Source organism: Canis aureus, chromosome 7, assembly GCF_053574225.1.
Source record: "Canis aureus isolate CA01 chromosome 7, VMU_Caureus_v.1.0, whole genome shotgun sequence".
In the NCBI taxonomy this organism is placed as follows: Eukaryota; Metazoa; Chordata; class Mammalia; order Carnivora; family Canidae; genus Canis; species Canis aureus.
Window position 1 is genome coordinate 69350997 of NC_135617.1, and position 142166 is coordinate 69493162.

At 52.9% G+C, this 142166-nt stretch overlaps 2 long non-coding RNA genes across 13 annotated transcripts; one reads left to right on the top strand and one right to left on the bottom strand.

The window, feature by feature from the left end:
• Positions 1–34889: 34889 nt before the first annotated feature.
• LOC144317665 (uncharacterized) lies at positions 34890–68617 on the bottom strand. Of its 11 annotated transcripts, XR_013383683.1 has the most exons (7): positions 62356–68612; positions 58440–60449; positions 51977–52612; positions 48796–48875; positions 38012–48096; positions 37468–37594; positions 34894–36908 (listed from the first exon to the last, which is right to left on the bottom strand). It is a non-coding gene; the product is annotated as an uncharacterized LOC144317665 (long non-coding RNA). The 11 variants fall into 11 exon arrangements; XR_013383681.1 differs by having other exon boundaries at positions 34890–36908; positions 38012–48069; positions 48796–52612; positions 62356–68617; XR_013383679.1 differs by having other exon boundaries at positions 34890–36908; positions 48796–52612; positions 62356–68617.
• A 345-nt stretch (positions 68618–68962) lies between these two features.
• LOC144317666 (uncharacterized) lies at positions 68963–106574 on the top strand. 2 transcript variants are annotated; one of them, XR_013383687.1, is made up of 3 exons: positions 80090–88550; positions 90583–90694; positions 92080–106574. It is a non-coding gene; the product is annotated as an uncharacterized LOC144317666 (long non-coding RNA). The 2 variants fall into 2 exon arrangements; XR_013383686.1 differs by having other exon boundaries at positions 68963–88550; positions 90583–106574.
• The last annotated feature ends 35592 nt before the right edge of the window (positions 106575–142166 follow it).

Consider the following 142166-nt stretch of genomic DNA (forward strand, 5'->3'; position numbering starts at 1 on the left):
AGTCAGGGGCTGGACCAGGAAATGCTTTGTGCCTTAGGCCACAGGGGCTTGGAATTTATAGCTTAAGCTGCTGGGAGCCCCTGAGATGCTATAAGCAGGTGAGGGACATGATCCGATTTGTAATTTAGAAAGATCTTGGTGGCTGCTGCGCAGAAGGGGAAGAGGCCTGAAGCCAGGAGACTGGTTAGGGACAATTACAGCCAGTGCTCCAGGCCAGGACGGGAATCTGAACCCAGGAGGTGGCGGTGGGGAGGGGTGCTTGCGAGGCTGTGCCAGGGCGGGGGAGGGGAGGTGTTCAGGTGGCCACGACTGAGGGCAGCACCTGCTGGAACCAGGGGAAGGACGTCTGTGCACTGGGTCCGTGGTGGCAAGAACAGAAACCCCAGTGCAGGCAGCCTGGATGAAGGGCAGGGCTGGCTCCATTATTTATAGGACCTGATGGGGTCCCTTGTTGGAAAATCAGTAATTTCAAGGCAGCAACAGCAGGACATTAGGCTGGGTGTGGGGCCTGGGACACTGCCCAGGTCACAGGGCTGTGAAGCCAGCCTGGGAAGGGTAAGCTTTGGCTCACAGAATCAGGGCAGGAGACTCAAAGTCTAGGAGAGTCAGGGATGCCACCTGGCCTTCAGACAGCTGGTATCAAGACACTGAAGTGCTCAACACTTCAACCACCAACACTACAGTTTTACCAGGGGATAGGTGTGGATCTTCACAGCACGATTGGGGAGGGCATGTCTAGTTATAGAACTGGCCCTTAGATAGTCCCCAAGGGGAGTTGCGGTGCACAGAGCCTCACCTCCAGGTGCTCTTCGGCGACAGGACATCCTGCTCTGCTCCCTGTTCACACTTTATTCCCTCTGTAACGGACTTACATTTGGCCCTTTGAGCCAAGATAGTGTGTGTGGGGTGATGGCACTGCTAGAGATGAGGGGGTGTGCCCCCCACCAGACCACACAGATGCCAGCCATCCCCCTAGATAAGCCAGAGGCTCTGAGGCTCCAGATCCTTCCAAGTCTGCACATTTACCCTCCACCCCATATAGGTTCCTCTGTGTCAGCTTTTTAGCTCCTGTCTTCTGTTGAAGGAGCTCATTCTTCACCATCCAAGTGTCAGAAAAGCCAATTCAAAGGGGCTCATTTTTTTTTTACTATTTTTATTTATTTAACACCGATATTTCCAGGTGTATTTGCAGGCATGTATAGCTAAGGGTTTGCTTTTCTCTGCATAGCAACCCTATGAGATGGGTCTTCTCCTTCTCTTTCTTCTGAATTTGACAAAGGAGGCCAAAGTAGCTTGCTTAACAAGATATCAGGAGGTTGAGCAGATCCAGGGTAGTACAGTGGCTCAGCACATTATCTTGGCCCTCATTTCTGCTCATTGTTCCATTCAGCTACTCTCTGTGTGTCAGCTATGTTTCCCCTCACGGTCACAAAGTGGCTGCCACATCACATGCTCACAACTCTCTATCCAAAAGCAGAAAAGCAGAGTTCCTCTTCTAGCACAGGGCTTTCTTTTCATCAGGGAGCCAAACCTTTCCCAGAATCCCTCCACAAACTTCTTTTCATGACTTATTGGCCTAAACTGGGTCACATGCTCACCTTTTAATCGAAGGGAAGCAATGGGCTAGCTGTGATTGGTTTTGGCTTCAGGAGAAGAGGGTTCCTTCCCTGAGCCCCCTCAGCAGAAGGTGGGTGCCCCATAGCTGTTGGGTGGGTGTAACTGTTTGGCTTCTCAAAGGGTCAAACCTTTTTGCTTCCCCACATTTCTAAAACTATCAGGGGAACTCAAACAAGTGTTCAGGAGTCAAAAATAGCTTCTTCACAGGCATGAGGGACTGGCCTTTCTGGAGGAAATCAAGCCAGAGTGGTTTGGCTGCAGCAGTGTGCTTTTCAGTTAGGAAGGAGCAGGGCAAATGGTTGGGAAGTTAGTCAGTGGGGAGATTGGGGTGGGCTCTGAGTGGGGGAGTGCAAGGAGCCAGGGGCCTTGTTTTGGGCCATGGAGAGCCAGTGAGTGATTCGGAGTCAGGGAGAGGTGTGGTGTGGTGGGCTTGAGCTCACTCTGATTTGCCTCCAGGGTGCACTGGGAGAGGGAGACTGGCCAGCGTGGTTGTCCCCAGTCTGGGTGATGGTAGGAGTGGAGGGGAGGGAGTACCTCCTCAGTCTCCCCCTCCTCCTGGTCTCTAGTTCTTCTCTCATCCTCCTCCCCACCAGGAGAAAGCGGTGCCTGGCTTTTGGCCCTGCCTCCCGTTCCTACTCTCTCCCCTTCCCCATACCCTGCACACTTGGGGAAAGAGCAGCTTTCTCTCCAATCCAGGACTCCCACCCGCTCCTCCGTCCCTCACAATGGCCTCTGCTCTCTATCTTATATTGACAATTTTCTCAAGAAGCCCACCGAAGAGCCAAATTTGTAAGTAAACCCTTGAGGAAACTGAGATAATGGTAACATTTCGCTTCCCCTGAAGCCTTGTATGCAGGAGGCTGCTGGCTACAAGTAGCCTCTTAATAGGATGGGAAGGTTTGTCCCGGTGCCTGTGACTTCCTTGACTTCCTAGAGGCGTCTAACACCATCTGACCCAGTCTAACACTGCTGGTGGCTTTCCATGACCCTGCTGCTATCACTGTGAGGTGACATCCCATTCCCTTCCTGTCTTCTCAGACCTCTCCTTGAGTTGCTTTCCCACCATCTGCCCCTTAAATGTCAGGGTTTGTCAGAGTTTATCCTGGGACCTCCTTCTTCCCTCAGCCTACAGCCTCCCATCCATCTCCCACTCCCCACCCCAAGGCTGGAATCCCCACCTCTGGGCCAGCACCTCCCAGTCTTCCCCCCTACACTCCAGACTCCAGTCTGCACCTGCCTACTGGTGACACCTCCATCTGAATGCCCCCCCAGGTCCTCAAGCCAGTGGGCCAACTCAAAATCTTTACCTTCCTCCCTATTCCTGCTCTTCCTTCCTTCTTCCCTATCTTGACCAGTGGCTTGCTCCGTCTTCTCCCAGCCATGCAGACTAGGATATTTAGGGTCATTTTTAATCGCCTCATCTACCACCAGGAGATCAGTGAGCCAAGTGGACTCTTCAGAATTGTCTTCCAAATCTATTGTCAAATCTGCAGCCTGTGCCACAGCCCTGGTTCAAGCTGTTAGCCATCTCTTGCCTAGACCACTCCCGAAGCCCCCCTGCTGGCTCCCCTATCTCGGGCCTTCAGGTGCTGACCCTGTCTTTGGAAGAGCTGGTGGGAATGACACCCACACTCACCGCAGAACTGGCCCAGGAGAGCGGCGCCTCTGCATGACGGGGCAGGTGGGGGATCCCAAGGCCAACATGAGAGCTGTTAGTTTAAGAACACATCCCGCATGCTGGAGCAGCTGTGGAGTTTGACCCATTACATTTTGGGTCGATTATGGCAGTTTAGTCCCACCCCCGACTAATGCAGTGGAGGCTATGGTCATTCCCACGTGAGTATCTGCTTTCTGGAAGTAGGGAAACTGAGGCACGGAGCCTTGGGGTCACACAGCTAGTAAGTGGAGTGCCAGGATGAATTCAGGCAGCTCGGTCTGCACACTCTGTGCCCTCAGTAGACTCTGAGGAAGGTGGGGCCAGAGAGGAGGCAGTAGGGACCTGGAGACTGCTAGCGGAGGGGCTGGACCAGGAGGCTGGGAGAAACCAGAGGACAGAAACAGAAGCAGAAGGGGGACATAGCTCTGGGGAACACGCACGGAGGGAGCATGGGCAGGGGATGGGTGGAGGGGAAAGAGGTGCAAGGGGTGTGGTTAGCAGCCCCCCCCCCCCCCCGGGCCTCTGAGGTGGGGCCGAGTGGACTGAGGCGGTCCTTGTGTGTGGAGATGGAGATATGCGGATCAATGCAGATCTGAGCAGCACAGACGGAACCCATGCGTTCAGGACTCCAGGGAGCCTTGGTGACCCCCTGGCCCACCTGCTACTGAAGAGACAGGCTGGGTGGGAAGGGCTTAAGTGGCTTGCTGCACATCCCAGTGTGTGTGTGTGTATGTGTGTGTGTGTGTGTGTGTGTGTTAACACCAGAAGATGGCTTGTGTGACACATGCTCAACTCCAGATTCACATCTGGGGCCCGGGGAACCCAGGGCGCCCCCCGCCAGCCCCCCAGGTCCTCCTGGCGTCACTGCGCTATTAACTGTTGCACTCACAGAGAAATACTGCCAGCACGTTAAAGACGCCGTTAATTAATTAACCAGGCACTTCATTGAGAGTCAGTGGCATAATTGTTGTTCGTGGTGGATAAATACTAATTGAATATTAAGAACATATTTGTGCAGAAGCAGTCGCTTTGGGAGCCAGCCGTGCCCTTTGTCAGCCAGATGTTTGGACTCGTTACGGAGGCTGAGTCATTAGCCAGGAGCACCCTGGCATTCAGGCTCTGCTACTCCGTGTCGGAGAAGGCAGCCGTGGAACGACGGGCTCTCAGGCAGTGCGTGCAGGGACTGGGGGGGTCCCCACAGACAGACCCGGGAATAATGGTTGTATTAAGCAGATGGCAAATATGTATTGAGCTTTAACTTAGGCAATTCTCGGTGTGATTTTAGGCATGGAGAATACCTCCTTCCCTCTGAAATCCTTCAAACATCTGGCTTAATCCTAGCCAGCAAGACAGGCAGGATGGAACATCTAGACTCCATTTTACAGTGAGAAAATTGAGGCTGTGTGAGGTGAGGTGACTTGCTCAGGATCACAAAGCCACAGAAGTCCAGTCTCCTTGCTTTTCGCTATGGCCTCATCCCTCGTGGCAGGGAGCTCAGGCTCGGCCCCCAGAGCCCTGGTCAGCTGAGGGGAGAGGACTGTCTTTCCTTGGTTCTTTGGAGACCCCATGTCTCAGGACTGACTTGGCCCCCAAGAGTCAAACCCCTCCCCCCAACTTTCCAGCTGTCCTACTGGCTCAGCCTGCCAAGGCTGTGTGAAGTAGTATAGTAAGGAGTGAAGGCTCTGAAGTCAGAATTCCTGGAATTAGAGTTTTAGTTAACTAGGCCTCTTACATGCTGAGAATCTTGGGCAAATTACTTAAGGGCTCTGTGGCTCAGTTTCCAAATTATGAAAAGCTTTCCTCTTCTTCCCCTCACCACCCGAAGGGTCACAGATATGGGCCAGGTATGCTGCTTGATAGGAAGAGCATCTGCTCTCCTCTTGGCCAGATGCTCTTGTGCAGTGAACAACCTGCCCAACTGTATGTGGCAGCCTTGCTTCCGGGGTTGTCATGAGAGTAAAAAAGACATCACACCTAATGTATGTTAGTAATCCTCCAGTTTTCTGACTCTACTTCCTCAAGAACTGAGCATGACTTCGCTGCTACCGCATGCTGCTGGCAGCCTCCTTTACAAGGGCTGATAAAAGAATGTTGACATGTGAAGCGAGAACATGAGAGAAGATGGCTCTTGACGCAGCACCAAAGGCAGCAGGAAGTCTGCAGAGCCTGGTCACAAAGCATCTCCTTAAAGCCCTCGCCCGGGCCCCTCAGAGCCCCTGAAGGAGGAGCTCTCTGTCCCAGTTCCAGCCTCTGAGTCACTTGGTTGTAGGGAGAGCTGGCTCACAACCATGTGAAACTCTTAGTTTGGGCTCCCCCAGAGGCAGACCCTGAGATAAGAATTCAAATCCAATTACGCTCAATTTTAGTTGAGAGGGGATCCCAGGAGAGGCTGGGAGGCTGGGAGGCTGGCAGGTGGTGCCGTGGGCCGTCAGGGCTTGAGCCCTCTAGGGGCCTCTGGGAGAGGTGCTGAGCAAGCCCGCAGTTGCCCCACCGGGGGCTTCTAGTCCTGGCTGGCCGGGCTGAGCAGGGCGGCCAAGTAGGAGGATGGCGCTGCCCTGTCAATAGTGCTCAGAGGTCCCTGGCTTGACACGGAGTGGGCAGGTGCAGAGTGGAAAGGGCCTGGGGGGTACGGTCAGCCCATAGCAAAGCACCTTCTCGCTGCTTAGCAGGAGCACCCTACGAGGCCAGCGGGGCCTCTTCCAACCCAAGAATCATCCAAAGAGGAGCCCCAGGGGCTTCTGCCTAGGGACAGTCCTTGCTGTATGATGTCATCCCCATGATGCAGGTCCTCTTATGAGTCCCCTCAGAGGAAGAGAGGCTCAGAGGGGTTAAGTGCCTTTTCCATCATCACAGAGCTAGTGAGTGCAAAGTCCAGTGGCTCCAGAGCCCAAGCTCTCTGTCCTACATGATCCACACTGTTCCACACCCACCGGGCACAGAGGGATCCTCAGCCTCTTGTCAGCTTGTCCCAAGACTTCCCGCCTCCTCCTCTGTGGATGTTTGAACCTATTTCCCCAGGGTGAGGGAGGGCCCCCGGTCACTGCCTGGCTGGTCTTCCCTTCACACCCGACTGACGCCAGTGGCTGGAAGTGGGGGTGGGGAACAGGCTCTGGCCTCCCAGTGCCTCTCTCCTAAGCAAAACCCTCCTAAGAACATTCTAGGCCTGAGGTCTCAGGGTCTGGGTGAACACCACCAGCCCCCAGAGCCCTCAAGGGCCCCCCAGAGCCTTTCTCTTCTTTTTCTTTTTTTCTTTCTTTTCTTTCTTTCTTTCTTCTCTTTCTTTCTTCTTTTTTTTCTTTCTTTCTTCTTTCTTCTTTCTTTCTTTTTTCTTTCTTTCTTTCTTTCTTTCTTTCTTCTTTCTTTTTCTTTCTCTTTCTTTCTTTCTTTCTTTCTTTCTTTCTTTCTTTCTTTCTTCTTTCTTTCTTTCTTTCTTTCTATTTTATTTATTTATTCACGAGAGACACCAAGAGAGAACGAGAGAGAGGCAGAGACACAGGCAGAGGGAGAAGCAGGCTCTCTGCTGGGAGCCGGATGTGAACTCGATCCCAGGACCCCAGGATCACTCCCTGAGCTGAAGGCAGACACTCAACCACTGAGCCATCCAGGCGTCCTGTCCCCTCCAAGCCCCGGACTCTCAAGGACAGATCAGGCTCTTGAGACAGAATCCCAAGGGACACCATCAGCGGGCCAGCAGGACCACCTTCTATGAAGGCAACTCCACTCTCAGGACAGAGGCAGGGAACCTCCACGAGCTTGATGGGAGGAGCAGTCCCTGTTCTCTGGGAGCTCCCAGGTGGTCTCCTTCCTCTGCCGTGTTGACAGGGTAGCAGGGTCTGACGAAGCCCGCACTGACACTCAGAAATAGTAGATAGGAAAAAAAAAAAAAAGAAATAGTAGACAGCAGCTTGGCAAAAGGGGGGTGGCGTGGCGTGGTGTGCATGAGGGTCTTCCCCCGCCCCCCGAGTGGACAGAGCCGGGTCCAGGCAGAGCCATGCCGAGGAGGGTGAGGCCAGCATGGCAAGAGCCAGGAGCCATCTGTGTCTCTCGCTAAAATTTTTTGTCATTTCTTGTGCCTGGCCCCAGCTCACAGAGAGGTGGGGATCTCCATGAGGCGGCAAGTGTCCTCAAAGTCCCCCAAGAGTAGCCTTCCTGAGCCCTGGGCTTGGTGAGATCAGGGGGGAGTAATTTGGGGGTGACATCAAGGAAGAGGGGCTCACGCCGTGACCCACGGGGCCTGTGGTGCTGGGTCTCTGACAACCAAGGGGATGCTTGAAAGAGGCCAGGACTGCCCAAGGCATTGGCCCCGAGGCACGTGGCCTGGGGTGGGGTGGGGTGGGGTGGGGGTGGGGGGTTGGGGTGGAGGGTTTCATCACAGGCCCCCTGCTCCACCGGTGGAGCTCTCCTGGGAAGCCCAGGACATCAGAAGTGTCCCAGAAAGTCACCCGCCCCCAGGGAGACAGACGGGCCTATTTATGTGGATGAAATGCAGCCCTCTCCCCCTGCAGCTCCAAGATGTCTTCTGCTTCCCCCGCAGCGCCCCGGCTGCCACTGCCTAAATGCGGAGCTTGGCAGATGGAAGCAGCCGGGACCCTCCCCCACGCCCTGGGCTCCCTGCACGTGCCAGGAGGGCCCTGAGCCAGCCAGGGCCTGGCCCGCCCTCCCTCGGCTGCCTGCACCTGCCCAGGCCCCAGCAGGTAAGGACTCCAGGTCACGCTGATTCCCGGGGAGCGGGGGGGGGGGGGGGGGGGGGGGGGATGAGGGAGGGCAGGGGACAAACAAAAGAGACCCACGGAGAGAGGGTATGGAGAGAGGGTACGAGAGGTGGTGGGTAATGTCTGGAAGACGCAGAGCAAGGAGGGGGTGCAGGGAACCGAGTGGAGACATGGGGGTGGTGGGAAACCAAGGAGCAGGGAGGGAAGGGAAGACCTGAGAGGCAGGTGTAGAAGGGCTGGAGAGAAGGCCGAGGTCTCGGGGCACCCCCCAACCCACACCTGTACCGCGACTGTGTGCAAATTAGGAAAAGGCGCCCTCTGTGGGAGGATTGGATTAGGAGAGGGTGTAAGTCCAGCGCGTCTGCGTGTGAAGAGGAAGACGCCCTTCTTCCCAGAGGATCTGGTGCCAGGTGACCCAGCTCGGGGAGCGGGCCCTATCGCAGCCCCCCTGGTGACCCGGACAGCTGTGCCGGCAGCCTGCTCCAGGGCCAAAGAGAGAGTCAAGCCCGCCTTGGGGCCTGAGCTCAGGGCTGGAGGCGGCTCTGGGTGGGCCGCGACGCTCTGCTCCCTGCAGCCGGATTCAACCATCCAAGACATGATCTGTTGAACCGGGTTGGCAAGTAGACAAACGATTCTTACCATCTCCCAAAGGAGGGCTCCAGGCTCACCGGAGCCCGGCTCATTAGGAAACCACAAAGCATGTTGCCCCAGCCAGGCAGAGAGCCAGTGGACGACCCACAGCAAGCTCCAGCCTGGTCTACTATGGGGGCAGCAATCCAGACCTCCGGCCCCCCACTTCTGGCCTCGCCCTGAAGCCCTGGAGGCAGGATGAACATCTGGCTCAGCATCTCAAGCCCACCCAGGGCCCATCTTCTGTCCCCTGTTTCTTCCTAGATCCACCAAGTGGGGCCTCTCACCATCCCAGGTGATTGGGGGTCCTGCAGCTTTGATTCCTGAAAGTGTTCCGTGGCTTTGGCACTGGGAGGTGTGAGACTGAAGTGCAATTTGCATGTTAATACAGAAAGTTGTATTTCAGTCATTTGCATTTAAATAAGGTGCTGCTTCCTCCCTCTCTCCCTCCCTCCCCTGCTGATGGTGGCACCTTTGGGAGATGGCTTCCCAGGCCTCCCTTCCCCGCTCAGCCTCCTCAGCCAGCTTCAGTGGGGGATGATGGGAAAGCGGGGATCCTCTCCCCATTCCGTGAGTACTCTCTGCGGAGCTGTTTAGCACGGGCACACATGCGTGCGTACGCGTGCATTGACACAGCACACACGCCCACACCCCTCCTGCCACCGCGTGTACATGCACACTTGCACGACTGTCCACACTCAATACTTGCTCATGCGCATAGCACATGCACATGTACATGCAAACACTGGAGGGGGCCCGTGCACGAAGACATGCACAGAACCACACACTTGGTGCACACATACACACGCACACCCAGCCACCAAAAGTGACAAGGCACCCTCTTGCCTTGTGCTCTCCAGCTACCCAACATCAGGGAACCAACCCTCAGAGACTTACACCTACCTGTCTACCCTCACACCTACTCTAATGCATCCGATTATCCCTGGGTCTTAACTCTGGACTCAGGGGAGGATGGTGTGAGTCAGGATGGGCTGAGATCCCTGGCGGAGCAAGGATGGTGAGTAGTGGGGTTCATGACTCTGCATCTCCCCAGTGTCCCTAGGAGCCTCCTCCTCACTCCGGCTTTGAGTGCCTCTTGGGCTCTCCAGAGTGCAGATGTGCATGTGCTGGCAGTTACCTTCTTCCTCGGCCCAGCTGAGGCTTCCTGGGTTGCTCCGGAGTGGCTGCCAGCTTGCTTTTCCTGGCTAGAGCTCTGTCTCCCGAATCGGCACCCCAGTCTGCCTCCCCTCCGGTGTGCCCGACTCTCCAGACTTCAAGTTTCTTCAAGACGGCACTCTCTTTCCTCTTCACGCCCTCCTCTCTGTCCTCGCCTCCCCTTCTCTGCCAGGCGTGCTTCGTGCTTCGGGAGGGAGCACAGACTTCCACATCACGAACACCAGCCTTCACTCCTCCCGGCGCTGGCTTCCTCCTCTCTGCATGGGACAGCTGCGCCTATTCCTAGATGTGTGAGGATTAACAAGTCCAGAGTCAAACATGTGGCTCCACGTTGGAGCCTCTGCCCATGGTCATCGTTTCCTGTGTGTGTTATAATGGGCAGAAGGTCAGGAAGCAGGGCCTCGGGCAAGGGAGCTGAGAGACCAATCCAGGCTTCCCTGAGCAGGAAGGGCAAGGATTTTGTCCTCTCAGACAGCAGTTGTAGTGTAAAATGGAAACCCAGGCTGCAGGGCAGCAAGGAGGGAGCTCAGGAGCCCCTGTCCTACTGGTTTGCCCCAGATGCCTTCCTGGCTTGGCTGCTCTCATAATTGCCTCCAGACTCACCAGTTGGGGTTTTGGAGGATTTCCCCTTCTAGGGGCATGATTAGAATTCCACCCCACTCCCCCAGACAAGAGTACCCGTGTAGGCACGACCCCCAGCCCACCCTCAATGGACACCCTGCCCATGGCCCAGCCCTGGCCCGCTCTCAGACATCTGCAGGGTGGAGGGGAGAGCTCTGTGGAATGCCTTTGCCTTCCTGGCTGAGGAGCCAGACCCTCAGGCAAAAGCCTAGAACTAGGGAAGCCACAACATTGACTAAAATATGTTATAATTTACTGAGCATTTACCTTGTGCCAGGCCATGTACCAAGCACACTATTTTATCTCCACAATGACCCTATGAAGCAGGTATGACTGTGCATCTTACAGATGAAGAAATCGAGGCTCTGGCCGGTTCATGACAAACCAAGTCTCTGTGCTGAGCATGCTAGTGAGCAGGGCTCACCCAGGGCACTTTGACTCAGGCCCTGCTCCTGCCCCTAAGCTATATTCACTTTCGTGCTGTATTCACTCCCTCCTTCCCTCTCACCCTTCCTCCTTCCCTCCCTTCTTCCTCCGCACTTTCTTCCTTCCATCCATATATCTTGCTTTGCGTTGGGCCCTCTCTGCACAGAGTTTACCTTCTAGAACGGTGGCCCTTCACTGTCACTACGCTGTGGACTCTCTGGCATCTGAAGAAGCCTAAGGACCTCTTTTCAGAATAACATTTATACATCCACACAATAAAAGTTATAGGATTCAGAGGACACTGATTATATAAAATGCAGTTATCAAAATATTAAGAAATTGGGATGGAGTAATACATGAGCTTCTTTATTAATGCACTAAATAATACAATTGAGCAGTGGGCCTAATAAAACTACCATCACTTTGAAGTAGGGTTGAGCATAAATGGTATTTCAAAACTGGTTCTGCAATTATAATACGATTTGAAATTATCTGTGCTTTCTATGTGTGACAGAGCCACAGGGTTTCGTGACAACTGCTATGGTCTGTTGCTAACAGACACAATGGAAGCAAGTGTTAAATTTCAGCCCAAAATGAGTAAAATAAAGACGTGATTTTTTTTTCCCATTCACCTTCACTGACCCCCTGAATCCTCAGAGAGCCATGTTAATCCCTAGACCTGAGGCCCTCTCCAGTTGCTGGGGGCAAAGGGAGACTAGCCAGGGGGTGAAAAGCAGGGAAAATCAGTGAGGAAGAGGTCAGGGAGGGAGCCAGGGGGACCCCTGCTGGAAGTGAGGGGGGGTGCCTGGGGGCATCTGGGGGAAGAGGGATCAGAGGGAACAGGGAGGAGGCCAGTGAGGTTGGGGGTGCCTGAGTGTGTAGAGAGCAGCGGACATGAGGTTGTGGTATTTTGAGCCATGCTAAAAATGTGGATTCACCCTAGGAATGGCAGGGCTGTGAGACCATGGAGGCAGGCAGTCTGACCAATGCTCTCACAGGGGCGCTCTGGCTGCATGCAACCTATTGCATTCCTCCAGCCTCCAGTCCTGTGTGGCAGCCATAGGGTGGGAGGAGTGGTTGGATTTGGGGGCACACTTTTCAGGCAGAGCTGGCAGTTCTGAGGATTGCAGATCAGAGTGAGAGGAGAGGCACTTGGGTCTTACTCCCTGACCCCACCCGGAGGGCTGGCGGGACAGCCGAGGCTTGGGTTGTTTCACCCAGCTGCAAAGATGCGGTGTTGGAGCTCCGGTCCCACCACCTGTCCCCTGCCCCTCAAAGCCTCCTGTGGAAGCTGAGGCAGGAGGCAGGGACAAGGGGGGAGCCCCTGCCAGGGGCCAGATTGCAAACTCACTTCGCTGTTCCAAAGCTAATGTTCTCCCTGTCCCATCAATCAGTATTGCCTTTTACAGAAGTCTTTGAGGACACCTTCCTGCTTCCTCTACCTAGTACTGGCTTTGCTAAATTACTTGCTTTGCCAACACCCAGGGATTTCTTCAAGAGATTACTTATCTGCTCTGTTGACACGGATGTCCTCTATTTACTCTTATTTTCCAGGCAGCTCAGAAACGTCCTCAAACACACACACACACACACACACACACACACACACACACACACCCGCCAGGGTCATTTCCAAAGACAGCTGCAAGGCTTTGTCCCAAACTGAAAAACAAGGCACTCTTAGTAGATGCTCAGAACATGCTTGTTGATGGAATGAATGAGGTGAATGATGAGGAGAGAAAGCCACCTTCTCAGCCCCTTCTGAGTCTGTTCTCTCTCGTTTACCTTGAAGTCCCAGAACATCAGTGCTGAAGCTTGACCACCATTGTGGATTGTCCATGCCTTGCCCTGAAGTCAGCTGGATGGCAGAAGAACTGGTGGTACCACTCCTTGTCTGTCTCTCTACACTTACACCCCTTCCTCTGTCTGCCTCTGCATCACATCCTGCCTATCAGCCCGTCTCTGTCCCTCATTGTGGCCATGCTTGTGACCATGCATGTGGTTCTCTGGTGAAACAGGGTCTGGCACCTCATTTTTTGCCCTCCCAGCTCTCCGCCAATAAGACCGTATCGTGGGACTTCAAACTCCCTGCCCCAGGAGGGATCATATCCCAGGAACATGCCCTTTGGGATACTCAGGGAATCTGGAAGGTTCCTAAAGCCTAGATCAGGGGTTGGCCAACATGGCCTGTAGGCCCAGTCTGGCTCACCACCTGTTTTTGGACGGTCTGTGAGCTAAGAATGGTTTTTACATATTTAAATATGTGAAAAAGAATCAAAATAAAGAAAATATATTGTGGTGTGAAAATTACATGGAATTAAAATTTCACTGTCCATAAATAAGTTTTGTTGGCACACAGCCATGTTCCTTTGTTTACATATTGTTTATGGCAGCTTTTGTACCACGTCTGCAGAGCTGGGTGGCTGTGACAGACGGTATGTGGTCTGTGAACCTGAAATATTTATATCTGGCCCTCTACAGAGCAAGTCTGCAGACCCCTGGCCTAGAGCCTGTGGCCTGTGGAGCCTGAACCTGGGGTCACGTCCAGGCCCCTGCCCCTGCCCCCCACCTGCTGGCTGACAGAGTGCTTGGGTCACGTAACCAAGCTCCCTCACCCTTGGAGGCATGTGTTTTCCCATGTAATCCATACCTCCAGCTAAGGTCTGTTTGAGGATTTCATGAGATGGGTTTGGGTGTCATCTGGCACTAAGGGGGCACAGAGCAGAAGCTCACAAAGCAACCCCTGAAAGTTGTCCTGAAGAGGCTAAGTGTGCAGGACGCCCAGGTGGCTCAGTGGATTAGGTGTCTGCCTACGGCTCAGGTCATGATCCTAGGGTTCTGGGATGGAGCCCCACATCAGGTTCCCTGGGGAGTCTTGCTTCTCCTTCTACCCCTCCCCTCCTTCTCTCCTTCAAATAAATAAATAAAATCTTTAAAAAAATAGAGCTAGGGGGGGCCCTTTTTATACTAGAGAGTGGCTACCAGAGGCCATGGTGGGACCATGGCGGTGCCAGCCTGATAAGCAGGGGCAGTCAACTGGCTTCTCCTCAGAGGTTCAATAACTGGCCTTGGATAGGAAAGGAGACCCATCAGGGTGGGCCACCACCTGGCCAAGGGGGCAGGCAGGGGAAGAAGGGTGTGGTTTAAAGAGCACTGAGGGGTGGCTGGGATTTTGGGTGAGCCCCTGTCCTTTCTGGGACTGGGGTCTATTGGTATCACTGGGGTGAACTTGCAGCCTCCCCCCCTCCAGTTTTGAGACTGGGGAGACCCTGCCAACAGCACCCGCCCTCGCATCCCCCTACCCTTCCCAGGTGTTTACCCCTAACCACCTACTCCCAGGGCAGAGCCCTCTGAGTGGTAGAGCCTGCGGGGAGAGAGGGTATTCGGGAATAGGTGGAGCTTGCCCAGGCTGGGGCATTGAATCCCTTCCTCTCGCCTCCCATGGTGGCTTTATTAATTGTTTATATTGAAGTCTGTTAATTGGCAATAAGCAGTGCGCTGAAGTGTCTTTTAATCACCCCCTCTCAGGGCCCTGAGGCTGTGAAGGATTGGTGGATTCAATAAAGTGAGAAGGAATTAGCACCCCCCCATCCTCTTTATTATCACAGTTAGATAAACTGCCAACACCTGTCACACAAATGGAGTGGGAAAGAAAACCAGCCCCTCCTCCTGGCCCTGCCAGAAAGTTCTGTGGGTGAGGTGAGATGCAGACCTGGCCACATTGGGCACTGCACACCCGCGTGCACACCCACGTGCCCCCCCACGTGCCCCCCCACAGGTGTACACAGACCCACAGACACCTCCTGTGCTGTCCCAGAGCACATGCATTCAGTCACTGGGCATTTCTTGAGCACCTACTATATGCCAGGTGCTGCACTCCCTGAGATACCATAGTATTCTGTCATTGCCCTGGTGGAAATTGCAGACCAGATGAGATCAGACCAAAAAGTAACGTTAGGACAAGGACAGAGGTCGCTGTGGGGTGCTGTGGGAGGCCAGAGGGCCAGGGACTCTGTTCTTGGGGCACAAGGGCCGATAGTTCATATGGCCTCACACCCTCCTGCAGGCTCATACATAAGTGCACATGTGTGCTCTGCTCCACCTGCTAGAGCCTCTGGAGCTCCTATCTTTGTCCTTAGGGGAAGCTCTGTTACACCCACACTCCTGTGGTTACCAGGTCTCTACCACTGGGCTAGGGCAGCAAGGACAGCTTTGTAACAGGTGGGGGCTGGAGCAGGGGGTGCTGCCTGGGTGGGAGGGGCCGCAGTGGGAGGCTCTGGGCCAGTGTGAGGCCCACACACACTGTTCTGAATAGCAGGCAGTGGTTCCGCATTACCAGGGTCTTGGGCTCACATTTAAGCCCTGGCGATATCTGAGCAGGGTCTGCTCTCTGCCTGCAACCCCGCCCCCCCAGGGCCCGGCTCCTCCCGCGGCCTCCTCTAACGTACCCTGTGCTCCAGGCACAGGACCCTCAGTACCCCGGGGCCTTGCTTACAGATCAACTGCTCTGTGCTGCTCCCCTCTGCCCAAACGCCTCCCATACACCCCTCGAGGCTCTGTTTAGTTTCTTTTCATGGGGGAGGGAGGCAAGGGGGCAGTAGGGACCACAGTGGAAACAGGACAGGGCCTGCCCTTGTTCAGCCGTCGTGCCAGATAATGAAGGAGCTGCTTCAGTGAGGGACATGAGAGTATCTGCATGTGGAAGAAGCCAGGTCAGAGAGGGACCGTTCTGCACCTTTACCCAGGGGACACGTGTGTCTTGTTGATGCCACTACAGTGTGCACATAGAAAACACGGTCCCAAGTTGCCAGGACTTGAGAAGGTGCTGCCTGCAGCCTATATGGGCCAGCCCTGGGGTCTCCCTGGGGATGGGGCCTCCGTGAGACGCTGAGAGACTCACTGAGCTGATGGGGGGCCGGCAACAAGCAGAGGCCTAACAGTCGATGTGACCATTCTTGTACTAGGAAGTGCCTCCACCTGCAGTTGTCTACAGGTCCAGTTTCTCCTCTGGGCTGTGAGCTCCTGAGGACAGGGACAGGGCTTTACTTATCCCCATGTCCCTGGCCAGGATCTGGCACCACGGAGGAGCTGACAGGGACAGTTCTACAGCTCATGCCTGATACTCTGGTACCTGATCAGAGCAGGAGTCAACCCTGACCCTTGGGCCTAGGGGCCTGGACAGGCCCTTCTCCCGAATGGCACGGCTTCCACGAGGCCCAGTGGTCTTCCTCGCTGGCTCCAGCTCCTCAGGTAACCTGCTGTGGCCCAGCAAGGCAGGGGCAGCACTGTGTACCTGTCCCTGGGCCGGGCCGGGCAGGCAACTGGGAGTAAGGACAAAGGACGAAGCGAGCTGTATTCCTCCGATGCGCCTCTCTGCCTGAAAGCAGGGTGGGCTGGCCGATGGTGGGGGGCAGCTCTGCACATCTAGGGCTCATGTGTCCTGGGAACCTCTGATAAACACGTGACCGAACTTCAGGGCTGTCCATAGTTAGACAGCCCTCTCTTTAGAAACCTCTCTTTAGAAACCGTGCATCCGCCCCATCTTGGCACTCCGTGCCTGCCATCACCCCCCCGATACAGAACTTCCAGAGGAGCCATGCCATGTTGGCTATCTATCCCCAAGACCTACATGGAGTCGTGCACAGTACCTATTTGCCAAGGGGGTGAGGTGGCACAAGGTGCTCCCTGAGGTCTGCTCTGGCTATGGGATCCTGATGTGGGCATGTATATGTGGGAGGAGGTGAGAATCAGTAGTTAGGGGATGGTGAGGTGGGGAAGCTGTGTCTTTGAGGAATGACCTCAGGTCCTGGAGCTCAGTGTAGCCCCAGCACCCACTGCCCCCCAGGCTTTCATACTGGGCCCACTAGGAGAGTCATAGGACTGAAGCATGAATTCAATAGGATTAGGTTTGACAGGGAGTAATAGGGACAGAATATCAATAAATTATATAATATAAATGTGCATTTCTCTCTCATGGAAAAGTCTAAGGATGACATGGCAGTTCTGCTCTACAGTCCTTGGAGACCTGAGCTCTTTCTTATTGCTTTGCTATCTATGGTCTCCGCTCTAGGGTCACCTCATGACCCAACATAGTTGCCACAGCTCTAGCCATCTCATCTTCATTCCATCATCAGAAAAGAAGGGATGAAGAAGAAGAGGCAAAGTGTGTATATGCCAACTGTCTTTAAGCAAAATTCCTGGAAGCTCCACATATGTCCCATTGGCCAGAACTTAGTCAGATGACCCCTCCTAGCTGCAAGGAAAACATCCTGACACTCCATATGGCCAACTAGAAGACGGGGTAAAGAGATATTGGGGCATCAGTAGCAGATTTTTCCCCAGGGGTCAGCTCCTGCATTCAGTGCATTCTCTCTTTCCACTGTTCCTGGCTGAGTCCCCAGGGGGACACAGGCTGGGAGTGTGTCCTTGTCTAGCCTCTCTGTGGACATAACCCGAGAGAGAGGCAGTGCTAGTCTATCTGCCATGGCATCCCCTGGTCCAGGGCAGCGGGGAGTGGGGATGGGATAGCCTGAGCCGGGAAGGCCTGCTGAGCCCAAGAGCCAACCGGCCAGAGGGAAGCCTCCAGGCTTCATGGGCTCTGTCTCCATATCTCTGTGTTCAGCTCCAGGGGGGCAACTTCTGGTGAGGACAGGGCCACCACCTGTCTTTCTTTTGAGTGGTCAGTATTTCCAAAGTACTCGGCACCCGGCAGGTGCTGGGGGTGCAAAGGAGCTTAAGGAGCCTCTTGGCGAGTTAGAGAAGGAGTCTACATGTCACTGCAGGGAACATAGAGGACTCAATGGGACTCTGATCCTGGGCCTGAAGGCCCTGGGCTAGTCACCCCCCTCCTACCTTGCCCACAGAGGCCCCACATCCCACCTTCTCCTCTCACGACCTGGCTGACCTCAAAGCTAAGCTTATCTTCAGTGGCTCCTCAACCCCCCAACAGGCCACATCTTTGCCTTCTTTATTCTTCACACTAAGTGCCCCACAGAGGCTGGCCTCAAGGAAAATCTGTTTTTTCCCAGGTTTCCAGACCAGGTTTCCAGACCTTGTCTGATAGCTTAGCTTGGTTGATTGATTGACTGACTGATTGATTGATTGATTGATTGATTCATTCATTCATTCATTCATCCATCCAACAATGTGTTCTAGGCCAGGAAGACACAGCAGACACAAAGTTCCTGCCCTCTGAGAACTTATGTGCTAGGGTAAGGGCCTTGCTTCCAGCCTCAGCTCCAGCTGCCAATTTCTACCTTTTACTTGGGGATCTCCCTCCTTTTAGTCTGTGTGGATTGAATGGACCCCACTCCTGGCTCAGGCGGCCACATGACCCCAGCCTCACCAAACCCATCGATACCAGGGCTTTGAAGACATTTTCCCTTCCCGTGGGGGTTTTCCCTCTAGTAGAAGGAAAAGCTGGGCTGCCAGCCTTCCCTGCCTGCCCGCGAGTGAAGCCAGCTCACAGGAGTCAAGACAATCCTGATGACATTGCTTGAGCATCTGGATCCAGCTGTACCTGAAATTCCAGACTTTATATTGGTTTAAGGAAATAAATCCACCTCCTCCCTTTTTATTTTGCTTGAGCTAAAAGTTTTTGGGACACACCTGGGTGGTTCGGTGGTTTAGCGTCTGCCTTCGGCTCAGGTCGTGATCCCAGAGTCCTGGAATCCAGTCCTGCATCGGGCTCCCGGTCTCCCTCTGTCTGTGTCTCTGCCTCTCTATTTCTGTGTCTCTCATGAATAAATAAATAAAATAAAATCTTTTAAACAAAATGAATACAGTTTCTATGACTTACAGCTTGATTACTACAAGGGTTTAGGATGTCACCTCTCCATGGGTCTTTGGATTTAAATAGAAAGAGCTCTGGAGGTGGAGATGTATTTAAGCCCTAAAGGAATAAGCTAAGGAAAGGAATATATTAGAGTATTTAGAATGGGCCTGGCCTCTCCAGTGAGCCTGGGCAGCTGGCTCCATCCTCCATCCGATTCACTGCTGAACCCCAGATCCACTCTACCTCTGCCCGGACCTCCCTCGGGGCTCCAGAGCTGCACGCTCCCCCTAGCTTCCCGCCGGACGAGCCTGCTTAAACAGCCTCATACCCACCCCACCTGCTACACATCCCAAATTCAGTACATCCGCGCCTGCCTCCCCTGTAGCCCTCTGTCTCCTTGGCCACTCTGGGCACCCCCCAGCCCCTCCCAGCCCAGCACCCCCGCCCAGGAAGGCCCGCCCTTGTGCTCTGGCTTCCTCCACTTCCCGCTGCCACCTGCTCCCGAGCTAGCACCCGCTTGTTCTCTCTCCCAACCTAGGTCTGCCCTCTTCCCACCCATTCCTGGTACCTGCCAGCGCCTCGTTCTGAGCACAGGTGTGTTTGGGACAGACTCTTTGGTCTCTAATGTCCAGGTGGGGTGCTGGGGCTGGGCAGGACTGCTCCAAATGGCCCTGATGGGGGAGATGGGGAAACTCTGGGAAGATCCTGGTTCCCGGTGCCTGGGAGACAGGAAAGGCCGTGGGTAGAGCCTCTGGTGGAGGGAGATGGAAGGATCCCCTGAAAGGTGGAACTGTCCAGAACATCCCACTCTGCCCAGTGCTGGCTAGATTTGGCTGAACCTTGTTGGCCCACACCTACCTCCCTACTCCTGAGGCCGGGGAGTGCGGGGTCGGGGGTGGCGGTGGAGGGGTGAGGGGGGGACGAAGGTGGGGGACGACCAACACTCTGGTGACAGGAGGAGAAAATGTGGGGCCTGGAGGCCCCACTGGGGACAGCCCCTGCCTCTCCAAGAGGCCTCGTAAGCATCAGTGGAGGTTTTTCTTTTTGGTCAGGAGAGAGGTGCAGGGAGGAGGCAAAGCTCCAGGGCAAACACACCTATCTCTCACTCGGTGACTTTAATTAATTTCTAAAAGCCCTGCCCCCGGCTGCAAAGCCATAAAGATGAAAAAATGTTTTCATTAATTTTAATGAAAAAATTACCTGTGTTCCATCCCATACCAAGACACTCAATTTCTCACAGACAGAAAAACACAGCGATTGTACATGGGGAAACATGTTTATGGAAGGAATAAACAGCGACCTGAAATTAAACACTGGTCTGTAACTAAAATGTACTGGGACGAAGGCTTCTCTTTCCCGCTGGGAGGGAAGGAAGGCAGCAGGGGCGGGACCCACCTCCAGGCAGTGCCTTTTGGGGCTCGTGGTTATCTTGCACTGAGAAGTAGTTAGAGGAAGTGAACTTCAGGCCAAAGTCAAGGCTTGCCCCAGAGCACCTGCAAACAGGTGGACAGGGCAGCGCGGGCAGCAGCCAGAGAAGCGGAGGAAGGCACCTCCCACCTCTGCTCTGCTCAGTGCACGCTCACAAAACGAACGGGTCCGGTCTGTGTAGACATGGCCGGTGACTCTGATGTATTATTCCATAGGATGACCTCTGCCTCGGGACTGCAGGGATGACTAAACAGATGGTGACAGTGTCTTTGTCTGAAAACAGCATGCAGAACTATCACTTTTTTTTTTTCTAACTATCACTTTCTTAGAGTTGATTTGATTATTGGGTTTGGGGGTGAAATGCTTTTATCACGACAAAAGGGAGGAGTTGTCTGAAAAGCTGTGTACCCTGTTTAAGAGCCATTAGGGCACAGTCTCCAAGTGTAGAACCCGAGGCAAAGGGCTATATCTTCCCAGGACTCGGCTCCCAGAGACCCCGCCTTATTGGTAGGTGGCTCCTACGCCCCCCAGGCACCCACCAGACTGGGGGGATTTGAGAGGAGAAGCCAGCCCTCGGGGTAGTGGAGGGGGGTCCGTCTGGGAATTCAGGAGAAACAGAGCTAGGTCCGAAGCACGTGGGTTTTCCCTTCCGCCCTCCCCGGCCGGGGTGGGGGTGGGGGGAACCACAGCTCCATCCCCTCCAAGCAGCTAGCTGAGGACACATGAACACGGGTCCCCCCTCATGAACATGGCTGGAGTCTGAGCTTCTAAGATTCCAGCCAAAACACCGGGCTGTGATTCTATAATCATGTGGAGAGGGGCAAACCTGATTCCTCTCTTCACCCCACCCCCATGTTGAGGCCCAGCAACCATTCCCCCCACTTGATGGCAATAAGGGCCTCTTACTTCCTTTAGAGGACCACCCCCTCTACCTTTGGTCATGCTGCTTGGATAGGATTGGCTCCCCTCAGACCACCTCCCCCTGGGTGGGCGGTGCAGTGGGGGTGGGCCTAGGTGTCTGCAACAAATCAGTGAAGCTCCCCAGCCACAGCAATTGGTCTACAAGGGATACATGACCCAATTTAAGCCAAGGTGACACAAGGATGCTGGGGGATTCCAGGAAAGGAGACTCTCTGCTTTCCTAAGAGTGGCCAGCAGGGCTGTGCTCTCTGCCAGCAGACTTGAAGGGAGTGTGCAAAATGCTGACAGCCATTCTGTGGGGGCCCGAGAGGGTAATGTTAGCATGAGGTCAATACCACAGGAGGCAGAAGAGGCATGGCAGAAATAAGGTCTTTAGTGATATCACTGGGCTGCTGGATCCAGCCTCACCTGAAGCAGCTAAGTACTTTGTATTTTTAAAAATTGTGTGAGTCCTACTTTTTAAGAGAGCATAGAGGGTCACTCCCATGTGGGACAAAAAGGAGAGGCCCTGACACAGGGTTACTCATGGGGTTACTGGAGATGGAGCTCTGCTGGGCACACCCCACATAGGGCTGGAGGCATCAATGCTATCTGCTTCAAGATGGAGAGTTCAGGCTGTCAACTGCTTAGTGACTCGGGGTTAGGTATTCTCATCTCTCTGGAGCCCGAGGCAAGAACCCATTTCCTCAAAGAAGAATAGTTTCTTATTCAGAAGCTCTACGGACTCCACTGGAGAAGTTTTGCCTGCCACAGGCTCCATGAGGCACCGTGCCCTGCCCCGGATACTCTGAGCGCTGCTGGGCAAGCTCCGAGGTCAGAGGCTTGTGCCACAGCCCAGGCCACCTGCAGAGGACCCCACTTGCTTGGGACCCCACTCAAAGCTGCTCGAGACCCCACTTGCTCCACTTGCTCGGGACCCCACTCAAAGCTGGATGCTTTCCAGCCTGCTTACAAGTTGTGTCAGCAGATTTGGCCTCAGGGCTGCTTCCAAGATCCAAAGAAGTCCACCAAGCATTGTGTCTCCTTTTCAGAGGTAGCGGGGTTCAAGTTGCAGCAAATTCTCCTTCACTTTGAAGAGAGTATTCCAGCATATTCCAGCATATCCCAGACCATGGACCTGCAGGATCCTCACTGTGGTGGCGTGCCCTGAATTATGCCCCCGTCTCTGTCACATGCATCTTACCGAGAGGTCTAGGGCACCTGTGACTTCCTTCATGTTGGATGCCATCAGTGTGTTGCTCTCCATTCAGAGCACAAGGCCTTGGGCAGAGGGTGCCCCGCGGAAGGGGGAGGGCATCCAGGGAGGAGCTGGAAGGCCAGCATCCCTGGGGCAGGCCAGTGACATTCTCCTACTGCCCCGCTCAGGGGCAAGCAGACTGCTCTTGGGGGGGTCTCTGTTTCCGAGACAGAGTGTGTTCCATTTTCCAAATCAGCAGCTGAATACCAAGTGCTGGGGCCACATTAATTTGCTCTACCAAGGAGACCACATCTGGAACCAGCAGCTGCAAATGGAGTCACCACCCGAATAACTACCGTGAGCCGTTGCGGTTTGCCGTGATCTAGCTGTTTCCGCACTGGCTGGTGGTGGGTGGCCTCACTCTAGTGAGGGCGTGATCAGGATCATCACAGCTCTGTCTTTCCAGTGTTTGAGGGTGGCACTCAGCTCTGCTGTCTCCTCAGGGTCGTGGTGTTGCTTGGGTTCACTGTGTCTGTAGGTAATGGGAGTGCAGTGGCTTCCTCCTGGGCCCTCTTCCTATGAGATCCCAGTCTTCTGTGCAGGACACTGGTGTGGGTTTACTGTCACCCACAGGACCTTTATTTCCTCTCGGGAACTGGAGACATAACCCGTGAAGGGGGTTGAGGCCCCAATGACCTAGCATAGGGTGAATTCAGCAGGGAACACAGTGCCCCCTGAACTCCGAAAGGGCAGCTCTGATCTCCAGACCATGTGGTATTCCTGTCCCCAGAGGTGAGACTTAGCCAGATGTTCATCTTACTGCCCCTCATTCTGGGCTCAGCAGTGCAGGTAAAGGGCAGTAATTTCCTTTGGGGGGAAGCTGGATGCAAGATTCATCATGTTTTCTGCGTGCTCTCATAAGGTCCTTGCTCAGAGGCACTGCCCACCCCTACATTTGAGAGGTCCTGGGTCTGGCCCACTCCTGGATTGGGAACCCTACCCCCAAGGGAGCCCATTACTTGGCAAACCCAGAGGTGAAGAAGGCCCCAGTGGTCTCCTTGCTCATCCCTTCCCAAGGGACCCTCGAGCAAGTACCTCTGCCTCCCAGAGGCCCTCTGCCTCTTCGGGATGACCATGCCTACCACCTTCCCATGATTTGACTGGACTGGGCCACCAGAGCTCCTTCCTTCCACCCACTCTAAGATTAGAAACCCCCTTGCAAAAGCAGCCCCTCTGCCAGAATTCCTCAACTACAGAGAGGAGGTAGCTGAGCCCATTTTAGACTTGGAAGGTTAACAGTTGATAAGGAGTTTGATTGGTATCGGCCACGTTTCATGTGTGGCCATGAAAACGCCGCACAGGGCCTACTGCATGATTCATAATGACCCGTGGCCCTTGCTACTGCGCTGAGTCCTCCACTGGATTTGTGTTAAGGCCGCACATCCCCAGGCTGTACCCAGCCCAACTATGCCTGGCAGGGACACCCTGTCCTGTGCCACATGCAGGGCTCGCGCCTCTTGTGAGTGACTTTGGCTCCAGGACCTCCCACTGGCCTTGATGAACTATATCAGAACTGCACTGCTGTCTGGGATTCTTCCCAGTGAGCCTCCCTCCCTCTGCACTGCCCTTCCCAGGCGTCCAGCTGTGCTGTGACCTGCTGGCCCTGCCGGCCCTGCCCACCCCTCCGTTGCCCTCCCCATTCTCCTTCACAGATGTTTCCAGGTCCCGTCCTCATGTCTACTTTCCTGGAGGACTCAAATTCACATGTTTCATGTGTTAGGTTGGATAAAGAGGTTTATGGATGTTTGTTACATTATTCTTTATACCTTTTGTCTGAAATATGTTACTGATTTTGATTAAAAAAGAAAGGTTATGATCCCCTCTCACTGGCAGTATCCTCCTGGGAAGCAGGAAGGGAGCATCCCGGCAGTGATGGGGATTGATAGATCTAGACAGCATTCTTGTCTTGTTTTGCCTCCATCCCTCTAATTATGCCGGGGATTTTTCAGATCTTTTTACCCAATTCATGAGGATCACCGTTTGGCCCAGGTTTGCACTAGTGACTTCTGCAAAATGTCAGAACTTGTGCCAATTGCCCGAGCGTCGTGAATGCGGAATTTCTGGTGACTACACCCATCTCCATAAATGTAGTCAAATCCACGCTTCCATCCTGCTCCGCTTGATGGAGGCACCCTCAAAGTTCATTCCCACATGTATCCCTCATACCTTAGAAACACAAACTAGTGACTTCCTGCAGATCATTTTGGATATAACTTTTCCAGCCCCCTGATTCTACTTTGTTTCATCTGGACCACAGGGAGCCCAGATCCCCAGTATTCTGGGAAAAACTGAAGGATGTCACGAGGGAAGTCACAGGTTGGACAGTGAGCCACCTGGGGGCTTAGGGTCCTCCAAGTCCTCATAATCCTTCCAGATATCACCATTCCAATAGGATTTGAGTGCTTCCTGACCGTTGCCCGCCCTCCTGCAGAGGGAGACTGGTAAGGTTGGGAATTCAACTGTCACTCAGTGACTTCAGAATCAATCCGTAAGTTAGTCTTCTGCAATTTCAACTCCATGGCTATCCTCAATAAAAGATTCCTTCAGCACAGTCATCTTAATGGCCCTAAATTTTATTCTGTGCCTTGGGGCAAATGTTTTGATTTGAACCTGTCATTTTCTTGCTTTAAATTATCCAGTGTTAGGGACAAGCACCCAGCGTATGAGTTCAGCATTCCTCATCCTTTATGCACTGGCCATGGCAGCTGCCAGTTCTCTCACGTTCAGTTGGTACATGGTCCCGGGTGACTGGAGGGTAGAACATGATTAGCTGTTCACCACTGTGTCCCCTGGGTTAACCTCTTTTCTGTCCAATAATTTGAACCCGAGGCTTCCTGATTTGGGCCTTGGTGAGTTATGAAAACCAATTCTAAGTAGCTCATACATCCTCCAGGGGTTTTCATGAATCTCACTCCTGGTACTAATTTCTGAATCAGGATTATTTGGTTGCAAGCATCAAAAGTTGATTCTGAAAATGAGAAACAAGAGCAGGTGATTTATTGAAGAGGCAGCAAAGCAGGTCACAGAGCAGAAGGAAAAGCTAGACCACGGGTCTTGGGATGGATGGAAGCTGGGGCAGCTCTGGGGGTCTGAGGAGCATAGGTATTCTCTCTGGCGTACCGCCACGAGGTACCTCAGCTCATACCACCTTCCAACCTTGTGTCTCCATTAGAGATGCAGATTCTTGAGAGAGGTGCTGATTGGACTAGACTGGGTCATGGACCTAGCCCTATGGTGAGGGACACAGAGATGTGATTGGGCATCTCCCAGAAGCGACGCAGAGCCAGGGAAGCTGTGCCTCCACCTCCCCTGACCACCCAGAAGATGCTGAGCAGATAAAACCAGACTGATTCCAAAACTCCCTTTCAGTTCCGAGCCTTTGGCATTCTATCCCATCTTCTTATAGGGCTCCGCTCTTCTGCAGGCCTAGGCATAAATGTCACTACCCCCAGGAAGTTTCTGTGAGGTTCCACACCCAGGGTAAGTGACCCCCTAAGTGGTTCCATAGCATTTGTCATCCTGCATTGTCATTGTTTCTTTACTTGTCTTTTTCTCTCACGGGATTGTGAGTCAACAATAAAGGGGATTATGTTTGCCTTGCTTACAAATTATAACCAGAGAGGTGCCTGGGTGGCTCAGTTGGTTAAGCGTCTGCCTTTGGATTAAGTCATGATCCCAGGGTCCTGGGATGGAACTCCTAGTCAGGCTTCCAGCTCAGCGGTGTGTGTGTGTGTGTGTGTGTGTGTGTGTGTGTGTCTCCCTCTGCTTCCCCCCCCCCAGCTCTTGCTCCCTCTCTCTCTCAAATAAATAAATAAAATCTTTAAAAAACCCCAACAAGTTATAACCCTCAAATCGACAAAATTCATGGCACACAGTAGGACCTCAATAGCTATTCATTACATAAATAAATGGTGAAGAGCCAGCTCTTTCACTAACCAGCTGTGACCTCAGGGAAGGCCCCTTTGCTCTGGACTTGGGTTTCTTATTCATAAAACACGGAATAACAGCATGTCTTATTCCGGGACACTCTGATGGCAAGAAGTAGAAATCCACTCAAGCTAGCTCAACAAAGGGAGGGTGTATTATGCAGAACCGGGGGTGTCTCACAGAACCCGAGGGCTTCCTCAGGGGTTGGGCAATGTCAGGAATCAGCACAGACACAGACTTCATCTTACTGCTCATGGGCTGTGTGGTCTCACATCTGCCTCTCACTGTTCCAAGTTCTTGCTCCTCATCTCTGTTCATGGATGATGGGGCCTCTCCGGCCCACACGTCTCAGATCTTTCCAGCTCTCATGTCATGGGCTGGGTTCCCATGAGGCAGACTCTGAAATGGAGAAAGTGAGCTTGATGATAGCTTTTGGATGGCTCATTCACTATGTGGGCCGCAACCACTTGCTGCTGGTGAAACCTTGGGCAGGTCACTTAACTGTCCCAGCCTCAATGTCTCCATCAGTGAAATGGGGATAACTGTAATGCCCAAACCATTAGGTGAGTTCATAGCACCTGGTAGGTGGGAACCTCTCAACAAATGTCAGCCAGTATTATTACCCTGATGATCAATAGCTCTGATGGTGGCATCTGAAGCACTGTGGCACCATGTTGGGGGTGAGGCATCTATTACACTCTGTGCTCCCACATCCTGTGGGGTTCTGCCCCAGAAAGCACGGCTCACTGAGCTACAAGGGGTGTGACATGCTCCGCAGAGGCAGGTGGGGTCAGGATTTGGTTTCAATTTGAGATGTCTGAGGCCGGAGAGCCGAGCACCTGGGTGTGGGTGTGCCCCATCTTGGGAGCAGGGTGGCCAAAGTGGCCTCCAGCTTGGGAGATGGGGCAGCTCAGTGGGTGGGGTGGGAATGGCATGTGATAGGCTGGCTGCGCCCCCTAGGGCCAGCCGGAGTTCACTTCAATGAGTGAAATTTGGCCCTGGGCCCCCAACGCCTCATTTCTCTTCTTTACTGTTGGGGAATCAGAATAAGTTGATTGTGAGCAACTTCAATAAATTGATTCAATTTGGTGAACAAAAAAGGCAAAAGAGAGGGAAATATGTATTGCTTCTAGTCACAGGGCCAGTGGTTAATCTCAGCTTCCTAACCCCGTCCCGGTGGTGGCTTAAATAACCAAGCGGAGTGCCGGCGGGCTAAATGACCCCTCCTCTGAGCGATGGCTTTCCTGGGGAGCCAATGGCCAGTGTACCCTGATGCCCTTGGGGACCTGGGATGGTGTGTGGGCCAGGCCCCAAGATGGGCTCAGGGCATGCGCGCATCCCTCATGCCTGCAGACCCGTGCGCACACCCCTGCACACACACACACATACACACACAGAGGCATGTGTACCCTGCACACACACCCGCGCAGGTGCATACATTCTCACACACCTGTGAGCACACACACTGGATGATTCGGGAAGGAATACCTCCTACCCCAGCACTCTGCACATTCTCACATGCAGCTCCAGCCCAACATGCCTAGGCCTGAGAGGTTGGCCTGGCCCCTCACCACTCCTAGCCTCAGTTTCCCCATCGGTAATGTGGGCACTGGAAGAGGTAACTGGTAACTTGGTCACTGCCCGGGCCTTTGATCAAGGCTTGCCTGGGATTTCTTTTGCACCCCTTGCCGTCTCCTGGTGACTTCTCTGGCCCCTGCCCTGAGTTGCATCTGGTCTCAGACAAGGACCTGGTCGCTGATGGCCTGGCTGCACATGGCCTTGTCTTGTCCCAAGAGACTCGCAGCTTGAGCCTCTCTCCTCACCTATGAGAGTGGCAAAGAGCTCAGCTCTGGAGCCCCACTGCCTGCATCTATGTGAACCCCTGTGTGCCTCAGTTTCTCCATCTATTAACTAGAGCATCGCAGTTGGGTCTTGGGGTTGTCATGAGGGTCCAATGAGTGTATAAAGCACAGAGAACCGTGCCTGGCCTCGGTGAGCCCACACATGGTTAGCATTCTTGATGGCAGCAGCTGGGTACTGGGGAGAGGTGGCAAGGACATATTGATATTGGTGACAAGGCCCTCTCCCAACCCCTTGCGTCAGGATTTCTGGGTAGGACATTAGGATCGCTAAAAACTCTCCAGGGGACTCTCCGGGTGATGGTACTGTGCAGCAGGGCTGAGAGCCACCGTGTCAGACAATTACTGGGAGGGCAGCAGGTGTGGGTGGCACGCATAGCATAGCCCAATGGGGCTTCCTGGGAGTCCCCACAGAGCAGGGAAGCTTTCTGGAGGGAGGGGCAGGAAAGCTGAGGGATGAGGTTTAGGGAACCTCATCGGTGGTGGTGGTGGTGGTGGTGGTGGTGGTGGTGGTGGTGGTATGGCTGAGGTGGGAGGGCCCCCCCCCCCCCCCCCCCCCCCCCCCCCCGCCACCTACCTGCTGCCCCACGGGCTAGGATGCTGGCTCCTCCCAGCCGCCTCCACTCTTCCCCTCCTCTGTCTCCTGGGGCGCCTGCCCTCCAGCTGGCGCCCGCCTCGTTAATAAAGGCAGATTGCTGCTCAGCTCGTCCCCAGCACTCCTGACGGGGCCATTAATATTCCAGGGAAGATTAACTCCCCCTCTGTTCCCTCCTCTGCAGCCACTGGGCCCTGCCTGACAGATGAGGGCCTCTGGCTCAGGCAGAGATGACACCTGGAACCCAGCAGGGGGCTGCCTGAGATGACCTCTGGAGCCTGGGTGTTTTCCTGCCTCTCCCGGCCCTTCCAGGTTTCACCTGTGAAAGTGGGAGAGCATGAATGGGAGAGCCTGGAGAGGCTGCGTGGGGCTGTGTTCAGTCCTGGGACTCCGGATGGAATCTAAAGGGATCTTAATTCAGTCTTTTTTATTTGGCTCAAAGGATGCAAATGACCTACCTGCAGTCACATGGTAGGGGTGGAGTCCAGGACTCCTGATTTCAGTTCCGTTACCTTCATGTATCAGACCTTAGGGCCTGGGCAGGTGGGTGGCACCCCACACCTCCCTGGAGGCCTCCTGGCATGGGGCAGAGGTATGATAACGGTGCCCTCTGGGAGCTGCTGGCAAGGTAGGGACATCAGTAAGTCCTGCCCACCTCACCACGGGGCCTTCACCTGTACCTGCTGTACTCAGGGAGTGGGGGGTGGGTGGGAGCGTGGGCACGATGGGACCAGATGTGCTGCCCCAGGGGCCCTGGACCAGGCTCCTCCCTCAAAGTGATCTCTGGAAACTTCTTCCCTGCCTGGCAGTGGCCGGGGTGGGTCCGAAGGAGGCAGGAGCTTTGAAGGAGGAGAGTGGGAGGCAGCAGAAAAGGGAATCCAGTCCATAAAGACTCTAATTTAAGGACACACCCCTCCCCTGACTTCCATCTTTTCTCTGCCAGCCTCCAACTCCCAACCGTGTGCAGGCACATACACCACCTCCTCACTACACCTACCACACAGCACATGCCACATTAACCCCCCCCACATATATACACACAACACACAACACACACACCCACACAGGCCACAGGCACACTCAAGTGCACACAGCACCCATCCATTCCTGGGCTTTGAATTAACATGTAAATGCTGCTGATGCCGAAGTCTTGTGTCTGGTCTGGTGTCTCTCCAAGCTCCAGACCCTTAGCTGTGTGATAGAGTGGACTCCAGTGCACCACCTCCTGGTATTCACATCCTGTCTAGTCCCCTATTCTTGAACCTCGGTTGGTGGCAGAAGTGACTCTGCATGGCTTAGAAGGCTGGGGCATTGGAAGCCTCAGTGCCAGGACACTCCTTGGAATCCAGCCTCCACGCCACGAGGAACCCACAGCCCTTGCTGAGCTCCCAGCCCGCGCCACCTGCCAGCGTTCCAGCCTAGTCGAGCCTACAGATGACTCTTGCCCTAACCATCCCCTGATTGTAACCTCATGTGGGACCCTAAGCTAGAAATGCCTGGTGAGCCCAGAAAACCCATGAGACAGAAATCATGTAGGAAGCTACTGTTTGGAATAATTGGCAATCGATAATCAAACCCAAGATGAATTTGGATGAGACCTAAGGTAGAATAGCCTGGACTTTGAGGAATCCTGGCTGTTGGCATTTCTGTGGGTCATGTTGTAGGGCCACTGTTAGGGTAGGGCGAGCTCTCCTCCGAGGGGAGCCGACAGTCACTTGTCCTAGGCACAGTGGATCTGGGCAGAGGAAAGGAGGACATGGGATTAGGAGTAGATCCAACTGCAGATAACAGAAAATTCTCAAATGGCAGGTGGTCATGACGGAAGTATGTTTCTCTCTTACGTGATGTCCGGAGGTAGGTAGTTGTAATTTAGAATAAGAAATATATATTGTCTTTGTCCACTGTTCCTGGCATGAAGCTCCAAACGGTGTCTTTTGTTAGGTAATTGAGGTGACTTTTGGATCCCCCCAGCTTGGGCGCTGGTTGCCTGGAGAACCTACCATGTGATGGAAGGGTTGAACTTTCTGTCCCATCCCCCACCCCCGAACCCTGGGGAGGAGGGAGCTGGATTTCAGTCACCAAATGGCCAAGGATTTAATCAACCCCAGCTAGGTCATGAAGCCTCTGTATAAAAACCCCAAAAGGGGGCAACCCCCGTGGCGCAGCGGTTTAGCGCCGCCTGCAGCCCAGGGCGTGATTCTGGAGTCCCAGGATCCAGTCCCGCATAGGGCTCCCTGCATGGGGCCTGCTTCTCCCTCTGCCTGTGTCTCTGCCTGCCTCTCTCTCTCTCTCTGAATGAATAAATAAATAAATCTTAAAACAAACAAACAAACAAACAAAAGGATGGGGTCCAGAGAGCTTCCAGATTGCTGGCTATGCGGAGCTTCTGGGAGAACGGCGCACTTGGAGGGTATGGCAGCTTGAAGCCCCCTTCCCATACTTCGACATGTGTATCTCTTCCATCTGCCAGTTCCTGAGTTGTATCCTTTTAGAGTAAACTGGTGATCTAGTAAGTAAATGTTTCTCCGAGTTTCACGAGTTGCCGAAGCAACTTAATACAACCCAAGGAGGGGGTCATGTGAAGCTCTGATTTAATTGGTTGGAAGAACAGGTAATAGCCTGGACTTGTGATTGGCATCTGAAGTGGGAGAAATTTTGTGGGACTGAGCCCCTCACCTGTGGAATCTGATGATCTCTCCAGGTAGGCAGTTCTAGAATTAAGCTGGGTAGGCCACCCCGCTGGTGTTGGAGAATTGCTTGGCAATGTTGGGGAAAACACACACCCCATGTTGAAATTGGGTGCAGAATCCTTTAGCGGTTGAGGCTGATGTGGTGCTCCGGTATCAAGGGCCCAGGCTCCAAACTCCAGGGACGCCCTTCACATTATATTCTGTAATCTATTTGCCATAGAACACAATGTAAAGGGTGCCGCCACCTGGAGTTAAGCCATGCAGAGTATGCCAGACTGTTCCATTGCGTGCAGCTTCCATTCCCAGGGTCACCCCGCCTCGTGATCCAAGGTCACGGCTGGAGCCCCAGATATTACATCTGTATTCCAGCTGTTGAGAAGAATGATGAAGGCCACGTCTCCTCCCTGCTTGAAAATGACACTTTTCCTTATACCCCATTAGCCAGGCTTAATCACATGACCATATGCAACAGGAAGTAAGGCTATGCTGGATGGCAATGTGCCTAGCTCAATCAGGAGCTCAGGGAGGAGGAACGGTCGGCTCAGTCGGTTAAGTGTCTGCCTTCAGCTCAGGTCACGATCCGGGATCCTGGGACCCAGCCCTGCATCATCTGGGCTTCCTCTCACCAGGGGGTCTGCTTGTCTCTTTCCCTCTCCCTGGCTCTTGCTATCTCAAATAAAATCTTAAAAAAAAAAAAAAAAAAAAGCTCATAGAGGAGAGTGGATATTGGAGACACTAGCAGACTCTGTGGTAAGGGGAATCCTTGCTTTCTGGGTACAAGAATCACTTTGTCCCAGACCCCAGGTTTGGAGAGGTAGGGGTGAGAGGCCTGTGGCCACTTGGAGGGAAGCAGAGGGCAAGGCCAGGAGTACCGTGGGGAGCTGGCCTCGGAAGAGATCTTTTGCTGTGATCATGCGATAGAATTATTCCCCAAATCTTCAGGGACTTGTTGAAAGCCACACCTGGGACCCTCCAGAGAGGTGGGGAATCAGGGAAAACTTTTTCCCATGCTTGGAACAAGATGGATGAGGAAGGAGAGCAGCCCCTTCTTGGTCTGTGGCAGCAGGCATGTTGGTGCCAAGGCACCTGAGGGAGCACTCCCGAGGACACCCGAGTCCACGTCTCCCAGAAGCAGGATCCTCTCTTCTGGAAATCTGCCAGGAGGCCAGTTGGTGCTCTCCACAGGCCCCTCACACCCAAGTGTCCAGTAAAGCTCACTCCCCCTTGTTCCCACTCCAAGCCTGCTGTCTCCAGTCTTTGGTCTTCTGCTGTGTGTTCAGCCAGTCAGATGCCTGGAGACATGCTGGACTCCATCACACCCCTCCCAGTCCAGTTACCGGGCGGCCCCTCCACCCTCCTAACCTCTCCTCCCTCTGCCGCCACTGGGCTCTTGTCACCTTGCCAGGATCACTGCAGCCACCTCAGGATTTGTCCCTCCTCAGTCAGCCTGCTCTTACCTCGTTCTCTCCGACAGACTCCTTTCTGTACTTTTGCAGGTGAGTCAGTATACAAAATCTTCCCCAACGCCCCCAAGGGATCCAGCTCCTCTCTCCAGGTGGGCTTTCTCTTTCTCAGGCCCCAGGGCCTTCACAGGGGACACCAGTCCCATCTGCCATGCCAGGACGCTCCTCTACTCACTGCATGGCTGGCTCCTTGTCATCTGCTAGGTCTCAGCTTAAATGTCACTTTCCCACAGAATATAAGGTGGTGAGGCATTGGAAAACAGTGTGGCAGTTTTTTAAAAAGTGAAATTTACCACAGGACCCAGCAATTCCACTCCTAGGAATCTACCCAAGAGACACGAAGACATCCATCCACACAAGGCTTGCTGTGAAATGTTCGGAGCAGCTTTGTTCATAAAAGCCAAAAAATTGGAAGCAAATTACTTGTCCATCACTGGTGAATGGAGGAACAAAATGTGATCTACTCATACAGTCCAGTACCGTTCAGTAGTAAAAAGTTTTGTGAATGTGGATCTTCAAGACATGCTTAGTTGAAAGAAGCCAGACGAGGGACATCACATACCGTATGATTCCACTTATATGAAATTTCCATGAAAGGCAAATCTACAGAAACAGAGAGTAGATTAGTGGTTGCCAGGGATTGGATTAACTGTATATGCATTTAAAGAATCTTACTGGGTGATGAAAATGATCTAAAACTGGATTATGGTGATGGATGCACAACACAATTTACTAAATATTGAATTGTCCCTTTCAAATGAATGAATTTTGGATATATAAAATGTAACTCATTAGAGTGGTACTGGCACAAAAACAGACACATAGATCAGTGGAACAGAATAGAGAATCCAGAAGTGGACCCTGAACTTTATGGGCAACTAATATTCGATAAAGGAGGAAAGACTATCCACTGGAAGAAAGACAGTCTCTTCAATAAATGGTGCTGGGAAAATTGGACATCCACATGCAGAAGAATGAAACTAGACCACTCTCTTGCACCAGACACAAAGATAAACTCAAAATGGATGAAAGATCTAAATGTGAGACAAGAGTCCATCAAAATCCTAGAGAAGAACACAGGCAACACCCTTTTTGAACTCGGCCATAGTAACTTCTTGCAAGATACATCCACGAAGGCAAAAGAAACAAAAGCAAAAATGAACTATTGGGACTTCATCAAGATAAGAAGCTTTTGCACAGCAAAGGATACAGTCAACAAAACTCAAAGACAACCTACAGAATGGGAGAAGGTATTTGCAAATGACATATCAGATAAAGGGCTAGTTTCCAAGATCTATAAAGAACTTATCAAACTCAACACCAAAGAAACAAACAATCCAATCATGAAATGGGCAAAAGACATGCACAGAAAAAGATATTTTAAAGAGTTACTTTCTGGGACACCTGGGTGGCTCAGCGGTTGGGCGCCTGCCTTCAGCTCAGGTCTTGATCCTGGGATTCAGGATCGAGTCCTACATCGGGCTCCCTGTGAGGAGCCTGCTTCTCCCTCTGCCTATGTCCCTGCCTCTCTCTCTGTCTGTGTCTCTCATGAATAAATAAATAAATTAAAAAAAAAAAAAAGAGTTACTTTCCCAGAGTAGCTTTCCCGGATACCTGTTCCCTGCTAAATGCAGTGGTCCTCGCCATGTCTCATAGTCCTTTGTTTTGCCATGACAGCCCTTGTGTTGGGAGAAACTATACCTTTGTGAGGTGATTAGTTTCATGCCGACTTTCTCCTCTAGAATGGAGCCTCCATGGGGAAGGGCCTGGGTCTATTTTCTCTTAAGCAGCTAGAATTTACATACCAAATGTTCACCCAGTTAAAGTATACAATTCAGTAGTATAATTAATATATTCAGGGATAAGTACAATCATCATTGACTCAGGCAGCCCGGGTGGTTCAACGGTTTAGCGCAGCCTGCAGCCCAGGGCGTGATCCTGGAGACCCGGGATCGAGTCCCACGTTAGGCTCCCTGCGTGGAGCCTGCTTCTCCCTCTGCCTGTGTCTCTGCCTCTCTCTCTCCATGTTTCTCATTAGTAAATAAATAAAATCTTAAAAAAAAAAAAGACAATTATCATTGACTCCACTGACTGTGGAGTCAATCAATATTATTATTTTTAAGATTTTATTTATTTATTCATGAGAGACACAAAGAGGCAGAGACATAGAGGGAGAAGCAAGCCCCTCGCAGGGAGCCCAAGGAGGGGCTTGATCCTGGGACTGCGGGATCACGCCCTGAGCCAAAGGCAGACACTCAACCACTGAGCCACCCAGGCATCCCAACTGTAGAGTCAATTTTAGAACATTTTCGTCATTTTGAAAAGAACCATACCCATTAGCTATCACTCACTCTTTCCACCCCACCATCCCTCTACCTAAGCAACCACTAATCTTCTTTGTCTTTACAGATTTGCCAATTCTGGACATAATATGCAGTCTTTAGTGGTTGAATTCCTTTGCTTATTAGCATAACATTTTCAAGGTTCATCCATGTTGTAACAGTATATAATAGCATTTCATTCCTTTTTATGGCTGAATAATATTCCATTGTATGGCTATATCACATTTTGCTTATCCGTTCATTCATCAGTTAAGACAGTTGGGTTGTTTCCACCTTTGGCCATTATGAATAATGCGGCTATAAATATTTATGCACACATTTTTGTGTGGATATAGGTTTTCATTTCTCTTAGGTATATACCTAGGAGTAGAACAGCTAGGTCATATGGCAACTCTATGTTTAACTTTTTATGCCAGACTACTTTCAATGTGGATGTACCATTTTACATGGCCACCAGAAGAGTTTGAGGGGTCAGTTATCCCCATGCCCTCCCCAAAGTTTTTATCTGATTCTTTGATCATGGCTGTCCTACTGTCAAGTGCTGTCTCACAGTTTTTGTTTTTGTTTTTTTTAAGATTTATTTGAGAGAAAGAGCACGTACAGGTGTGTGTGGCACACCAAGGCGGGGAGGGGCGGAGGGAGAGAGAGAAACTCAAGCAGACTCTGAGCTGAGTGCAGAGCCTGACATGAGTCTCCATCTCATGACTGTGAAATCATGACCTGATATCACAACCTGAGTCGCAACCGAAAGTCAGGTGCTTAACCAACTGTGCCACCCAGGCGCCCCCATCTCATGGTTTTTATTTCCATTCCCGTATGACTAAGGCTGTCAAGCATCTTCTCCTGTGCTTATTGACCATTTGTATATCTCCCTCAGGGAAATATCTATTCAGATCTTTTGCCCACTTAAAAATCAGGTTGTCTTTTTACTATTGAGTGGTAAGGGTTCTTCTAGGGACAAGTCCCTTATCAGATATCCGATTTGCAAATATTTTCCATTCTTTAGGTTGTCTTTTTGCTTCCTTGATAGTGTTCTCTGAAACACACAAGTTTTTCACTTTCAAGAAGTCCAATTTACTTTTTCCTTTTGTTGCTTATGCTTTTGGTGTCATATCTAAGAATGCATTGCCAAATCTGAGGGTATAAAGATTTATCCCTATGTTTTCTTTCAAGAATTTTATAATTTTTGTTCTTTTTTTAAAGATTTTATTTGAGATTGAGAGACAGCACAAACAGAGGGAGCAGCAGAGGGAGAGGGAGCAGACTCCTCGCTGAGCAGGGAGCTCAATGTGGGGCTCCATCCCAAGACCCTGAGATCAGGACCTGAGCCAAAGGTAGACGGCCAACCACTGAGCCACCCAGGCGTCCTGAATTCTTTTTTTTTAATTGAAGAATAACTGGCATACAATATCCTCCTAGCTTTAGGTAGAAGTCATAGTGATTCAATATTGTTATATATTATAAAATGATCTCCACGGTAAGTCTAGTTACCGGTAAGTCTATCACCACACACTGTTTTTTTTGTTTGTTTGTTTGTTTGTTTTTTTAGACTTTATTTATTCATGAGAGACACACAGAGAGAGGCAGAGACATAGGCAGAGGGAGAAGTAGGCTCCATGCAGGGAGCCTGATACAGGACTCGATCCCGGGACTCCAGGATCACACCCTGGGCCAAAGGCACACGCTCAACCACTGAGCCACCCAGGCGTCCCCACCATACACTGTTGTGAATTCTGTTGCTTTTTGTCACCACCGCATTGCCTGAAACACTGCCTGTTGACATTATCTGTTGGATGTTCAGAGCCCAACCACCAAATGCCACCAGGAACACATCTGTAATCAAAAAAGTTAAGTTTAGTTGGCTTGCTGCAGGTAAAGGAGAACACACCCTACGGGATCTCCAGAGGATCTCAGAAGGAAGATTCTGAGAGTAAGTCCTCGTAAAGGGTTGAGGTTTGTGCTGAGTGATTTGAGGAGAGATTGGCAAAGCACAGGCAGGCTGGGATTGGGTGCCACAAGAAGTGGGGGCAACTCAGTGATGGGGATCTCTGTTTATATCTTAGAGGCAGGAAGATTAAAGTAGGGCCAGAGCTGTCACTGGTGGAGAAGCACCTTCACTCAGAGTGGCTGGGGTGGAGTGGCCTTATCTGTGTGCTCTTCTGAGCATGGTCTTTATTCCTCGCGGAACTTCTTGGTCTGTCAGCAGGGCTGTTTTCTATTTTCTGGGAGTCAACAAGCAGTCCCCATGCAGAACTAGAGGGTCAACAGCCAACCAAGGCAGAGCCCATGTATCCTATGACATCAACTCTCAGGCTTGCTTTTGGGGCCAACACAAGGACAAGGGGCAGGCACGGAAGGTGTGTACTAGCCAGGGTCTGAACCACTGACTCACCGTGTGGCTTGGCCCAGTCACTCCTTCCCTGAGGCTTGATTTCCTCATCTGTCATGCAGGGAGATGGGATGGACAGTGCCTGGCTCTCCTTCCAGTTCCTTATCTAGGATATAGCAGTCTTCTTATGCTATTTCAGAGAGAGGGAAGTCTTTGCTGATACACGTGCCTATTTCATCCCCCTTACCCCGAGACACACACACACACACACACACACACACACACATTCCCCTTCCTTCACTCTCTCCCTGCCCCCAAAACAGCTGACTCATCTGGCCTCAAGTCTCAACTTCTTTGTGACCAGACATTTGGATTTTATACCTGGAAAAATTTTCTAAAACATTTCTTGGGATCCACATAGGATTGCCAACAATTTATTTTGTCAAATAGGACATTAAAAATCACAAGTACTACCACCTGTTGCAAGCACTGTGTAATAAAAGAAAGGATGATAGATCAAATAAAGGATAACGCTCTCAAACTGCCTTCACTCCCCTGGTTTCTTGGACAATGATGGGAAAGTCCTCTTGGAATGGACTGTTCTTACCTGGGCTTGGGCCTGGCTGCCTCATCTCACAGCTTTGACTCATTAAAATGCAGATTCGGTGAAAAAGTCAGGCTTGATTGTCCAAAAGGGAGTGATGGACTCCCAGAGGGGATGGTGGGAGGCAGATGTGGGGGTGGGAAGAACTCCGATCTGGGCTCTGAACATCAGGTTTCTGGCAACTGCACTGACCAAGAGGGAAGGACCCACGTGCCCAGACACTTCTCACCACCTCCCTAGTTGTGAGATTGGGAAACACAGGCCTGGGAGAAGGTTTTGAGAAGGCTGAACTAGATGATCAAACGTCCCTCTGGCCTTAACACGTCCCTAACTGGCCTCTTCTTCATCCAGTCATTTCTACCTCCAATGTTCCCCCAAAGCCTGTGAGAAATACTGCGGGTGTGTGTGTGTGTGTGTGCGCATGCGCGCGTGCACGTGCGCGACTCCAATAACCTCCATAGGTTTTGTGGAAGGGAGTAGGAAATGGAGAGTAAGTTGTCTACCCCAGGACCAATGTTGTGGGTCTATTTGTTTTTTAACTCTTTAGGGTCACAGAACAATATATGGCATCTGTGGGTTCCCTCAGGAAGGTGAAGAGCTACATTTAAAGATGGGACTCCTCCCACACCCCAGCCCATTCCCCAGGACCCAGAGGCACGCTCTGCTACTGTGCCTTTAAAAAGTGCTCCGAAAAAAAACAAACAAAAAACAAAAACAAAAAAAACAAACAAACAAAAAAAGTGCTCTGGTGTCCCCAAAGGAAACCAATCAAGCAGATGGGGGAGGAGCCTGGCCAAGAGTCCTGCCTACAAAGAGCCTGGTCAAAGCCCCTGGAGTGACAGCCTCCTGAGGGACCCTGAACAGACTTGTTTAAAGAACAGTGTCCCAAGTGGGCCACTCACGTGGTGTAATAACCCAGAGCCCCGGAACTGACCAATCATCCTCAAAGTGGCTGCTGCCCCCATCTTCCCCCAAGATGATAGTTTGCTGGGAAAGACGAATGATTTATCTGTCTAATTGGGCTTTTATTTGCATTTTAAATCACGCTCTTTTGCTAAACTAATAGACCCCCTATTTATAGATGACTCCAACACAAAGTGACTACTAATTACTACAATTAATATCACGTTAAGGGCTTGGCAGCCAACTTCACAGCAACTTGTATCGCCTACTCATTTTCAATTAAGGCACATTGACAGGGAGAATACGTGGTTATTAAGAGCGGGTCCTGGGGTGTAATTACTGCTCACAAGGTCATTAAGCAGCTCCCCTGCAGGGGCCTGGGGGCTGGGGGCCCGGACCTCTGTCCTACCCTGGGGTCCTAAAGCCCCAGTGCCCCAGGCTGCCAGGGCAGATGGGGGCCTGGCTCCGAGCTGCCTGGAGGTGGAGCAGATGATGCCAGGAGGCTTGGGGCTGGGATGGGGGTGCAGGCGGGGAGGCTGAGGGGGATGAGCCACCCTTTCTCCAAGACAGCAGTTTGTGGCAGCCACTGGAGAGCTGATAGAACCGCAGGCTTCCGGGCGCAGCAAGTGTCTGTGGAGGCCTCTCTGGGACAGGCAGGGGGTTGGCAGCGGGGCCTCAGACTGAGGGGATGGGCCGGGAGGGAGACAGCTGCGTGAGCACTGTGTGGGGGCGGGGCAAGCCTGGGTTAGGGAGCCGGCTTGGTGGGGGCGCTGGGGGAGACGCGGTCTCCAAATGCTGGGGAATAGTCCCTTCTGAGGAGGAGGAGGAGAGCTTGGAGGTGAGGCAAAGCCAGGAAAGAGAAAGAAAAGGCCTGGTGGGGGCGGGGGCAGATTCAAGGAAGGTTGAGCACCTCAAGAGGGTGCTCCAGGGGCTGTCTCCTTGTTCTTCTCTACCCATTGACAGAGGCCCCCCCTGCAGCCCCCTGTCCCCCGGGGACAAGGTACAGACCGGTGGGGAGGCTCAGGGGCCCAGACTCAGGAGTAGGGGATGGACGAGAAGCCCCTGGCTGTGGCATGTGAGCTCCACTCCTGAGGGCTGGTCCCCCGTTACCCGGCTCAGCCCTTTGGTGCTTCACGCTGAGAGCTCAAAAGTTGCCAGGCTGGAGGAGTCAGGCCACAGAAGCCTACAAAGGCTACAGAACAGGACGTGATTTCATCAGAGAAGCGGCTGTTAATCGTGTAGCGTGTAGCGGCACGCTTCCATCCTGGGCCGGCCTGTCAGGGCAGCGTGTGCTGGAGGCTGCGGGGCAGGGACCTCTGCGAGGGGATGTCCTCAGCACTTGGCCCCATGTACATGTAGTACACACGGTAGGACTCCTATATGTTTACTGAGCGGAGCTCCGCAGGGACCCAGAGGAAGCCCGCTCTGAGAAGCAAGCCACACGGACAGCATGGGGGGCTCAGGCATGAGGTGGGATCTCCGTGGTCAACTCTACACCTATTGTCTTGATTTGGGAAGAATGTGTAGGTCTGGGGATACCCTTCTCCTCTATTGCCGGCCCCAGGCCCTCACTAAACACCCTCTCACCCAACTGGCACCCCCACCTCCCCACCTACTGCCTCATCAGGAAGGGGCACTGGGTCTTCATGGGCCAGTGGGGAGGTGAGGCAGTGCACCGGCCCCCCCAGGGGAGAACTGGGGTAGGCATGGATGGGTAGGAAGTCCCTGTTGCCTTCCCCTGCTCTTCTGGAAGGTTTGTCTCACCACCCCTGCGGTGACGAATCCTCCCCAGGCTCTGTCCTCCTCTTCTGGCGCTACGCTACCTCCGTTGCCTTGTTTCTTGGAATCCGACCCTTTCTAAATCACCTCTAGCTGCTTCCATATTCCTCCTCTGCTCTCCCCGCAGTAGATGCTTCATCAGCGCCCATGGAGAGAAAGGGCAAGGCAGGGAGAAAAGGTGGGAGGAGCTACACTTTTGTCTATGGGGATCAGGCTTGCCTGCACAAAACAGGGGTGTCAAATAGGACAGATGTCTCTCCCTCACTTTAGCAGAGGCCATCCAGGGCTGGTTCTCAGGGGCGCCAGGGTTAGCCATTCCTCTTCCATCCTCACAACATGGCCTCTGTCTCCCGGTCGGTATGGCAGTCGTTGCTTGTATGCCTTCCAGCCAGGGGCAGCAGGCAAGTCTCCTTGAGGGGCTTCCCAAAACCCACATGTGGCGATTGTTGGTGTGTCTGTTCACAGGGCCACACCGGGCTGCCAAGGAGGGCCACGGGGTCATGCAACCACCTCACTTCCACGTCACAGGCAGGGCTCTATCAGAAAGGCAGGGCTGGATGTGGAGGGACAGTCCTCCGTCGCATGGGGACAGTCAGCACGGTCAGGTCTGTGAGGGTGGGGGGATCCCTGATCCTGGATGGACCGGAGCTGCCAGCTGCCACACCCCACAGCCCTCTGGAAAGGATCAGAGGGGTGTCACAACACACGAACCTGAACAAAAAGCAGGGGCCACAAAGGGGCCAGAGGCCATTTGGAGAGAGGTTGGCGGTTTGGTGGGGCCAGAAGCTGGGGCTGAGCACGGGGCTGGGCTGGAGAGCGCTTAGGGTCACGCATCCGTGTCACAGGTCTCCTGAATCCTACCGTGAGTGCTCAGTTTTTTCCCAAGCACTTGCTGTGGGTCAGACATCCTTTTGAGAATCAGAAATGCTCTATCATGTTTTTCTTTTCCTCCCGGAGATCCTATGAGAGACATGCTGCCCCATTTTACCTGGGGAGATTACCAAGGCTCAGCGAGGTTAGGTATTTGGGGAGGCCGTGAGCTATTCATTCAAGAGGCTGCTATTCATTCACTGCCGAGTCACCTGCTGGCATGTCCAGCTCAGGGGCTAAGGGACCTTGCCGTGAAACCCAAGGGGAAGTGCCATGGAGGGTAACCCCAGAAAGTAGGGTGTCATACAGCCCTGCAGAACCTGGGACCGTCTCCCCAAGGGCTATTTCTTATCTCCCCCTGCCCTACCCCCCACTCAGCCTCAATTCTCCTGGCTGTGCTCACCCTTCTGTCTTCTAGCATCGCTTCACCCAGGCTCCCTCCGGCTCCCGCTGACCTCCCCCCGCCGCCATCCTACCTCCTTGGCAAATGAAACTTTACCTTCTCCCACTACTCAGGGCTCAGAAGGTGGTCAGAAGGGGTAGGCTAGGCTGTCAGAAGGGGGGAGGTCCCCAGGGCTGTGCCTCCATTCCTGGCCCTAGCACAGGCAGGATATTCCTTTGGGCAAAGAGCATGTTCAGAGGCTCTCCCCTGAGCCCACTAAGCTGTCTCACTCAGGGTGGCAGGGAACTTGGTGGGCCGGGGGGGCGGGGGGCGGGGGTGGAAAGGGGCTGTTGCTGCCAACCAGGGAAGAGAGGGCATATAGTAGGCACTAAAGAAATGCTAAGCATCCTTCTTGTCTTCGCCATCATAACACCTAAGGCCTTCAGTGCAGGTGCTCTGCCGAGGCCCGTCATCTCACCCAGCCTCTCGAGGACCCCTGGCACCAAGAGACTGCTCCTCATGTGGCTCCCAGGCTGGGTCAGGGGGGTTGTACCACCCTTGGGTTTGTTTCCTGCCCCACCACCACAGCCCTCAGACTTCATTTGTTTGGCATTTTTTTTGTTCCTCCCACCCTTTCAGCTGGAACATTAGCTCCAGAAAGGTGGGGTACTTGTCTGTCTTGTTCATAGATGGATTCCTGAGGCCTTGGCCATGTGATTGTGGCCTGAAAATATTTGTTCAATGAATGAATGAATGAGTGACTGTTCTCATCCCAATTCTACAAATGGGGAACTTAAATCAGCTACTCCCCTCCTGGGGCCTCCCAAGTCTTCCAGCTTTGGCCCAGCACCCCATTTTCCATCCTGGGATCCTTTCCTACCTCTGTCTCTGCCTGGCTCATCTCAAGCCCCTTCTCTGTGGGGCCAGCTGGGGTTCTTCCTTCCCCCACTCCCGTTCTTGTGCGAGGTTCTTCACCAAAGCCCCTTGGGTTGGTTCAAGAGATGAGGGGATTTACTATGGATGCCCAGTAGCTCACATGCTCTCAGGCCAGGCCAGCAGAGTGTCTCAGGACAGGCCATGAGGTACTACTGAGCCAGAAGCAGCGCTCAGCCATACCTACGTCTGAGCTGGCTAACCACACCCTTCTCCCCACTTGGCAGCTGGGACACTAGAGCTGGATGCCAGAAGCCCTACTCAGTCTCCCAAAAGCTCAAAGGCTCCTCATTTTCTGGAAGATGGAACTTCCCAAGCAGCCTCACAGCAGCACATCTGGTGACAAAAGCCTATGTCACTGCCTCCACCACCTCTCCAGGAGCCCATGATGAGAAGTCTCTGGATTCATGATAGGGATCACTGAACTCCTAACAAGGGAAATAACCCCATTCTCATCCTAGAGGGGAAGGCGTCTGTGATAGGTCCCCGCATGGGAAAGTGTGGTGTGCACCAAAGTCCACTCTGATGGAGGCAGGGCTGTGCCCCTTTGGCATCCCTTGGGAACAGTCCAGAAAGCCCAAAGGTATGCCCCACTGCTACCCTCAAAACCTTGCAATATGAGTCTCCCTACATGGGGAGCTGGAGCCCTTGGGGTGCCAGGAGACAGGAGAGAGGCTGGGGTCTAGGGGATGCAATGAGATGGCATGGGATGGGGTGGGATGAGTGGGAGCAGGGGAGGGAGATCCCTGGGAACTCTCCCAGGTGCCCACCCAAGGCCAGCTGCCTATGTTGGATGGTGGCCCAAAGGAAAGCAAAGACCCATTTGTACATCCCTTGCCTTTGTTTCCCTGGTTGCCAGTAGCAGGAAAGTTTCATCCCTGGTGTTGGCCCCCGGCAGGTAGTATAACTGGATCCCAGGCCAGAACTCTGCTGAGCACCTAGACTAGATACCCACATCTTCCATCTCCTCCCCCATGTGCTTGAACCCAGCCTCTCCAACCGGACATGGTCCCTTCTGTCTACAGTGGCCCCTCCCTTGTGTCCCCTCCCCCTCACTGAAGGCCACCTCCACACACCTGGTTTCCCACTCTCTCTCCAAACAGCCACGTCTACCCCTTTGTCGGTCTGTAAGCCTTGTATGGTCTGTCTCCGCACTCTTTCTCCATACCTCTGTCCCTCCCTGAGCATTGGCCCTGCCTGCCTAACTGCCATGGTCTCCTAACTGGCCCCCACCCCCCAGCCTGGCCTGTGCTGCTGGCTGGCTAAGACCTCTCTCCAGCCTGCACTGGGTGCCATCTCTGCTCACTCCTCTCGATGTGGCCCCATGTGCTCTGGCCTGGGCCTGCTGCTTCTCCTGCCGCAGTTCTTCCCGGCCCTCCAGCGGAATTCCTCCCTGTTCCTTAGCTGTGTCATCTTGCCACCCTCTCGCCTTCCTTCCCCTGGCTTGCTCCTTTCCATCCTTTAGGCTTTAGCCAGGACAACTCTACCTCCTGGACGCTCTCCGTGCCCGTTGTTCCCTCTAGACTGAGAGTCACACTTCTTCTGTATGCCTTCCAACCTGTTGTGCTGTCTCCAACCTACACTTCTCGCACCACTGCCCATTCTGTGGTGGCAGAGGCCATATCCATTCTTGTTTTTTGCCGAATTGCCATAAAATCCTAATCTATTCTTTAGGGGCCAACAGGAAGGCTGGTGAAGCCAGGACTCTGCCCTCAATGTGAGGGACCTTGGCAGGATGGAGGAGGAGATAGGGAGGGAGCTATGCCAGAACACAGTTGACTGGGGTGCTGGTGTGCACCCCAAGGTCCTTCCTCCTCCGTGGCCATCATCAGTGACTGCACCTAGGGATGATGCGTGAGGTGGTTCCGGCTGATGAGATGTAAGTGAAGGTGATAGGCCCAAAAGGGCCCCATCTGCCCCATCAGGCCTCTGTCCCTTCCCTCTAGGCATGGTATCCGGAGAAGCTCTAGCATCTTGTGAGCACGAGGGTAGAGGGGACATGCTGCGGATGGCAAAAAGATGGACAAGGTCCTGATGGCCTGGGTCCCAGCCCCAGCTGGACAACTTCCACATTTCCTCTCATAGCATAGTGGGTGCTATGTGGGTGCTATGCCTGGGCCACTGACCAAGACCTGGGGAGACTCCTCCCGCCCTCCTCAGTTGTCCTGGCTGCCCACTGGGGACTGAAGGCACCTCCTTTTCCTGCCACCATACCATCACCCATGGTCAAGAGACCCTACTCCAGGCATATTCCTGGCCCATGAGCCCAGTGAGGATGTTCCCAGGCTTATAAGCTTTTATGATACTATGTTTTAATCCTCCATCTGAGCTGAGGTCTTAGTCCTCCTTGCCCCTGGAGGAAGGGCTAACATACAGCCTGGTCTCTAACTCTGGCCTCTCTGGCTCCCCCATCTACCGTAATTGTGGCTGCCAGAAACCCCTGGCCCTGCAGGCCTGTGCCCTGTTCCTGGAGGGTCTATTAGGGGACACTCAGGAGGCACTCCCCTGACCCAGCCTCCACGGATCATCAGGCAAAGCAGCCAGGCCCATGTCTCTGGGATCCAAGCACAGACTCTGGACACAGAATAATCTGTGGGACACAGGATGTTTAGCCCAAGGCCACACATGGGATCAGTCAGTATGAGCGCTTTGTTCTCTGGCTCTCCACACTAATGACCCAGTAAACACCTTGGGAAAGACCAGAGAATGCTGACAGCCAAGGAGTCCTCTTGAAGGCAGGAGGGCCACATCCCCTGACAAAAATGGGCTGATAGGGCAGCTGTGACATTTTTTTAAATTTATATTTTTATTGGAGTTCAGTTTGCCAACATATAGCATAACACCCAATGCTCATCCTGCCAAGTGCCTCCCTCAGTGCCCATCATCCAGTCACCCCAACTCCCCCCCCACCTCCCCGCAGCTGTGACATTTAACCAACATGACAATTGGGCAGAGAAAATGAAATCTCTTTATTTGGTCTATAGCTTAAGAAAAACAAAAAAATTAAAATACAAAAACAAAACAAAACAAAACAAAAAACCCTGCCCATATGTTCAATCTGGTTTAAAGTTCAGTCCCATTCAATAATGGAGAGTCTCTCTGAGGCCCCATGTGTGGCCTGCTCTGGTTTTCAGGGTGAGGCTCTCTGCCCACCCCTCTCCCCCAACCCCACCCCACCCCAGGAGCAGCGTCGTGGCTCCTTCTGTGGTCTGAGCAGTGCTCCTGCTGGCCCTCTGCACCGGCTGCAGCCTCCATGTGGTCTAGTGTGGTGTCAGCACTAGAGGTGCCACTATACCAGGCACCTCTGACTGAATAGCCAGCCTCTTCTGGGTCTTTCCTAAAGCACATGGGAACCAGGACAGCTCAAGAAAGCTCAGACTCTGTGACCCCTCAGTCTGCCCAGGACCAGGTCCGTGGGACACTCGCCCTTTGTTTTGGCAGTACTCAGCTAAGAATGCTCTCTTCCAGATGCTCTGGGGCCGAACCCCAGAGAGGGCTTTCTCTTCTCTCTTCTCCTTCCCAGAATCTCCTGGGTAGGCAGGGTTGGCTTTGTCCCTTCCTTTTCTAGCTGAACCTCACTTAAGTAAAAATTCCATAGTCTGGCTCACTCACTCAGCCTGGCCCTCAACATACTACTGAAGGGGACTGGAGAGTTAGACACTCTTCTTTCAGAACTAAACCCTAGTTTGCTAACTCCCAGTATTGTAGCTAATGTATTGCTATAGAACCAGACACTGGTGGTTATTTCCACAGCCTCTTTTGTTCTTCCTAGAACCTATTGGAATGCTCCCATATGCCAGCTTTCACTGTAATGCTGGCCGCTTCTCTATCTGGGCTTTATTCCTGGCTCCCTTGCTCCTGGATGTTTTTTTGGGGCATGGAAACTGGCCAGTCCATCATGAGACTTGGTGTCACCCTAGTCCATCACGAGCCCAAAGCTTCATCCCCATCTCCAAACCACCCCCATCCCTGTTCTTGTATATATTCTCTTCCTGAAAAGTTGAGGCTGGTAGAATGCAAGTCCCCTGTAGAGGAAGAGTCTCTGGCTATCCAGACCAAGTTCAAGGCCAGGCCACCAGCCAGAGAGGCCTGGCCCCAAGGATAGTACTGACACAGGGCCCTGCCACCAGCACCTCTGCACTTCCAAGCCCTTCAACCAGGGACCTTGCTTAAGCACTAAAGCACTTCCTGGTCCCCACCCAGGCCCTTAGGAAGCAATCCTCCCACTCTCTCGGCTGCCCCTTCCTGCTAGTAACGGCACCTCAGAGCTTCCACAGCCACTCCTGCACCTTCTCTACTGGCAGGATCCCCAGTGCTACACACAGGTTTCTGCTTTGGTGGCTATTTGGGGCTAACCCTTAGCCCTTTGTCCCCTTAACTTTATTTATTCTAACCTCCTAAATCTGTGTTTCCCCTGAAATCAGAACAGCAGTGAGATCAAACCCCAGAAACTCTAATACCTGATCCTTACAAAAGTGACATTCCCAAAAACCTTTGCAACAAGCTGTCCCAACTTGGATTCCATTACCTTGGCTTATGAACCAGACTATCAGGCAGGGTCAGTCCCAAAGAGGACTACTTTCTTTGAAGTTCTTTAGTGTGGGTGTCCTGCCTAGAAATTCCTTCTTCCTCTGCCATAAGACCCTTTGCTTGGTCTTCTCTGACCAGCGGGAGTCCAGGTGCTGCCAGGAAGGCCTAGCGACCGGTGCAGGGATCTGTCATGGTCCCCATCGATCTCAGCCTGTCTCAGCTTACACCATCTGGCATGGTGGCCCTGCTTTCAATGGGATCTTCCTGTGCTGCTCCAGCTGGCTGTTTCTGGCCTCCCATCATTGCCCCTGACTTCCTATAGCCTGTGAATGCACATACAATATCCAGAACAAGCCCGGGTCACAGCTGACCTTTGGGAGACTCAAGAAAATCCAAAGAGGTATGAAAGTGAAGTGGGGACCACAAAGAACCAACCAGAGGATGAACACCCGCTCCGCCAGCCACCAGCACTTCTGTTTGGTTAGGGACAAATGCTTCGTGTCATTTCTGAGATTTCTTGGACATCTTTATTTAAGCTGTTAACCTCACTATTCCTGGCAGAGAAGCATATAAAATGGACAGGACTCCGTGCCTGACCAGGAGGTGACTGGCCAGGCAGCTGGAGCACCGCTCCAAGGCCACTGCCGAGACCAGGAAGAAGAGCCTGCAAAGATAGGGCAGGTGGTTGCAGCTGTGAAGGAAAGAGGATACTGCCCTGAGACCCTGTGGCTCAAGCAACAGAGGGACCCACAGGGACGGACCCAAGACCAGGGAGCAGGACAGGGCTTTCACAGCAAGAGCCCTACTACAAACAGAGGATTGGGATAAGGAGTGGGAAGTGAGCAGGGTTGGGAGGTGAGGGTGACATGGGGGGAGCAGATGTGTGAGATGGTGGGTCCCTGCAGAGGAAATGCCAATGGGGCACGTTGCTCTGTGGGATCGGCAGCATGGGGAGGCTGCAGAGGCTCATCAGATTGGTCCCCAATGGGCAAGTGTGGAGAGTTCAAGGCCATGCCTCACTCGACGGCTCCTTGGCCCAGACACCGAGCCCTAGAGGGTCTCCAAGGCTCAGGCTTGAACACTCTTTGGGGAGGCTATAGGATGCTTCTAGACTTTCCATAGGGGTGAGGGACCTGGCCAAAGCCAAACAGGCCAAGAGGACATGGATGGGGTTAAGGGCAATATTCCCCCTGATTCTTGCTCTTTGAATAGTTTTGTCCAGCCCCAAATATACCCAACCCAAACTGGTGTCAGTTTGGGGTTCCTCTTTCCAAACCCAGATATTTTATCTCTTAAAATAAAAGATTTGAATTCCCTCACAAGTATACAAAGAGGGAAGGAGCCCCTGAGAAGAGAGAAAAAGGCATCATCAACCTATTCTAGAACCCACCTTCAGTGAAGTTCGAAGTTTCTCTCTGAGCTTCCCTATCCCACTGTCAGACAGTCCCTGAACTCTGAGGTGGTCAGAACCTGCAGAGCAAGGGGAAATCTCAAGGTGCCTTCTGTTCCTTCTCCTTGTATTGTCCACGCTGGGGTCTCAGAGGCAGTGGTGACAGTGCAATTGGCTAGGAAGGAGAACAGGACTGGAACTGCCTATGTTAAAGCTGAGAAGAAGCCCAGTTTACAGTGTCCATCTAGAACTCCTGCATCTGGGGGTTGGGGGTGTTTCCCTGCCTCCACGAGATGAGCATCAAGGAGATTTGATAGGACTCCCACCCCAGAGACCTGGTGTTCGTCCATGTGTTGTCATCCACCCATTCATCCATTCAACAAATACTCATTGAGTGCCCATCTGTGGCAGGCCCCATTCTAGAAGCTGAAGGTATAGCTGCAGCCAAGAATGACCAGAACCCCACCTTCATGGAATTTACCCTCTAGGGAGGAACCAACAAGGAAACAGAGATGGACAAGATCAATCCAGAGAATGTCAAGAAAACAGGACCAACAGGGTGACAGGACAGTCTTAGGGGTGGGGTGGGCACTGGAGCTGAGAGGTATCAGAGAAGGCTTTTCTGAGAGGACATTAGCTGAGCTAGAGGGAGGAAGATGAGCCAGCTATGCACAGAAGAATAGAAAGTGTTTCAGGAGAAGTCAGGAGGTTTCAATTCCAGGAACCAGTCAGGGGATGGAGGAAAGCAAGATCTGCTCCCTGGAGAAAAGCCACTGGCTGTCCAGGCCTCCCCTGGGGGCCCCTCTGCTTAGCGTCTACTGTGCTTGTCTGGGATGTAAACCCTTTTCCCGGCACCCCACCAGGAGCCTCCCCTGCCCCCTCACTTCTAACCAGCTGTTACTGAAGAGAAAGGGCAACCACAGCCAAGAATGAAACCATATCAGAGTCCCTCTCTCCCACTCCCCACTCTGTTGGGCCCTCCCAAAAATGCAAGGACATCTGAAGCGTGGTTTATTGTTTCCACTGTTCAGTTCAGGTTGGCCTGCATTCGTGGCCCACCTGGGCTGTGCCCTGCTGCAGCCATCCTGGACCCTGGCTGGGGACCCCAGCTCTGCCCTGGGAAGGAACTCCTACTTTCCCTCCCCTGTGCCCCAAACCCTGCAGGTCCCCTCCACTACCCTCCCTCTGAGCTGCCCTGCCTGGGCCATGACTGATTATGGAGCCCTCTGGTCCCAGGGCCCAGCCTGTCCACTAGACAAAGGGCTGGCTCCTAAGGTCTGTCCCCTCAGCCCAGCGTCTGAGTCCACATCCTTCCTGAGCAGATCTTTCCTGCTCCCTCTCCTTACCCCCATGACCTCCCTTCTACTGCACCCACCTGAGCTTTTCCTACATTCCTTTGCTCCTGAGCATGTCCCCAGCACCAGGTTTAATTCTTCATTGTCCTTGAACTCCTCTCTTCCACCCTCACTGAAATGTCATCAGTTGTCAGAGCCAATGTCATTGCTGTCTATGGCCAGTGCCCAGGCGTACTCAATACCTTTTCATACTAGACCATCAGCCACCATTACTCGGGGCCACCCAGCTTCCCTGAAGCTCCTCATTTATTCCCAGGGAGTGGTGGTGGGTGGGGGAAGCTTTACAAAAAGTGCAGGGTCAGGCCTGTCTTCAATATTATCTAGCTAGACCTTGCTTTAGTCTTAGAGATTAAAAGCAAGTTAAGCCATACATGGAGTATCATAAAATGCTAAATAAAATATGGGATGCAGACAATAAAATCTCTCTGTTATCAGAGGCCTGGGGCGATGGTGGTTGTCTAGAGTGGAGGGAAAGGGCCCCGGGCAGGCCTTGGAAAGCAGGCTGAGAGTGCTAGAAGCGAGGAGGGGGGTGGGAAGCTGCAGGTATTTAGATACGCTCCCCTCCAGCCCCCCTCCAAAAAGTCAGATACTCTTTAGTGACATTATAGAATGAATCCCCAGAATAGGAAGGAGGAGAAGCCCTTGGAGGCCTGCTTCCTGCTGCTTCCCTGTTGTTTCGATGAAGGCATGTGGGGCCCAGCGGGGAGGCCTGAGCGGCTGGTCTTGTCTTTCTTTGATGGGTCCCAGAGGACACATTGGCTGAGGGCTGGGTAGTTCTGGAGAGTTTGCTGGGGATGAAGAAGCAAAGAGGGAAAGGCCTTGGGGTGGGGGTGGGGGGTGCTTCAGTACTTTAGATTTGGGGGCATGCAGGAGGAGGAGACAGGCAGGATGCGGCCACCTCCATGCCCAGGAAAAAGGCCCTTTCAGCCTGGCTGAAAGTGGACTGACAGCAGGCTCTGTTGTTGGTACAGGTGGAGGGTCCGAGGGGTTTGGGGGTAGGGGGCAGGCGCTGCGGCAACTGCCAGAGACAAGCCCTTCAAAGGAGGCGTGAGGCAGCCCACCAAGCGGTGCAAGTCTGGCTGCAGAAGAGAGGTTCCCATCACATTGCCAATCATTTGCTTAGATGTGGTCCAAAAGGGTGGCCATCATTTATTTCCCCTCCTCCCTTCCCTGCTCCCAAGGCCCAGAATGCCTGTCCTCCCAGCCACTCAATTTCCACAGAGCATCCTGCCCCAGCATGAATCCTCGCACCTCTCCCTTTCACCTTATACCTTGGGGGTCTTCTTCACCCACCCTCTCTGCCTTATCCTCTTCATCTCCCCGGGCCTCATACTCCATGTATGGCTTAACTGGCCCTGGATTCTGGAACCTCTGATCTCCAGGTCAGTCCGCACATAGCGATTCCTTGCCGCCACCCTCTGTGGCCCGGCCTATTGCAGGCTGGTTCACCATTTCGTGCCAGCACTCCCACTCTGTCTGCTGGATTCATCTTCCGCTAATTCTCCTCTGAGGGTTTTGTTCCAATGCAGGAAACAAGTCAGGCAGGGCCTCTGAGACCAAAAGCATGGGCTGGATGGAGGGCTCTAAGTTGCTGGGAGTGGGGTTCAAATGGAATCAGGGTGGTTTCCCAACTAAGAAAAAGGACAACTGGCATCAGACTCTACTGGGATTCCAGTTGGTACCTACCCAGGGCCAGTCAGTAGGCACGAAGAAATGCTCAAGGGTTGGAAGAAAATAGTAAGGACATTTACCCACAGAATCCGACCACTGGTGGGCCCAGGGAGTGGCGGAAAAGCAAAGACAAACGTGTAACTGTATCTACATACATATCACAAGTGGAGGAATCAGATGGGGTGCTTGGTGCAGGAGCCAGCGAAAGAGAATTAATTGGTGGAAGGCAGCTGGATGGATGGCAGCGGCTCTGACTGACGAGAAATTCTACAGGGAGGAAGAAGGTGGCAGGAGCTGCTCACTCGACTCCACTGTACGTAGATAAGCAAACGATCGTCACGTTGCTGTATCGCACTGGGTTTCATAGCTAAACCTCATTTTGCTAATTGCCCTGAGATGTCCCCAAAGCTTTCTAGAACTTTCATCTTTTCCAGTTGCACCACTTTTCTGGATGATGAGTTCCATATGTGATTCCCATCAGTCAGTTGTCATTTCACTCCTCAGAATGAAACTCCCTTCTCCTGGCTCCAGCTGCTGACTGCCTCATCAGGACGAGGCGTGGAGGTGAGGCTCTTAGTGAAGATAAATGGCTGCTTCCTCAAATACAGAGTTTTCTCATCCATAAAGATAGGAAAAGGGCTGGGTTCATTCTCCAAATGGACACAGCCGGAGTGGGAGGCGTCCTCAGGGTGGCAGCGAGGCTCTTAATGCCCGTGTGATATTTCACGCTCTGGTGGCAGAGGGCCGGCCCTAGCTGTGCCCCCACAGGTACTCGATTTCCGGGAAAGGACCTAGGATGAAATGTGGCCATCAATAAGGGGGGAAAAAACATCAAAGAAACTATCTAAAGCGCAAAAACCCCCGTAGAAAGCCTTGGAGAATGCTTGAAAACAGGAGAAGAAAAAAAAAGGTGTCTCGCAGAGCAAAAATGTCTTGGGCTGTGACCAGATGCCACTGAATGCCTACTACAAAGCTGCCACGAGCAGAAGGCCCCCTGGGGGAGGGCGCTGGGAAGGGCAGCCCTGGGCTCTTCATGTACCCCCGACCCCAGCACACATCAAAAGTAAGAACTAGAGAACCATCGATCAGGTTGCAGGAGGATTCCATCAGCGATAGAATGACAGCAGGACACGGGGAACCCCAGACACATGTCTTACAAATGAAGGCCAGGCGTCCTCCCTGTCTGCACACAACACACAGAGGTTTAAGAAAGCCTGCCGTGCCCACTGTCCATGGCCACCCAGCCAGCTCCCAGGGAGCCAGAGCAACTGTGGCCGGGAGAGAAGCTCCAACCTTTCTTGCCAGGACTTGGGCAAACAAAGCCCTGGCCACAGATAACGCCCCTTTGAGCGCTCTGAATAAAAGGTTCTATACTCCACCACTACTGTTGGTGTAATGCCACGGTTCAACCCTCACACTCCCTCCTTTCTGGCCCTGCCATTGTAAGACCTCGACAATGTTGGCCCAACAACTTCTAGCAGGGATACTGAGGATCTCTTGGGCACCTTTTGGACAAATTAGAAAAAGGCATCCCCTCTTCCCACCTCCCATCTCAGGTGAATCCAGGGCAGCTGGACCCTGTCCAGCCTGTTGGGGGAAGTTGGCACATGCCAGCAGGGGGAGAGGCCCCCCACCACAGCCCTCACAGCTCCTCAATTTCAGGCAAAGGAACTGTGATACGATGGTTGTAGGTCTTGCTGCAGGAGACACTGGACGCAAGGCAGGGAGGATTCCAGAGGGAAAATGGCCTTTAGTATTTATGATGTGTTTGGACGTCTGGAATGTGTCTCACCATAACTGACGAGGTCAGGGGGAGAAGACGAACAGGGTGGGCTCTTCACCCAGAGCACTGGAGAGGAAGAATCACTGCTACTTTAATAACTTTTGTTTCAGCTGGCCAGGAAGATGTCCAGCTTCTACAGGAGACCATCTCAGAAGCAGCCAGGCCTTGGAGCCCAAGGGAAATACTTCATATTAGATAGTCTCTTTTTAAAGTGAACTTTTTATTGAAGTAGAATAAACACACAGAAAAATGCCCAGGTCATCAATGTACAGGCAACGCATTTCACTGACTGAATGGACCCGTGGAGCTGGCCTTGAGATTGGTGAGTAGAACAGTAGCAGCCCCCAGGGAGCGACTGGTACCCCTTCCTAGGGACCTCTTTCCCCAAGAGTGATCACTATCCTGAAACCTAACATCACAGCTTACTTTTGCTGTTTGTCGAACTTTACAGAAAAGATTGCAAATAGCACCTGTCTTTTATGTCTCACCTCTTTTGCTCAACAGTTATATGTTTTTGGGGTGTATCTATGCTATCGCATGGAATTGTAATGTATTCCCCTGCAGAAATACACCACAATTTATTTATCCATTATACAGTTAATGGGCATTCAGGCAACATGGCTTTTTAAATTGACTTCTCTTTTTTTTTTTTGTTTTTTTGTTTTTTTGCTGATTACAAAGATAAACAAGGATTCATCTTAAAACATGTTTCTATTTTTCAATCTCATGGAGAACTCCAGGTCCCGGAGTCCCATTGTTGGGGGGGGGGGTTCTCAGCATCCAGGATTCACTTTCTTCCTTCTGCTTAGACACTGCTTAGACCCTGTCTCACTAATACTCAGCCCCATGGGCTCTTGCCCGTTTGCCTCAGCCTCCTTGGAGACCTTGAACCCTGACCATCTCCCACTTGGCAGGCCTTCAACTTCCGGTGTGATCACTGGCAGCTCTGGCCTGGCTCCCAGGGTCTCTCAGATCCGGGCACCCTCCTCCGGGTCCGAGCCCCTCCCCAACCCACCAGGACTTGGCCCTCAGTCTTCTCCCTCCCCCACTCAGAGGGCATTGCCCCTTCAAGCTGCTAACAGGGCAGTCCCTTCTTCCTCTGCGGGGGACACATAGCCCCTCCACTCCGCCACAGGAGCCAAGCTCACTACCAGCCTTACTAAGTCCACAGGATACAGCTGGCACCTTCAAAATGGAACCTCTAGGCCACGTTTGACATAGGTCACAGGCGGAGCTCTCTCTGTTGAAACGCTTCTCTTGAGTTCTGGGACAGCAATTTTTCCTAATCTCTTTCTCTCCACCTCCCCACCCCTTCAGAGTCCTCCTTGCCTGGGTCTCTTCCTGCAACTCCCCCTGAAGTGTCAACTTGACCCAGAGATCTGGGACAATCTCAGTTTTCAGCCTCCTCCTCTCAGCAACTCCAACTATGGGGACCCCTCCACACTCTCCCCCCATCACCCCTGCTCCCACCCTCCCCACTACCCACCCAGAGTTCAGGCTTCCTACCCAGCCATTCCATCTGAAGGTCCCAGAAGCCTCAGAAAGATACCTTTCAAATAAAAGCACGTTCAGATTGGAAAACAAACCATCTAGTGTTTTTGCAGCACAAACCACACCACGTGAAGCCCAGCAAAATCTTGGCATGTGAGGTGCCGAGCAAACAGTCTGTCCCTCTTGAACATCCATGGTGCCTAATCGTGTGGGGTGGGGGCTTCCCACCCAAGAGGTGCATCAGAATGCCTGGTGGAGAGCCGGATGCGTGCTGCCGAAAGGAAACAGAAGCTGAGAAACCACTGGAGAGAAGGGCTGTCTCAGCCAGGGAGCCAGCAGGGACGAAGGCCCCCGCCACCCCGGATAGCTTAAGTAAAGCTCAGTGATCCAACTCTCTACAATGACAGGATTTAGAACATGCTTCGGTAAGACATAGAGGACCCTAGAGCAGGGGAATCACACCATTAGGAGACCCAGAGAGGGCAACTGTGTGCAGAGGGCAGCCTGCTGGAGCTGTGGCCTCCCGCCAGGGACATCGCCAGTCTTCTCTCCAGCCTCATTCTCCTCCTCTCAGCTCTCCCTGGGAGACATCGCTGCAGTCCATTCAGGGAGCCTCGTGTGGTCCAGAGTAGAACAGAGGGGCCTCAGCAGGGGTTGGGGTGTTGGAGCGCTAGAGAAGAATGTGAGTGGGAGTAAAACTGGGAGGGGGCAGGCATTGACATCACCAGAGCCTCTCCTCCCCACCTTGTAGTCCTCCTTTTGTATTGCCTGGAACAGTTACCAACCAAACCCTTCACCAGTGTGGGAGGATGGGGAGGAAGGCAGGATCCTGCCTCTAGGATTTGGGTCTTTGGAAAGTGCTACCCAAGTTAGAAAGCTGGTGGAGGCAGGCAGTTGGTTAAAGATGAAACAGGCGTGCCCCTAGGGACTGGATTTTAAGGACGAAGAAATCTGAGACACAGGATGTATCATCAAACATGTGTATAGAGAAGAGAAACGGATCACCAAAAGCAAAGCTCAAAAGCAGAACTGAACATATAGGTTTCTGAATTGAGAACCGTCAGCACCAGGGTGGTCTGAGGAGCCGAGCTGGGATCGATCGCTGGGACAGTTTGTTTCCTGGGGAAACAGGGCACTCCAAAGAGAATTTGGGCCACAGCGTGGAGGAGGGCAGAAGCCTCCATTGGGGGGGGGGTGGCGGAGAATGGCAGACTTGAACTTCAGGGGAGACCATGACAGTGCCTGTGGGGGAAGTGTGGCTTCCAAGACCGCCTTGCAATAAGGACGAGGCTCATGTGAAGCCAGTGGAAGGGTGAGACCACCAGCAGAAAGCACAGTAGAAGCTCATCTGACCCTAACACAAGGGGCTTCCACACCTGGGACCCACTCGAAGTCCTGTTCACTCTACCTCAAGCAAGACAATACGAGGCTTCTTCTAGTCCCAAGGAGGGAGCCAGGAAGCTCCAGGGGTTCTATAAAGAAGAGGGCTGTCTACAAATCCTTAGGGTCTGTGCATAAGGATTTTGTCGGCAGAGATCATGAATCAGTTCATGAGACCATGCCTTATGCGGAGCAGGACCCGCCTTGGAGCTGTAAGGACCCATTTAACAAAGCAGGTAGCTTCGTGGTGCTCCCAGGAGAGTTTGTTAAGCTGAAAATACATTTAAAGTAGAGTCTAACACATGGAGAGCATGAGGGAGCCCCACAAAAGTTATGGGGGGAGCGCTCTGGGAGCCCTAACAGTGGTCCCAGCCCCCAGGTCCCAGGGGGCCCATGTTCTGCTCCTTGCCACAAGTCAGCCTGAAGCGCCTCTGCTCTGGACAGGGGGCCCAGGGCGGCATCTCTTAACATTCCCTGCCATTGTGGCAGTTGCATGCATTGGCATCTGTGAGCTCTTCCTGTGTATGGTGAAAGAAAGGCGGGGGGAAAAAGTTTGGTCTATAAGGACCAGAGTGGTTTCCAAGCAGTCATCAGCCTGACAGTCTCCACAGAGATGGGGGTGGGGTGGGGGGTGGCGAGGTAGGGACCCCAGGGCAGAAGCAGAGGAAATGTTGGCACTGGCTGGCAGGCCATTCTGGGAAGTGAAAGGGCAAAGGGACCCTGGTATGCTCCTGGGAGCCTCTGTGGGAAGGAGCCTGCCTTACATGCCCCGTCCTCCCCCACCCCTAGGAACAGGGCTTCACTGTGGGTGGAAGTGAGTGTGTACCCTCTTCCCCTCCCACCCCATCAGCCCCAGAAGGGGCTCTGTTTGTGGCACTTTGTTCGCCACACTTCTGCCTCGGCCCATCTTCTAAGCAGTTTCAAGTTGTTGTTGTTGTTTTTTAACCTCTCCTATTATTCTTCCCTAGAATTATCTGCTGCTACTCTCAGGTGGCCCCTGCGGATTGCAAGGGTGGATTCCCCACCACACTTCCTGCTGTCCCTTCCCCGAAACGCTTTTTTGTTTTCTTTCTCTAGAAGTAGCAGTTGCTGAGATGGGAGCCAGGAGCCCAAAGAGCAGCCTGACCCCCTGTGGGTGAGACTTCAGATTTCAATGGCAAAAGGAGGAAAAAGACCTCAGGAATTCAGCTCTCCCCCTCCCCTTTTTCCCCCTCCCCTCCCCTTTCCTCCCTCCCTCCCTCTAATGGCTTCTGCCTCCATCTCTTCCAGACAGACCCTTCCGGGCTCAGAATGGCCCTCCTCCTCCACAAAGCCTCCTTGGCCTTTAGGGGAAGCCGAAAGCCCTAAATCACCGTACCTCACAGCTTTATCTGGAATCTGAGAGAGCCCAACTCGATTGTCCATGCCCTGCCAATGGGCAGGCCCCGTTTCCCAAGAGGCGGGAATAAAGACCAGGATGCTCAAGTCAAATGACAAGGTCAGTAGTGTAGAGAATGGGACAGAATAAAAGCAGGCAACCCTAGGAAGTGGGGCTCCATCTGGAAGGTGGCGTAATGGCAGAGGGCCAGGTAGAAGGTAGAAGGGTGCAGATAGAAGGAAGGGCATCCTCCCTGAGGATGGGAGCGAACCCAGGCCTTTGGGGCATCCCCGTCCCTCTCTCTCCAGGCCTTTTCCTGCGCTCCTGGCCCTCACCACTGCCCCCCAGCCCCCTCCTTCTCCTGACTTCAAGGTGGCCTGAAGGACAGAAAAAAGCCACTGAAGGACGTTTGCTGGCTCCCGAGAACGCGGTAGAACCACATGTGCCTGGTGGTCATCCCATAACACCCTCTCTTCCTTTTGGTCCCATTTGGCTCTGTGCTTGACCGCCTCCCTCCAGGCCATTCCTACCACCTCTGTGTGGGAGGATCATCTGGCTCCTCCTCCATTTTCACCCTTGTCTCTCCTACCACTGCATCTGGCCTTACCATGCCTCACCCACCCTTCTTGTTTCTCTCCACCATTGCACAGTGGCTGAGGGCCGGAATCCAGAGCTGAAGTCACAGAAAAGGGTGTCACAGTCCCTGGGTGGAGCTTCGTGGTGCCTGAGGACTTGCCTCTCTCCTCTGCCACCAGCCCTGTGCCATTCTGAGACCCGGGGTGTGAGGTGCAAGGAAAGCAGGGCAGGCTGCCAGGAGGAAGCTGTAAAATGTGCTAGCTTCCTGCCTGCAGCCCATCTGAAGCCTGCCTTTCCCGGATGGCTCCTCTCCCGGCTCTTCTAGAGAAGCAGCTTCTCTTCCTATCCATCCCAGGCCAGCAGCGCCCTCCTGACTTCCTGCCTCATCTTTCTGACCATTCTATTCTAGCTCCTTCCTTAGTGACGCTTTCTCCTCTTGGAGCCCCCACAGCCCCACGCCATGTGAGCCTCTTCTTCCCATCTTCATCTATCAGCAGCCCAGGGGATCCACCCTCCCTGCCAGGGCTGGGAAGAGTGCCTGGCACATAGTAGGTGCTCAATAAATATTTGTCGAATGAATGAATTGAGAGCTCTGGCCTCAGGCTCCCAGGTTTCATCTTTTCCTCAATCCTGCTGCCACCTAGACGATTTTAACAACTCCCACGTGGAGACAACCTTGTCTACCTCTGCAACCCATGAGGACCATCCCCACAGCCAAACCTTGAACCTGGACATCACCTAAGAGGCTCCCACCTGGCTCTCCTCAAGCCCCTTCTCTCAAAATGCTTCTGTGGCGCTTGACCCAGCTTGCAGGTCCCCAGTTCCACATCATGTTCCTCTACCTCATGTTGCTTCTTTACATCTGCCTTTATGCTGGGCTGGCCCTGCCTGTCCCCAGCCTTGGAACAATATGACCTTTTTCTCCAGTCTTACGCTTGAGCCCTGCTAACAGAGAAATGCAGAACTGCCGACTTGTTCTATTACAAAGGTATGGCTAAGTTCAGCTGGCCCTCCTCTGCCGCCAACGAGCAGTCAGTTTACTAATAGCCCCTTTTTCCCTTTCCCAGAGTTTCCGGTTACTGACAGATGTCCTTCAGCCATCTCCATCCCTAGCCCTCTCCCTTCGGTGACTTATCCACTCTCAGTTCATAGGCCAAAACCAGGTCATCGACCTGAACTCTCTTCCTGGCCCTCTCACCCCCTGTTATCTTCCCATACCCTCCCCCAAACATGCTCCCCACTCTTTAAGGATAATTCCTCCACTCGGACTTTGGATCCCACTGACCGTTCTGCACACGCCAGGCTGGCTCTCCAGCCAAGTATCCCTCTCTCCTTAGCATCCTGTGAAATTACTTCCACTCTTGGCTTTCCTCCCCCTAGCCTACCAGTGTGTCAACACCTCCCAATAGATAGAAACCTTCCCTCCACCATGCCTCTTCCTTAAGCGACCATCCTTCAAAACGGCTCTTCCCCAGAAAACTTCTCTACCCAGTGCGATTGGCCTCTGCTTCCCTCAGTCTAATGAATCTGAGCTCTGAGGGGGCAGGATCCCCACCTCATTGCCACATCCTACAATCTTTTTCCACAGAAGAAACACACGTTCATTTCTGCACCATACCACAGGGAAAGTCAAATAGGGTGGGTCTCCCCAAATATCCTACTCTGAGTCCCATTCTCCAGAGGAAATTGGTGTTAAATGTGGAATATGTATGTATCCTTGGCAGATATTTTTCTATGCATGAACATATATAAAATTTTATGCACACAAATAGCCATAAAAACTTAAATGGAATCATAGTACACATATCGATCTGTTGCTTGCTTTATTTCAATTAATGCATCAATATGTTTCCATATCAGTGCCCACATCCCCATCGCATTTTCGGTGAGGCTGCATCATATCCCAGCAGATGTATTGGCCACTCCCCAATTAACGACAGCTTGGTTTGCTTCCAATTTGCTTAACATGGCGAGGTTACCACAACTATCCTTGCATGCATATCCTCACAGAGTTACTCAAGCATGTCTGTTGGAGAGACTGCTAAAGATAAAAATGCTTTTTATGTTAAAAAATGGTCTTCCAAAGAGGCTGTCCCAGCTCCCCTGCCTGCCCACAACACCAGAGGGTGCACCTGCCTGTTTCCTGGCTGGTGCCTGATAACCATTCCCTCAGGACATCTGTAGCACGGTTCTACCCCATGCTTCTGCTGTTGGATTTCTTCTTATGAGACATCTCCTCATACCTTCTTCCCCCACCCCTCTACACTGGCCATCCTCCCCGCCATCCCTCTTGAATGTTGTCTCCTGAGTTTCCTGTGTTTGCTTTTTGAATGGCCTCCTGTCTCATCTTTATGCTAGTGGGCCTCACATGGGTCTCTAACCAGCCCCTGCAGCTCCACACCTCTTCTTTCCCTGTGCCTCAAGGAGCTGGGAAGCCGAGTGATTCAAGTGAACTGCCCAATGAATGAGGGTTGCACAGGTGAGTGTGAGGAAAAGGAGAACTCATATCACCCCCTTTCATTCATGCATTCTACAAATATTTATTGAGAACCTATTAAATGCTGGGGCATTGTAAGAGAAGCTGGGGGAAATGGTGAGCTAAATCAGGCAAGGTCAGCCTTGTGGGATGGGGGAAGGACGTGAGTCAAATAATCACACAAATAAATGTATGAGTTCAAACTGTGCTAAACGCCACAAGGGAGTGATTCATAGGACAGCTGCCAGGTCCAAGGGGCCTGGGAAGGTGCTCCCCAGGGAATGACATTAGACCTGCGATCTGAATGATGAGCAGGCTTTGAGCAGATGAAACAGGTCGGGGAAAAGCTCTCCACACTGGAACAGAAGGCCTGGCCAGAGGGGAGTAAGGCACATTCCAGGGACCTCAAGAAATGAGGACGGAGTTGGATATATGGCTGGGGGCTTGGGAAGACTTAGGGCAGAGCAGCAGGCAGTGGGGTAAATAAGATGTGTGCTTTGTGAGATTCCTGCTCTTGACCTTGCCTGAATTTCTCAGGAAATAGGAAAAGAAGGAAGTAGCAGAAAACACTTGTTCCCCTTGCTTTGCCCCCTCCCAGACCACGGGACCTCAGATTTAGGATGGACTTATGGGAGAGAAGCAGGAAGCAGGAAGCAGAGATCTTCACCCTGTCTTTCACTGATTGTCTTTATTCTATCCCTATACTCTGCCTTTGCTGATATAATCCTTCCCCTTGGCTGGACACTCAAAAGCTTCCTACGAGTCATTGGAAAAAGCATGTTAGCATCTGAGCCACAGCAAGGGTGGTGGGGGGGTGGAGTGGGGGAAGAATGGGAGGTTGGCTTTGGCCGATCAATCTACTCTTCTGTGAAGACCACCTCTGGCTTCCAGAGGCATGCTTTTCGCAACTCTGGGGATCTGTGCCGGCCAATGCTTTCTCTTGGGGGCGGGGTGGGAAGGGGGGGCGGTGTTCTAGTTTTTCATTCACTCTTATTTTCTGCTTTTGCAATCTGGGCACCTCTGAGTTAAGACTAAGAAATGCTGATCCTTGTGGATAAAACAAAGCCACTTAACTTGGCCAGTGGCCCCATCATCCATCTAACTTAAATCCCTCCAGATGGTGGTCTGATCATTGGCTGCCCTATCTGACTACTCAGAGGCTTCCACGGGCACCATCCTAAATGAAAGGAAAGGTGACAGAGTCTCGAGCTCCACCCTTTAGCCTATCAGCCAAGAACCACCCACTCTTTGCCCAGAGAGGCCACACTGACCTCCAGCCAAAGGGACTCCCATTTGTCTCCCTAGTAGGGATGCCCTGCTTCCACCACTCAGGAGATTTACCCTCTGCTGCCCCACCTCCAATGAAGTTTGAAATGTTAGGTGGTGGTTCTTTTCACAGCACCTGGCCAATCCTGTACTTGATGCCTCAAACCCCCTCGGTTAACACAAGAAATGCTAAGGTCTGGCTTACTTTCCTGGCCACCCCAGCCTCTTCTCTGCAGCCTGCAGCCGATGGTGTGAGGACTTAAAAGTTCTCCAAGAAACTGGCCAGCCAGCTGCCACCCCCTTTCTACAACAGCCCTACAAACATGAGGCAGTCCCACTGTGACCTCACTTGAGTTCACCCTGGTGCCTGTCCACACTGATTACCAACCACTGAGCCTCACCCTCAGGAGTTGCCATGGCACCTGCCCAGGGCCGGGTCTCTGACTTTTTGGACTTGTAATGGAGTGGGGAGGGGTTCTCCATAGGGTGACACCTCCCTTTCTTTCTGGATTTTGGTTCTGAAAGTGTGGCTCTGTCCCTTCTCAACCCAGCTCTTTCCCTTCTCATCCTGAGACACCTCAGTGTAGTTGCATTCCATCTCAAATACCTCCTCCAATCAGAAGGAAAATGGTCATTGCAATAATAACACCAGGGGATTCTGGAACAAAGAATGAATGAAGCCAAGCCCTTTAGAAGAACAAAGCTTTCAGGAATTAAACACAGTTCATTCCTGGAGCAAAAGACATGTGGGTGACTTTGGGACTCCTTTCACCTGGGCAGCTATGTGGCTCCCACCAGAGCTGTCCCACCTGCTGTTTGGTCCCTGTGCCAGGTGTGATGGCTTCCCGGCCCAGGGTACATGCTAGCTTAGGGGCTCAGTGGGCTACAGTGCTGGCAGAGACAGTACTCAGTGACCTCGGCTCTCCAACACAAATTGGGGAACCCTCTTCTGTGCAAATGAAGAGCCCCACAAGGGCAGCACTTGCTGGCAGGTGTAGGGCCCAGGCCACCTCTAGCAGCTTCTCAACTTCAGGCCTCAGACTCTTCAAATACTTGATAGAGAGTAGATGTCCGAGGGCATAAAGTGCTTTTCCCCCATGCACCGTCTCAATTCCCACCCAGGTGGTCTCAATGATTGGCACAAACTATTCATTCAGAGAAGACTGGATGAATATACTTCACCCCGGTGCCTCCCAGGAGCTGGTGGGGCCAGCTTCCCTCCTGCTCCGTGGAAATGAACTGGGTTATCCTGCCTAGAGAAGTCAGCCCCACCACCCACTCTGTCCAGGAGTGTAAATACAAGGCCCCTTGGTGGGGTCCCAGAAGCCCTCCTCCTCCCAAAGTTGAAAGCAATGATGATCTGCTAAAGAAGCCAAAACTCCCAAGGAAACTGCTGAGAAAAGGAGGCAAGGGGCTTGGAAGCCCCGCACCCCCACCCCCCCACCAAAACCCCAGGTAGGAGCTGCATCCTCTGGGATGGTTTAAGATCACTGACCCCTGACTTCTGCTCCTTATCAGAGATGGGGGTCTCTGACGGCCTGGGTTTAATTAAGGAGGCCTCAGCAGAGCCTCCAGGCTACCTTCAGGACATGATGCTTTCTCCCATCCTCAGTGGATGTCTGAGCAACCAGTCCTCTGCCTGCTGGTGCCAGAGGGGATGTGTGGAGGGGTGGGTCAGGAGAGCTGCCCTCCACGGCTTGTAGCTCTAGGAATCCAGGGCCACCCCTCTCATGGCTGTGGGCAGCAGCCAGCTGTGCTTGGACAGCTGTCTCCAGGGGCACTGTTGTCCTAGGGGTGGGAAGCAGCTGTGGCACTGCCTGCCTTCTGGGGGCAGGGGTAGAGTGATGTGCGTGGTCCAAAACAGGAAGAGGGAAGCGGGCCTCTCGCGGTGCTTTTTCCTCCACATCTGGCTGTGGGTTTTTGCCTTTCTTGGCAAAGAGGTATCTCAGTGTCCTTTTAAAGCTGCCATTCCCTCCTCCCGTGCCTTCTAATTAATATCTACTATGTGAATTATTTATTGGGAACAGATGTTGGTGTTTAAAGAGTGTTGAGTGGAGATCCTTTGCTAATCAATGTATTTTAACAGGTTTACATATTTACTACAAGCCAAATTGGAGATTTCTCGGCCACGGGAAGCCTATGCTCTGTGTCATGAATATTTCTAGCCTGCCCCAAGCCTGCTGATTGCTCTTTTGCTCTCCACCCCCATCCTGACCAAGGTATCTCTTCCTATTGGGATTTTGATTTGATCTGGAGAAAGAGTGTTATCCGTCCCTCAACTCTCCCTCCAACCAGAAAAGACAAGCATCAGTTCTTGCTTTGGACTGAATGGTGACTCAGTGAGATCTGGGCATGCCTCCCCCAGGCATCAAGCCAAATTTTCCCAGGTCATGCCATTCAACATACCCGGGATCAAGAAGTCAGCCCGGAATTCTAAACGAAAAAGGGCTGCAGGACTCAATGACCCCATCTGTGCCCCCGCCCCGTGGCTCCTCTCACTGGGGCAGTCAGAGGAAGTTAAGGCAGACTTGCCTCTCAGCTCCGAAGTTTACAGCAAACTCCTTGGCGGGCCTGCTAAATGCTGGGGGCAACTTAAAATATTGGGGTGAGGGGCTCCCAACAGGCAAAGAAAGGCCCTGCTCTCTGAGAGAATTTATGGTCTTGTTTTTCTGCCCCATCAGAGTGAAGGGGGGAAAGCAAGCTCTGCCCCGAGTGACTCTTCTGTCTTCCCTTGCACCTGCCCCCCAGCTCAGAGCCACTCTGGGTTCTGGAACTGCCCCTGGCAGGGAGAAACTGAGGTGTTTCTGAAGTTCACGGGGATTCCCACGGCTACCATAACCCCCCACCCCCCGTTTGGTCCTCCAGCGGCTGCTCCCTGGGCGTGCAGGGGGGCTGCCACCCGAAGAGAGATGGTCTAAAGGGCAGACACAGGCCCAAGGGCAGGTAAGTCATGGCTGGTGAACTGCCTCTGCCCCACTACTCATCTTTCCAAGTCCCCAACCTTACTCCCATCCAGAGCCATGGTCCAGACTTCTCTGATGGTTCTGTAGCCTCAGGTTCTAGCGGCTTAGGGTGGGAGCCTCTCCTCCTGCCCATCTTTACTTAGGAGGCCTGGGGGAGGGGGAAGCCCAAGAGAAGGTTTGCTTTTGCTTCTGCCTGGACTCCCAGGGGGATCACTCTCTCAGGACTTTTTGGGTGGATTCCTCACTGTCTTGAATTTGTGGCTAAAGCTCATCTGAGGGCCCCACCATTAATATTAGAGATGTGTCCAGGGAGGGAGGGAAACTTTGCAATACTGGAGATGTGGGTGTACTAGCCATATGATGCAGCCAGTAAAGGCTCCATGCAGGGACTGGTGTCTTGGGAGCAGAGGACATACAAGGACCACACAGAGGAGTAAACCACTTCAAGTAGCGGATGCCTAGGTTCCATTTGATCCGATGCTTTACTGTGCCTCCCAAAAGGGGGGTTGGTGGTCCCAGAGCAGAGGAGAGAAGCCAAGCTTCCCTGCTTCACTCTAGGCAAAGTTTGGCAGGAACCAGCCTGGGCTGGGGGCTCTGCCTCTGGCTGAAGTAACCATGAATAGGACCTCAGACATGACCGTCCCCATTGGCCTTGTTCAATATTTGACAGTGGTCACTTGCCATTTGCAGACGTCCCTGTGAGATGAGCTCCTGCTCTCAGCTCCCAACACAGATCCTGACAGGAACCACTGTCCAGAATTCTGATAGCTCTCAAGCTGGTTTGTGTGTGTGTGTGTGTGTGTGTGTGTGTGTGTGTGAGTGTGTGTGTGTGTGGTTTTTCTTTGGAGTGTGGGGGTGGGGGGTGTTGAGGCCCAATCCTGCTGTTCTTATCTGCTCTTCTTGCCAGACAGCTCCAGCTCATCTTTTGGGGGATTTCTGTCTGAGCAAAGCAGGGAGCCTCAGTGCGAGGCCTGGGCCCTGTAGGCTGGGGGTACCCTAAGTCCAGAAAGCCTCCTGAGTCCTTGTGTCTCCGCAGTAAACTTTGCAGAGCAGGCAAGGGAGTTTGCCTCAGAAGACGGTCTGGAAAGCACTTGTGTTCACAGGGCCATTAGGTGTAACTTATGGTGACATCAGTGCCTGCAGCCATGATGCACATCTGAGAATTTCACACTCCGTGGCCTTTCAAGCCCTCACACACAGAGGCGTCCCCATGTCCTGGAGCAGCTAGCTGACTCCTGTCCTCTCAGAGATGTTCATGTGGGGGCAGGGGGACTCAGCTTCCTGGGCTTTAGGGACCAAACACTCTGCCACAGCCAGTGAGAACAAGACCAAGCAAGACCAGTACAGCAGAGGATGTGACCTGGGAGGCCAATCGTGGCCCACCAGCCCTGGGGAGAGAGGGGCTCCAGAGAGCACTGATGGGGTGGTGGTCACTCCTCAAAGTCAGAGCTCATATCACCAGCCAGGGTAATGGGCCTTTCCTTCCTTCCCAGCTCTGACTCGATGCACCGGCAGGACCGGAGTCCCACCCACCTCGAAGATGTTTCCCTTTCAACTCTAACCTTTTTGGGCCAGGCAGGTGGGTAGGCCTAGTGCTTCCTTGATCCCCTTTCCTTCAGGAAGTTAGCCCAGGGTGATCAGACAGGCTAGGATACGTAGTCTCCATACTTCTTTTTTTTAGGGAGCAGGAAGGTACCTTGGAGGTAGGGAAGTATTTACTGCCATGGCCCATAGACAACCCAGTGTGCACCCAGAAATCCTTCATGTTTCAGTGAGAATGGAACTTCCTAGTGGCTTTTCTGTTTCCAGAAGGCACGTCCAACTTACAGAGTGTGAGCAAGTGGGGCCTGCTCAGGTTCCATTCTCCGGTAGTTAAATTGATCTATTTCTTCAGATACTTTTACATGATTTTACTTGATTCTCCAGCTCCTCCCCCATCCCGCTGATGTGGATCTTCTAAATGTGCCTATGGTTTGGGCCTTCAAGATCCTGTATGTGCACCACTGATGCCAACTCTGTGCCAGTTCAAAACCCAGGCCATAGGGGCCCAGAGTGAATGAGGCACTCCCTGCCTACGAGTCTGCCTCAGGTTGGAAAATCAGATGAATGTAAGGGCATTGTGCCCCGGTGAACTTGCCTTCATCCACATATGCCACCTGGGCAAGTCTTGAACCACGGCTAACCTGAATCCTGACCTGACGCCTTGTGATCCTCCCAAAGACCCAAGGATGGAAGCCAACTCCGAGGCCATTGCCAAACCTCCTTCTCTCCCTCCCGGGAGGCTGTCATGAGAGTTTATCACCCCTGGGTTCTAGCTGGAGAAGAGAATATTGCGATGGAAAGAGCTCCTTTCCAGAGGCCCATAATGTTTTTAACAACTAAGGCATGAATAGTCGTGCCTGATGGATTCAAAGCCTGGATACCCAGAACCTTTGGAACTTTGGATCAGTCAAAAGATTTTCCTGGACTCCAGGTCTGTGAAAGAAAGATATTTCTCTGAGTATCTTAGTGGGGAGCCAGTTAAGGTCCCAAACTTCTCTTCCTCCATCCCTACTGCACTGACGGTACAGATTCCATCAGGAGATGTCTCCCAAAGGTAGCTGAGGACTGATAGCAAAAGGCTAATGCTGGGCAACCGGGAGCACCTCACCTACTTCCCCTCCGAGCCCTTTTAGGACACCCTAGTCCTCATTTAATAACCCTGGCTGGCACCTGCCCACCCCTGGAGTTCCCAGTCGTGTTCGCTGCCTGAAGTTCATTAATTTTCCACAGGTCCGGGGCAGCCCGGGTGGCTCAGCGGTTTAGCGCCGCCTTCGGCCCAGGGCGTGGTCCTGGAGACCGGGGGATCGAGTCCCACCTTGGGCTCTCTGCATGGAGCCTGCTTCTCCCTCTGCCTGTGTCTGTGTGTGTGTGTGTCTTTCATGACTAAATAAATCTTTTAAAAAAAAATTCTTTTCCACAGGTCCCAGCCCAGGGCCTATGTACAACGAGCTGTCACTGACTTCTGCTCCGTAAGAGCACGCTCCAGCCCACTCCCCGAATCACACCTGCTCCTTTGTGCACCCGCCCCCCAGACCCTCCAGGCCAGAATTTCTTCAAAGGGCCCACAGTGGCCCCCAAAGAGGCACTTCATGTGAAGCTCACTTCACAGGCACCAAGTTGTAGGCCATGCTATCTAGACTTGGAAGTGCAACTTGAAAAGGGAGATTTGGCAGATCCTAAAGTACCCAGACAATATTATGACCTGGGGCGGGGGTGGGGAACAGTTGCTTGCCTTCCATTTGGGGCCCAAATCCTGCACCCCTGGGCGGGGCGGCCTCCAGCCCAACATCCTCTATCCCACTTGAAGCCCCTGCAATGCCTCCCCTACACTCAGATGCGCGGCGGCCCCATCTTTTGTCCCAGCCTCCGCCTTCCGCCGGTCTGGGACCCGCAGCGACCCACTACGGGGGGCTCCAGGCTCAGGCGGGCTGAAGGCGCAGGAGCGCGTCTCCTCTCCCGCAGCTCCCCAGCCTCCAGGACGGCGCCCCCCGCGCACCCGGCCTCGGACCCTTCTGGCGTCCCGCCCCGATCCCGTCCCGAGAGCGCACGAGGCTCTGCGCGCCGCCGGGACGCGCGCAGCAGTTGGGAACTGCCGTTTTCCGGGAGCCTCGGCGCTCGCGGGGGGCGGAGCCTCGGGGCGGGGCCTCGCCCAGCCAACGGCCAGCGGCGGAGAGAGAAGCTCGCCGGGGTGGGCGGAGCCGGCAGGGCCCCGCCCCGCCCCGCCCCGCCCCGCCCCGCCCCGCCCCGCCGCGCGCTCCTCCCGCGGGCGGGGGCGCTGGCGCTGGCGCTGGCGCGGGGGTTCCTGGCGGTTCGCGCCTGTGGCCCTGCGCCCCTCCGAACTCAGACGCTCGACAGCCCGGTTTTCTGTTCCAACCTCCGTGGGGAGGGGGCGAGGACCAACTTAGAGGGTTTCCCGAGACATCCCTGATTTCAAATATCCTGTCCGGTTGTCAGACGGAGCCCCTTTCCGTGCGCTTTGGAGAATAGCCCATGCGTTCGCTTCCTAAAGGGTCTCAGATTGAACTGAATAGAAGTGATGGAGGGTTCCCATGTTCAGGCTTGATCCACCACATTGTCTCTGGGGTCCGGAATGTCTGTTTGCGGGGCAGGGGGCAGCAGACATCGCCTTCCCAAGTCTTTGGGCTTGAGGAGGACTGGGCAGTGCCGAGGCCAGAGGCCAAGGACTTTGAGGGAGCTGGAGAGAGCAGGACGGAGGTGGGGGTAGGGTGGGCTCATCTTACCCAGTGAGACTGAGGCCCTGCCCACAGGTTTGGGGTGCCGTCAAGTCCTACTTCCTCCCCATCCACCCTGAAATCAAAGGATCTTTTTTAGCTTCTTCAAGAAAAATTCAGGCCTCAGTTTCTACAAAGCACCTTCTTGCCAGAAGGAGCAGGCAGACTACATCTCTCTCCCTATTTTAGACAGAGTCCTGGATAATCAGGTCCTTCCTCCCCACTCCGTCTTTCCTCCCCACTGAGATTCCAACTCTAGTGAGGAGATAAAGCAGTGACTGAAAAGAGAGGGGGTGAAAAGTCATTTCCTTTCAGTCTAACAGGTCCTAAGAGAAACCTGGAGGAAGTAGAATTAATAAACTGAAAGTGGTTGCCACCAATCCCTTGCATGCTTCCACCTCATCACCCCCCCCCATCATTGCTTTTAAATGCCTGAAGAACTTTTACAAAATGTAAAGTGAATTGGCTATTTCTTGAGGCAAACAAAAGGTGGCTCTAGAATTATACCATTTGTTAGTATATAAGTTCATTAAAATAAAAAGTTTATAATTGTTCTCATTGTCATTGATGACCCCAATCCAACTACTTTGCAGTAAACTCCTCCTGGCCCTCCCACCCAATCCATCTATGACTATTATTCTCAAAGAAAGTCATGGTAAATTGCAAGTCACTGTGCCCCCAAAGTGGGAGGGAAATCTGTTTTTAATTAGAGCTTGGACTTTATAAAGTAGCAAAAGCTTAGAGGGACTTAAAAATGCAGATGTGTGTTGTGATGGTCTGAAGGGGGGAGATACTGAAGAATCGAATCCATGGATATAAAGGAAGACAAGGTGGAGAATTCTTCCCTGTGGCCCATGACAACTAGGTTAAGGTGATCCCCAGCGGAAGCCAGAGCTGCTCTGCCCCACAGCAAAGAGGAGTCTCAGACTAGAGGGAAGTGCAGCTTGTCTCTGGTGGAAGTGGTAGTTATAGCAGTGCATCTAGAAGGGGCTCCCAGCTGTGCTGTGCTTTCACCTTCATTGGCTGTGTGTGTGTGTGTGTGTGTGTGTGTGTGTGTGTGTGTGTGAACCAAGCTTCATGGGGAGCTGGAGAGGGAGGCTGAGGTTTGATAAGGGGATATTCACACACTCAGATTCTTCTCTCAGAAAACCAATTTCAGATCACCTACCGATGGGCTCTGGGCTCGGTTATGTTAAATCCCAAATGAGAGTGTCCTTGAAAACCTTGGTAATTCTCGGAAAGGGACTGAAGCCTGGTGGGAGGGCTAACCAGGCATCAGTACTGGGTAAGCAAGCTTGGGATGGTGCAGAGGTGAGGCCGTAGAATGTGCAATGCCTCAGTCATACCGGGAGGACTTCAGAATGCCAGAAGCATTTGCAGTTGACTGTGATTCCCCTCTGAAGCCCTCTACCCAACCTCCTGGAGGAGCAGCATCTGCACAGGGACAGCTTTGTTTTTTGTTTTTGTTTTTTTATTAGCACACCCTTGGTATTAAAAGCAGAGAGCCAAACTCCAATGGTGCTTCCAGAAGGAAATCAGAAGCTATAAACTAGGAGCCAGGCCTCATGGAATCTTTTGAAGAGTCTGTATCTCGTCATTTCTGAATGTTTCTATTTTGGTCCACTTTCTTTCTCTGTAGTTAAACCCCTAAAACACAGCAAGAAAGTGAGGAGCAAGAAAACTGTGCTTCTTAAGCATTAGTCTTGAATAGAGCCAGATCCCTTTCAGAGAAATGAGAAAGATTGAACCCTTGGGGCTTGCTGTAGAAAGAAGTAGTGGCTTAGAGGGGTGTCGGCAGAAATGGGGTAGTCTGGGGGCTTTAAAGTACAGAAAGTCCCTGGGGATATCCCTGGGGGTAGACCTCATGGCCCAATAAGAAAAACCCAGGAACAGAGAATTTGCACAGACATCTGGCCAGTGCCAGGAGGGACAAAGGAAAGAAAGTGGGCCTGGCAAGTGAGAACCTGGATCACGGTGGAGCGTAGTTTAATCTCTCCTTTCTTTGATTTGTCCCATGAATTTGCGTATATACTGTCTGGCCACGCCAGCTAGACTGTTTGCCCCTCAGGAGCTGGGGCTCTGTCTTACTTTCTGTTCCTTATAGCACTTCGCTCAGGGCCTGGCACCCTAAGTTGAATTTTATTTAAAACCATTTGTCTTAGATGATATATTTGCAAACTCAAATCTTCCAAATCTCAGTTTATTTTTTTTTCTAATTCTAATGGGATTCTCTTAGACCCTCTGTAGGCTAAAGGAACTGATCTCACAGTGCTTGAAGCTTCCTTCCAGAATTCTCAGGAAATGGAGCTTGTTGGCTTAGTGAGCTAGTTCATTCTATTTAGAATTAACGTTGTCTAATTAGATATGTGTATGAACTCAGAGTGGGTGAAATGCTCTACAAATGGAAGATGGTATCATTTTCTGTACATCTTTGATTAGAATAGATTATTCTCTGCCAAACTCAGAAGGCCTAAAGCAAGGCAGGTTGCTGAAAGGGGAGGAAGTCCGAACAACAGACCCAGAGTTTTAACTAGGCGTTTAGTACTGGGCGCTCAGCATGGCAACAGGAAACTCGCCTTCTGAGTTGGGGCTGACGGGACCAGGCTTTGCCAAGGAGCACCCATTTCTCTCCCAGTCCATGCTTCAGCCAAGGCATGCTGTCTCGAAGCTGAACACCTGAGTGGGTGCTGACCCTGGACTCAGCCAACATTGGAGCCACCCAGCCTGGTTTCACTGATTCAGATTGTTCTTTTAGCAATAGCTTTGCCTCAGGGGGTCCATTAAGAACGATGCTTCCTAATTTAAGAAGCTCTGAGTGCTTTGCAGGTTTCAAAACAGAGGGACCTGTGCGCTTACCTTGGTAAACTGGAAAATGTCTCCCCCGCATGTCCTTGTCCCCCACGGGCCCTCCTTCTTTCTGCCATTGTAACCTCTGGCATAGAAGTCTTTCAAAGAATAAAAAACAAAAACAAAAACAAAAGTGAAAAGCTGTTGCTTCTCAATGTTTCCTAATGTCACACATGCACACATGTCGCATGCACACGCGTGCTCACACACGCACACACACACAAGATGTGATTTTGTGGTCTGCACTTGAAATGGGATTATATATTTATTTGAACATTCTTAACACTGCGCAGCAAAAAATTGCTCTGGCATTCATCTGGCCAGTACCCCAGAATGTGGAGTGCAGGGTTCCCTCTAGTCTTGTGACTCAGCCTGGAAACTACATTTTTTTGGCAGTTACTTTTTATAAGCAAACCCAGACAGCAATGTTTCAACATTTATCAGTTTATCAGCAATGCTGGGTGCAGACTGTACCAAAATTTCGTTTGTGGGGGTCTCTTTCTGAGTTAGCAGGATGCAGCTGAGCCAGGAAAAGCCCGTTCCAATGCATCATTTCCTCTCCGCCTCCACTGGGCTGGGTGACAGGCAGATCAAGTACGCAGCCTGTCTGGTACAACCCCCTTATTTTACAGATGAGAAAACTGAGGCCCAGAGAAGGACCACTCTCACTCAGTCCTATAACCCCTACACCTTGTCCTCCTGCCTTCATTTCTGATGCTTTCTGGCATGAATGACACCAACCTTGCCTCTCCCTGGCCCCACGCCCTACATTACTCTTCAGAATATTTTTGAGTGGGTGGCCTGTCACCCTCTCATATTACTTATCTCTTCCCTCCCCCAACCACCCCCCACCGCCCCCCTCCCACTATGAGTATGTTACACTGGCCCCGTCTGTGCCCTCCCATTCATCACAAACTCAGCATAGTCAGCTGTATCTCTTATCATCTTGCATCCACAAAATGGGCTGAAACAGGGTCAGGCTATAGAAATAGATCAGGGAAAATAAATGACAATTTACGACAGAATTGTATTGAGCAAGATCCTCTTCTATTCGAGACAACTTGGCCACTGTTTGGCTTGCCCCTTAATCAGGATACAAAAAAACTCAGGAAAAATATATATCAAAGGCGTATGAGCATCATTCAAACCTTCCCTAATCCATCGCCTTCATTTGAAAAGCCAGCATTTCATTAAAAACAGAACTGTTATGGGTGACACTTGACAGTACATTAATTTGTCGTGTGAATCTGTCACTTTGCAAACAATGCCTGGGATGTTCCCTGAATCCCTGGTTATAGCATGGCAGTCTAGAAGGAAGTCAGGGCTTAACTTTACAAATGAGGAAGCGGACACCCAGCAAGGGGAAAGGACTTGCCGAGGGCCACCTAACTAGTACTAAAGTCAATCAGAGAAGGACAAACATTATATGGTCTCATTCATTTGGGGAATATAAAAATAGTGAAAGGGAATAAAGGGGAAAGGAGAGAAAATGAGTGAAAATATCAGTGAGGGTGACAAAACATGAGAGACACCTAACTCTGGGAAACGAACAAGGGGTGGTGGAAGGGGAGGTGGGCGGGGGGTTTGAGGTGACTGGGTGACGGGCACTGGGGGGGGCACTTGGCGGGATGAGCACTGGGTGTTATGCTAAATGTTGGCAAACTGAACTCCAATAAAAAATAAAAAATAAAAATAAATTTTAAAAAAACTGGAATTAGAATGGAAGCCTCATGCCTCACCGTGGGGACCCTCCCCCACCTCCCCAAACCCACCCCCAACACGTCCTGATGGTAGAACTGGGATGTTGACAATGGAAAGGATCTTGGAAGTCTTCCTAACACTTCTAAATACAAAAAGGGTTGGACTGCCCACATGGAGAGAAAGCCAATTACCCTGAAGCATTTGTCATTACCTCCTGACAGCTGCCTGAATTAGAAGCCCAGGTCCCCAGACGTGAGACTCTCTTCCCCAGAAGCAGGCTCAACAAGCCTATGCACACCCATGGAATATGTGTTAACTTCCTTCCTGCTCATCAAGCTACTTGAGGGCAGGCACCAGGCATCCCAGCTTTGGTGTCACCCCCTCAGCCACCAGCTTTTATGCTTCGTCACCCAACAAGTGGTCACAGAAGCCCGCCAGTTGCTGGGTCAGTTGCCAGGACTCTTGAGATGTCGACAGAAAGATAAAGACCAGGAAACCGTTTCTAACACAGTTGGCCCAGAGCAAAGAGTAAATGCCAGAAATGGCCTGGAAGAGGCTATAAAAAGAGAATAAAACAGGATGATAATTTATGATGTACAGTAAAAAGATCTGGGGAAGCTGAGCAGCCAGTGAGATTTCATTTCCTTCTGCTTGGTGGCTCTTCAACCATGCTGAGCAGTGCCCCACCCACCCAGGCAGCCCCCTTGCATTTTGGAGAGCCACATCAAGGTAGGAAAGTCAGTGGCAGCCGTCTTTTGGGCCCCCTAGAGCCCTCACTGCACCAATGCTTCCCTCCAAAGGCATCTACCCTTCCAGGGCCCAGAGTCCCCAAACCCCTGACAATAAAAATCCGATTCCACTACAGACCCTCTTACACACGATAAAGCACTTTCCCACCCATTATCTCATTTGATCCTTACAGAAACTCTGTGAGGGTCTTCTCCAGAGATATGACTGGCTCAAGGTCACACAGCTAGTCAGTGGCAAATCCAAGACTTGGATGCAGGACTATCTATTTCAAGATCAAAGTCTTTCTCAAACCCAGACCCATTTCTGCTGCAGGGAGCAGAAGATTCTGAAATTCCAGGAATAAGTGAGGGCTCTAGGCCACTACCAGCCTCCTCCCCCACAGAAGGCCCCAAAGGCTGGAACCCAGGCCTAGGCCAGAGGAGACTCACTTTAACTGGGCCTTTGAGCTGCACGGTGGAAGGAGGCAGCTCCAGAGGGAAGCTGACAAATCTCCCAATGTCAGATATACCAGGCTTCACCCCACTCCCTTGATTGGGGTCATCTGCTGGTCCCTGGGTTTCTGGAGCTCGTGGGCTGCCCCTGCTCTGAGGGGCTCAGTTGGCTCGCTACCAGCACTTGTCAGGTACACCAAGAGACTAAGGCAGCCCCTTTCCCACTGAACTGCCAGGTGTGAATCATTCTTAGTGGTCTGCTGGGTGGGGAACACCTCCTGTCCTATGCCCCCTCCCACTCCCAATCTGCAAAGTTCAAAGACAAGGCAGGTAGCAATTAGTGAGAATGTCCCTATCACATCCTTCCAAGGGGGTTTGGAAAGCTGAATATGAGGAGGTTCCTGGAAGCCGAGAGAGCACCGCACATGCTCACATTCCAGGGATTATTTTCTTGGGGTGACTTGGGGACCCCCTTCCATCTTGATAGATGGGAAGGGGGCAAGAATACAAAGGGCCAGAGATGAGCACTCTGGGGCTGGAGTTGGTTCTACCACTGGTGTTGGTGTTGGTTCTACCACTAAGCCGCCACGTACCCTCAGACAGGTCACCTCTCTGAAACTCAGTTGCCTCTGCTTTCCTACCTCGAAGTGGCTGTGGAAAGCTCCAGTGAGAGCCTGGATACCACAGGACTTTATAAATCCTCAAGATCCTTGAGTTGTGACAGGCTGTAACTATTGCCGGCTGAGCAAAGAGGTTGCCATCAGGCATCACTCTCGAGGCCATTTCTGGTCCTATCCCCAGGCCCATTGGTGCCACCATGTCCCCACCACACCAGGGTCCAAAACATTCTCATATACCTTCCCACCCAAGGCAAGCCTAAAATTAGGGAAAGCAAAGTAACTCCATATCGGGCCAAGGTGGAGAATCTGAGGGTCACTGATCCAGAATATCCCCCTACAATGACCCCATTCCCCACCAGCATCTTTTCTTTTCACTCATCCATCCTCCCATGATCCCACAGGGGAAGGCGGGGGCCATCCACTCAGAGCACTGGACTCCACCCAGCTTATCCACCTCGAGCTCAAACTGTCCTGATCACTCACTTTCGAGAACTGGTGTCTGCACCATCACCCAGCATCCTCCACAAGGGTCTCTGCTTGAGGCTGCTCAGCCCAGCAGCTGGCCTGAAGCCCATCCCTGAATCCTTGAAGACCGTCTGACTACCAGGCTTGGCAGCAGCTGCCCCAAATCTCTCTCCAGTGGGATAATTTTTCTGAACCACTTCAAGAACTCCAGATTCTCCTACATGACTAGTCCCCTTTAGCCCAGCGAACCCTTGAATCTGTTGATGTTCAAGAGGACAATTCTTTGTCACCCAGAGTGCAGAATCTCAAAAGTGACTTTTCAGGGATACGGCTGCCACTGCCAGGGTCTTGAGCAATAACTTGTCCTTGCTCTCCAGCCACCCCAGTCCCTTCCTGCTGCACTCTTAAACATCCAGCCCTACCCTACTAGTCTCCAAAAGTGCTCCTCTTTCTTCTCTCTCACTCCATAACACCCCTGTCTCCCACAAGGCTTCCATTCCATGAGTGCATTGACACGAGCTACATAGCAGTACAAAGAAATCAAGTTTTAATCTACACAAGGAATCTGAGCACTGCAAGGACCTCCAGAGGGATTTAAAAAAAAAAAAACCTGGTGGTCTCTTTGGCTAAGCTCTGCCATGTTTAACCCAGCCTGCTAGCTTCTTCCTACTTCCTTTTCAAAAACATGATCAAGGACTCATGATGGAGAACCCACCCAGACCCACTTAGTCGCACCTCCGCAGAGGTGCCCTGTCCTAAACCATTTCTCATTGGTTTGGGTGTATTTTTCCAAACTCTCCCAAGGAAAAGGACAGACTGTGCCAGACTGCTGCCTGGCCCAGTTGCTCTAGCCAAGGCAGGTCCTCAGGTGTTTTCTGGGTACTTGTGGCACAGAGCATGCTTGGCTCAGGGGGCCCCCGGTCCCGATTGCTGTCCTCATGGAGCTTACAATCTGGTGAGGGACATGAGACACTAAGACATCCCTAAGAAAGACCTGGCTAGAAATGGTGCAGGATGCCCCTGCAAGGCCCAGCTGCAAAGCCTGCCTGCAGGGATTGAGCTCAGCAGCAGGTTGTCCCTCCTGAAAACCCTTCTCATTGGACCTAGGATACAAATGGGCTTTGGTCTAGGCCGGAGGGGTGTCATGGTCGGTTCCTAATTAGTGGGGCCTGAATAAATGAATCTTTTTCTTTTCATTGACAATGCAGATGAGGTGCTTAACTGAATGGAACTGTTCCCTAGACAAGGCTGTCTGGCTCTTTTCCTTCCAGAACCTACTTAGCCCCCTGCCCCTGCTTCTCTCAGCCTCCCTCTGTTTATGTTCAGCTTGACGTTTCTATCGACGTATTGATCTCTGCTAGCCGAGGAGCATTTCTGCTGAACATGCTCACTGCTCATTCTGGGGGCCAGAGGGCATAGCTGACTGAAGCTTCTCAAGTGCCAGGACTCCAGGGGCAGGCCTGATGGGGGTGCTGGGGAGAGTGACAGTGAGTTGGAGTGCGAGCCCGGGCACAGAGGAGCCTCTCTGGAGTTGGGATGGAGATCTTGATGGGAAGCGAGAAACAGCTATTTGGAGGGATGAAAGTGAGCAAATCTGTGGTCCCCCAAGGGGAAAGGAGTCACCATGTGGTACTGAGATACAGATTGACCTAGGAGTCTTTCTACCCCATTCCAGAACTGAAGGAACACATGTCTGCATTTGCCTAGGGAAGACTTTTTTGCTCCTTGCTCTTCTTTATCCATACTTAAGTGGAGGCTTAAAATAATATAAGAAAGTCCTTTAAAACCTGTTAAAAAAAAATGATGAAGGACTGAATGTAAGTTATGATTCCTTGTTGCCACCACCCAAGGCCCTGTGAAGTGAAGCTAGCCAAGCATGGCCTTGAGAGGGTAGTCTTCTCGCTGGCACCTGGCCAGTAAGTAGCTGCAGGCTCACAAAGTGGGCCCTTTGGGTGTCCAGACAAGGGACACTTGTCTCACTTCATGGTTCACAAAGCAGCTCCATAACAGTTCCCTCCTAACTGCCAGGATTCCCTCCTGGCCTCCATGTGGCAGACTTTGGAATCGTCCTGGCAGAGTTCTTGATTTTTGCACATACCCCAAACAGGCATTTAACCAAAGGCAACATTCTAGCTGATGGGTAGGGAGGAGGAGGGGGCGCAAAAGGTAGCTACTTCCTCATCTTTAACTTGTCTTTGGTCCCCTGAAATGTTTCCTCTCTCCTTTTTTTCCCACCTGCCCACATGGTCCTTGCCTCAACACCATCGTCTTTCCACTCAAGGGGGAATCAGCTGGCCCTGAGTGGGATGCTGTGAGCCACTCCTTGGTGATAAGAGTAACGTAATGAGACATTACATTAATTCTGGCATCCTGGAACATTCATGCACACAACCCGACAAGATATTGGCAGATTGCTTGTCAGGAAATGCATGTTCTCGTCTTAGTGGAGTGGGAAAAAGGCAAGGCCCAGGGCCCAGTTCCAGCTCTGCTGTGAGTGGGTGAGCAGTACATGCTGCATCCAAGCTTTGGTTTCCTCTGGGTTCTGTTCTAGAACTTTCCCAGAGTCCTCTTTGGCTCAGATATTCTAAGCTTTAAGAACACTGGGGACACATTCATCATGTTTTGAGTAAATTCCATGAAGAATCATGTAGTCAGAATCACCCACAGAGGCCCCACCTGGCCCCCAAGTGGGGGGAGGGGACAGAAAGAAATCTGAGTCTGTCTAGCCTGCATTTCCTCTCCATTAGAGCCCTGCACCATCACCTGCACGCAGCTCTGATTGAGAGCCAGGTCTGAAGCCGGACGCATCTGATCACCCTCTGCTTCCTAGTGGCCTCCATCCCTGGCCTTGTAGAACGAGCCGGGCTTCCTCCACACACTGGCGTCCATTGGGCACATTGTAACACATGGTCCCCTTGTCCCTTCTCCATGTGAAACGTCCTCAGGATAACCTGATCCAACCACATGGAACATGGCACGTGTTGAAGCCACAAGATCCAGGTGTTTATTTTCTCTGAACACTCAAGTTCTTAGTGGGTAAAACTGCTCAAGAGCCCAAGGGCCTCTCATCAGCAAGGCGGCAGGAAAGCCAGCCATCCCATTCTTCATCCCACTGGCTGCCCCACCTGGACCCATGTGCCCCAGCCCTGACTCACCAACACCATCCCACATCCGCAAGACAAGCCCTTTTTGGACATGAACAATGTCAGCACAGAGGTGACCAGTACTAAGACTTCTGCGGAGGACAAACCTGTAAACAATTAAAAATGAGAGAATGTGGTAGGATTTCTCAGTGGGGAGCAGAGTGTTCTGTAGCCACACAGAGGCCGGTGGGTTCAGGGAAGAGCACGTGGGAAGATGATGCTTGAGCTGAGAGGAGCGGTGGGATGCCAAGTGTGGGCCTCATGGACGGGCTTCACAAAAGGTGGGGTCTGTCCAGGAGCCTCAGCAGAGAGCCCCAGCAGGGGCAGGAGCATCAGAAGAGGCTGGAAAGAGTGCATCCACTCTGGCCAGGGAGACGGGCCCAGGCCTTGAACTGAGCACGGGGTAGCAGACAAGCAGTGACCAGGTGGGAAGTCACGTGGTGGATCAGCTGGACAAGAGCCGATCCTGCCTGGGGAGGTGGCAGGGCTTCACGCGATGCCTCGTGGAGCTGTCCTCTGGCCCAAGAGTGGCCTGGATGGAGTATCAGCCACAAAGCCGGAGAGGCCAGAACACACACTTTCGCACTTTCGTTGATGTTCAGAGGGCTGCCCCCCTCTCCCTGTGGGCCCTTCTTTCTTCCCAGCGACCCTGATGTCGCCATGGCAACAAAGCTCAGACTGGGGCTGCTGGGGACCAGCTTGTAAGGTAGGGTGGTGGGAGGGGCTGGTGAGCTCAGGTGGAAAACATTCCCCACCCGGAGGTGCTACGTGCACACCTGGGGAGGGATTACACATGACAAGGTGAATCTGCCTGGGGTGAGGGTGGGGGTGATGGCTAAAGGAGTGAGCTTCTGGTGGAGGGGTAGAAATGACAATCACCCACAAGAGTGAGTAGTTACATGGGGCTTCCTCCCCTGCTCTTCATCCTCAGTGACACCAGGTTTAAGAGCACTGATCACTCACCCCAAGGCCAGCTGTGCACACAGTCCCCAAGCCCCAGCCTGACCCCATGAGTGACGCAAGTTGAGCTCCGCCTCTGCAAGGAGGGCAGAGTTCCAAACCTTTTCCAGCAGTCCCCAGAGTGTCATGGACCGTCCCTCTCAGCAGGGGTGATGAACATCATTCTGACCTCCCTAGCCGCATCCCCACCGCATCTGAGGTGCCACGGCATACATGGGCAGCAAATAGTCAGGGTCTTCTTGAAGTTCTTCTGAGGAATGACTTGGGACAGATGCGGGAGGGCTGGGTACTCTGGGACCTGATGTGGCCCTGAGCTGCGGCCAGGGGTGCAGGCTTGGGAGAAGAGCTGCCCTGTACCACCAGTGCTGATCCATGAAGGTGGCCGGCAGCCATGTGGCAGCTTCCCCACCCTGGGGAGGAGTGTGATGGGGTAAGGGAGAGGGCTAGATGGGACTTGTGGGATACAGTGATGTATGCAGGTTTATCTGTGGCTGAAAGGCACCGAGAAGGCCTTGGGGCCTGGTCCCTGGCCCTGAGGTAGGATCAGCGGAAGAGCCCTCCTTCCTGTTCACAACCCCACTGTGATTTTTCCTCAGGCTCCCTAGCCATGCATTTGAAGAGTTCTTTGGTCACCCCCAGTCGGCCAGCCCAGGGCACGCTGTCTCCCCTCACCGCAGGACCACTGCTGACACCGGGCTCCCGCTCCCTCATCATCTCCCCCTTGTGTCAGCTGTCCATTACCCCACCTCTACCTCTTCCTTCTAATGATCCTTTTCAGTTTTGACTCCCATTGCTCAACCCCTCAGGCTTCCAGGTCAACCTTCTGAGAAGCCGAATCCATCAAACCCTATGTCATCTCTCCTCTTCAGGCTATTATCTCAAGCTGGCCGACCTCGATCGGCTGCCCATAGGCTGGGACCAGGCATGGTACAGAGAACTCTGGCTCTCCCTCTGGGGTAAGACGGTCATCTTTTGAAGGAATCATGAGCCTGGAGCAGCTGCAACTGGCATGTCTGTCAAAATTTCATGAACTGAGCACCTAACACATGCAGGGAATTATTCTAGGCCTCCAGGACACCATGAGGTCAGAGGCCCGGCCTGGCCACTACCATTTTTTCTGCCAGCACACCGCCCTCTGGAGCCCAGCAGACTCTTCTCTAAGAAATAGGAGATGGGGGTGTCTGTAGAACTCAGAATCGTGTGAGGGACCTAGCAGAGCCCCAAGAACTCTTCCTGCCCCTGCTGTTCATTGCAGACCAGGAAACGGACGTGCAGAGAAGTGGCATATCCAATGATTCCTGGTTGAGGTGCCGGCACGGCCTCTGTCTATCTTCATTTTGGGGAAATGTCCATCATGTTTCTCCCTTGACTCGGAGAAAGAGAAGTCCTGATTCCCTGGTTCTGCAATTCTTCTGCTCATGCACCTTCTCCCTTTCTCCCACACCACCCCCCTCCTGCCTCCTCAGACTGCACCCAGCTTCAACCAACATCTGTGGGCTTGGGGAGGAGGATGCACTGGAGATCTTACGGCTGAGGAGCCCAGGGCCAGCCCTTGGCCCTCTGAAAAGCCACATGGGCTACCTCCCTAATGCTTCAGACTCCTCTGCTGTCGGCTCTGTGGCCTTCTGTCACCACGTGTTGATAAGTGAGTTTGAACTCTAAGGGAAGTTTGCTAAAACAGGACACCGCTGCCCTGATGCCTACCATAGATGACCTGTGTGAGAGCCTGGGCTTCCTGGCCCTTGGGCCACATGGGATGCAAGCAGGTTCACATCCAGGGGAGTCCAATCACTCCTTTCTAACCCCCAAATCTGCCTTCAGCCTAGCAGATTCCCTCCACATTGCTGCCTTTTGGCTTCCATTCCAAGTCTTCTTACTTTTTGTGCTCTGCTCCTTAAAGTTGCCCCTGTCCTTACCCTGAGACAGAAGTGTGTGTCTCTTGCCCCCCATCCACCCTCCCACTGTAAGCACCTCCCATTCTCCTTGCTACCCTGATCCAGCCTCACTCACTCTCCCCAGGATGGACCAATAGGGTGAGACAAAGAAAGACCAAGACAGGACCTGACTGCCCATCCAGCCAGCAGCAGGGAGGCCCAGGTCTGGATTTCCAGCCTGGACTGCAGATCAGCATCCTAGAGACCCTTCTTAGAAACTCCTGTGCCTGGGCCGCCCCCCAGGAAGCTTGGTCAGTAAGTCTGGGACGCGGCCACGTTGAGCTTGCCTGTCCAAGCAGGAAGCCCCCCTCTCATCCCACTGGCAGTCTCCAAAGGGCAAAATTGAGAGAGAGAGAGAGAGAGAGAGAGAGAGAGAGAGAGAGAAGCAGAGAGAAATTGCATTAGGGAACAGTTGCCTCTAATTGTTACCAAACTTTTGCAAACCAAGAAACAACAAAGAAGGGAAAGCAGTAGATAATTAAGTACATAATTGTACACACCACTCGTTAATTAAGCTTTTACTCCTGGAACCTGCCAGAATCTGCTTATAAGGTGATAGCGAGAGGGAATGTGGCATATGGCAAGCCATCTGCAATACGAATGCTTTGTCAATGGAAACTTCCCTGCCCCACAAAAAGAATGAGATGCTAAATGCAGTTTTCCAGAGCAAAGCCATTTATCTTCATTCTGTGCAGAAAACGGGTTGACAGTACTGAGTACAGATGAAAGAGCGCCACAACGAGCCGAGGGGCTCCATCTGTGATGGTGGTGGTGCCCCAGCCACACACACCAGGCCCCCGCTGCTGGGCGGCCCCGGCCGGCAGTGTTCTGGGGACCCCTTGGGTGGCTTAGCTGCTGGGAGGCAGTTCCTTCAGGACACAGGAAGCGCAGAAGAGGGGTGGCACAGCCAGGGGCTATGATCAGCTCCTCTCTGAAATGCTCCCCTTCTGCGTGTGCAGGGAGTCAGACCTGTGGAAGGTCTTGAGAAAAGTGAGTGAAGACAGAGGGAGAGTTGACTGTCCCCTGTGTGTCGGCCAACAGCCCCCTGTTGGCCATCCCACCTTTGGAGCTTCTGGGACTTGAAGGTCCGTAACCTGTTCAAGCCCACTTCCTCAGCTGTAAAGTGGAGATAAATAATCTATCTTGGCTGCTGCCCTGGGCTGATGAAAGACCTGGTAGGATGATGCAGAAATGATACCCAACACTGGGAGGTTAACATCTGAATGGAACTATTATTGTTCCATTGTGAACTCACACCTCCGCTTTTGGCCAGCCTTGTCCTGCAACCGGGCTCACAGCAGGCAAGCCCAGAGGGAGGGACTCTGCCCCGGGTACCCCAGGCAGTGGTGCCTGCAGTTCCCTTCATCCTAAGGGCCTTTCCAGTTCTGTTCCCTGCATTCTAAGAATCTTTTCAGTTCTGCTCCCATGTTCTAAGAATCTTACAGCTGTTGGAAAGGGGGCTCCCTTTCCTCCAGAAATGAGAAAGGGGGTCAATGGGGACACAGCAGGTCTGGGAACGTGGACACAGGCATGGCCCTACCAGGCTCCCGGACTGCATCTCCATCTCTGCTGCTCCTCAAACTGGGTCACCACCCCAGGGGAGAGGGGGCTGCCTTGGCCCTGTCAGTGGAGTCACATAGTACAAAGCATGGTGACTAATGTGTGTGGAAGTTCCCCTTCCCCCCATGGACTTCCTAGTCTAGAACTGCCCTCTGCCTGGACTTTGGCCGGGACCCCAGCTGTTCACTTCTAGACTCTAAGGTGGGGGCACCTATTGCACTCATCAATGCCCTCTTTCTCTCCACAAGTATTCCAAGAAATCGCTTGTTGTACTGTGGAGACGTGGCTACCTGGCTTTGGGGCTCCTTATGTCCCCCAGCGACTTGCCTCTTCTGCAGATCCCACTGCTGTGTGCTCCGTGGTGGCTTGCTCTCCCTCACCCAAGCCTGACCAGGCCCTTCCACCAGGGCTTAACCCTTCTGCACAGGCAGCCCCTGGGAGGCCCCCCGTTCCTGTCACACAAGAAGGACTCTGTACAGACCTGAGTCTGCTCCCTGGCAAGCAGGGCCATGGCTGGTTGTCATAGCTGCTGCCGGTCCTCATGATTCAACAGAAGATAGTCTCTGAGTGTCTGCGTAAGCCTTTCCTGTGGACCAGCACCCAGACATAGAGCCTCCTATGGCTTCCTCCCAAAACCCCAAAGGGTGGGCAGCCGGGGGCGAGGGGCATGGGGAGCCCTGGGTGCCGGCTGGACTCTGCCCCATGCCCTGGCCAGGGCCCTCCTTCCTTTAATGCTAACCATGTTCGTTCCAGAAAAGACAGAGGGAGTACTCTTCACACTCAACACTTCACATCTCAATGGTTTTATTAGTCTCCACCTTTTATCAATCAGGCCACTGAGGCTATCCAATCCCCAGCATCATCACAGAGAGATTTCTTAGCTAGAAGGAACCACCGAGATGATGGGGTCCACTCCCCACTCATTTTACAGATGAGGAGAATCAGGCCTTCAGGGCAGGAGGGACTTGTGGTAGGTCACTCCCTGCCTCAGGACCTCAGCCCCAGCAATGCCTTGAGCCCAAGCAGATGGAGCCACGACTCTGGGAGGGAGCTGGCAGGAGAGGAAGCACCACTTTCTGGCCATCCCTGGGAAGGTGGCTTACCAGGACAGAACTGATCCCCAGGGCTGGCCAAATGGCCACTGTATTTCTAAGAACAGACCCGTTTTTTTACATTGCTAAGGGCCAGAGCTCCCTTGGGACATACTGTTTCTGACCAGCTGGGATGTGGGAGAGAAAAGGGAGAAAAAAGGTGGAATCCGGGCTTGGTGTCAGGTGGGAGGTGGGAAGCGGAGACCAGAGAGAAGAGCCAAAAGCGAGGCTCCCCTTCGGGCCCAGCCCTTAAAAAGGAACCGAGGAGAAGGCCCCACAGGCCTGCGCTCTGCTCTGAGCTGGCTACACTCTGCAGCACAGCTTCCTTCTCCGGGGTCTGCCCAGCTGTGGGCTGGCACAGAATTAGCGCAGATCCTGGGCCTCGAAGCCCCCAGGGCTTCACAGGAGGACCACAGGGCTCCAGAGGCCCCTCCTAGGAAAGCACATTTGCCTCGGAACCTTGGCATCTCTGGGCTGGAGGGGTGGAGGAGAGGAGCACTCCTTTGCAGGCTTTAAAGCCAGTGGAGTGGTTGGAGAGGAAAAGGAAAAATGAGGTGGGGGGGGTGGGCAGGGGCGGCTTTCTGGGACCCTCCTTCCTCCTGCCACCTCACCCCTGCAGACAGTTTTTGATGCCCTCCGCAGAGGAAGGGAGTGCCTGATAAGGGCTTGAGATGACAAACAGCACAGAATTGCCACTGGCCTGCCCAGCACTCCCACAATCCCCCCATTCTGCACACAGTTCCCCCAGAAACCTCTCTCCAGTCGGCTTGTGACCGGCCCTGGCACCCCCCAGGAGGCTCAGACAGCCTGCCAACAACCCATTTTGAGCTACCCCGCAGGTGCAGCTATGGGGCCACCTCTCAGAGAGCTGGCTCTCACCCAGATGCTCCAGGCAGCCAGGCACCTCTTCCCGGGGCCAGCACTCATGCTGGCAGGAGGGCATGACGTTGGTCTCTTTGGAGCACCTGCCCACTGCTCTGGGCCATGCATCAGGCCCTCAGCTACCCCCTACCCAGGCTTCTCCTTTTGGACGGTCTCTGAGGTCTCACAAGCCGGACCTGATGGGGTGAGGAGTTCTATCCCTGACAGGGCCCCCCCGGAAGTCCCCCACTTTTGCTTTTGCCCAGGAGTTAGGGTAGGCCAGGGAGGGGGGAGGGCCAGAACCTTCCCTTCAGGATCTCAATTATGTACCACCCACCTGGCCAGCCCTTCCTGGCTTCCTCCCACTCCTACCCTATGCCCATGGCTTCTCTCTCAAGCCTACGCCAGAAAAAAAAGAAACTGGCAGTTCTGCGACCCCCTTGGGTCCCCAAACCCTGCAGACCTGATGCTGGCCACAGCCTGGCTTCCATCCCCTGGTTCTCTGTCCCTCCCACTGTGACCCGTTACCACTTGCTTCCTCCCTGTCTGCCTTCCCTCTGCTCAAGCTGCAGGGTACATGCCAGGCTGCCATGCTGTCTCGTTGCCCCTTCTCACTGGGGTGAGGCTCCCACACCCTCAGGAAGTCTGTTTGGGACCTCCCTCCTCCTTTGCGGCTGCTTATAATGGAAAATCTGGACAGGTAGGAGGGAGAAGAGAAGGAATGGGTAGAGGCAGAGGAGGTGACTCTTAAACGATGCTGCTGTTGGGAAGAAACTTCTCAGGTAAAGTTGGGAGATCACGTTCTCCAGGAGCAAACATGCTTGCCCAACCCCTGGACGAGGGAGATGAATGGCCTATGAGACGTCGAGTTAATCTCCGAGGATCTTGCTCAGGGATAATATGAATTGGTTGTCCTGGGTGTAGTAATCAAGTGGACGGCTCTCCAGTACAAATGCTTGCATTCTTTCTTTGTTAGGAGGAGCACGGTTTAAAAGAAGAGCTCTCAGATGTCCCTTCTTTGTCTTCATGCATGAAGGGAATATAATTTGGTGTCTTTGGCAGATCCCTTAGAATGATGCACATGGGGATGACAGTCCCGTCACCTGCTCTCCTGTGGCTTTTTACCTGATCTGTACTCTTTGGGCATCTTTAGAAAAAATGTCCAGAAAGGGACCCCAGAAAGTTATCCCACGCATCCACTCACCTCTGGTTAGACCCCCAGGAGTCCCAGACAAAGAATAATCTTGTGCTCACATATTCTCCACAGCACAGACCCCTTTGCTCCTAACCCTCCCTCCCTGGCTGTCTTGGACTTGGAGGGTAGCTCTCCAGCCATTCGTCTGTCCCTCCCACAGTGCAGAACCCCTAGGTGCCCAGCGTTCAGCCCACTATCACTGAAGAGGGACAGGGTCTGGAAACTCCCAGAGAGTCCCACCCAGACAAATTTCATTTTTGAAAGTGAAGGTGATATTCCAATATATCCTTAAACGGGCTTGATCTTTTTAAAGCCTTGGTGTGAGTGATTTCACAGAGGCTGTAGTTTTCGTTTCTGCTCTCAAATGCATGGTGACTGATGGAGGGCACCGTCCTATGCTTGTGGGAATGGAAAGGTGCTGCTAGGTCAGGGTCATGGACAGGGCCAGCCACGGTCCAGATATTCCCCATGCCGTCACCAGGACCTGGGACTAGGTTACCAGCCTTAGAAAAAGGGACCTTAAATGGCTGGTGGCTTGGAAGGGACAGGTTTGGGATACTGGTTCATAGGCTGTAACCTCATGAGCAATCAGGTTCTAAAAACCCGAAGGCCAATTCTTTCCTTACATGAGAACAATAACCATCATGAGGAATGCAGTCTCCCATTTGCCCATCAGTGCATTCTTCCTGTAGATGAGTTGACAACCTGGGACAGCGAATCCGAACCAGAGGCTTGGGGCAGAAATCAGATTGGAGAGGAGGCCGTGAGAGCTGCATTTGTGGGGTTCCCTACTGAGAAAATGCTGGCCCCAATGCTGCTGCAAAAGGGCTTCAACCACCAGGCAGAGGGAGGCCTGTGGCCAGGGTAGCATTGTTTGTCCAATCTGCCCATCATCTGAGCCTCCTCCTTATGCCTGGGGTCCCCTCGTAGGATAAGCAGAAAGGTTGCCTCACTTTAGCAGAAATGCCAACCAGTAGATACTCATTTTTCCATACTCCTCTGCAGCCTGGCTGCACAGAGCCCCAGGCCCCAGCGTGTTTAAGCAGGAGGCTGCAGATGGGAAAGTTCTCCATCCGGGCAACAGTGGTGGCCCGGCCACAGCCAGTTTCCAACGCCAGCTATTCTTCCAAGAGCTTTCAGCATCTGCCCAGCATCCAGGCCTTTCTATCTGCTGTGCAAACTGCAAGGGCCAGGACCTCAGCGTGTCAGTGGTGTCCTCTGGACCAGCTCTGCATCCAAATTTCACACACTGCTCCTGGTGGATTGCCTCCAGGCAGAACTGTTTGGCCCTTGCAGAGTTTGAGCTTCCTGGTGTCTTTAATAAATTCCATTTCTGCTCATATCCACCAGCGTCATTCTCTGTGACCTGCAAATAGGAACCCTACCTCGTAGATGACCCCTTGGCACTGTCACCTGTCACCTGTCCAGAGTCACACAGCTGGTGGCGCACCGTGGACAAGTCCTGAGCTCTCACTGCTGTCCTGCTGTCCCCACTGTCTACCTGGGGAGCCGTGAATGGGAATGTCGCGCTAGTGTAAAAGAGGGACCCATCCCTGCCAGGCGTGGTGGCCAAAACAGGCTTCTTGGAGACACTGGGCTAGAAGGGTGAGTAAACTAATGGGTGGGGAGAATGGGGGTGGTTTTCTGGGGAAGAGACGTCGTACGGAGCCTGGCCCTTTGGGCAGTAGAATTAGGAATGTTCTCAGGTTCCGGGGACACAGCCCCTGTGCCCCTGTGTCACCCCCCCCCCCACTCCAGCCTCTGGCTCTGAGGTGACAGCAATAGAAAACAGAAAAATGAGCACTTGGCATCAATTAATTGCGAAGATGCAAAGAAAAATTGTTTTGAATATTAAAATTATAGATATAATGCTATTAGGAGCATGATTCAGAGTTTATGAAAACATTATTTATATTGATTTATTCCCAGAGCCATCAAGACTCCTTGAACATAATTAAAGTTGACATTTCCATTGCTGAAGCTAAATGTTGGTATCATATAATGAATATTCCATGCTTAGGATGGGCTGTGCGGCAGAAAGCATTAAACCCCAACATCTAGAGATTCCCACCCCACCCCCATCCCCCCATCACCCAGCCACCGTTGGACAGGCCTCTGAGGCCCTTTCTGGCCCCTGGCCCAGGGCTCCAGCCATCAGCCACCCCAGGAACTCTCAGAGCTCACAGGGACAGTGAGGACCAGCACCCCAAGACCTGGAGCAAGAAGGGGGCTCAGCCACAGACTGGGAGCCAGGGAGGAGCAGGGTCCAGACAGGAAGCCAGCTCAGCCAGGCTTTGGAGGAAGAAAGGAGGTTAGAGATGGAGAGATGGGAGGAGGAAGGAGGGGAGTAAGGAAGGCAGAGAGGATGGATGAAGGGGAGGGAGGGAGGTATGGAGGGAGGAAGGAAGGGAAGTTCTTCCTCCCTGCCTTAGGAAATCCTCCACACTTCTAGGACCACAAAGCTGTGGCCTCTGGGCTAGCAGCTGGATACCAGTCTCCTCTTTCCCCAGAGGCATCCCTGGGCCATCCGCCCTCCTTTGTTGATGGCTTTGTAAGAGCCCCTGTGTCCTCCCAGGAGCCCATGCCCTGTCTCATCACCTCATCCTCCAAAGGCTGGAGTCTGTTCTCTCTGACCCCCTTTCCCCACCAAGCACACAAGGCAGCTGGTCTCTCCTGCTTGCCTTTATAAAACCCGAGGTGGAGGGAGATGCTCTAAGACGGTGAACTTCAAACAGTAAGATGGAGACCCACTGGCGAGCAGTGAGACCAATTTCATGGGCTATGACCAGTATTACCAAAATAAAAAAGAAGAGAATAAAAGAAAAAATTCAAGCAGAATATATCAGAGTACAAAGCAAGTAGAGTCCTGTGTACTATTTATTTTTCAAACTACTTTGAAATCTGTTTATTGCTCCAGAGTTTCGTCCAGATTTTAGTGTTTCCATGTCAGTTTCTGAAGTGTGGGAGAAATGGGTCTGTTCAACCCTATTATCCCTGTTATTTTTTATGTTGATTCCAGAATGTGTTCCTTTGGGCCCGGATGGGCTGGGGAAGGGGGTGTAACCAGGTTACACTACACACACTGCCCCACAACACACACACACACACACATACTCTCTCTCTCTCTCTCTCTCTCTCACACACACACACACACACACACACACACACACACTAGCAGAGACTCAGAACTTATGCTCTCTACATGGTCTCTATATTGGCCCTCCATAACGCCTGCAGGAAAAATCAGTCAAGAGAACCATCTAGGAACCTGATTTTGTATTCATTAAAAGCTCACAAACAGGTAAAGCACCCACAATAGATTTGGTCACTCCCATAGACAGCATGTGCTAAGGCAGGAGCTCCACAGACAGACCTCCACTGCGCTGGAGGGCCACCTGGAGGGCTTTTGAGTAAGCCTGAGCCACACTGTGGGGTGTCAGGGCAGAGACGGGGCTGGTACTGGGGGCAAGCAGGGGGATGTGGCCACTCCCAGGAGCACATTGACCACCAGCCCCACTGCCCCAAGTAATTTTTTTTCGGCCTGTTTTCTTCCTTGGTAAGTAGGACCCTCCCACAAGTTCTTCTGACAATTCTGTAAATGAACTCTTGGTAATATATTCCTTTCTGCTTAAACTAGCTAAGGAGGAGACTGCTCTCTCCAGACAGGCGACACGGGGAGTGGTGAGTGCAGGTCGAGTGCTCTGGACTCCGGGCCAAGGTGGTGGGAAGAGCCCCAGGCCCTGGCATAGGTGAGGACCCTAGGCTTCCATGGCTCTGGTCTTTAGAAGGTTGGGGAGATGGCTGGGGAGACGGCTTACCCCTGGCAGGAGCCATGAGGAAGTTCCCACTGGAGGGATGAGCTGATGGAGCTGTGGCAGCTGTGGGGACCCCCTGGAGCAAAGGGAGGACCAAGGAAGGGCTGGACTCCATTGGGTAGGGTGGACTGGGCTCTTAGCTGCAGATGGCAGACTCCCACGATTCTTATTCCAGCAAAAATAATTTATTAAGGGGGCACAGATAGCTCACAAAGGCACCAGAAGATCCGAATAGACAACTCCTAGCAATGGACAGCTGTCAACACCACACCCCAGAACGAGGCTACCCAAGTGAGCTGCTGCCTCCAGAAAGTGCCAGAGCAGGAAACCACCCTCAAATGACTGACCCTGACATCAACTCTAGTAAAGTGGACACTCATGCCCTTCCTCCCTCTCCTCAAAACACGGCTCCTGAGTCAAAGCCTCCTGTGAGTGCACTGGATGGCAGGACCCAAGGGCACCTGGGAAGTGTAGCCTGTAGCTTCCCAGCCTTCCAGTGCAGAAGGGAAAGCACAGCAGGGTGTGGGGATAGAGGGTGAGTGAACCCACCCACCATGTCCACACACCCCTTCCACTGTCTTCTTCCTCAGTCCCAAGGGCTCAGGAGTGAGGAGCAAGGTGGTGAGATCTCCAGCTCCCTGCTGGGCTGTGAGCAGAGGCTGTGTGTGGGGCAGTCGGGTGATGAGGGCCGTGAGGACTGAACACATGAGCCCAGCCTCTTAGTCACCAACCACAAGCAGCTCCAAGTAGTTTAAGCAGAAACCAAGTTACCAGAGGATGTGCCGTAAGTCAGGGACCCTGGGAGGGCCCAAGAGCAGGTTTGGCAGCTGTCCAATAAGGAATATAGTATCGTCCAACATCTCACCGTAGAACAGCCAACACAGGCACCCCATCTCGCGCACCATCGCTGAGGATACAGCACTAACCTCTGCCACCACAGACCCTGGGATCAGGGGTGTCGGCAGCCACCCTCTCCATAACCATTTGCTTTCTGGGGTCATAGCTTCTGCTTGGTAGGATGTGGGTCATAGGCCTATGCCCTGGCTGTGAGGGAGTCTGGGAAACTAAGCATTGGGATTCCTTAGTGGGAGACAGGGACGTCTGGAGTAGGACTCCCCCCAACTTCTTAGGGTCTGGGTGGCCCAAAAGAATGACGAATGTCACCTCCAAACCTCCAAAGCCTAGGCCAGATGGGAGTTAAACCAAGAAACTGGGCCACTAGGGTGTGGGGCAGGGCCTGCCACAGCTCTCTCACTCAGGCCCCTTCAGATCCTCCTCTGCATCTCCCAGCTGAGGCACCTTTTTCTCCATCTTCCTAGCTCTGCCCTGCTCCTTGGTGCCAGACTACTGCCTGGCACATCATGGGTGTTGGCTAAATGTTTGTGAATTGAGCTGAACCGTCTGCGTTGTTAATCCGCCTGGCTCCTGTCAACACAACGCGGGTGTTTGCCTGGTGATGAGGCCCAGCCTGTTCTCCATCCAGAAACTCTGTGGGGAATGAGAAAATCTTGCTTTTGCAAGCGTCCTGTTAACTGTGACCGTGACCTTAAAGACTGGAGATGATTCTGGGACATGGTTAAAGACAAGGGGCACCAGGGGATCATGCGAGGGAGAAAGAGCTACATAATACAAATAGCAGGTGCCATTGATCAGATCCAGTAGAGAGGCCACGTGCTCCAGGTGGAGTCAGAGTACCGGAGTCTGCACCCACCTCCTGCTCAGCCCTGGGTAAGGTGCTTATCTACCCGGTGCCTCAATTTCCTCACCCATAAAAATGGGGATAATAAAAGGATGGATTGGGCACCTTGGTGGCTCAGTAATTGAGTGTCTGCCTTCAGTTCAGGTCATGATCTCCTGGGGTCCTGGGATCAAGTTCCACATTGGGCTCCCCACAGGGAGCCTGCTTTTCCCTCTGCCTATGTCTCTGCCTCTCTCTGTCTGCAATCAATCAATCAATCAATCAATCAATAAATAAATTCTTTCAAAACAATTTTTTTTTGGTAAATGTACATATGTGTGTAACCATCACCCCAACCAAGATATGGAACACTTTCATCACCCCTAGAAAGTTCCTTCATGTCCCTTTGTAGTCCCTATTTCCCTACCTCCCCCTCACCCCCCGCCCCGGCAACCACTATGGCTGAGCTTTAAAAGGTGAGTAGAGGGGCACCTGGGCAGCTGAGTCAAGTGTCTGCCTTTAGCTCAGGTCACAATACCCAGGTCTTGGGATCAAGCCCCCGGTTGGGCTCCCTACTCAGCAGGGAGCCTGGTTCTCCCTCTTCCCCACTCCTCACCTCCAACCCCCCGCTTGTGTTTTCTTTCTTGTTCCCGCTCTCTCAAATAAGTAAAAATCTTACAAAAAATAAAAGAGGGGGGGATGAGTAGAAGAATAAAAGGTGAATGGGACTCAGCTAAAAAGGGGAGGTGGCAAAGGCACAGAGAAATATAACATCAGTGTGGTTGTAGGAAGCTATAAGTGGTTCCTTATTATTGGAGTCCAAGGAGCAAGCCAGGAGAAGCCAGGGATAAAGCTGGAGTTGTATGAAGGAGCCTGACAGAAGACATCATACACTTGGAAGGAGCTGGAACTTCATTCATTGGACCAAGGATCACAAACCCAAGTGCCAAAAAGAAGCCAAATATGAGACCTCACTGAGGGAAGCAGGGTATGTGCACAAGAGGAGCAGAGAGCCCAGTGTCCTGAGGAGCAATAGGGGTGGTGAGGCCTGCCGCTAGCTAGAGAGTGTAGACTCAAATGGGAGCCTCCCCTACCCGGCCTCTTGGCACTGTTGCTTGCAGAGATTTGGGCCCAACAGGGCCAACATCTGGTTTCTCTTTTTCTTTTTCTTTTTTTTTTAAAAGATTTTATTTGACACAGAGAGCCCAAGCAGGGGGAGCAACTGGCAGAGGGAGAGGGAAAAGCACACTCCCCTCTGAGCAGCTCCAACTCACTTTGGAGCAACTGCAGGAAATGTATTCTAAGACTACTGAGGCCAGTCAAATGTATAGGTACTGTACTCCTCGCTTATGCCAGGCTCTGATCCAGGCCCTGGGAATAGAGCAAAGAAGACGACAAGGCCCCAGGCCAGCCCTTTCTGGGCCAGTCAAGAACATGTCGTCTCAGCCAGGTGAGTGACTTGGTGGCCTTGCCCTCCTGGATGGGTAGAGGAGAAAAGCCTCTGAGCAGACAATTTGTCAAACACTGAGAGTCAGTGCTGGGAGAGGCAAAGTAGAGTGAGGTGGAGGCAGAGATGGCATGATCAGCAATGCAGGGGGCACCTCCCCAAGAAGGTGCCCTGATGGCACCAAGCCATGGGGAAATCTGGGAAGAAGAATGTTCCAGACATTCTGAAGAGCAGACCCTCAGAGGCCCAGGGGCAGAGTGTGTTGGTGTGGTTGAGGGGTGAGGCGAGGCAGATCCTTAGGGCCCTGTGGCTTTGACTTGGAGTGGGGACAAGAGCCACTGTGGGGGTCAGAGCAGAGGAGTGGAATGGTCTGGCCCAGGTTTTAATAAGATCACTCTGGCTGCTGGGTTGAGGATGGGGCACAGGCAGTGGCAGTGACGCCAGGCTGCTGTACTCCTCCAGGAGAGACAAGAAACAGCCGAACCAGAGCGGAAGCAGTGAGGCGGTGAGAAGTGGTCAGACCTGGCTGACATCTTGAGGTGGAGCAGGCCGCCTAGCTGGTGGACTAGGTGGGATGAGGGAATAGCTCCAAGGACTGGGTCTGGCTGCAAGGATGAAGCTGCCATTTAACAAGATAAGGAAGCTTCGGGAAGAGCAGGGTAGGTTTTTTTCTGGGAGGCAGGCAGGGGTGTGTGTGGGTGCATGGACAGGGATGTGTGGACAGGACGGCAGCACAGTTATGAAAATAGCTGGCAGAAAGGCAGCACCACGCATGGGAAGTTGGTTCCTGAGGACTCTGAGGCCTGATGTGATTTATTATTTTTTAAAGGATTTTATTTACTTGACAGAACACAAGCAGGTGGAGCGACAAGCAGAGGGAGAAGCAGGCTCCCGGCTGAGCAGGGAGCCCGAAGCAGGGCTCGACCCCAGGGCCTGGGCAGAAGGCAGAGGCTTAGACGGAGCCCCCAGTCTGATGTAATTTAATCCTCCCGGCAGCCCAGGGAGGAAGGTGCTGTTTCTGTTCCCTGCGGCAGGACAACTGCTTAAGATATTACTCTGCATTCTTTCTGCCGGTCCTTGCCTCCTACCTTGTCACCTCCCCACCGCAAAACCAAAACAAAACCCAGGCAGCCAGGTCCCAGGTAGTGGAGGCAGAGAGCAGAGTGGCTTGAAGGCCCAGCTTTTCCTGCTTTGGGTCAGAGCCCAGGCTCAAAAATGAGCTAGTATCTGGGGGTTGGGGAGGGGAGACAGAGCCCCAGGTCAGGCCACAGAGGAGCTTCGAGGTGTCCACAGCCTCCTCTAGAGCCCAAAGCAGCAGAGCACAGCCCAACGAAACCACAGCTACCCCCATGGCGTAGTGAATGGGGAACACCACATACTTGCTCAGTCTTGATAGGAGCCCACACCCAACTGAGAAAGAGTTCCCTCCCAGCATAGTGGGACTGGGTATGGAGGTCAGATCATTCTAGTTATCAGTGACACAAAGCCCAGCCAGAGGGGCTTAACCCCAGCAGTGTGCTGGAGCTGGTCCTCATAGACTTGGAAGGGCCAACCGTGTGTACTTCTTCCCAACTCTGTTCAATGACAAGCAGTCGGTAGCTTGAGTCAGCCAAGGTAGGAGTGTGTACACTCCGGGAATTGGCAAACACACCACCTCAGGACTCTCTCTACCCCACCCCGCACCCCTGAGCCCATTGTTACACATCCTCAGGCAGGTGGCCCTGGGCCATCCAGGGGTAGGATTGATTGTGGGACACCCATGCATCCTCACCACAACTCAGACTTTCTCCCCATTATGTCCCCAGGTTCTTCCCAAGGTGGCACAATGGTGGCCAACAGCTTTAGACCTTAGAAGTCCCAGTGGAGGAGAGAACTTCTTTTTCCCCCATGTCCCAGCAGAAGGCCCTTAACGAAGCTTCACGGGTTCTACTGGGTCACAGGCTCAGCCTGAACCAATTGATAATCAGGAGGAAGAAAATGCTGATGGGCCAAGACTGGATCGGGACCCATGGGGTGTGTGGTGTGTAGTGAGGACTCCTACACTAACCCACACACTGGGAGTGGAAGGAGGGGTAATGGACGTCGCGCAAGTAACACTGCAGGGTTCCACCACACTTATCTTTGTGGTACAAATTTATTTGGAGTGGCCCAGTGTCACTCAGCCAACTCAGGAGTCCTGTCACCAAGACCCAGGCTCCCTTCATTGTCCCGCTCCGTCCTCCTCAGGATCAGCCACGACTACTGAAGCTCTCCCACCGCACCACCCAGACGGCCAAGGGCAGATTGGGGGCCACAAGTCCTCTGCCCCCGGCAGCCTGTCAGGAGAAACCCTCCCCTCACATCTCACTGGTCAGGACTGGGTCACACGGCCTCCCCTCAACCGGTCGTGGTTTACCTGCGGGAGGACAGTGGTCAGCAGGGTCTGCTCAGGGGGTTGATTACATTGCTGAGAGCAGCATGGTCCCCACAGCGAGGCAGAGATTGAAGAGAGGCGTCTGCATGCCTCCTGAGGCCCAGGTAAGGAAGAGAGAGCCACGCGCCTGCTTCTGAGCCTTGGAAGGGGAGGAGGGCTGGGTGGGCCCCCACAGGGTCACCACTCATCCTGGTTTGTACAGATACCTGATTGATGCCCATCGTCCTAGTGCCCTTTCTAATCGCACCTCCTTTCCCTGTTGGAGGGGTCCAGAAGGTGAATGCTGGGGTCCCTGTAAGAACAGAGCGTAGGACACTGGGGAGATCTCTAGGTTGGGCCAGGGCAGGAAGCATCTCTGCTGGGGTTTTCCAGAGGCCTCTTCTGCAGGTTCCCAAACAGGCAGAAGCCTGGAGCAGGGGCTAGGAGCTGGGGTTCTGTTCCCCACCCTGCTCAGAGAGCCTGGAAGAGGTTGGCATACTCCCTACTGAGGCGTCAGACACAGCCTAGCCAACATCTCCCCCAGAGAGCTGAGGACCTGGCTGTGGCCTCCTCGAGCCTCATCCCTGATGCTGTCTTTGTTGGGGACGTCGGAAAAGTCTTTGAAGGGGGTAGTGCAGGAGCAATGAGCAGCAGAGAAGCTGGGGACCATCTTAGGCAGTATTTTCCAACTGGCCATCGGCACCTGTGAGTGGGAGAACCACTTCATGGATTGCAACCAGCCTTTGGGGCAGGAGTGGGGGAAGAGAACACAAAATAAAGAGTATGACACATGTAGTAAGGGAAACATCAGTTTGCAAAATTTGGTCTCAATTTAGGTTTTATAAATCAACATATGGGGATTGTATGGTGTCCGGATGTGAAATGCATTTCAAAAACCTATGGAAAACAATAGTGCAGCCCAAGCCCAGAGAGGCAAAGAGGCCTGTGCAAGGTCACGCAGCAAATGGGTGTGAGGGCCAGGCAGTGAGATGAGGTCCCCTGGCTGGCAGCCCACCCGCTGACTCAGCAGCTGATTTTGGAGCTTCTGATCTCAGCCTGCCTGTGCTAGGTGCTGGGACAGGGCTGCCTGGATGACTAAGGCACAGAAGCCATTTCAACATGAGGGGCATATGAGGAGCCCAGGAGAGGGACATCTGGCCTAACCCCCAGGTGGGAGGTGGGAACTGGGAAGGGGGAAGGGGGGATCAAGAAAGGACTCCTGGAGGAGGGACCTGCGTGGTTAGATGCACATCTATTCACAGAGAGGAAGGAGCCATCTGAGTGCTCTCTTTCAGAGGGCGTGGCTCAGACAAAAGCAGGGGCACGAGGGTACAAGGTGCTGTCAGGGGACTGGAGAGGGTGCCAGTCCGTCTGAGGCTGGATACTCCCTATACTATCCTTCCAAGGCTCTGCCTTCTTCCTCCCCCTCTCCCATCTCTTTGGCTCCAGCTGGGGAGGAGGATCCCCCCCAAACAGCCAATGACCTCAGGCCTGTGTGAACCCTCAGCCCAGGCCCCTGTGCTCCCTCCGCTTGCTCTGGGCCTCTGAGCTGCCCAGCCTACCCAGCCCCCATCTGCCCCCTCCGTGCACCAGAGGACAGGGTGGTACCAACGCAGCACCTGGGAGGTGAGTGGTACTCACTGAGCAAGTGGACCCATGTCTGGAGGGGCTTTCTGCCTCTCTGCAGGTCATCCCAAGCACCAAGGGGTGAGTGGCCCAGGGAAGGATGACCTGGTTCCCTCTAGTACCCATCCCTTCCTGGAGGGGAGTCTCTACTATCTCTCCACACCCCCATTGGAGACATTGCTGGGCTCAAGGTGAGGCGGAGGGTAGACAGAAAGCCTAATTAATACAAAGAGCACTGGACCGGAGCTCCCCTTTTGACCACCCACAAGCTATGAGATGACGAGCCAGCAATTTCCCTGTCTCTGTGCCCCCAGCTGCAAAAAGAAAAATATCTAAAGTCCCACCAGACAGAGGCTGAAGATGCTCTACTCTTCCCCTGGAAGTCCTTCTAAGAGCCTACCTGCAACCCCCAGCTCTCTGCAAAATCCATGAGCAACAGTTTGCTCCAGACTGAGGACCCAGGAGCTAGAGCCAAGACCTCACTCACCCTGGGCTCCCTGGGCAAACCACCCACCACTCATTCCCAGGAAGCCCCACCCAGACAGCGGTTTGATGGAGGTACTAGGGACAGGGTGCTAATGGGCTGTTGATGATGCTCCTCTGCCTGCATGAGAGTTAATTACTCTGGAGGCCAGGGAAGGGTGGATACTTCATAAAGTTGGAACCACTGGTTCATTCATCCTCCATGGTTGTAAGAGAGAGTGATGGGATGACTCAGAAGATGAGGGTGCCAAGATGCTCCAGGACTACCTGTCACTGCACACCCAGAAAGACCTGTTCCTCTCACTCCCGCCCTCACCCCTCGCCTACACCCAGAGGTGACTCAGCCAGGCTCATCGGGGGACCCTGGGCTCCTCCCCTCCCCTCTATAGCCCTGGCAACAGCTGCGGACCACATGGCATACTCTGCCATGCTCTGACATGGGGCATATTCACCTGAGTGGCATCTGCCAGGACCCAGGCCTGTGCCATGTTAACCCGGGGGCTTGGAGGGGAATGCTGCGGTTGAGACCTCCCTCTGCCACAGGAGACGCTCGCCTGGGAGAGAAAATAACCACAGGCACAAGAAACTCCCAGCCGGGCCACAGGCAGTCAACCTGGGAGCATCAGCCACAATGGGCTGGAGACGTGGGCACGGGCACTGTGGGGTGACATTTCCCCATCACACACACACACATACGCTCACACACACAGCTGCAGGGGTGGGTGGCAGATGCCCTAGGGATCCCCCCGACCCTAACCCAGTACTTGTCCATGGCAGCTTCAGGGTCCCCTGAGGTCTTGGTCGGAGCACAGGAAAGAAGGGACTGGCCTTGTCCCTAAAACAAGTCAGTCCTACAACATCAGCTTCTTGGACTGCCTCCTGAGCCTGCAGAACCTCCCAAGGTTCCAGAACTCCCTGGTCAGCCATGGGGCCAGTTCATGCACCACGGCAAGCATCACCTTCCTGGAGCTTTCTGATAGGAAGCAAGGTAGGGCCCGGCAGGGAGGGCAGCTCACCGCACACTGGCCCGGGGCCCTGTGCCCACTCTAGCTGCTCCTGTGCATTCTGACCTGCTTGGGAAGCTGGGGGCAGGGGCACCTGGGCGGCTCACTCAGTGAGGCACCCGATCTCAGTTTCAGCTCAGGTCATGATCTCAGGATCCTGGGATCAGGCCCCACATCCAACTCCACACTCAGAGAGGAGTCGGCTGAGGATACTCTCTCCCCTTCTCTGCCTCTCCTCCTACTCACATGCGCCCTCTCTCTCAAATAAATAAATCTTTTTTTTTTTTTTTTTTTAAGAGAGAGAGAGAGGCAGAGACACAGGCAAAGGGAGAAGTAGGCTCCCTGCAGGGAGCCCAATGCAGGACTCAATCTCAGATCCCCAGGATCATGCCCTGGGCTGAGGGCAGCGCTAAACCATTGAGCCACCCAGCCTGCCCCTAAATAAATCTTTTTTTAAAAATGGCAATATTGGGATGCCTGGGTGGCTCAGCAGTTGAGTGCCTGCCTTCAGCCTGGGGCATGATCCTGGAGTCCCTGGATCGAGTCCTGCGTCGGACTCTCTGTGTAGAGCCTGCTTCTCCTTCTGCTTGTGTCTCTGCCATTCTCTCTCTCTCTTTCTCTCTCTCTCTCTGTGTCTCATGAATAAATAAATAAATTTTTTTTAAATGGCAATATTAAAAAGAAAGAAAGCTAGGGGCAGGAGGCACTCCTGGGGACACCCCCCACCCCCACCCAAACAGCCCTGATGCCCTGAAGCAGACCTGTGTCTCTGTGGGTCCACGGTCAGGCAGGGTGTCAGCCCAGGCCTCTCCTGCTCCTTCCCACCCATGGAGCTGAACCCCAGCCCTAGAGGAATCTGTTCTCCCATGGGACAGAGTGATGCCTCACCTTGGCCTGGCCCTGCACCCCAGGGCTGCATCAGACAGATGCAGGATCAGGGACCAGGAAGGAGGTGTGAACTCAGGGTACAGCATGGGGGACCAGGGAGGGCGGGGAGGCTCTCAGAGGGGCCTCCCACTCCCACTGCCTTCCTACCTGGACCACTGCCACTTCAATTTTCATAGCCCCCTGAGACTCTAACACAGCCTTCATTCACAGGAAACAGTCCCCTTGGGAGGACACTTGTTGAGGGGCAGACATGCACCCTCTGGCCTTCTCCCTGAGGCTTCATCCCCATCTCTGCCACTATCCTTCCCTCGGGTCCACTTCTTCCCGTCTTAGGCCCTGTCTCCTCATCTTTAAAATGGATGCTTTGGACCTGTGACTTCCGGGTCCCCTCCTGATCCTCCGTCCCACACCCGAGGCTTCTTCCCTCTGGTGCATCCTCCTGGATTCCATTTGGCCTGTGGCCAGCTGTGCTGCCTCAGGCAGGATTCCAGCCTCTCTGAGCCTGTCCCTCCTTCGTACACCAGGGTGGCATCCCTCGCCTGGCTTGGAACCTGTGTGAGGATCAAACTTTACCAAGGATGGGAGTGTGCCTTGAAGCCCTAGAGCTGCCTGCAGATGTGCAATAGAGGGATTACATACTTCTGGGGTCCCGAGAGTGACAGCCCAGCTCTGTTTCCTTTGGCTCCCCTGGGCAGTTTCATATTGGAAGGCCACTAGATAGGGCATGCACTGCCTGTGTCCAGCGCTGAGCTCGGGGGTATCAGAGTCCTCACTCCCAATCAAAGGCTTCTGGGGTTCTCTGGGTGCCTCCCAACAGAGGACCACACAGCTGGCAGGGGGCCCAGCAGGCTGCCTCTGCCTCCTGCCCACCTCCTGCTGTCTCCACACCCTCCAATACCTAGGTGCCCCCGGCCTCCTGGGTCTCTGGGTACAAAGGGCCCCCAGGTGCCACCTCTAGCCACGGCTTAGGACAAATCGTCCTCATGGCTCTGAGGCGGCTGCAGAGCTTTCCTTTCTTCCATTCAGAAACTTGCCAAGTTGCCCCCAGCCTCCGTCCCCAGTCTATACCCTGCCTGTGCTCCTCAGACCTTAAAGAATATTTAACTACCTGTTAAATGATTTATCCCATTGAGGCTCCAGAGCTCAGGGCATCTCACGGGCCTCCTCAAGAATTAACTAGAGCCATAAATCAAAGCGACATTTGAGAAATTTCCAGCCGCCCCAGACAGCAGGCAGTGGCTCGGGCCCAGAGAGGGGAAATGGCATTTAGATGGGGGGAAATGGCATTTAGGATGGAGAAGCAAGAGCGCTGGCTGGAAGCAGACTCCAGGCTGGCTCAGGAGGAGGTGGTGGGCCAAGGACGTCCTGCTTCTAGAGGGTTCTGTTGGGACCACTCTCAGCTCTCTGTGTCACTTGCAGGCAGCGCTTTAACCCTTCACATGTACAGAACCTTCTATGGTTGGCAAAGAGCTCTGCCACCTGTTGTCTCAACTGATTTCAAACAGCCCGTGAGACTGACATCTGTCCCCCGGGGTAGGGGCAGCCTGGACTTGTGGCAGCCCAAGAATAACAAGTGTGGTGGGACACAGGGGCCAGATGGCTACTCGAGTCAAGGCACGGCAGCAGAAGAGGACTGGGTGAGGCTGTGTACAGAGTCTGGTGGGGATGCAGGCCAGGCGGGAAGAAGAGTAGGAAAAGTTAATTGATAATGAGCCTCAGCCATGTGCTAAACCCAGAGCCAAGCTGCAGATAGACCCTTCAGCCCTCACAGGAACCTAGGGAGGTAAGTGGATCATGGTTTTTTAAAAGATTTCATTTACTCATTCATGAGAGACACAGGGAGAGAGGCAGAGACACAGGCAGAGGGAGAAGCAGGCTCCATGCAGGGAGCCCGATGTGGGACTCGATCCCAGGATCCCAGGATCCCGAACGGAGCCGAAGGTAAACGCTCAATCACTGAGCCACCCAGGTGCCCCAGTAGGTCATTATTTAAACCTCATTTTACAAATGAACAAACTGAGCTTAACTGGCTGGGCCAATGTTACACAGCCAGCAAGTGTGAGAGCCAGGAATTGAACCCAGATTTGCCTGACTTTGCATCCTGTTCTTTTCAGGTCTGCTAAAAATGAAACCTAAAATCTAAAATCTAAAATCTAAACTGTGCTGGGCACTTGGCTCTACCTGGCACTTCCCTAAGAGCTTTACCTGCCTTATTCCCTGGAGTCCTTACAGCAGTCCTGGGAGATTGGTTCTCTTGTCCTACCCATTTTACAGGTGAAGAAACTGAGGCTCATAAACCCTCTGAGGAGCAGCGCAAGGGCTCACGTGCAGGCAGTCCAAACCCAGAGCCTCTCTGGTCTGTACCCACCACACAGTATAGTCTTCTGTGTTTGGAGGCTCCGAATAGGAGGCTGGACGGCAGTACCTTTCAGCCTGGAGTGAGGCAGTTGGACCATCAGACCCTATCTTAGAGGGAGAAGAGGATTCTATATGAAGAGGGACTCAAGCCAGGTGCTCAAACACTAGGCTAGGGCTGCAGACAGAAGACTTAACAAGAAGGCTTCAAGGAAGGGCACCTGGGTGCTCGATAGGTTGAGTGTTTGCCTCCGGCTCAGGTCATGATCCCAGAGGCTTGGGATGGAGCCCCATGTCAGGCTCTCAGCAGGGAGTCTGCTTCTCCCTCTGCCTCTGCCCACCCCCACTCCTGCTCATGCTCTCATTTTTTTTTCTCTCTCAATAAATAAAATCTAAAAAAAAAAAAAAAGAAGGCTTCAAGGGGTCTCTGGGGTTCCAGGGGCAGTTACCCCCCGCCATGTCAGAGCTGTTGGCAGCAGGCCTCAGTGGGCTCCCGGCACCTAACCAGTATCGGCTTTATAGGAGAGGAGTAGGGCCACGACTTGGGCTCATCTCCAGCCAGGAGGGCACCCTCAAGAAGGTGTCTGTTCCCTGATGTCCATAGGCAGCGCTGAGGGGCCATCCTGAGCCTCCCTCTTTTCCGTGCCCTAAGAGGAAAGGCTGTGGCCCCAGCCACGAAAGCCTCCCGTCCAGGCTGGGAGCCAGAGTCCTGCTGACAAGTTGCCACCTCCTCAAGTAGAATCATGTCCTCAATCTCCCATCCCTTGTCCCTAGGAGTCTTGAAATGTCTTAGAAATGCCAACATGGGGCACCCAGGCTTTGTCCCCACACTACTTCACCCCAAGAACAGAAAAAAAATCTCTCTTTTTTAAACGTTTTATTTCTTTATTTGAGGGAGAGAGGGCACGAGCAGGGGCAGGAACAGAGGGAAAAGCACACTGCCCATGGGAAGCCCAATGTGGGGCTCATTCCCAAGACCCCAAGATCACGCCCTAAGCTGAAGCCGGATGCTTAACAACGGAGCCACCCAAGTGCTCCCCCAAATCCCTTTTTGATTTACGACTCCCAGCTGGCAATTTGAAAACTTCCAAGTTTGGGAGGGGAGGTATCAAAGTCGTGCTGGCATCAGCTTGGCCTCACGGTGGGAGGTGGACAGAAAAGTGACATGAAAGTGTTCAAACCCCAGCAGCAAGGTGGGGCAAGACACACCCGCTGGCCAGGGAGGCGGCGGTGTCCCCCATATCTCCCCTGCCCCTGTCTGAACCCCTTTGAGCCTCAGGATCCTTCCCCCCACTAAGGATGGCCAGAGGCTGGTGCCTCCAGGAAGCTGGGATGAGGCAAGGCCCTTCCCGTGGGGACAGGCCCTGGTGAAAGGACCCTGCTGCTGGTCACCTCCTTAGCAGCCTGGCTGGTCAGCCCAGGCCCAACCCACCCTGGAAAGCAGGGCTCGAATATGCCCCTCCCCATTGACCCCTTCCCAGAGTGTAAATTCCACCAAGTTCACAAGGAGACCACGGCCCCCTAGCCTCTGCTCTGGGCACAACCTGGGCTCCCCAGGCCTGAGGCCACTCCTTTCCAGGAATAAGGAGAGACACCCCAAGAGTCCCAAACACAGGAGTGGAGCAAGACAGGATAGGTTCCTGACCCCACCTGCCCACCACGTGGACCTCATGCTGCCCTTAACAACCCCACTGCCTCTGGGCCCCAAACCTTCCACCGAACCACTCTCCCCCAGTTAGACCCTCCTATTCTGTGCATCAGTTTCTCAGGTGGGATCCCAGCTGGTCTTGACTCAGAAAATCAGAGCCAGAGGGGCGCAGGGACCCAATGTGTTTGTAGACATGAAAACCAAGGCAACGGGAGCATGTGGCACCAATGTCTGCGTCCTGGGCACACAGTGAATGCTCATTAGGCCAAGGAGCCAGCGCCGGCTTTGCAGAGGCCCAATGCTGCTGCCGTTGGAGTAGTTCTGCGACTGACCCCCATACTGACCCCAGCCCCACCTCCCCGGCCACCTATCCTTTCACCAAGCTACAGGCCCTGCTGGGGCTGCCTGCATTTACGGAGGCCCGCTTCTGCCCCTGGGTCCCCTGAGAGCCGACCTAGGAACAGATGCGTGGAGTGAAGCATTCCAAGCAGATGGAGCCGAGAGTGCCAAGACCCTGCAACAGGTGGGTGAGGGCACGTTCTGGGGACGCAGCGAGGCCTCTGGGCTGGAGCAGGGGGAGTGTGCTAGGTCCCTGAGAGTGGTGTCTTAGGGCTGCTACTCTGACAATGTCAAAATACACCTCGTCGATGGAAATGATTCAGGGGCTTCCAGACAAGGGAAGAGGAAGACCACTCCCACATGAACCAGTTCCTGTCCCTGCCAGGAGAGGAGAGAGGTCCAGAGCCTCGTACAGGGCGGGGCTAGGGATGAGCATGGTGACCGCCCGTCTTGGACTCAAGAAGGAGAGGCCCTGCCCCTCTCACGGTTTCTGTCGATGGAGCCCCGGGGTCTCCTGCCCCCGAGAGTGACTTTAAGGCTCTGACAGCTCAGCACGTCTCCAAGCAACAAGTGTGTGTTCTTAGCAGGCCGGGTGCTGGGAGAGGGAGCACCCAGCTCTCCTCCCTCACTGCAGGGGCCCAGGCCCTGGGCGGGAAGCTGCTCCAACGGAGGTGGTGGAGGGTCCCAACTCGGGCCGGAGCCAGACGCCCTGGGCTCGAGACCCCGGGAGAAACCAGGGAACAGGGAGGTCGTGGTGATGGTTGGGAGTCCTCCCCGAGGCCCTTCCGGGGCTCAGAGGCAGGCCCAGGGCTCAGGGGAACAGGCGAGATGCGTAGCCAGAATCCGTGAGGACAAGCTGTTATTTGGGGCATAGCTGGAGGGGGCTGGTCTATAGAAAGCAAGACACCCAGAGCCTGGCATGAACATAACCCTCACGTATTTCCTAGCTCACGGGGGCCTGTAGCCTGTCATGGCGATTTGCCATCTCTTCTCTCCTTTGCTTGTCATAATTAAAGAAGATGTACAAAGAACACTAGCAGCGAGCCTAACGCAGGAGCCACTCATGGGGTGGTGGCTGGTGTTGTTCTGTGACAGCTGCAAGGACACACGACACAGTGACGATCCCTTGTTTGCAGACCAGGAAGGAGGCTGAGGCCAAAGGGTGCAAAGGGAAATGATGAGCCCCGGGCCCAGCAGTGGGTCAGCACAAAGGCAGGCCCAGAGTTCCCAGTCCCGACTCCCACTTCCCATCCCTCCCCAGGCTTCCACAACTCCAGTCTTGGCCTCAGAGGCAGATCCCAACCCAGTCCCAACCGTGACCCCAGTCCTTAACCAAGCAGCATTCAGAACGCCAATCCCAAATCTGGTCTGAGGCTTTGTTCCTAACCTGGAAGTGACAAGAATCCAGATTCTACCCCAATTCCAAATAAGTTTCAGTTCCTCAAGCAACCCTACCCCAGTCCTCCCTTGCCCTTGCCAGTTCCAGCTCTGGCTCTGGGACAGGGGCTGGGGCCCACTCTACTCCTGCCTTGGGGTGTGAGGTTCTGACAGATTAGGTAACTTGTCCTAGCAAAGCGGGAGAGCCAGGTTCTCATCTCACGGAGTCAAAGTGAGAAGCTCTGGGGGCCATGGAGAAGCCAGCCCTGGAGACGCCCTGTACCACCAGCGGGATATGAATCAAATGAGCTACCTCGCTGTGCCCCCAAATTCCCTTGCGTACAGTGGCACCTTATAGCTATGTCACAATGTTGCTGAGTGGGGCGCCCGGATGGCTCAGTTGGTTAAGGGTCTGACTCTTGATTTCAGCTCAGGTCATGATCTCTGGGTCCTAGAATCAAGCACTGTGGCAGGCTCCACACTCAGCGGGGCATCTGCCTGAGGATTCTCCCTCTTTTTCTCAAATAAAGAAATAAATCTTAAAAAAAAAAAGATGTTGCTGAATCTTAGAATCCGATGAGGGATGCCTGGCTCGTTGTAGGAGCTCCCTGACCTAAGATCCCCCCTCTGTATCCCCCCCATCTCTGGGGAGTGTCCTCTGGGCATCCCTTCTCTCCCCCACCTGCCTCTGTAGCGAGCAAATCTCCCGGGACCAGGCACTCAGTTCTTGAATCCTGCCAAGGGAGTGCATTGTTCACACAAACAGTGGTGGGGTGTGAAGACCCATACCCCAACTCCTCTGGAACCACTGGAAGGCCAGCTGACAGTATTCAGCCCTGCCCACCTCTGGAACATTCTGACGGACCACTCAGGTGTAGCTGGCGAGTCTCCAGGGCCTATGTGGAAATGCCCAAAATTTGAAGTAAGCCTGAAGGTGGAAGAATGAGGAGTGATTGGAACATAGCACCCAGCCAAAGGGCTGAGGGGCTGAGGAGCCAAGGAAGGAGCCCCTAGGGTGGAGATCCAGGCTGGGAGCCCGCCGTGCTCGGCAGCCCAGACGGAGGAGCAGTTGGCATCCTGGACAGGCAGAGGGTAATCCCACCAGGAGAAGACAAATGGCCAGATGGCAGAGAGAAGGCACCGGCTGCAGCCTCCACTGGGAAAATTCATTAAGCCTTCAATTAGCGCAGGCCTGCCCCTGTCGGCTCCAAGGGGCGCCCGGGGCCCCAGGCTGCCCTGCCCCGGCCAGGAGTTAATAATTCACCCTTTAATGAACTCAGCAGAGGGACAGCCAGAACCACCCAACTGCCCACCTGCCCACCTGCCCGCCTGCCTGGGCTCTGGGCCGGAGGGAGAGGTGGGGGCGCCTCTCTGGTTCCTCTTATCCCCCAAGAGTCCAGTCTTATCACAGGCCAGCCGGAGGGGGGCTGGCACTGCAGACCCCCTTGCACCTGGGACTTGCGTGTGGTTATAGTATTCCTAGAAAGGAAGAAACCAGAACCCCAGAATGTCAGAGCAGAGAGGCCTCAGAGCTTTCCAGATTTGCCATGCCTGACACTGCCTGACACTGCTATAGGGACAGAGGGATTAGAGCCCAGCCCTGCTGACGGGGCAGGAAGTGAGGAGGAAATAGACCTGTAACGGACCCTCGGACCTATCAGAGCATCCATAGCCTGTGCTGTCAACAGCAGCACCCTCTAAAGAGGTCTGAGGGATGGTCCCAGCTCACAGCTGAGGGAGAGCTGTCCCAAGGTTGGCCGCGTGAACAGAGAGGTTGGGGTCGGAGAGTCCCATCCTGTCTTATGGGTACAAACCTAAGGCCCAGAGAGGGCAGGTGACTGACCCAAGGTCACACAGCTATTGCAGGGCAGGACCAGACCTGGAACTCAGGCTAGAACCCACCTCTAAGGCTATCAAGGGTGTCCATCCTCACGTCGAACAAAACAAACGGAGATCCAGAGAGTCACTTAATTGTGACATCGAATGGAGCCCTCCCGATGTCCACACCTAACCTGAGAATGACTGGCCCTCTGAGCATCACCTCACACATCTCACGCTCTGGAAACTCTTGTCCAAGAGTCCACACTTCCTTTTCCATTGAGAGTTCTCCAGCAAGCCGGGGCCCCCTTGGGTGCACAGGCTCTACCAGTCGGTTCCTCTCACCTCCCCAACTCCTGCGCAGCACCCTGAGCCCTTCCGCTAGCGCCTCGGGCCGACTGGGCAGGCCACCAAGAACGGCCCAGCTCCACTTGACGCTCTCCACCACTGGCCAGGACCAGGTTAAAGCCTGCTGCTCAGACACAAACCCTCACCAGGATCACCTGGGGAGCTGGTTCAAATGCAGACTCCCAGGTCCCACCCCAGACCCAAGGAACCAGAGTTTCTGCCAGCGAGTCATAGGAACCTGCACTTAAAATCAACTCTCCAGGGGCATCCCCAGTGGTGCAGTGGTTTGGTGCTGCCTGCAGCCTGGGATGTGATCCTGGAGACCCAGGATCAAGTCCCACATCGGGCTCCCTGCATGGAGCCTGCTTCTCCCTCTGTCTGTGTCTCTGCCCCTCTCTCTCTGTGTCTATGAATAAATAAATAAAATCTTTAAAAAAAAATAAAAAATAAAAAATAAAATCAACTCTCCAGGGCTTTTCCTAAATGCTATTAGTGGATACATGAATACAGAAGACTGACCAGCTGCAAGAGGATGGCTCAATGCATTCTCACAAATTGCATCTGTTTAATCTACACCAGATCAAAACATAGAACATAAACAAGCCCTCGGAAACTGCCCCCCTCATGCCTTCTTCCCGTCACTAACTTCCCCAGAGGGTTCCACTATCTTGGCTTCTAACAGCTTAGCTCCTTCTTGCTTGCTTTTGAACTTCTCATGCATAGAATTACACAGCTGTTTGTGTCTGGCCTTTTCTGCTTGACACTGTCTGTGAGGCTCCCTCATACCGTTATGCGCCGTTGTGGTTTATATACGCTCACCACTGAGGAGCACTCCAGCCTGCCTGTCCTACAACCTACAACCTGTCTGCCTCCTACGGGGTGGAGGGGGGCTGGGCATTGAGGTGTTTCCAGCTTTAGGACAGGGTTGCTATGAACATTGTGGTACGCATACCTCTGTGGACACTTGTGTGCATTTCCGAAGGGTATCCATCTACTACAAGCAGAATTGTTGTGTCCTAGGGTTTAAGGGATACTGCTGAGTGATTTTCCAAAGTGGCTACACCAATGCAGGCTTTCGCCAGTGCTGTCTCAGAGTTCCACTCGATCTTCATCCTCACAAAAGGTTGAGGACATTTCTCCTTGCATTTGAGCCATTCCGGTGGGGTGGTATCATTTTATGCTTCAACGTGCATTTCCCTGGTGACTACTGATGTTAAGCACATCTTCCTATGTTTATTGGCCATTTGGGCCTCCTCTTTTATGAAGTGCCTGTTCGGTCTTTTGCCAATTTGGAATCCTATTGTCTGTCTTTTTCCTATCGATTTATAGAAGTTCTGTACATATTCTGGATTCCAGTCCTTCCTTGGGCACCTGCATTGCAAATATCTTCTTCAACTTAGTGTCTTGCCTTTTTGCTCTTACTGATGTCTTTTGATGGACTGAATTTTTTATCCAAATGTGGTCTGAATTACCTTTTTTTTTTCCTTTGTGGGTAACATGTGTCCAAGTGATTTTATGCACATGGAAGTTTCTGGGATGGGAGTGGAGCCCCTCAAGACAGACAACAGTCCTTGTTGCTAAATGCCACTTCCTTCTCAGAGACAGACTTCGCTTACTCGTATGAGCTACACTTACCAAGTACTTACCCGGCTTTCAGGCACTTTATGTGTTATAGCAGACAGCCTTGTGGGCATCTGCTCAGTCTGTGTCCCTTGGACCACATATGCTGAGAACCGCTCCTGACCCAGATGAGCTAAGGTACAGTGGCCCAGTCGGCACATGCCCCCAGCACCCTGGCAGCAGGTTGTTGGACAGGAGCAGACATTTACCATGTTGAGCCAATCAGGTACTCTCTTCTGGGGACAAACTCCAATTTGTCCTGAGGGGAACTACTGCCAGTTCAGATGGAGACTGAGGGAGGAAGAAGTGCCCAGAGCTGAGGAGCTGAGGCTGTCATGGGACTTGGGGGTAGCACAGCTGGCCCCACCCCCCTGGGAACCAAAAACATAGTCTGCAGAGGAAGCAGATATGTAGAGAGGAAAGCTGAAGGATGGGTTCTGGACACTGCCAAGGTTACCACGCTCCTGGTTTGGGGCTTTCATGCTACACTTCTGCCCTGAAGACACCCAGCATCTTTCCAATACATTCCTTTTTTTCGTTTAACACGAATCCTGTTCTTGCAACCAAGAGAGTCTTCACTAAGATATGATTATCATCTTGAATCCTCAGAGCCGTGGATTCTTCCCTTTTGAGAGAAAATGAAGAAATTTAGACTTGAAAGATTGTGAGTACTTCCCTCCTACCCCCGCCCCCAAACCTAGCTGCCCCTAAGAACCAGAGCTGGGAGGGACTCCAGCCTCATCTGCCTAGCCCAAAGCCTGCTCTCATTTCTCTACTCCACAGAGCTGTACACTCTGAGCCTGTGATCAAGGTTTCCCAAAGTGTGTCCTCTAGAACACTTGGGCTCAGCAAATGAGTCTTTGGGGGGAAAAAGGGTATTTTGGTTCCTTGGTCCAGCTTTGGGAACACTGAGCCAAACACATAGTAAGCAGGATATTCTTTACCACAGAGCATTTCAGAGTCTTCGATAGAGGGAACACATTGGGAGTCTACAAAATGCAGAATTTCTCTAACTTATTTGGCCACAAAAACCCCTTTGGTAAAGAGCATTTGATGAGATTTATGTTTTATGGCAAATGCCTCAAGGAACCAAATTTCTTCTCCCCACCCTGAGGTGGTGGCCCTGGAAGGGGGCGTCCTCAACAAATAACTGGAAGTGTCATTCCCATTGGGTATGGGACCCCTTGTTAGATACACAGAAGAAAGGGATCTATTTTATAAACCTGCTTTCTGGGTTTGACTAATCTGGAGCATCTCCCTTGGGCCTGTGCACCCCTGGATGAATCAACTAGAACTCAACTTCAGAACCTTCCAAGTTGTTGATGGGCCTCACCACGCCTAGGACTCCAGGCCCTACCAGGCCACCATCACCCCTGTTGAGCCTGGCTCTGGTTTTCCCTGGGGAGCCCTTCCCAGCAGGAATGAGCCTCAGGAGGGACAAAAGGAAAAAGATTAGAGAGAAAAGGACCAGGACACAAAACGGGCCAGGAGGAGTGGAAGGCAAGGCAGAAAGCAGATGGCCCCTCAAACGGGCACTCTGGAAAAACAGCGGGAGTGGTGCATGCCTAGGGGCAGACAGTGTGGGGACTCACAACCACGCCGAAACCTGCAGGGGCAAAGGAGGGAGTGGGCCCGGAGAGGGCAGGCATGGAGGAGCTGCCACACAGGAACTGCCACAGCTTTGGTATTAAAAAAATTATTTTTTAAATTTTTATTTATGTGAGTAATCTCTACCCCCATGGTAGGGCTCAAACTCACCACTCCCCAGAATAAGGGTCCTATGCTGGGCACTTCTGAGGGAGCCAGCAGGGAGCTTCAGGGCTTTGGTACTAGCCACCCATAAACACCCATCCTATTATCCTCCAATTCTTTGATCATCTGTGTGGAGCCTCCCTTCAGGCCAATCAGAGGACCCCAAAGACAGGGAGCCTCCTGTGCAAATGACACTGGGGCCCCTGGGGCCCCAGGCAGGGGCCAGGGAGTGAGAGGCAAGTGGGAAAAGCCTGTGGGAAGAGGAAGAGGAGAGAGGAGAGATGGAACGCAGGGCCCAGGGCGCACCAAAAGGGAGAGGAGTGGGGAGAGGAGCCTCAGGAGTGGAAGCGGCTTTGTTCTGCTCCTCCTGGAAGCATGCAATAGTTGCCAAGTTTAAACCCCCAGATCTCTGGGTACCAGAACAGCACACCCTGGGGGGCAGACATGTGAGTAGGGCCTGCGAGGGGTGACCGTGGCCTCCCCCCTCTCCTGCCGGCTCCCACATATCTGGTGGGCTGAAGGCTCTCTGCTGAGATCAGCTCGGCAGACCTGCCTCTGATGTGCGGAGTCCTCCCTCTATACAAGCCACGAGTGCCCAAAAGGTTGGGAGGATAAATCAATGCCAGGCAAAAGAATACTCGTTGAAATCCACCAGGAAAACACATCAGTGAGGACCCCACGGTGAGTTCCTCTCCGCAGAGGACAGTTGTCCTCCCCATTTGGTTTTTGCCTAAAAGCAGGTGTTCACACGCTGAGGTGGCTGAAAGTGGGCTGGTCCTCTTTGTAAGATTTCATCATGGGGACGTTCTGGAGGACTGTGATGGGTGATGGGCAGCCCCTGCCTCCCAGACCCCAGTCTTAGAGGACGCTTGCCAGCCTGCACCCCTCTCCAGCCTCCAGTCAGTCTGAAGAGGGAAAGTGTGTATGTCTCTACTCATTCTGCAGAGAGGCAAACTGATGGATGGGCACTGGGGCCTGCCAGTTGTCCGGCCCTGCCATCACTTCCTCAACCACCAGCTGCTCCCAGATCCTGGCCCAGCAGGGACATAGGGAGAGTCGCCCTCCCAGTGCATTCTGAGCACAGCAGCACCAGCTCCTTCCGTGAGATGAATCTGGGAACACTGGAACACTGTAACGGGGCTGATGAAAGTGATATCTGAGGCCCGGAAATCCATCAAGGAGGGAGGCAGCTGCTGTAGATCAAAGCCTGCTCTGTCTGGCTCTACATCATCATTAGCTGAGGGCAGAGGTAGGGGGAGGCCAGGGGGCAGCAGTGGAACTGGAGGAGGGATGTTTGGGTCTTAAAGTAAAGCTGGATGCCCCAGAGGCACCTGGTGGAGGTACGGGGTGGGGGGTGGGGGGCAGCTTCAATGCCCTCTGAGCCCAGGATGTGCTGGGGGCCAAAGGAGGTGCTCCAGGCCCAAGACACATGGCAGGAACGGAGGAAGCATCTGAGCATCTGAGCTGAGCCCTAGGGAGGTGCTGGTGGTATCCAAACCATGCTTGGGGAGGCAGACCCTTATGTTAACTCTTGGGGGCTTAACAGAAAGAAAAGACATCACCAGAAGTCTTAATTCAGAGACCCATCACAAGGTGCCCGTTAATGGCCGGGCAATCAGGAAAGGCTTCCCAGAGGAGGTGAGCCTAAGCAGTGCTTTGAAGTAATGAGGTGGAGAGAGACTGCAGACCTGGTGGGCTCCCCAGCAGCATGCCCTCAACGGTCCCACGATCTTTCCTCCTCCCTCAGCTGTGGTCTCAGTTTGAAGTTTGTACACTTCCCTAACTGTCTGCCACCTGGACTGTGGGCTCACAGTTTTGCTCACGTTTTTTTTTTTTTTTTTTTTTTTTTTTTTTTTTGATTTTATTTATTTTCTCATGAAACACAGAGAGAAAGGCAGAGACATGGGCAGAGGGAAAGCAGGCTCCCCGCCCCAGGGAGCCCGATGCAGGACTCGATCCTGGGACCCCGGGATCACAACCTGAGCTGAAGGCAGACACTCAACCACTGAGCCACTCCTGTGCCCCTTTTGCTCACCATTGTGACATAGTGAATGCTCAATGTTTTCAGAGTGAATGAATGAATGAATGATCGATAGCCCTAATTCCGGTAAGGCCTGGAGATGGAGTGGATCAGTCCCACTGAGGCACAGAAAGGCAGCAGAAGGCCCTGGGGATTTCTGAGCACAAATGGAGCAAGACTGTTGAGCTGGACAGTTTGGGGGAATACAATAAACATAGGGTATGTGGGACTTTTTTCCGGGGGACTGGGAAGAGGGTGGGGCTTAGGAGTGGATATGGAGCCTGCCATCTGGAACTATGGGGATGGCTGGAGTGGGCAGGTGTGGAAGACAAGAGGTCCCAGGACAGGGGTCCCAGCCAAACCTCACAGCCGCAGCACCCCCACATCATGGTCCCTATCCCCAGCCTGGGCTCCTCTGGGAACCAATGCACCTCCCACTCCCTGCCTCCTTGGTCTGATGGCGCAGAGTGATTTGTGGCCATGACAAGTTGAATTGTGGGTAGAGCGGCTGTCCAAATGGGGAGCAAATTGGAAGTGCAGCTCCAGCCAGCGGGCCATCCATCATGGGGAGAAGGGCTCTGTCGGCGCCTCACTGCCCCTAGCCTGGCTGCGCCCCACCCCTCCCCATGCCTGCCCAGGGGTGAAGAAGGCTCCTCCTTTCTCTGCCTTGGTTCTGAGGGGGCCATGGAGGGCAGCCTGGGCTGGGGGCCCAGTATGGGGAGAGACAGAGAAACAGAGGCCTGAGTTCACCATTCCCCACAGGGTTTATATTTACAGGGTCTGCTTTGGGCTTCTCCATAGCATGTATGCTGATGAATGTCCTGGAAGCCTCCCAAGAAGTGTATATATTTACAAAGTAGGAAACTGAGGCACAGTGCACTCAGGTGACAGACCCAGGTTGTCAAGAGGGAAAGGTGCATGGACTTTGCTGCTGGGATACCTGAAATTCTTAACAAAGCAGTTCCCTGCAGTCCGGTCCAGTCAGAAGCAGATGAACACTCCACTCCATCTGGCAAAACTCCTGGTTCCCAGAGGTGACAACTCTGTGGCTCCATTATGAACCAGTGAGGTAAAGGAACTACAAAAGCCTAGAACCCCTAGGCCGGGCCTTGAAGGACTGGCCATCTCCAGTACTAGGTGTGTCAGCTGTGCCCTCACCGGCAGCTCCCTCTAAGCCTCCTATGCGTGACACCCCACACTGCCATCCATGTGGCCCACTTCCTGACCACCGCTGCTTAGACCAGGGTTGGTCAGCAGAGCCACAGGCCATCTCCTCACAGGCTGCTCAGTGGCCTTGACTTGGGGCCTGGCTAAAAATGATGAGGTAAGCCAATGAAATTGGAAGAATTTGGAATTGGAACTCAGCAATCCAATCAGGGAGCTGTGTGAGCCAAGCTCAAAGGTCACATATGACCTCAGGCCTCCTGTTTCTCAGGCCCAAGCTATCTCTGCCCTGCTTACTTTCCCTCTCTCTCTCCCCGCAAGTCTTCCTCCAGAAAACTCTGTGTGTATAGAGGGGAGAAGTGCAGGAAGCTTGTTCTGTGTCATCCCACCTACTCCCGTCACCCACGTGAGTCATTTCCATTTCCCTTTGAGGGATGTGATTTTTTGTAAACTCAAAACCCAGGCCATGACTACTTATTTCTTTCTTTATGCTGACTCATCCCTTCCCTGAGACAACAGCTGTCCTGCTGGCTACTGAACAGGAACAGCCAAGGTCAGGGATGGGGGCATACCACAGTATATATGAACTAACATGTCAACAAGACATCCTATAACACAAGGCTATGTGTGGCTAACGACCCCAAACACTGGAGAACCGGGGAGGGAGAAAGTACACACGTCCTTCCAGGGTGTGTGTGTGTGTGTGTGTGTGTGTGTGCATGGCAGGCGGTTGGATGGGCCCTTCTCTGCAGACACTGTACTCCTGATTTCACTTCTGTGTGGTCCTTCAAGGCTACCCTGGTCCTAGGGCCCCTCATGATCTATTGGCTTCATGCTAAAAGTCCAAACTGTTGGCACAAAGTACATTTGTGTCTGTTTCAATCAGGGTCCAGTGCAGGAAACAGAAGCAGCAAAGGGATTTTAAGCAGAGAGGGAATTAGTGCAGGGAATCAGGTGTTTACCGAGTCATGGGAAGTGCTATAGGCACCAGCTCTAGGCTAGGCCTCCAGAAACGTCTCAGAGCAACGCTGACACAGTCCCTCTGGGGAGGTGTTATCGCCATCCGGAAGGTGCTGAATCCAGAGCCACCAATGGGACACAGGGCCACAAGCAACTGTCACCACCATACCTGTATCTGGGCTCCCACAAGGCTGGTGACTAGAGGGGGGAGTGCAGCTAAAAGAAAGCCCAAGTGCCATCAGCACACAGCCAAAGGAGCAGGGAGTGGCTCTGTTTCGCTTCTGCCCTTCCCGATCCCAGACAGGTGCATCTATTCAGCGGAACCTAATGTGAACTAAAACCCTGCATGCAAGGGAGTCTGGGAAATGTCGTCTTTAGCTTTGCAGCCCCTGCAGCCCCAGAAGGAATAGAATAGATGCTGACTCCGAGCACGTATCTCAGAGCCCAATACCAGATTGCCCAGAGACCCCCACGGGCTGACTTGGCCCAGCTTTTACAGCCAGTGTAGGCTGACTGCTTTTGGTGGAGGCCCTGCGGTGGGGAAGATGTGTAAATACAGTAGGGTTTGTTTGGCTGATGGTCATGGCCAGAGACTGAAGAGCTAGGTACACATTTGTGAGTGTGAGTGTGTGCAAAGGCCTGCCAGGGGAAGAGGAGCAGAGGGCATCTTAGGGGCTGATCCACCCCAGTTCTGTCCATATTCTCACTGGGGTTCTGATGACAGGAGCAGCCAAGGCAGTTAAAATCCAGTGTGGAAGTCCGAGGTAGGGGGCGGGGCTCCCCAGTCCTGAGTCATTACAGTCATCTCAGAAGCCCAGAGTCTTTGTCTTGCCTGGAGCTACATTTGTTGGAGGTCCCAGCATCTTGAATTAAAAAGCCAGACTACCCGAGGGTACCCCTCTTCAAAATACAATTGTGAAGCAAGCACTCTGGCTGCAGATCCCTGAGGGAAATTTTGCTGGGGTGAGGTTCATGGCACTAAGGACACCTCATCCCATACTCCCCCGTTCCCTACCTATGACAATGGACAGCTCTCTGGGGGTCACTGGCCTGGGGCAGGACTGAGAGGACCAGAGATGTCAGATCCAGGAGCCATGTGGCCCTGAGGCTGGGGCCTCCTCTGCTGGAGCTTTCATTGGGACCCCCTCCTTTCCCTGCACTTATTCCATAGTTCACCTGCCACCCGCACTGTTTGCTGGAAAGATGAAGCCCGCCTCCCTCCCACTCCTGAGGAGGGAGGGCACATGCAGGCTGAGCTCAGGTTGCTGGTGTTGGGCTGGGACCTCAAAACGGCAGACCCCAGGCCGGCAACCTCCCAATAAGGCCGTCTTGCCGCCCTACCCTACCATAGCAAAAGCCCCGTGACCCTTGCCTTAACTGGAATGCCGCCCTACCCCCATCTTCCAGCCAACACCATCTAACCTCCCTACCCTACCATAGCAAAAGACCTGTAACCCTTGCCCTAATTGGAATGCCGCCCTGCCCCCATCTTCCCACCAAAAACTCTTTATAGACCCCCCTGCGGTTTGCCTGGGCGAGACTTCCCTGACTCAAGGCCCGGGAGCACTCCCCATTAAAGCACTCTTGAACCTACTGCCGTTTTTTTGTTTTGTTTTTTTAATTTCTCCCTCCCCCCTCCCCGTTCATTTGGGAAAAAACTAACAGCTGGACGGTAGGGACAAGCCACCTAGGAATGTAACCTGCTGCAGGCAGGCAGGACACCCTCTCTCCATCCTCCCTCTCCCCCCCTTCAAGAGGTGCTGCAGCCCCTGGGGTAAAACAAGCCTGTGAGCAGTCTGCGGCCTCCTCCTTTGTGTCTCCCATAGGGATACACTTAGTCCACATAATTAGGTGGGGCTGGCCCCACTCTCCGACCTGCGAGGTTAGGGGTGTACTGGGCCTAACCAATCAGAGGCCTTCTCTGCTCTGGCCCCAGGGATTGGCTTAGGGATGGGCATGTGACTCGAGCTGGCCAATTAGAACCCTCCCCTGGGATTTTTGCCTCAGCCCCTTCTCTGGGATTCTGAGCTGTAAGGATGGTAGGGACATGCCTCCCTCCCCAAGATGTATTCACTTCTAACACCCAGAACCTATGAAGGTTACCTCATATGCCAACGATATGATTGAGTTGTAGACCTTAAGAGGAGAGGCTTATCCTGGATCATCCAGGCAGGCCCTAAGTGCCACACACAGAGGAGAAGGTGACATGAAAGCCAAACAGATGAGGTGACCACAAGGCAAGAAATGCTGACAGTCACCTGAAGCTGAGGAGGCAGGAACAGATTTTTCCCCTGGGACCTCCAGAGGGAGGGAGCACAGCCTTGCTGGCACTTTGATTTTAGACTTCTGGCCTCCAGAACTGTGAACAAATAGATTTCTACTGGGGCGCCTGGGTGGCTCAGTCAGTTAAGTGTCTGCCTTCAGCCCACGTTGTGATCCTGGGGTCCTGGAATCGAGCCCTGCTTTGAGCTCCCTGCTCAGCGAGAAGTCTGCTTCTCCCTCTCCCTCTCCCCGCACCCGCTCATTTTCTCTCTCTCTCTCAAATAAATAAAGTTTGGGTTTTTTTGTTTTGTTTTGTTTTGTTTTTTGTTTTTAAGAAGGAATACTGGGTTTGTCGTAATTTGTTTCGGCAGCCCTAGGAAACTAATACAGCCAGTGGGCACCTAGAGTGGCAGAAACACCTGTGCCTTGTGGAGGCGCCTACCTGTGAAGAAGCTGATTCTGAGGAAGGCAGAGGTGAGGGTGGAGAAAGAGGGACTAGTGGGTGGCAGAGGCCTCAGAAATCAGCCCCTGAGGACAACCTTCTTCCCTGGTCTTTTCAGCAACATAAACCAGCATGTGTTCCCTCCTTACTTAAGCCAGTTTGCATTGGTTTTCTGTCACTTGCAACTGAAGGAGTTCTGACAAACCCTGTGACCCCCAATAATTACCAAGAGCCTTAAAAAGAGCTTAAATCTTTGACACAGCTTTGTGCCCTAAGAAAATAATTTGTATAAGGACAGGCACTATGATGAGGAAAAATAGGAGAAAAAAAAACACCAGTATATGTAACAATAGGACATGGGCACATCCCTTTTAAGGGATACTATGCAGACATTAATAATCATGTTTCCAGGGAACCCTGGGTGGTGCAGCGGTTTAGCGCCTGCCTTTGGCTCAGGGCACGACCCTGGAGACCAGGGATCGAATCCCACGTCGGGCTCCCGGTGCATGGAGCCTGCTTTTCCCTCTGCCTGTGTCTCTGCCTCTCTCTCTCTCTCTCTCTCTCTGTGTGACTATCATAAATAAATAAAAATTTTTAAAAAATCATGTTTCCATGTTCATTATAAAATGTGCAGTGAATAGCAGGACATCACAGATATGCACACACACACACACACAGAATGAGCCCCTTTTTAAATTTTGTTTTAGATCATTTTTTAAGAAATAAAGCATTACACATACAATTGAAATCCTTTGTATATTTCTCCCAGTTCCTTACGTAGCCTCTTCCCTCTCCAAAAGTAGCCACCCTAAGTTGGTGTCATTCCCATGCATGATTTTAAACATACATACCACTCGTGTGTATCTATAAGTAATATATAATATTTGTTCAGTTTTACAGCTTCTTAAATAGACAAAGACTTTCTGGGAGTTGCTTTTTTCAATCAACAATGTTTATGCACTTAATCCGTCTTGGTAACATGAAACATTAATTTTAATTCTTGTCAAGAACACCATTTATGTATCCCACACGTTATTTATCCTTTCTCTGGTTAATAAATGCTGAGACTATGGACAACATTTTTCCCCAAAAAATGCTGCAGCTCTGGGGTCCATGGGTGGCTCAATGGATTAAGTGTCGGAGTCTTGGTTTTGGCTCAGGTGGTGATCCTCAGTTGTGAGATGGAGCCCTGGGTAGGAGTTTACAGAGAGTAGAATCTCACCTGTTGGAGATTCTCTCTCTCCCTCTGCCCTCCTCCACAGTCACTCTCTCTCTCTCTCTCTCCAAACCACACACACACACACACACACACACACACACAGAACAGACTGTAGCTCTTAGGTTTCCTTGTGCACACGAGTGAGACTGGCTCTGGGATTTACACCCCAAAGTGCAGTTGGGGTGCAGGGCATGCCCACCTTCCCCTTCCCAGGGCGCTGCTACCTTGTGCTCCCAAGCAGTGATACCAAGAGTGGAGTGTTTCTATTTCCCATATCCTGGATGTAGAGACATTTCATTAAAAAAAAAAAAAAAAGATCTTATTTATTTATTCATGAGAGACACACACAGAGACAGGCAGAGACACAGGCAGAGGGAGCAGCAGGCTCCGTGCAGGGAGCCCGACGTGGGACTGGATCCCAGGACCCCGGGATCACGACCTGAGCCAAAAGCGAACGCTCAACCGCTGAGTCACCCAGTGTCCCCAGAGATTTCATTTTGTCAGTCGGTGGGTAGGAGCCGTGTCCCAGGGGCTCTGGAGCGCACGCCCTGGTTGCGGTGCCCGGCATCTTGCCACACGTGGGTCCTACTCGGTTTCCTCTTCCATTACACGCCTTCTCTTCTACGGGGCGTTTGCCTTGCGAAGGGAAACTTGGTAGGAACCGCATCCAAATGTGACAGTGGTTTGACAGGGAAGCTGGACTCCCTCGCCCCCAGGAACAGGACGCCTAACTCGGGAGCCTGCTCTGCTGGAGGAAGCAGGAGGGCAGTGGGAGCTGATCCCGCCCACAGGCCACGGCGATTGGCCCGGGGTGAGCATGTGCCCCAAGCTGGGCCAATCAGAGCTCCCGCGAGGTCCCCGGGCCTGGAGCGGTCTTTCCTGCCGCAGCCTCGGGGGGATGGAGCCGCCCGACCCGGGACAGGGCTGAGGGCGGGGACGGGTCCCGCGCGGGCCCGCCCTTGGGGTCGCCAAGTAACCCCACGTGCTTCCCTCCCGCCTGCCTGGGCTCCAGGCGGCGGCCCCTCACGTGCCACCAAAAGGGCTCTGATAACGGAACCCTCGTCCTCGTGCTTCAGGCCCGTAGGTTACCACCTAGAAACAGAAATTAAACAGCACGTGTATTGCCGACTCGTACTGTCCCTCTTCCGTGAGGGCTTCTCCGATCGCGCGGCCCAAGCCCTGACCAGCGGCTGTCAGAGCTGGGGCCTGGCCCCGGGCAGCCCTGGGCTCCTGTCCAGGGGAAGGGCCCAATGGAGACGGGCAGCGGGGGGACACGCGCGTGGGCTCCGGCCGCCACTGACCTGCGCAGCCGTGGGGGTGAGGCCCGCCTGGCCGGAAACCAGCCCCGCCGGGGCACCCCCCCCCCCCCCCAGCCTGCCCAGCGTCACCTGATGCCCAGCCTCTGGCCTCTTAGACCGAAGGCTGTGAGTTGCCTGCTCTGGATGCTGAGGCAGCAACGCCACCAAGCTGCCACCAGGCTTCTGCACTGGTCCAGGACCCACTGCCCCCGGGGAGGTGTTTGCCAAGGGCAGACCCTTCGCGCCCACTCCAGTTCCCACAAAGCTTGCACTTCCCCTCCTTGCTCAGTCCAGAGGCTTAAAATGAGAAGCATGTTCCAAAAGATGAAGCTTATGGGAAAACCTCAGCCAAATCAATTAATGATAAAACCCATGAGCAAACACAGCTACTTCTATCATTTTAGAATGTTGTGATTTGAGCAGCAAAAGAAATTAAATTAAAAACGCAGAGACTCTGGGTCAGAACCCCAGCTGCTCTCATTGGTTTTTAATCTCCTATTAAATGATTTATCTTCTGATGGCTTTTGTCAGCTTACTCAATGTAATAACACAGGACGTGTGGCCCACGGTGACCCTCTCCATACCCTCTGCATGGCTGAGGGGGCTGGCACTGCTGGCCGCCAGGTCAATTGACCAGCTTAAAGTGAGGACAGAGAGGTGGACTGGGGTCAGGGGGAGGAACAAGGGGCTGCACGGGTCTGTAGGACACCAGAGCTGTGTTGGCAGAGGGCAGGGCCATGAGGTGCCCTGGGACCACCTGTCTAACCACCTACGTTACAAATGAGGCACTCAGGACCCAGAAAACAGGCGTTTTTCCCAAGTCACACTGAGTCAAGATGAGAACACAACTGTCCCAATGCCTAGCCTGTAGCTCCTTCTGCTGAACTACCCACATAGGTCATCCAGAAAGGAGACTGGGCTTGGTGCGAGGGAGTGAGGTCCCCAGCCCTCCACTTCTCTCAGGGCCTTAGCAGTGGGGCTTATGAAGCACAGTCTGGAAGGCAGTTAGGATTCCAGTTCCCATCTTTGGGGAGATCCTGGCCATTGGGGAAAGGCTGTTCCCAGGCTTGGAAACCTCCCAGTCTGATGGTGGGATACAGACAAATACATGGAGCTGAATCCACAGGTAAATTGTTCCGGTGAGAAAAAACACAAGAAAGGATGGCTCGGCAATTGTGTCATCTTCACCAAGGTAGTCTTCCTGGAGGAGGCGAAGACTTAGGAAGGAAGAGCTGGTCTTAAGACAGCTTAGGCAGAGGATCTGAGGCAAGACAGGAAGGCTGAAGCTGGTAAGGGAGATGAAACAGAGGATGAGTCGCCTCCATGAGTTGTCTGTACCCACACATAGGCACATCGATAAACACACGGGCCTGTTTGCATACACTCATGCCTACGGGCACATACTCAGCCGTGCGCACTCATAACCACATGCTTACATGCCAGGTGTAAGCACACACACACTTTCTCATACCTCCACATGCACACACACATTTTTGTGCCCACACTCCTACACATGCAATCATATGTAGTCTTGTACTGGCCAACCCAGCTTTGTATACAGCTCAAATATGCTCTGCTCTGTACCCAGATAGGGGGGGTCCACTGCCCACAGCCTCACTTGGGGCCCTCAGAGCCTGTATCACCTGCCAAATATCCCCTAGCCACCCCCTCACCCCCGCACCCCCTCTTGGGCTCTATCTGCATCCCCTGCCCCTGCCATGGTCCAGACACATGGTTCCCAGATCTGTTGCCTCTCCTCTGGCCTTGTGGGTGGGCAGGGACCACGGGCTGATGTGGAGAACTCCCAGGGGAGCCACTGAGAGCTCCCTCCTACCCAGAGGACCCATAGGCTTGGGAGGAGTCTCCAGGGGTTGTCTGGGGCACCTGCCAGCTTCAGAGTGGGACTCCCTGCAACCACTCACTGCTCCATCTTGTTTACTCCAAATGCGACAGGTCAGGTTCCTGGGAAACAGACTCTGAGCTGGAGGGTCATGTGTGGGTTTCCTGGAGACAGGACCCATGGGGGAGCGAAGGAGGTAAGATGGGGCAGGGTACAGAACTGGGCCCTGAGGCAGGCACAGCAAAAGCCTTGGCTTCCCCCACCCCGACCCCCATCCCCAGGAGCTGCCAGTAGGGGATGGTCCTGCAGGCAGCCGCCCAGGAGGCCTGGAGGACCTTCCCTTATGCTGTGCATTTACCAGTCACTGGATGCAAGCTGCCTCGGGAAAATGGGGTAACCTTGGGGAAGGAGGGTCCCTTCAGCCGGCAAAGGATCCCTTTCCTCCTGCAGGTCAAACTCCAGTCCCTCCCACTGCAGCCAGATGTTCCCCTCGTGTTTCTGGGCCCTGCTCCCTCGTCTGTCCTTCCCACATCACCCCATCTCCCTGGACTGGTGATGATGACTCCCCATTGCAGGCTTAGGTTTCCCTCCCAGAAATCCAAGGAGGAGGCTCCCTCCAGCACCCCTTCTCCTTCCTTCCCCCAGGCAGAGAGCATCTCTGAGCAGCAGGGAGCTGAGTAACCCGGGGGAGGGGTTAGGACAGTCACTGCGCCTGCTACTCCTCCATGACTCAGATGGGGGGACAGGGGCTGAGGCCATCTGTTTTGCTCTGGGCTGACAAGACGGTGGCTGGGCTTGTGACTTTATTATTCAACAGGCTCTGTAGGTGGTAGATTCATTTCCACTCTCTACTGCCAGGATCCCCTTCTCAGCTTCCCACCCCCCCCCCCCCAGCCCTCTGTTGATATCACCCCCATCTCTGGTTCTTCTCACAGACAGCCCTGGCAAGGGTGGGAGCCAAAGCCTTTGGATCAGAGGCAACCCTTCCATTCCTTCCTTTCCAGGGAAGGTGTGAGCCAGAGAGCGCCTAGCTTAGAGAGGAAGGGGCCGTTCCACCTCCATCACAACCGTATTTTATCAAAGATGCACATTTGCTCTCACATTTTAATATCGCTGAAACTAAGGTCCGTCTAGTTATTGATGGCACCTCCTGGTTTAATCAGCAGCATTTCCCCCCTTTCATGGTACCTACGACAGCCGCCACTCTTTAAATGAATGGAATCTTGGATTTGACGTGACCAAGTGGTGCCGCCTCCTCAGCACCTAAAGGTGGGACTCTGTCCCCCTCCCTCAGGTTTTCACAGCACAGCTTCGGGCTCGAGGCTCTCCCAAGGCCTCCTGCAGACGAAGAGCAGAACCAGGTTCCAGAGCCAAATAGAAAATACTTTTTGAGACTCAGGGCTAAGGTTCTCTTCCTGTGCCCTGCAGACTTCATCTCTGAGATAGAAGTAGCTGCAAGCAGGTCCTCCAGCCGCCGTATGTGGCTGAAAGGATGTCAGACATGTTAATGTGGGTGCAGACATTCTGGGGGAGAGCTGGGAGCTGCAGTGCCAAGTGAGGCCTCTTAACGTGGCACGGGGCCTGGCGCTGTCTCCAGGTGAGAGGAGCGGCCCCACGGGTGCCAGCTGTACCAAGCCTGGGACTTGCGGAAGAAAATGCTGCATGGGAGGAGAGGCAAGGCTGGGGGAGCCAGGGATGCTGAGCTGAGCAGGGAGGAAAATCATCTGGGCCTGATCTGGCTACAGACAGCGCAGAGAGTTCTGGGGTGGGCTCCCCCCAAAACAGCCTCACTTTGCAGCCAGGCACTTAACTCGCTCTGTTTTCCAGAAGCCTTCATGAAATCCCAGGTGGCCAGCTGAGCCAGGTGAGATTTCAACAAGCAGCAGAGACTGGAGGAAGCCATTCAAGGGGCAGGGGCAAGTGTGAGGGAGGCCCAAAGGGAGACACTGGGTGCTGAGGAGGTGGGAGGACCTAAGGGGGAGGGGTGCAGCGTGTGGCCTGGGAGCCCCCGTGCTTCCTCCAGAACCAGAAACCCACAGCAAGGGCCCCTGGGAAGCGAAGTTTGCAGGAGAAAGGCAGGAGCCCTGCCAGCACCCCAGGACCCTCAGGGCCCCCAGGCTCCCCAGGTCAGCTCTCATGCATTCCTCCACCCACAAATATGTTCTGAGCACCCACGGCAGACCATAAGCTGAGCTGGGTGCTGGGGATTCAGCAGTGATGCAGACAGACAACCCCCTCCCCTCCACAAGGAGACTGTGTTCCAGTCGGGAAAGAGGGGTAATAAAATAAACATGTAGATCGCCAGTGCTATGTGCTATGGAGAAAGATAAGGATAAGGGAGCAGGGGAAGGATAGGGATGCTGCTTGATGTAGTGTGATCAGGAAAGTCCCTCTGGAAAATTTGACTAGAGATCTAAATGAAATGAGGGAGTGGGCTAGCAGGGTATCTGCAAGCGATGGGATGCAGGCTCAAGAAAAGCAGTAGATGCAAAGATCCTGGGGCCAGAGTGAACTTTGAATGGTCGAAAACTAACAAGCCCAGTGGCTGCAATAGAGGGAGTCCAGGAGACAGGAGGAGGCGAGGACAGGGACGTAAGTGGCATCTGATCCTGCAGGGATTGCTGGATGTGGAAAGTACTTCACCTCTCACTCTGAGTGGACTGTGGAGCCTGGGGAGGGTTCAAGCAGAAGGGCCTGATCTGACTTCTGTTTTAGCAAAACAGATTGTAGGGGGCCAGGGACCAGAGGCAGGAAGACCCATCCATCAGGAGACTATTGTAATCTTCCAAGTAAGAGATTATGGAGGTTGGATTCTAGATATATTTAGAAGGCAAAGCTGACAGATTGATTCAGGGTGCATTCCAGTTGTCTATTTCCACATAACAAACCACCCCCAATACTTGGTGGCTTAAAACAACCACACTAATTTATTTTGCTCATGAGTCTGCAATTTGGCAGGGTTCAATGAGGAAGGCTCATGTGTTCCATGTGACACCGGCCGGGGCAGCCTGACAGGAGCTACCAGAGCCACCTCCAAGACAGCTCAGGCACAGCCAGTGTGTGTGACAGCGGCTGGGAGCTTGTCCCAGGCAGGTGGCCCAAGGTCTATTCCTCTTCCCACAGGCCTCTCCCAGGTGCTCCAGGCTTCTTTCTCATAACGAGCAGCTGGTGACAAGAGCAAGTGTTCCGACAAACCAAGGTGGAAGCCTCTTGTGATCAAGCATCTAGTCCTAGAATCTCATTCCACCACCTTCTATTGGTCACATGACACCGTGCCGGCCCTGACTCAAGAGGAAGGTGATTAGCTACCGCCTTCACCTTTCAGTGGGAGGAGAAGTGGAGAATTTTTGGCCATCACTAATCTGCTACAGGGCGTGTGAGGGAAGGAGGTGAGTCAAAGGATGACTCCAGGATTTGGGAGCTGAATCACTTCTGTCCTGACTGGGGTTGCTATTTATGTCCAAGGACAAGCTGTGTGACCTTAACCGAGTCCCTTCCCTGCACTGGACCTGTTTCTTCCTGTCAAATGAGGGGCTTCGATTGGGAGAGACAGCCATGTTTCGAGCCCGGACACTAGCCACGGGGGCTGGGAGCACCCTGCCCCATGGGCTTCCCAGAAACCAATGACCTCTCTTCCCAGGGCAGCTCTCAGAACCTCGTGGGGAGGCCTGAGGCTCCGGCCAGAGCAGCTGACTTGGGAGGCTCACCACACAGCAGGATCCCAGCTCCTTCACATCCTGCCTCTGCTAGGCTCCCACGGCCCTCCCCACCACAGTGGGCTTGGCCCAGGCCACAGCTGCCCACCGAGGCCTACCTCAGTGGAAGGAAAGAGGTGGAAGGGCCCAGCCGCTAATGCCAGGTTATGGTTTCCAGCTGTCTCCAAGCCATTATTTATCAAGACCTAACTAAGCAACAAGAGAACCAGGGCAGTTGGCCAAGCCGTGCCCACTGCGGCCCCACTCTGGGCTGGGCAGCCTGGTGGGGACCCTGACGTGCTTCCTTGGTGCAGAAGAGGGGTGGACGGGGGTTGCTGCAGTGGCTGTGGCCACACCTGCAGCCCCTGAGGGGTATACAGTGCCCCTGGAGGAAGGACTGGGGGGATCTAGACCCTCCCCTGAAAATGCTCAGTGCAAACTCTGATGTGCCTATGAATCTCAGGGGGAATAGCATTAAAGTGCTGAATCTGCATGGGGGGTTCTGCATCTCTCACCAGCTCCCAGATGGCGATGCTGCTCAGCCACAGAGCAAGGGCCTGCGCTAGCCAGACCTGCGGCTTCCCAGGTGAACACTACAGCACAGACAACCCAGCTGGGGGGACGATCATCCAGCCTCCCCATGCTACAGATGACACGACCAGCAGCCTTGGTGCCCTGACCACCCAGGGGATAAGCTAGGTGCTCCTTGGCTTTGAGTCTCCATTTGCTCATCTGCAAAATGGGGAGGGAGCTGGAAAGTGGGAGAGAGGAGGAAGGGTTGAGGAAGGAGGTGGGGAGGGAATGGGGAAGCACTCCCAGAGGAGACAAAGGGGAAGGATGGAAGGGGAGGGTGAGGGGAAGGCAGAGAGAAAGAGACACAGGCCAGAAGCCCTGAGCAGGAGTCAGCAGGGAGACCACCAAGAAAGCATGCTGAGGTGGAGATGAGGAGCCGGGACTGGGAGGGAGGGCAGGCCCAAGGGGTGGCAGTGTCTCTCATCTCCTCCTGAGCTGCAAGGCACTAAGGAGAAATGAGATTCTAGCTACAACTCTTCTGGGAAACATCTGCCTTTTCATTTATGAGGAAAAAGCAGAAAAATGACCGGGGGAGGTACCACTCTGTTTTTTTAAGCAATCAAAGCAAAAATGTCACCACTGGGAGTGTAAAGCCCATCAGGATGGTTAAGTAATGGCCTAGTGGCCTTCATCAAGCTCCGCCACCCACAGACTCTCCTTTCCTGAGCCATATTTCACCCCAGGGCTCCGCAGCCCAGACTTGCCTTCGATCCTGTAATGAGCCACAGGACAGATGTAAAATGCTCACTATTGGTCAGCTCGCTGGCAAGCCAGGCCCTTCTAGTGCAAGATTCAGAACTTGCTAGGCCTTGACTGTCCCACCCCAGTTCCATAACACAACTGTACAGAAACTGAGGCACAGATCTTCCCAACCCCTTTCTGGACCACCAGACTTACTCATTGTACTGGCTTCCCCTTCCCAGTGGGGCCTGCATGGGACTAGAGTTATCCCTGGGTTCATGGAAAAACTGTTTGGGAAACTCCTTAAAAAATAGAAAAATGGAGGGACACCTGGGTGGCTCAGTTGGTTAAGTGTCTCCTTCAGCTTAGATCATGATCCCGGAGTCCTGGGACCGAGCCCTGCATCAAGCTCCCCACTGAGTGGGGAGTCTGCTTCTCCTTCCCCTTTGATTTTCCCCTTGCTTGTGCTCTTTCTCTCTCTCTCTCTCTCTAATAAATAAATAAAATCTTTAAAAAAAAATAGAGAATGGATATCTGTGCCTTTCTGTAGCCCACCCTCCACACAAAAACTTTCTCTTTAGATTTTTGCCCAGAAACAGTTCTTGGTTAGGTAAGGCTGGTGTGGGAAAGGGAAGGGGAGGCCTTGGAAAAAAACAAAAGAATCCCATCAATGCACTGCCCAGGGTGGAGGCTTACATCGCAGGCCCCTGAAAGGTGCCAGGGCCATGAGGGCTCAGCATCTGTCCAGGGTATAATTAGTGAGCACTGTGTGCTGACAGCACCTGCCAAGTTCAGGCAGGGGCTGGGCTTTGAGTAGAAGGAGGGGGTCTGGGGCAGCCCATCCCCTCCTGCACAGGGTGGGGGCAGGGGGAGGGCTGAGCAGCCCTTGGCTCTGACTGTACCTTGGCCCTCTTACTCCCCTTCCCTTTCCCACACCAGCCTTACCTAACCAAGAACTGTTTCTGGGCAAAAATCTAAAGAGAAAGTTTTTGTGTGGGGGGTGGGCTACAGAAAGGCACAGATACCCATTCTCTATTTTTTTTTAAAGATTTTATTTATTTATTAGAGAGAGAGAGAGAGAAAGAGCACAAGCAAGGGGAAAAGCAAAGGGGAAGGAGAAGCAGACTCCCCACTCAGTGGGGAGCTTGATGCAGGGCTCGGTCCCAGGACTCCGGGATCATGATCTAAGCTGAAGGAGACACTTAACCAACTGAGCCACCCAGGTGTCCCTCCATTTTTCTATTTTTTAAGGAGTTTCCCAAACAGTTTTTCCATGAACCCAGGGATAACTCTCCCTCCTGTGCAGCTGGGAGTTTTCTCATCCTTCATGGCCCAGCCAGGGTGCCGCCTCCTGGGAGAAGCCCACTCTGAATCCTCCAACCTCCTGACCAGCCTTCCCTGACGGGCCAAGCCAGCTCATAAATGGAATCCTGTCCAAGGAAGAATCATATGTGACCCTGAGGCCAGTCTTGTCTCTCTCTGTAAACACACCAGAGCCCCTTAAAGACAGAGCCTGACACCAGCCCCTGGCTCATGTGAAGAACGATTGGAAATTCCCTTTCTCCTGCTGTGCAGAAGAGGCCCGATCATGCCCTGGCCTGTTGGCTCTGCACTCTGAGCTGCTGCCACTCTGGATCCCGCTAAGGTCACGGCACCTGCTGTAGCCCATGGCCCTTCTCCCACATTGTCTCTGAGTTCTTTCTTGATTGCCTAATTCTCCGGACTAGAATGTAAACTCCATCCCGGCAGGCTGGTTTTGCCTGTTTTCCTCACTGCTGGATCCCTGGCATCTGGAATAGCGCCTGGCATATGGGAGGGGATGATGTTTGTTATATCCCGTTCTTTACGAAGATTGAATGTATGCAATGGGTCTTTTCTTCTAATTGATCCATAAACAGAGGCCACACAGGCAACTGGTGGGCAGTGGTTTGTACTTCATTGGGAAAGCAGAAAAGCACAGGAGAGAAATGAGTCCTTTAATACTATTTGGGCGTCTTGCCTCTTCCCTTTGGAAATGCCCATAAAATTCCCTTATCTAGGACACCTGGGCTCAGTGATTGAGCATCTGTCTTTGGCTCAGGGCATGATCCTGGGGTCCCGGGATCGAGTCCCGCATCGGGCTTCCTGCGAGGAGCCTGCTCTCCCCCTGCCTGTGTCTCTGCCTCTCTGTGTGTCTCTCATGAATAAATGAATAAAATCTAAATAAATAAATAAATAAATAAATAAATAAATAAATAAAATCTTAAAGAAATAATAAATCTTAAAAAAAAATCTCTTATCTGAACTTCAAGCTCTCTGAGAGCTCAAAACACAGATTTTTGTTTGTTAATGTACGGGAGAATATCTAGAGAACCAGTGCCTTTTTGAGACAAGAGCAGTACAGCAACTTGCCAAATATCACATAGCACGTTAGTGTCCGAGCCAGAGCCTCACCCTGCCACAGTGATGCACTTCCACCACCCCTTCCGCACCAGGGAAGGGGACCGGCCATCAGCCCACACTGGCTCTCTTTTGCCACCCACTGAGACTAAAGGAGACCAAAGGCAAGGAAATTAGCTGACTTTGGGGTTTTGCTCCAAAATAAAATGCAAGGGTCTGTGATAGGGGCTGCACCTGCTGTACCTCCCTCCTGTCTGGGCCAGAGGGGTTCGGGGTGGCTCTGGCTCCCGGAGCTTCAGCCCTAACTAAGCTGGTTCTCAGTGGCTCTCACCTGGAGAGAGTGCTAGGCCTGGTCCTCAAGTGGCTGTGGCTCCCGCAGGCCTGCATTTCTAACGCAGGTTGATGCTGTTGCAGGGCTGGGGGGTGGGGCGCCAGCTTTCAGGACCACTGGCCTAGAGAAACTACTCCCTGTGATTGACAGGCCCACTCTGGGGAATTAGACTGGGAGACAAGTATGAGGGACTCTTGCTTTTTATTTATCTACTTCCACAGGGTTATGAATGTGTAAAAGCCCTGGGGATGATTTTTGTAATGATTTTCAAAGTTTTATTTTATTTTTTTATAATAAATTTATTTTTTATTGGTGTTCAATTTGCCAACATACAGAATAACACCCAGTGCTCATCCCGTCAAGTGCCCCCCTCAGTGCCCGTCACCCATTCACCCCCACCCCCCGCCCTCCTCCCCTTCCACCACCCCTAGTTCCTTTCCCAGAGTTAGCAGTCTTTACGTTCTGTCTCCCTTTCTGATATTTCCCACACATTTCTTCTCCCTTCCCTTATATTCCCTTTCACTATTATTTATAGATTTTCAAAGTTTTAAAAGAAAACAAGCAATTCATGTATGATGTGAATGGCAATTATCTCTCCAAAGTAACAAGCATTTATTATGTGTCTACTGTGTCCAGGGCAGATTTTTCAGTGAATAAGACACAGTCCCCATTGTCCGGACACTGAAATGTCAAATGGGGGATGAGAGTGAAGCGGAAGTAACAGAGAGAAGGCGGGACTGCACCAGAGGTGTTTACAGGTATGATGGGAGCACAGGTGGCCATCTATTCCACCTGAGGAGTCAGGGAAAGCGGCCAGAGAGAAGGGAACATTTTCGCTCAGCCTTGAAGGACCCCAGACAAGGGGAACAGTGTGCCCAACCTGCAGGAGTGCAGTATCTGCATGTTTAAGGAACCTGACCAAGCCTGGGGTGCAGGGAGGACTCTGGGATGGGGGATGGAGGAATGGAAGGCAGGGCAAAGCAGGTGGCCTGCAGGTGATGGCCTCTATCTATGGAGCTAAGTAGCTGTGACTCCATGGAGAGCCCTCCAAGTTGTGAAGCAGGGAGATGAGTTCCCCAGCCCCCAACCCTGCTGCAGTTTCAGAAGGACATCTTTGTGGCCATGGGAGTGGATTGAATGGGATGAAGCAAAGAGAAGCTGGAGACCAGGCAGGTGATGGAGTAGGGTTGGGGGGCAGTCAGGAAGTAAGCACAGAGAATGCCCCATGGTGATGACAGGCCTCAGGAAGAGAGAGGGAGAGAGAGGAGCAGATCTGCTCTGAAGTTCCCGGCTTGACCCTAGGACTGGCTTGGCCCTAGGACTGTGGTGGTAGTCCTATGATCTGCATCATGTGACCCCACCTCATTTCCCTAGCCACCGCTGACAGCAAACAACTCTGTCCCTGACTCCCAGTGCACCAAAAGCTGTTCTCCACCCAGGGGCACTCTCTACCATCTGTCTCACACCAGCCCTGCCTCCCCACCCCGTCCCCCTCCTCCCCCTTCCACCTCCTCTCCCTGTCCCTCCCCCACCCTGGAGGTTATGGGGGGGTGCTAAACCTTGCCCTCCTCCTGTGTCCTGTTTTGTCCATTTTTCATTTATCAAAAGATCCTATTGTGACTAATAGAATGCAAATTCATCCAAAGCCTCCTTGAACCAGGGTGGATTTTTGCCACTGTGATTTCCCCACACAGTGATGCACTTCTACCACAAGTACAGTTGAAAGTCTTTGTTTTCAAAGGATTGCTGGATTTTGTTTTGTTTTAACTCTTCATTCTGGAGAATTTCAAGACTACCCGAAAGTGCAGAGCAAGTTCCTTGTGGCCACACCCCAGCTACGCCCCTCCCTGTTCTTGGGAAGCACACATCCTAGCGCCCTATGTCCTATGGGTCCATCTGTCCATACTACACTATGCATCTCCACTTCGCTTTAAAGTGGAGTCAAAATACCGTTGTCACACTTAATACTTAATGGTAACTCGGTCATATCCAGTTGGTGTTCAAAGCTGTTGAAAGTTTTTTTATATCAAACAGGGATCCTGATACTTGAAAAGTCGGGGAGCCTAGCTTGTCTCAGCCTTCATGTCTCCCTTTCCTTTAATCGCAACCTTCCTCTTAGTCCCCACCCCAAGTCACCCTCCAACACAACAGATTGGAGCAATCTCAGGCCAGAAACTGGGTCAAAATCTTCTTCTCATCTCCAGGGGACAAACGGGTCAGGACCACCAATTGTGGGGTCCATGGTGGATGCTCCAGAAACATTCATTCAGTTGCATTGAGCTGCACTCTTATGCTGAACACAGCTGTAAATCTAAGACCTCAAAGCTCCAACAACAGTAACAAACAGTGGGCACCCCACCCTGCAGCAGGAGCAGACCCACTAGGAGAGGGTGGGGGGGCAGGGGACACAGTCAGCTTCCTCTCTAGGTGCCCAAAACAGGATCCCCATTCCCAGACACTTTGCTGACAGGCCTCATTCTCAGCTCATCAGGCCCTGAGAGAACCTGTCCTTGAGCACCCTGCTCCCACCCTGCATCTAAATGTGCCTCCTCCAGGGAGTCCACCTACCACAGGAGGCCCACCAACTTTGTCCTCTCTGTCCACCAGACTTTGCCCAGCCCACCCTTCACTGTGGATCATTTGCTGTGAGCTTCTGAAGGGGAGGGGCTGTGCCTTGTCCATCTCCCTCTCCCCCATGTAGGTAACTTTATAGCTAAGGACTAGCAGACCATCTTTCTACCTGAGAGTTTCTTTCTCCCTATTCCCCCTCACTAATTTTCTCTAACCTTTAATCATTTTCTTTTTTAAAGATTTTATTTATTTGTTTGAGAGAGAGAGAAAGAAAGAGAGCATGAGTGGGAGAGAGGCAGAGGCAGAGGGAGAAACAGACTGCCTGCAAGTAGGGAGCCCAAGTCGGAGCTCATCCCAGGACCCCAGGATCATGACCTGGGCTGAAGGCACTTAACCAACTAACCCACCCAGGTGCCCCTCATCTTCTCATTTTTTAAACCATGACTTCTCACCCATAAACCCATTTATTCAGCGAACTCTAATTAAGCCACATGGTGTGTAGGGAGAGGAGAAAGTGAGGTCACTCCTTCCAAGAGGAGGTCAGCAGGGACACAGTGCCCAAGATGATGTTACACATCTGTACACATAACCACGGGCAGCTTCTCCAAACCCTCCATGCACAGATCAGGGCCCACGGCCCTCGGTTCACACAACCCCATAGGCCTGGCTCTGCCCCACAAGCAGAGGTTGGCAACTCAAACCTGAATCAGATACGCAGGCCCAGGGACATGTGGGCAGCTCAGCGGTTGGACATCTGCCTTCGGCTCAGGTCATGATGCCGGTGTCCTAGGATCGAGTCCCACATCAGGCTCCCTGTAGGGGGTCTGCTTCTCCCTCTGCCTGTGTCTCTGTGTCTCTCACAGAGAGACATTTATTTATAAATAAATAAATAAAATCTTAAAAAAAAAAAAGATACACAGGCCCATCTATAGCAGCAATGGCAGTTAATATGAGACACAGAGACGTTGTGCCTTGCCCAAGGGACACACAGCAAGGCAGGGAGAGAGAGAAGCTGGGCATGAACCCGGCTCTTTACGTGCCTCTCAGTGGTCCACACAGCTGACCGCCAGGGACCACAGTAAGTAGAGACCTGAACCCACATCCACCATGCTTGGTCTGGCCCCTTCCAAGGCCAGCCATCACCCAGAAAAATCCTCCCTCTCCCAGTCTCTGGTATTCAGAGAGTTGAGAGGGACAACTCAAACCCTCCAGTACACCCTTCTTTTCCCCAGCTCCTTGTAATGCTGTTGAAGTACCTGAGCCAAAATGGAGAGAACACCTCAGCATGTATTGAACACCTACCATATTTTCCGGACTCTTTGTATCCAATATGTATTTAATACTCAGAATGTCCCAGCCAGGCAGACCTGATGATCCCCATTATTCACATGAAAAGGGGCTCTAACCAGGCCAAACCCCAATATTTCTGCAGCCTCGATGGCCAGAAGTGGGAACAAGCTTCTACAATCAAAGCCGTCAGCAATTCTCTGATCCATATTGTAGAAAGAGCTCGTTTGTTCTGGGCAAAATAATTCGGTAGAGTCTTTTTGTATCAAAGTGCAGCCAAACTCTTATTCTTGACTAGACAAGATGGATTTGATGAGAAGTGCATGGTTTCAGAAGCAAGGTGACCTCTCTCTCTGAGCCCAGCAGAGGTTGGGGTCCTCGGCTCTGGGTCACAGGCTGTGGCCGATGGCATTCTCATTGAGGGTATGAGCAGGTCTGTAGCATCAGATCCAAGCTAAGACGAGAATCACCCTGAGGGAGAGGGAGAGGGGCTGGCTAAGCCCCAAGTAAAGCTTGTTTAGATCCCAGAGCCTACTCATAGCCAGGCTTTGGGAATTATGAGAATTAGAACTGTATCCCAGCTGGAGGGAAGGAGTTTGAGAAGGAAGGAATTGGCCTGAAAATGCCCACATGAGGCAGAGACAGCAGACCCCAGGAAGAGGTGTCATCTGGAGTGAGATGCTGGAGCATTTGGAGGGGAACCTGGGCAAGACTGGGCTTCCTGCACACAACGGGAGGGCTCCGAGCCTGTGGTCTGGGCATTGCAGGAAGTCCAGTCTCTGTAGACCAGAGAAGCAGGGGACATCTGGTTAACAAGGCGGAGAAAACTGAAGGCCCAAAGGGAGAGGTGTGGCAGCTTGCACAAGGCTGTCCCAAAGCCCCACTCTCCTGCTGCAGCCAGAATGCTGCTCTAGGCCTTCCGCCCCACCTCCACGCCACCCGTGCTCCTCGGTGGAACCAGAGGTCGAGAGTGAGTGGCTCAGGTGCCTTCGGTCACCAGCAACTCATTTGTCCACCTTTGTGAAGGGATCCAGTGTTCTTAGCAGGAGGCAGCCTGCCCTGACTCGCCTGTTTGCCCTCCACCTTGGCTGATGGACTTCTTACTTCCCTGCTTGTCCAAGCAATAATTAGGATCCCCTTTCCATATTAAGCAGCAGCTGTCATCACCATTTGATGACTTTCCTAGTCACATTTCTCCTCCTTCCCTTTATCCTGGAGGCAGGTTTCTGACAAGTCGGCTCTTTCCTTGTCCCTGCAGAAAAGCAGAAGGATGTTGGACACGGAGGCTGGGAGCGGCCGGCGAGCAGAAGCGCTTTCTTAGAATGTGAGCAAGGCTGGTTCTGACTTCCAAGGTGGATCCATCCCAGATGGGATAGGTCACATTCAGTCTCTCTGTGGGGAAACTAGGAGAGATTCTTGGGTCCCCCAGCTCACCTGTCCTGTGGGCTTGAATCCCCTCCCCAGTGATTTATTCCTTTGAGAAAGGCACGTTAGAAATACAGATAATTTCTGGGAGAAGACTAGTTAACCTGTCACTGTGATTTCTGGCAGACATCTGTCTGACCCCTGCCTGCTTCGCCTGCACTCCTGCTCCTCTCTGGATCACAGCAGCTGCCCCCAGAAAGCGACATTTCCAAGGCTCCTGGCCAGCTGGCTTCCAATCAGATTCAGCCAATGGTTAGAGACCCATAGGAGGGAGAAGAGGAGAAGCCAGGGTATTTCTTTCCTCTCTCTGATTTGTGGTGTCTCTGCCAGAGGCTGCTTATTTGGCAGTGGCCACATCTCTGCCGTGGCCTCAGCCTCCCCAGCCTGGGAGACCCTTTGGGCAGCCTCTTGCCCACATCCTAGCTCCCACCAGGCAGCCTCAGGTCCTGGGCTCATACCCCAGGACCTCTATCCTGGGGGCGGGGCTGTGGGAGGAGTGGGGGAGAAGGAGCAGATCCCCGTTTCCCACTTCCTGTTTTAGCTCATTCTGCATATTGTGTTCCCTCCATTGAACTACCTGGCAAAAGTTCTGTTTTCCTGCTTAGACTGTCACTGACCATAGCTGCTCACACTTAAAATGTGCAACATGAAACTGTTGATTCCACCTGCCCCAACACGAATCTCCTCTGTCCTCAGTCCTCTTCAGGACTGCCCACACAGTATCCAAGTCAGAAACCTCAGCACAATCCTTTTATTTAAAAAAAGATTTTATTTATCTGAGAAAGAGAATGAGTGGGGGAGGGGCAGAAGGAGAAGCAGACGCCCCACTGAGCAGGAAGCCAGGCATGATCCCAGGACTCCAGGACCATGATGGGAGTCGAAGGTAGACACTTAACCTACTGAGCCACCCAGGCATCTAAGCAGCATCCTTGATTCCTTTTAGCATCTATCCATCATCATTGAAGCCATCTCCAAGTATATAGATCTTGAGTTCTTGGTTTCCCTGCTGCCATCATCTCCCATCTGGCCTATAGCTTCCAAGATGGTATCCCTGCTTCTTTTCCTGCCTCCCCATAACCCACTCTCCATGCAGCATCCAGAAGGATCTTTTAAAAGTTCCCTGTCGGGGTGCCTCAGTGGCTCAGTCAGTTGGGTGTCTGCCTTTGTCTTGGTTCATGATCCTGGGGTCCTGGGATCAGGCCCCACATAGGTATCCCTGCTCAGGGGGGAATCTGCTTCTCTCTTTCCTTCTGCCCTCCCCCTGCTCATGCTCTCTCTCAAGTGTGCACTCTCTCTCTCAAATAAATAAATTAAAAATCTTTTTAAAAATGAATAAATAAATAAAATCCCTACTTGGAGTGACTGGGTTGCCCAGTTGGTTGAGCATCTGACTCTTGATTTCGGCTCAGGTCATGGTCTCAGGATTGTGAGATAGAAGACCCATGCCAGGCACCATGTTGTGCAAAGGGCCTGCTTAAAGTTCTCTCTCTCTCTCTCCCCCTCTGCCCCTCCCTCCCTCATGTGCACGTACACACTCTCTTTTTGTCTTAAAAAAAGAAAGAAAGAATAAAGATCCCTGCCTAAAACCCCTCAAAGGCATGCCATTTGAATCCAGACTCCCATCCAGGATCAGTCAAGTTGTACTCATCCATATGTAATACCACCTTTTCTGTCTAGTATGAGAAAAGAAGGCTCTTCTGGGGAATATCAGGCCTCAGAATTGATGACGGAAGACTCTAGGTGTGGAAAACAGGCAAGAAACATTTTTGGCATCAATGGCCAGGACAGAACACACTCAAGGCTGCTAGGCCCCACATTCCCCATCACTACCCCAGAGAGAGACTGACTTTCTTCCCATCTTTGGCTACTTGAGACTCAAAGTCCAGGGCAGGAGGGAGAAATTGGCCAAGCAAATTCAGCCAAGAGAGAATCTGACCAGATTCCTCTCACTGCCCCAACAGGGAGGAAGGGGTGGATGCTGGACAGCCAAATCACGATAAATATCCCCAGGTGGCCTTCAAGCACTGCATGATCCAGCTCTTGCCTTCTCCTCACCCCCAGTTTATCCACTTCCCACCAGCTACCTCCTGGGTTCACTCCACACATGCTGACCTACTCAGTTTCTAGAACATGGTCAAGCTCTTTCCTGTCATAGGAGAGATGTCTCATGATCCCTGCTACCCACAGTCCTTACTCAATTCACTTTCGATGCTGGAGGGAAGGATGGGGTAAGAGAGTTAATCTTGTGTCTAGTAGGTGCCCAGGTCATGCTCTAGTCAACTGAGATAGGTGACCCTAAATCCAGCCTTCAGGGTCAGCACAGTCTCAGAGCTACAGTGTTGTCAAGGTAGCTTATGGAACAGGCCTGCTTTCCCCAAGGGTGCACCCTCCAAAGCCAGTCATACCCCACCCAGACTTAGCATCTTCCAGGGGGTGCTTCTTCTAGAAGCAGGGCTCACCCTCACTGGGCACAGGAATCTGGTCCCTCTGTATCCCTTCACCCAAATGCACCTTCTCTATCACCACCCACCCCCTTCACCAACAGCAGCAATATTTCAGCAAAAGCATAAAAGAGGTGCTTATCTTTGGCTTTATTCTTTTAAGAAGAAAAACAATGAAGAGACAAACCCTAGGAAATCAAGTGGGGGAAAAAATCAACCCTATGTTCTGGGGGAAATGTTACATCAGCTAATTAAAATGCTGGGGATGATGGAATGCCTAGGTGGCTCAGTGGTTGAGCATCTGCCTTCAGCTCAAGGTGTGATCCCAGTCCAGGGATCCAGTACCACACGGACTCCCCACAGGGAGCCTGCTTCTCCCTCTGCCTGTGTCTCTGCCTCTCTCTGTGTCTCTCATGAATAAATAAACAAAATCTTTTTAAAAAATGATGACAATGAAAGTGGGACTGCCAGGTGGAGCCTGTCACACCCACACTCTGACAATGACAGTGTAGTGATGGTAGGGGGGACACAGGCAGTGTCAGGTTGTGAGGCTTAATGTCAGTACTCCCATTCTGCTGGCTCCTGAGTTCCCTCTTGCTGTGGCTTCCCTCCAGTCTCTAGGCCTCCTCATCTTCCTCTCCAGCTTAGATAGTCTGGGTTGGAGGGAGCTCTTGTCTCTGCCCCTCCACACCACCAAATTGTCCTTAGGAGAGTGCTCCCTAATGGTGGAGTGATAATGGAATTTATAATAAGAAATACATAGTTGGTCTTCCTCTTTCCTGGCTTAGAGCTCCTAAATCCTTGGAATTTCCCAAGTGAGGAGAGCAACTGGGGCATCTTTTGTTAATGTTTGTTTTCTGGTTCCTGAAATAGCTCCTGAGCAATGAAAATAAAAGGAGTGTCTTGTTATTGACAACAAGCCCCTTTCTAATGCACCTGGGTTTACGTTAATAAGGTGACTTTTGAAAAGCACCTAAGGGTGGTGGCTTGTTGCCAAAGTGAACCAATCACTTGACTAAGATGATTGGAATATTCAGCCCCCTTCCTCCACCTCCAAGGAAAGGGAGAGGTTGCTGGAGATTGAGTTCAGTCCCTACTGGCCAATGATTTAATCAATGGTGCCACTGAAACTCCTATAAAAAATGCAGAAGGACGGGGTTCAGAGAGCTTCTGAGTTGGGAACACATCCACATGCCAAAAGGGTGATGTACCCCCAGGTCCTTGGAAAGAGAAGGTTCTGTGCTTGGGACCCTTCCAGATCCCATCCTGCACATCTCTTTATTTGGCTGTTTATCTGTATCCTTCATAATAAACTGGTAAACATAAGCTTACCAGTCACAGAAGCTGACTTCTATGAACAACGTAAACAAACCTTAGGAGAGGCTCATGGGGAATCTACAATTTATTGCCAGCCAGTCAGAAGCACAAGTCACAACCTGGACTTCTGATTAGTATCTGAAATGAAGGCAGTCTTGTGGGACTGAGCCCTCTAGGTAGATAGTGTCAGAATTGAGTTAAATTGAAGGACACCAGCTGGTGTCACAGAATTTCTTGGTGCAGTTAGAGAAGACACACATTAGAGATGGCCTCCACAAGCTTGGTGAAGAGATAGTGGCCTCCTTGGCTCTCTAGAAACAGCCTCTCCTGCCCCCCACCCCCAGCCTGGACCTGGTCCTCCTGCCCACCTCTGTCCCAGAGAGAGTTGAGCCCCCAAGGAGATGGACTACATTCCTGTTCCTTATGGACACTCAGTCCCTTCGTCATTGACTGTGACCATGGATCAAATGACTACAGAAGGATTTCAAGTGGATTAAGTTGGTGGGGAGAGGGGGCTGAAAAGAGGAGAAAGAAGTGGCTGACAACTGTGGACAGGGGTTCATCAGACGTAGCTACTCAATGAGAAGCTGTACAACAGAAGAGAGAGGAAGTGAAGAACATTTGGAGACAAGACAGAAACCCAGAGAGTCAGCCAGCAGGATAGAACAGGGGCCAAGTGGAGGTGGGGCATGGGCACCCCTCCGGGAACCTAAGCTTATAACTGAATCAAGTAAGAATTTGTCCACCCAGTGCACAGTAAGTCAATAAAACTGATACTCCACTGCAGTGAAGAAATACAGGCTATTTATTGGTGTGGTGCCACTCAGAGGAACGGGAAACTAGTGCTCAAAAGTCCCAAACTCCTCCAGGGGCTTGTCAGTGAGGGTTTTTAAGGGAAAAATAGGGGCCTGGGGTCTCCTGAGAAGGGAGATGCCATTGATTGGAGCCCCATGAGGCCATGCTAGCAGGTGCTCTAGTGGAGCTTCATCTTGTTCCCCAGAGGTCTTCTCCATCTCAAGAAACTTGGAATCTGAAACATATCTTTATTCTTTATGTTAGAGATTTCATCGAGTACATCTGATTCATCAGGAACATAAAGGTTTTACCTTTAGGGTGTGCTAATTAACTACTTGTGAACTAGTGGGGTTGCCCTTCTACAGGTTTTTTGGCTGGTCCAGCCCTGACTGGGAGTGATATTACCCCTAGTGTTCATTCTTTCATCTCAATTGACAAGTTGGACTACAGCTTCAAGCTGGACTCAGGCCTGAAGGGGTCCTACAGGACCTTGGAGACAGCAGCTTGTGAGTTGGAGGGTGAAGGAAAGGTCTGCTGCCCACCAGCATAGTTAGCACCACACCCAGATTGTTTCATCCTTTAATGAGCCCTCTCATCCCCACGCAGCATCTGCCTGCGTGGGTCTGTGTGGTGCTGCTCTCTGTGACAGCCTGGCCTCGCTAAGCAGCTGTGTTTTAGGACAAAGTAAGATCTTCTTCTTGGCACAGTGCTGGGCCTGTCATCAATGATAGGGGACAAATTGGACCTACTGTCTCCCAAAGAGCTTGACAAAGCCAGAGGCTGGGGGAAAGAGGGCTGAGCATGACCACCAGAGCTGGCTCTTCTTCTCGGGGCTCCTCTCTCTTGTGTACTAATGGCAGGCCCCACCCACAGTGGGAACACCACAGCAGAGGCTGCCCACACTCCTCTCTTGCTCTCCTAGCTCCCAGCAGGGTTGCTGAGTACACTGAATGAGGGGTAATTGTTCCAGAGATGCAGCAGGGAATGTTTTGCTGCCCATAAGGGAAAGGGAAATATATCCATTTGTTTAAATTATTAGGTCCTCCAGGGCTGTCTGGGTGGCTCAGTTGGTTAAGCATCCAGTTCTTTATTTTGGTTCAGGTAATGGTCTCAGGGTCGTGGCATCCATTGCCATGTCAGGTTGGGCACTGAGCTTGGAGCCTGCCTGGGATTCTCTCCCTCCCTGTCCCTCTGCCCCAACCCCTGCCTCCTTTTCTCTCTCTCAAAAAAAAAAAAAAAAAAAAAAAAAAAAAAAAAAAACTTTTTTAATAAAAAAAAATTATTCAGCCCTCCAAGTTCCAAAGCTGGAGCAAAGAGTGCCGTGGGGTGGCGGGGGAGCCTGATTAAGTGGGGCAGCCTGGGATCCTTAGCACCACGGACAGAGCCCTGGGCCCGAGCTGCCACAGGCTGGAGGCTGGAGGATGCTGAGGGCGAGGCCAAAGAAAAGTCCACACTTGAGGCCCTGGAGGATGTCCCTTTCACTGCAGCTTGAAGGAACATCGGATAAAGAATGTCACCGCCAGGCCCAGTTGCCTGGTAATCAACCATCCTCAGTGCCCTGCATGGAAAGGCAATTAAAGCAAGAATTAAAAAGCCATAGCATCATTTAAATCCAATAACACGGCTGGCCTGAAATGTGTCTTCAGTCTCTGGAGAGGGGGGAGGTGGGGTGTGGGGAGGTGCTGAGGCCAGAAGGATGCAGCAACAAGGGGAGAGAAAAAAGGGAAAGGGAGAGATGGTGACACGGCAGTGGAGGTTTCTGAGGCTTGGATGCTTTCCCACCACGCCGCTCGCCCATCCCAATGGCATTGGAAGGGCTCTCTGATGACTCTGGCCTTAAGGAAGTTCTCCCCTCTGGAGTCTTCCAGAGCTTACTGCCATCTCAGGGTGCTCAGCATTGATTGGTTCCTTGCTGTCAGCTTTCCTTTTCA